We start from the raw sequence: 144,179 nt of genomic DNA, 5'->3' as shown, positions 1-144,179 counted from the left end.
CACGGTGTGCGAAAGACAGTAAGCCTGGGAGATGGGGAGGAAAGTGGACTCTTAGTGACATGTCAGAACAGCAAGTGACATCAGCCTCATCTGCCTTTGCTCTGTCTTCATACTACATAAAAAAGGAAAACCACAAAACCCTGCGTGGTGGTGTACTGGCTGGTTTTGTGTGTTCACTTGACACAAGCTGGAGTCCTCACAGAGAAAGGAGCCTCCCTTGAGGAAGTGCCTCCATGAGATCCAGCTGTAAGGCATTTTCTCAATTAGTGATCAAGGGGGGAGGGCCCATTGTGGGTGGTGCCATCCCCGGGCTTGGGGTCTTGGGTTCTATAAGAGAGCAGGTTAAGAAAGTCAGGGGAAGCAAGCCAGTAAGGAACATCCCTCCATGGCCTCTGCATCAGCTCCTGCTTCCTGACCTGCTTGGGTTCCAGTCCTGACTTCCTTTAGTGATGAACAGCAGCAAGGAAGTGTAAGCTGAATAAACCCTTTCCTCCCCAACTTGCTTCTTGGTCATGATGTTTGTGCAGCAATAGAGACCCTGACTAAGACAGGTGGTGTGAGACTATAATCCCAGCACCTGGAGGCAAGACAGGAGAATCGCTAGAACAAGGCCAGCCTGCAAGAGACCTTCTCTCTCTCTCTCTCTCTCTTATCTCTCTCTTTCTCTCTCTCTCACACACATATACACACACACACACTCAAGTAAACAAACTAGAACCCCCGCCCCCCAGGAAGAGTGTGGTAGAGTTACTCTGTTGTTGGCTGTTTAACTCAATCAAGTCTTTATATGTCAACTACAAACAATTTTTGGTCAAAGTCATTTCTATACTAAACTATTTTAAAAAGAAGTTTTAGAATTACACAAAGCTGGAAAGCTAGTCTTTATTCTACTTCCTCTTTCTTCTGTTACATTAAAATGTAGCATTTGCTATAGTTAGTAACACAACATTGGCTTACTGTGGCTAGGGTTCATATTTTAGTCTATAAAGATTCCTTAGTTTCTGATTCTACCTAATGTAGATTTCTTTTGTTTCTATGTGTGCATTTGTGTACACACACGAACATATGCACGCACATATAAGTCAAGTTTAGGAGCTTTTCCTCCATTGCTCTCTGTCTGTCTTTCAAAGAACTATTTTATCTTATTTGTGTGTGTGTTTGTGTGTATACATGTGTCTGTGTGATGTATATGTGTGTGCTGTTTTCATGTACACCAGAAGAGGGCGTTGGATCCCATTACAGATAGCCATGAGCCACCATGTAGTTGCTGGGAATTGAACTCAGGACCTCTTGAAGAGCAGTCAGTGCTCTTAATCACTGAGCCATCTCTCCAGCCCTGTCTGTCTTTTTTTTCTTCAAAGAACTATTTCATTTTATTTATGTGTGTGTGTGTGTGTATGTGTGAGTGTCTCCTCACATGTGTGTGCAGATGCCTTTGGAGACCAGGAGAGGGAAAGAGATCCCTTGGAGGTGAAGTTATTAGAAATTGTGAGCTGCCTAATGTGGGGGCTGGGTTCTGAACTCAGGCCCTCAGGACTGAGCAGCAAGTGCTTCTCTCTCTCTCTCTCTCTCTCTCTCTCTCTCTCTCTCTCTCTCTCTCTCTCTCTCTCTCTCTCGCTGTGTGTGTGTGTGTGTATAAGTCAGTCTTTCAGGAGCCAATTTCTGGTCCTTCCATGTGGATCCCAAGGAAACTCATAGCATCAGGCTTGGCAGCAGGTGCCTTTACCCACTGAGTCTCTCTGGACTTGTTTGTTTTTTAACTCTTCCTTCCCCATTGGATACTAAGCTTTGGGGAAGGAAATCATGCAACAAACAGAAATTTGGACTTCATACCCTTCAGGGCAGAGAACCTAGGGGTTATTTGAGATTCTGCACAGGAAATGTCTTTCTTGTTTTCTGCATACTTGTGCATTTAATCATTAGTATATGTGCTAACAATTGGACAGGTATTCTACTCTAATTTTTTTGGGGTAGTATTTGGGGTAGAACCCAGGGATGTTTACATGCTAGGCAAGTGCCTATCCACAGTTCTGGATATGCATTTTGTATTTTGTGTTGTAATCCATCTATACTTACCATATCTTCTCATTGTCCCCAGTAGTTACAAAGGCCCAGGCAACAGTGAATTCACAAATCCTGAGACACTGACTCTAAGAAATAAAATATAAAATTACAGGATGTAATCTTAGATTCTGAAAACATTCATCCTAGTTGCTTCCCTTCCCCTCCCTTCCCCTCCCCTCCCTTCCCCTTCCTTCCCCTCCCTTCCTTCCTCTCCTTTCCTCTCCCCTCCCTTCCCCTTCCTTCCTTTTCCCTCCTGGCTCCTTCCTTCCCCTCCCCTCCCTTCCTTCCTTCTTTCTTCCTTCCTTCTTTTTTGTTTATTTTTCAAGACAGGGTTTCCCCGTCTATCCCTGGGAGTCCTAGAACTCAAATCTGTAGACCAGGCTGGCCTTGAACTGGGAAATCTGTCTGCCTCTGCTTCCTGAGTCCTCAGATTAATGGCATGAGCCTCCTCCACTACCTGGCTGTTCTCTTTATTTTCAAAGGAGAAAATAGAGTTCTTAAGTGTTTACTGACTTGTATAGGGTTGCTCCACTCACAGATGCCAAACCTGGGACTCAAACTTGGATGGAGAGGCAGAGGTTCTACACCCTGCTGACTGGGTGATATCTACAAGAGCTCTGAATCAAGGTCACAGGACATTGCTTTGCTGTACCTCAGCCTGGAAAAATGTCTTCAGAGGACTCCTATGGAACCTTGTGTCTTAGTTTGGGTTTTATTGCTGTAAAGAGACACCATGACAGAGGCAGCTCTTATAAAGGAAAACATTTAGTTGGGGCTGGCTTACAGTTTCGGAGGTTTAGTGAACCTCTGGTAATGAATTCATCATGGTGAGAAACATGGTAGCATGCAGGTAGACATGGTGTTGGAAGGAGCTGGGAGTTCTACATCTTGATCTACAGGCAGCAGATGTCGACTGTGTTCCACACTGGGCGGAGCTTGAGCATATATGAAACTTCAAAGCCCACCTCAACAGTGACACATTTCCCCCAACAAGGCCACACCTACTCTAACAAGGCCACATCTCCTAATAGCATGACTCTCTATGAGTCAAGCATTCAAATACATGAGTTTATGAGGACCATACCTATCTTCAAACCACCTCTCTTCTCAATCTACTCCTGTTTTCCATTAAGAAAAAAAAAAGGGCAGGACAAATTTTTATAGAATATTCCTCAATTACTTTTCTTTAATGTTTCATCACACATAGATTATGTTAAGATTAAGATGATTGGCTTGGATATTACCTAAGCATTTTGATGGTCATATTTGGGATGTGATTTCAGTGTGGCACATGGTGGTTCTTTTTGACTATTTTTGTGAAATTAGTTTTGTTTTCCTGCATATCTGTTTTCCTCATTTCATGCTTATTTTATTTTGTAAAGAAAAGAAGTGGGGGTGTGCTAAAAAAGAACAATCAACTCAGGAAACATCCTACTTTTCATCCAAACTTAGAATTTAAGTCTAATTTTTTTAGTACTTTTAAACTAGTCTCTCTCTCTCTCTCTCTCTCTCTCTCTCTCTCTCTCTCTCTCTCTCTCTCTCTGAGACAGACATACAATTAGCTTGTATATATCTGTTCTCAGAAATAATTTATAATTTTCTTTTAACTCTATGGTTCATAATGTGTTACATTCTTTACTTATTTGATGTTCAAAGTATCCAAGATTTGGACACTAGAAGATAACTTTAAGCTTCTCTGTCCTGTGAACAAGATTTCATTATATATATTTTTTGAGATAGGGAATGTTTTTTTGGCAATGTAAGACATTCCTACATTATGGTAATGACTTCCAGGTAGCCTCATGTCCTTCCACAGATGAATGGGACTTAGGGAATAGGACCTAGGGTCTAGTCTATGGGAATACATGACTTCTACATGTTTTTTTTTTTTTTAAATGGAAGCTGCCTTAGTTTCTCTTCCTGTTGTTGTGATAAAATAATCCTGAAAATGCCAGGCACTGGTGGCATACACCTTTAATCCCAGCACTTGGGAGTCAGAGGCAGGTGGATTTCTGAGTTCGAGGCCAGCCTGGTCTACGGAACAAATTCCAGGACAGCCAGGGTTACACAGAGAAACCCTGTCTCGAAAAAACAAAAAAACAAAAGCAACGTATCCCACTTCTGACACAGCATTGTTTTGAAAAAAAAAAAAAGAAAAAAAAACAAAAGCAAAAAAATAATCCTGAAAATAGTAATTTAAGGAAGAAAGGTTTCATTTTAGCTCACAGTTCAGTGTAAATTCCATCATGGTGGCAGAGTCAAGGTGAAAAGAACTTGAACCATCTGTCACATTGTGTCCTCAGTGAGGAGGAGAGAACAATGAGTATTCAGTTATCCTCTCTGCTTACATAGCCCAGGGTCCCCTGCCCAGGAAACGGCCGTACCCCAATGAACATAATTTGTACAATCACCCATTGGCCATTCTAGAGTCTTTCAAGTTGATAGCTAATACTAACAACCACTGATACATCTTTCTTTGACTTCTAATTCCAGTGCAATCACTCAGGATCACCCTACATTCCCGATTTCTTTGTTATTTTTATTTATCTTACGTGTATGGGTGTTTTGCCTGCCTGTATATATGTGCACCATGTGTGTGCCTGGTGTTTACAGAGGTCAGCAGAGGGCATCAGATTCCCTGGAACAGGTATTATAGATGGTTGTGGACTGCATTGTGGGTGCTGGGAATCAAACCCAGGTCTTCTGCAATGGTAGCCAGTGCTCTTAGCCGCTGAGCCATCTCTCTAACTGCATGCCTGTCATTTCTTTTATAGTGATAAATACAACTCATAATACTTATGAAGTTACTTATATGTGTACAATAATACACACGATGATTTTAGTTTATCTAATACTATCAAGTGCAGAAGTAGAGACAATAGATCCTGTGTTTTCAAGTTCTATTACCCAGTGTATCTGTGCAAATCACTACTTCATCAGTGTGAGATGTTTCTAGTTGCTCTCTAGCATGGTTGGAGGTCAGGATTAGTATCACTTATTGCTGCTTGTCTTCCTGTTATTCTAGCCACTTTGCACAGAAATGTATCCTAATTTTAATTTTTTTGTGTAATTATGAAAAAGATTTATTTCTTTTTACTTCCTATGCATGAGTGTTTGCCTGCACATATGTGTATGTACTATGTGTGTGTCGGATGTTCATAGATGGCAGAAGAGAGCACCAGGTCCTCTAGAACTGGGGTTACTCATGGTCATGAATTGCCATAGATGAGCCTGCTGAGACCTGAACTCAGGTCCCTTGTCATGAGCTTTTAACCACTGAGCACCTCTCTAGTCCCTTTTGTGTATTCTTGATGATGAATGAGGTTCAGCATCTATTAATTGCTTTTTTTCCTCCAACCTGGATATCTGTTTTAGGTAAAATGCATTTTTATCGTGTTGTTCCCATCTGAGCGGTCATGTGCACATTTATACAGAGCTATTCTATATAAGACATCATTTGTCACTGCTCCCCTGAAGTCATGAATATTTTCTCCCGAGTTTTTTTTTTTATAAAAGTTTTATTATTTTTACCTTTGCTCTTTGGATCTTCAAAAATCTCTGAGCACTTTTTGTGTATTGTGTAAGAAAGGTCACACATCGGTTTTTTTCCCCTCACACTGAAATCCAAGGGACGTGGCACCTTTTATTGAAATGCCCATTCTTTCTTGCTTATCCCTGAGGCATCACCTTTGTCACAATCCGCGTGCGCCTGTCCGTGGAGTCCTGCTTCTGGACTCTCTGCAGTTCTGAGCTGCCATCAGTTTTTTTCATCCCTGAGCGAAGCTGCGTTATCTTAACTCCTGTGCTTGTAGAATAAACATCTCAGTCCCTGGTCGTGTAAGGTCTTCAGCTCTGTTCATTTGCAAAACCGTCTTGGTTGTTTGTGGGCTTTTAGACTCAGATAGGCAGCTCACTTTGTAGCGTCTCAACTCCCACAGCATAAGAATTCAGGTACAGATTTCACTAAATACTTGTATTGGTTTCAAGGGAAATATTATCTTCATAATATTTTGCTTTGAAGTTCATAGACACGAATATTGGTTGTTAGTCTCTCTCTCAGTGATGTGCTCAGTGTTTTGTGAAGAATTCAACATACTCAATTTAGCTAATACTTAAGAATACTCAATTTGTGCATACATGTTCTTCATGATTTTGTGATCATGATTACAAAAATCCAGTTCTAGGGGCCTGGGTAAAGCACCTGCTGGGTGAGCCAGAGAACACGTGCTCAGATTCCCAGTGTCAATGTAAGTGACAAGTGGGTGTGGCAGTCCACCTATAACTGAGAAGTTGGGAGGGGATGTCTGGAATTGGCTGGCTAGACTACAGACTAACAAGCTGCAGGACCAAGAGGGACCCTGCTTCAGCATCTAAGATGGCAAGTGATGGGGGAAAGACAGTCACCCTCTGGTCTTTACGTGTGAGCACATATAGTGCACATGTCCTCTACATGTGTCCCCATACACGTGCAAACACATACATATACCATGCACAAGTACACATGAGAAAATTCCTTTGTACTCTTTTCTGATAAATAACAATACAAGCTTTTCATATTGAGTGAGAAATCTCACTTGATTCAGTTCATTTTAAAAGTGTTTCTCTGGGTTATATTTGGATTTGCTACAGAGAAGGTTATGGCTGACTAATCAAAGGCTTGGGCTTTTTATTATTATCCATTGGTAGGTCTCTTTCTTATTTAACACTCAGCATGAGACCTAAATTACAATAAGGAACAGAAGCAGCTAGGTGGGTCCTTTGGAAATAAGGCTTCAATACTTCACTATTATGTAAATTTTTTATATAGATATTTTGTAGAACCTCAATATTAAATCAAAGTAACACTTTTTCCACTGTGCTGCAAGTTTTTTTTTTTAATGGTAAAGTTTCAGTGCTTTTCTGAAATCTATGCAAAGGTTATATGTACTCCCCTCCCCCCACTTTAAGTATTGGTTAGTTCTCCATCCCCCAATACGGAATCAACCTTGAACCCTGAGATAATTTCCATCTGGTCGCAGCCTATTATCTTCTTAAAATAAAAGTTAAAATTACATTGAAATCAGTTTTGTGATTATGTTCATGATGACTATTGGTTCATAATTCACTTTTCTTGCAAGATCCATTTCAAGTTTTAATAAGAAAGTTAGCCTGGCCTCATTAAACAAATTGGCACATGTTTCTCTTTTATTTCAGATATTAAAAAGGAAATCCTCTGGGGCCTGAGGTATAGCTTACTGGATGAATGTGTGTCTAGCATGAGGGCCTGGATCCCCAGCACGCATGCGCTATACCATCGCTTTTATGGGCGTAGCAGATGAATTAGCACATGCTTGAGTAGCACATGGTTACCTGAAGTTGACCTCACGTCCACATCACAAGCAGTGTGAGATTCTTCGGGCCATAGGTGCCACTTGTAGCCTCCCATATATTTCCTGTACCTTATCCATCTTCCAAGGATTTCCCTTGGTGAGAGGTTCAGGTTGGTCAGAAGTAGAAGTGGAAGTGGAGGCCTCTCCCTCATTTAAGCCCCTCCTCTAAAGTTAGCACTTCCTGCAAAGACCAGGTAGATGGAGAGTTTTCCAGCCCTTGTGTTGCAAGTACTCGGTAGAGACTTTCAGCGTGCGGCCTGTGTTCATCTTCTCATGCTCCAGTGGCTCAGGGATGAAGAAGAATATTTACTGAGACAAATGCCCTATCAGCCTGACAATGCTCTTTTCAAGCTGGTGCCTCTCCAAGCAAGCTGTGCATGGTTCGCTGCCCGCCCACTGCCCCAGCCTCATCTTTTAAAATTTGTTCTAGATGATGCTGGGCTGCAGAGATTTCTGCCTCTTGCTACACCTAGGATTTAGTTGTTTTAGAGGCTTTAGAGAAGTTAAGTAACACGTTTTTACTGGTTTCCACTAGCAATGTATGTTCGTTTGAATGTTGATAGACTTTTCTGTGAGCACGACCAGGAGGGGTTTCTTTTGATAAAAATCCAGGAGACTGTTAAATCATACAACAAGGTATATGCTTGTGTGTGTGTGTGTGTGTGTGTGTGAGAGAGAGAGAGAGAGGGGGGGGAGGGAGAGGGTGAGGGAGAGAGAGAAGGAGACTATGAGAAAGAGAGGATATATGAGAAATAGAGAACACAGATCCTAAAAGAGAAGCTTAGAATCTTAACAACATAATAATTTCATAGATAAAAGTATTTTAATAACTTTCTTTTTTTGTTTTTGTTTTTTTGAGACAGGGTTTCTCTGTATAGTCCTGGCTGTCCTGGAACTCACTCTGTAGACCAGGCTGGCTTTGAACTCAGAAATCTGCCTGTGTCTGCCTCCTAAGTGCTGGGATTAAAGATGTGCACCACCACCGCCCAGCTGGTGATAAGGCTTCTTAGTAAAATAAAATATTTAGCAAATTACTACTAAAATTTTGGGCAATAAAAACGACCTTCTCAATTCTATTGTGGTGTTCAGCAATGAACTTTTAGTTTTTAGAAAAATTTTACTATTTGTGTGTGTGTGTTATGACATGTGTGGAGGTCAAAGGTCAAGTTTAACAAATTGATTCCTGCCTTCCACCTTGAGATCTCTCGTTTCTGCTGTGTTACTACTCTTGGTTGCCGGGCTCTTAGTTACTTTTCTGTTGCCATGGTCAAACACCATGACGGAGGCAACTCACAGAAAGGAGAGTTTGTTTTGCTTATGGTTCCAGAGGGAAAGGGTCCATAATGACAGAGGGCAGAGTGGCAGGAACCGGATCAGGAAGCTGAGAGATCACAGCTTCATCTACAAAGACAGGATGACAAAGCTCTAAGCTCCTGAAACCCGCCTTTAGCTTTATACTTCCTCAGGCAAGGCTGCACCACCTCCCCGAAACAGCACCACCAACTGGAAACCTGAGGTTCAAATCCTGAGCCTCTGGGAGACATTTCTCATTCAAACCTCCACAGTTGGAATTGAGAACACCTGGGTGATTCTGTAGCTCCTTGTCTCCTGTATTGTAGGAGTTCTGGGATTACAGATATGTACCTCCTCTAGGAGTTCTGGGATTACAGATGTGTACCTCCTCTGGGAGTTCTGGGATTATAGATGTGTACCTCCTCTGGGAGTTCTGGGATTACAGACGTGTACTTCCTGTAGGAGTTCTGGGATTACAGATGTGTACCTCCTCTAGGAGTTCTGGGATTACAGATGTGTACCTCCTCTGAGAGTTCTGGGATTACAGATGTGTACTTCCTCTGGGAGTTCTGGATTATAGATGTGTACCTCCTGTAGGAGTTCTGGGATTACAGATGTGTACCTCCTCTGGGAGTTCTGGGATTACAGATGTGTGCTTCCTCTGGGAGTTCTGGGATTACAGATGTGTACCTCCTGTAGGAGTTCTGGGATTACAGATGTGTGCCTCCTATAGGAGTTCTGGGATTACAGATGTGTACCTCCTCTGGGAGTTCTGGGATTACAGATGTGTACTTCCTGTAGGAGTTCTGGGATTACAGATGTGTACCTCCTGTAGGAGTTCTGGGATAACAGATGTGTACCTCCTGTAGGAGTTCTGGGATTATAGATGTGTACCTCCTGTAGGAGTTCTGGGATTACAGATGTGTACCTCCTGTAGGAGTTCTGGGATTACAGATGTGTACCTCCTGTAGGAGTTCTGGGATTACAGATGTGTACCTCCTGTAGGAGTTCTGGGATTACAGATGTGTACCTCCTGTAGGAGTTCTGGGATTATAGATGTGTACCTCCTGTAGGAGTTCTGGGATTATAGATGTGTACCTCCTCTGGGAGTTCTGGGATTACAGATGTGTACCTCCTGTAGGGAGTTCTGGGATTACAGATGTGTACTTCCTGTAGGAGTTCTGGGATAACAGATGTTTGCCTCCTCTGGGAGTTCTGGGATTACAAATGTGCCCCTCTGCATCAGGCTTGCTATGTAGGTTCTGGGATTTAGACTCAGGTCATCAAGCTTGTTTGGATCACGCTTTTATTTGCTGAGCCATCTCACCAGCATCTGAAGTTTTATAGTCTTTTATAAAAAGAATCCCCAAGATTTGGTGGTAATAATAGCAATAACTGAAATTCATACATCTAGAGTCTTTTCTGCTTAGGGTGGAAACCAGGTATAGCTGTGAATGAGCACATTTACTGGAAAATTGTTTTCTTGAAACGTCTAAAAACTGTTTAGTTGATAAAAATGTCAAGGCCACACTAAAATAGAGACAATAGATTCTGTGTTTTTAAGTTCTATTACCCAGCTTCAACTGATACTCAATCCTGTTTCACTGACTCAAAAAAAAAGCAGGATCTAGAGATATACTTCTGTTGCTGAAGAGGTTGTCATGTGAGCATAGACCTTAGTTCTATTTTCAGAATCCATGCGAAACAGCCAGGATGGTCCTACAAGCCGGTAATCCCAGTTGTGGGGAGGTGGAGGCAGGTAGGACTCTGGAGCTCACTGATCAGCCAGGGACCACCTGGTGAGCTCCAGACCGTTGAGAAACCCCATCTCAATAAACAATCAATCATACATACACACATAAGGTGAACGATGCTTAAGGAAGGTCAGTTGAGGTTGACCTCCAACTTACACACACACCACACATGTTCACACCCACAGACACACCAAAAATGTCAGACCTCATATATTATCCACAAATATTTCAGTCTTAGGAAACAACTTTTGTGAGAAAACATAGTGGAAACTTTAACTCTTAGCTATTTGTTTTGGATTGAGAAGCTGGGACGCTGCAGTTTTTGCCCAAGTTGAGAGTGAATAAGAATTTTCCGAACATGTACACAGACAATAGTATCAGCAGAGACATTCTCTTGTAAAGGTCAGAGAGCAGAGTGTGCAGAAGTGCTGGCTCTGATGTTCATTGCACACTAGAGGATCAACATTCCTAATTAATTCCCATATCAGGAAAAGAGATATTTTTTTCCCTGATTGCATGTGACCCCAATCCCATTGCTCATGTTCTTGACCTATCTCTCTTCCACCTTTACCTTTATCCCTTTTTCAAGGGCCTCCCCTTTGCTCTGGGAGTCAGTCAGCTTGCTGTGACTGTAACAAATACCTGGGAGGATTAGCTTATGAAGAAGAAAGGTTTGTTTTGACTTACTGTCTCAGAGGTTCTGGTGCATTGCTTTGGGACTCTGTGATGGTTAGAATAGGTATGGTCCCCATAAAGTATATAGGTTTGAATGTTTGGCCAGGAGATGTGGCCTTGTTGGGGGAGGTGTGTCACTGTGTAGGTAGGCTTTGAGGTCTCATAGATAAGCTCAAGCTATACCCAGGGTGGGATTGCAGCCTCCTCTTGGCTGGCTGTGAAAGACAGTTTTCCTGTCTGCCTTCAAAGGAAGGACTCTCGGCTCCTCCAGCACCACACCTGCCTGCCTGCTGCCATGCTTCTCACCATGATGATAATGGACTAATCCTCTGACATGGTACACCAGCCCCAATGAAATGTTTGTCTTTATAAGAGTTGTCTTGGTCATGGTGCCTCTTCACAGCAATAGAACCCAAAGCAAGACAGTCCATGCTGACAGTGCTGGTGGCAACACATAACAAAACCATTCACCTCATGCCTGGGATACAAACAGAGCCCAAGGTCCCACAGTCTCCTCCAGGGATCTGCTCCTGGTGAACTAAACCTCCCACTAGTCCCTGCCTTTGAAAGGTTTCAGGAAATGGAATGTCTCTAACATGAGGTTGAGGGGGCTCTCCAGATCCACACTCTAGTGTTCTGCATATCTTTGTCTTCTTCACAGACTCTTAGCAGCCAACCGTGGTTTTTTGTCAGTCTATAGCAAACATCTCGCATCTGCCCAGAGCCTCCCCTCTTCACTTGCCTATTCCCTTTGAGAATCCCTGGATAACTGCTTTCTTCATTTCTGTCTGCTATTTTCTTGGTTGAAGACATACACAGCCTGGGGTATGCTCATGCCTGCTGCTTTCCCTTTACTGTGATCATAGAAGGCCTACGTTTAGTATCTATACTATTTCTAAACACCCTTTAATTCAACCTACATATCTCTATATCACTGTCTTCAGTTTTGTTCTTGCTGACTCCGATAATCCGCTAACTATGTAAGTGTGTGTGGGTTACAGTGTGATCATTTTGTATCTGGACACAGAGCATAATGATTAAAGCAGAGTCATGAACATTTCTATCTCCTTAAACATTGAAAATGGTTTTGATTAATGTGATCATTTTACATATGTATGAGCCATAGTATATTTTAATATATTTCAATATATATAGTCAATGTATTATGTATGCGTGTGCGTGCATGTACTGATCAAGTCAGATAAATTAACATTTTCTTATCATTTTATTTTTGGAGCATTTGGAGTACTCTTTTATTCTAGTTATTCATAGTATGTAAGAAGTTATAGGAAGCATGGTCACCATATTTTACTATAAACACTAGAACTTATTGCTCCTAGCTAGCTGTGTTTTTATTTAGTGTGTATGTATGAGTGTGTGTTCATGTATAATGGCATGTGTGTGGAGGTCAGGGAACAACTTGTGGGAGTCAGTTCTCTTTTTCTACCACATGGGTCCTGGGTCTCAAACTTAGGTGTCAGGCTTGGCAACAAGCCTGTTCCTGTTTCCTGGCTGAGCCATCTCTCTGCCCATGAGCTGTGCATTTGTTCCTATTACCTACATCTTGTCTATACCTCTCTCCCGGTACTCCCCCAAGCTAGTAGTTGCTATCCTACATTCAGACTAAACTTTAAAAGAAAGCATCCACCCATGAGATGGAACACGTACTGTATGCCTTTCTTGTTCAACTCTTTTGCACTTAGCACAGTGCCCTCCAATCCCATTTATTTGATGGAAAGATGTAGGATAGCATTCTTTTTGATGGACAAACAATGCTCCATCAATGCTTGTGTATAAGGACCACATTTCTTTTCCCTTTATCTCTTGATGGACATGGATTCCTGGTTCACTGTGCACAATGTTGCATTAAATGAGGATATTAGGTGTCTCTATGAAATGTTGATTTCACTTTCTGGTATATGCTCAGAAGTCAGAGAGCTTTATTCAACAAAGATTTATTTTTATTTTATGTGTATGGGTGCTTGCCTGCATGCATGTATGTGTGCTATGTATGTATGTATGTTACAGGTGGTTGTGAGCCACTATATGGGTGCTGGGTCCTCTGCAAAAGCAACAAGTGCTCTTACTTGCAAAGCCAACTCTAGTGCCTAGTTTTCATTTTCTGTAGTTCGCTTGTACTGTTCTTCACAGTAACGGGCTAATTGACATTCCCACGAACACATATAAGAGCTCTCTTTACACCAGGCAGTCCCGGTGGTGCAGGCCTTTAATCCCAGCATCAGGTGGCAGAGACAGGCCTATCTCTGTGAGTTTGAGGCCAGCCTGGTCTAGAGAGTGAGTTCCAGGACAGCCAAGGATACACAGAGAAACCCTGTCTCGAAAAACAAAACAGAATAAAGTAAAACAAAAGCCTAAAAGAAGAGTTCCCTTTCCCCCAGTTCATTGCCAGCATTTATCTATTCTTGTTGGAACCAGATGGTTTCTTGTTGATGTTTGCTTGCTGTTTTGTTTTGTTTTGTTTTTCTCATTTAGTGACGGCCCTAGTCAGATTCATCTGTCCTCTTAACACAAACCTAATTAATTACCTGGGGAGAGAGGAAACCCCAACTTAAGAAATGCCCATTGCCCTTTGGCCTGTGACCATGTCTGTACAGCTCCTACTTGCTTATGGATGTAGGACAGTCACATGGTCGGAGGGACTATCTCTAGGCCAGTCAGTGAGTCTGGGATGTGTAAAGAAAGCTAGCAGAGCAAGCCAGATGGAGCAAGCCAATGAGCAGTGTTCCATGGTGGTCTCTACTTTTGTTTCTGCTTCAAGCTCCTGCCCTGAGTTCCCTCAGTGATATACTATAACTTGTAAGTGAGAACAAATCCTTTACCTCCACCAGTTGCTTTTGATCTTGGTGTTTATCACAGCAACACAAAGCAAGCCAAGGCAGCAGCGTCTTTATTTCAGTTTGTTTCTTCCCACGGCACTGTGGTGATAGCTATAAAGGATTTCTGTATACTTCAAAATTTGTATTAGCTTTCAAAAAACTTCAAAGCACATTGATTTGGCATCAAAGCATTTTATGAAGAGGGTCCTGTCACTCCAGTCTGATTTCTTTCCCACATTTTGTATGTTTACCACATATCCAACCTCAGCCAAGAGCTGTGGTTTATTCAAATGAAGCACATCTGTCTTTGCATACATGACTCCGGCCTCCTAGAATGCTCTTAATTATGATCTTTCCCCCATTGCATCGGGTTAGTCCACTCTCCAGGAGTCAGCTCAACAGCTCAAAACAGGCAGTGAAGCTTCAATGTTCTTGACGTTTTTGAAGACACACAACACAAAAGAACACAATGAAGAGTGTCATTTAAGAAAAGCTGCCCAGGGCAGGGAGGCAGCTCAGTAGATGAGTACCTGCCTAGCATGTGCAAGGCCCTGGGCTTGTCCCCAAGTAGTAAAAAAGAATGAAAAGAAACAAATATTTTGTGAAATAAAAGGATCTGAGGATCTACAAGTTGGAAGGGCACATAACAAACAGGAGAAAACTGGCCAGAATGGTCAACACTGAGATATATTCTAGTAAAACCATCAGAAGCTAATGATAAGGAATTCTTTGAGCAACCAGGAACAAAACCTGATGAGGCATTTGCATGTGGGGACATGTGTGCATTGGGTACATATTTGTGTGTTTGTGTGTGGGTGTGGGTGCGCACGCAAGACAGATGTCAACCTTATTATTGAATGTGTGTGTATGCATACATGTGCATACTATGGTCTATGTATGAAAGTCAGAGGGAAATTTTTAGGAACTGATTCTCTCCTTCTACCACACAGATTTTAGAGATTACTCTCAGGTCCCCAGGCTTGGCAAATTCCTTTATCTAATGAGTCATCCCACTGGCTCCACCTGGTTTTGATGGGCTGGAGTGGCTAAGTAAGGTGGACCGGCTGGCCAGTGAGCTTCCACGGTCTACTTGTCTCCTCTCCTACCCTGAGATCATAAACATATATTCCCATGCTAGTTTTTTTTTTTGTGGGGGTTCTGGGGATTGAATTCACATCCTTGTGCTTACAAGGCAAATATTTTACCAACTGAGCTCTCTCTCTAGCCTCTAAGTCATTTATTAAAAAAGAAACAACCAAGTTTGGCATTAGACTTGTTGATATTAATAGCAAAAATGTATTATAGAAAACCCTGAGGTAGCAAAATTAAGAAATTCCAGGAAAATCATGGAGGATATTGCATCCAGTGTAACTAACTGACTTCAAGAGTTAAGCCTTGCATCAAAATGATGAACATTTGAAATTTCTGGATTCACTTTCCCCCTCATGAGCTCTCTGTGAAGAAACTCTTGGAGCATTTGTTCAAGGGTGTGACTCCCACACATGCAGCCAGATGCATATATATTAAGATGGCTTAGCAGAGGCAAGGCTGGTAGACTCCATCACGTGGAAACTCTTCAAGACATATGACCTGGTACAGTCAACAAATAGCCATTCAAGCAGACAGAAAGAGACAGAAGAAGAAAAACAGTTTATAAGAGATCATATTCAAGGTTGGAGAGATGACTCAGTGGTTAAGAGCACTGACTCTTCCAGAGGTCTTGAGTTCAATTCCCAACAACCATATCAGTGGCTCACAACCATCTTTAATGCCCTCTTCTGGTGTGTCTGAAGACAGCTACAGTGTACTCACATACATAAAATAAAAATCTAAGAGAGAGAGAGAGACAGACAGAGACAGACACAGACAGACAGACAGACACAGACACCTTACTCATATCTGTGATTTTGTTGTGTGATAATGTTCCTGAGGAGATGTGTCTACGCACACCAGGTCTGGAATTAATGTTATACCTAAGTAAGGTTACTACCAAAACCTAGCTTGGTGAACCACTGAGTCTTATTGGGGTTATTTATAGGAATATGGATGAAGGATTACTTATAAGATCAGAGATAACTCAAAAGGCAGCTTTATCACCAAAAGCCTATTCTAGCAGGGATGACGGATCTTGGAACATAGTGCACAATCTTCAGATATATATCCTAGTGGGTTGGAAAGGATTCTTTTCAAGTAGCTTAGTTAGTCTGTGTCTCTTCCAGTGGCATAACTGGTCTTTGCTTATTGTGGATGCCTGGACTTGTCTGGGAGTATGCCTCAGCAGTTCCCATGGCTTATATATGCTTGGAGAGAGAGGAGGAAGGAATTCATGAACCTGGTCAGTTTCAGGAACTTCCTGAAGTCTTTGATTCATTTACTTCCTGAGTAGAACATTGTATTGTTTCACTTTCTTTCTAAAATCCCCCAGGATTTACTTAGTTTCACCTCAAGGCAGAAGGTTTCAATCCAGGAGGAAAGTGTTATGCAACAGACTTGCATTTTAAGGACTGTTTGGCTGCCTGTTGAGAAAGCAACTGCACAGTTTATGAACACAATGGACCAAAAAAAAAAAAAAAAAAAAAAAAAAAAAAAGAAAAAAAGAAAAAGAAAAAAAGGGAACACGGACTGGATATTTGATGATAAATGATTATAAATGCTTAGTCATATCATTGTGGACCCTTTCTAGTTACGATGTTAGTTTTAAGAAAAGGCATACTGAATTTTGCAGAGGAATTAACACTGTATCTAGGAATTTATTCTGATCTTTTAGTTGGGGAGTATCAGTGAATCATTATGTCAGTTGCTGCGTGGTTGTACAGAAGTCACCATTCTGTCCATTTGTTGAGTCAATAATGATTTTTCTTCATAAATAGGTGTGTGATTTGTAGAAATCAGTGGCAAGTGATCACCTGATAGCATAGTAGGGCAGTGGTCACAAAACTGCAAGGTGACTGAAATGTTACCAACAGCTTTATCAGATTTATGTTATCTGACCAGAGATCTGGCACACAGGACCAAGCCCTGGGATCATGAAATCTCTGGGTCTCATTATTAATCCTACAAGCTGAGGCATGGAAGAAGCTATCAAACGCTAAATTATACTCTGCACAGTCCATTTAAGAAAACAGAAGCTCAGTTAATCTATTTTACAGAATTCTCATTATTCTGTTGGCATGTTTGAGATGTCATAGCAAAGGACAAAGCTCGCTTCAGAGTCCCTATGACGCTGTCACATGTGTCTGATGATGGAGGATCCCTGGAAGTGCCCCGCTAAGATCTGCAGATAAAGAACCCACCATTGAGAGCACCCCTGACTGACAGTACCAGCTGCTGAGACTGCACTGCGTTCATCGTGCTGGACCAGGCATCTCCAGGCTGCTTCTCATCCATGACTGAGCTTGGTGATGAATCTGGTGCTAGGCACATTTTGCCCAGCACAGGGTTCCTCCTATAAAAGTAGCTTTTGGTCATAGTCCTCTTTGGGTTTTGCAATGCTACATCATGGAACAGGCTTTTCCTTTCATCTTTGCTCTCTCAACTGTGGGTCACATTGTGAATCAGCCTCTATCTTCTGCTTCTTTCCATGTGGCACAGGCATGTTGCCCCAGTGAATGGTCTACAACATCAATCTTGACTTGGCTTCTGCATCTGGGACATACCAAGCTGACAGGACCGTTTACTGAAGGAGACTGGCTGGGAACATCCTTGAGGACTCAGCTGGCTGGGTGAATGAACCACACAGGCACGTCTCAGAAGAAGATTGCTGTTAAAGCCAAGGATTTGAATTTGATTCCCAGGATCTGTAGAAGAGAGATGAATCCTCCAAGTTTTCCTCTGACACTCACAATACTTTCATGTTACTTGTGGGTATAGCCCCCGCCCACACACACCTGAGATGTTAAAAAAAAAAAAAAAGGAGAACAAAACCATATTGTTTGCTAAAAAAATGGGTGGAACTGGAAATCATGTTAATCCAAATGAGCCAGATTCAGACCAGCAATCCTAGCTTTTTCTAACCTGCCAACACTCAGTTGGCTGGTTGGGATGTTGAGATTTTTACTTCAAGAGGCTGTAAGAGAACTAAGTCTGCGAATAGTGAATCATCATGCCAAATCCTTAAGGCAGATTTGAGTACAAAAACCAAACCAAACCAAACCAAACCAGTCTCATGTAGACCATCCTGACTCAAAACTCAGTTGTGTATTTCTCTTGAGGCACAAAGACCAATTCAATGATATAATCCTCTTCTGTGAATCTCTTGTTCTTACTTTGTAGAAAACTCAGGAAATAAAGTAGTTCTGCAAGAATTTATACCCAAGGTTGTAGTCTGTCCTCTACATATGCACTGTTGAACATGCATACACATACACACATGGACATGTACACACATATATGCTTATAAATATTTCAGATATTTCTATCTGGAATGAAACTTGTTTATTGTGTTCAATTTATTTTAGTATAAATCATTTTTAGCTCTCTAGCTCCCTCTTTCTCTCTCTTCCCTCTCTTAATTTCCAGGTGGAGTCTCATGTGTCTTAGGCTGGTCTCAAACTTGTTATGTTACAGTAGAGGATGGCCTTGAATTTCTGAACCTCCTGCTTCCACATCATGAGTGCTGGGATTCCAAGTGTACCCCACTGCTCCTGATTTACAATTCTGGTGATTGAACTCAAGGGTTTGCTCATACTGAGTGAATATTCTCCTAATTGAGTTATTGTAGAGGAATTCTAATCATGGATGCTCTGGCAAGGAATTGAATTCAAAGACCTTCTAGGTCTATGTGGTCTGGCTGGAATGCAGGAATGCCACATAGCTTTAATCCTATGGCTAGAATACAGACATGCCTTTAGTGCACATCTTTAATCCCAAACAATGATGTTTAATTGAGGAGCAGACAAAGGGATGAATCAAAGATTTTGACAGATGAATCAAAGATAGAACAAAGTCAACTCTCACAAGACAGACAGGAAAGGGAGGCTGTTTAAGAGCAGCCCAGAGTGAGTCAGTGGGGGGTGGGGATGGGGAGAGTAGTTCAGTGAATGCAGTTCAGTTTGAGGTTTGGCAATGCAGTGGACAGTTGTGTTGAGTTCAGTGTAGTTTGGTGTAGTTCAGTTGAATGCAATTGAGTTCAATTGAGTTTGTGCAGTTCTATTCAGTTAGTGTGGTCACTGCATGCTGAGCACAGTGTGGCCCTAGTGGGGATAGAGTGACATGGTTACTGTCCCTTGGACAGGGCCCCAGTGTGAGCCTCCTGCTGTGGGAATAAGGCTTGTCTGTATTATAATGATGTACATCTTTTACATTCTTTAAGGGATGTCCTCCCTGTTATCGTTAATGACTCCATGATAATTAGAAACATCAGTAGTCTCAGAGTGAGATTTTTCAGGACAGCCCTTTAAGGCTGTGGAAAAGAACTCTAAAAACATGAGTTCAAAAATATATAATTTTTCAACTATACAAAAATATAAGGATAAATTTGGTAAATTATAGGGGGCTTCATGAATCTAAAGGAACAGAGGTAGCTATACTATGAGCCAGCTTGTCAGAATGATACAAAGGCAAATAGATTACTGAGTTCAGGGTCAGCCTAGGACAGAACAAGGTGAGGTCTAGGCATGATAGAAATGGTAATTTCAGGACAGGGTCCCACCTAGCTATCTTATCAATGTCTGTGCTTAACAAAGCCAGACAGATCTCTGAATTATTTTCCAATGTTAAGAAAAGTTGTATGCTTTCTGTCACCTAAGAATCAAAGGACTGGGGTCAAGGGATATTCATAGGATAACCAAAAGGAAAACCTAGAGTAAATGAGTGGATTGATATGTAAAATAAAAGATTGAGATGAGCTATCCAGAGACATGTTTTTAGGGTAAAAAGATAGTACTGCTGGGAGAATTCACATACACCACACACACACACACGCACACACACACACACACACACACACACACACACACACACGAGGCAGAGAGAGAGAGAGAAAGAGAGAGAGAGAGAGGGAGGGAGGGAGGGAGAGAGAGAGAGAGAGAGGGAGGAGAGGGAGAGAGAGGGCGGGAGAGGGAGAGAGAGAACATGCAGGACATGGACAGAGAAATCTCTTGGAATAGCAAGCAAGCAGAATATAGACAGAGAAACTCCAGAGAGAAAGCAGGGCTTGGAGAGAAGCAGACTGGATAAGCTGTATCAAGCAGAACATAGGTCTTCACCTTGTACCCATGATTTGACTTTGAGTCATTCTTTTTGCTGCTCTCAGACACCCCTTCTCTCAGAATCTCTCTGCAAACCAAGGCTGATCCTTGGCAAGTGCAGTTCAGTCTGTGGAATTCAGAGGCGCTTATTATTATTTTTTTTTTAAAGCAGAGCAAGTCAGTGAGAAGCAGAGAGAAGCCAGATTGAATCAGTCAGCTTGGAGAAGATTTTTGAGGCAGAACAGACAAGTTGAACTAGCCTGCCAGAGTTCAGACAGAACTAGAAAGGGTGAACTTATGCAGCAGGGAATCTCTAAGACAACAATTGCACCTGGCAGATAAAAATTACTATTACATATCGTGCTCTATCACTCTCTATCTTTGAGACAGTGTGCCTCACTGAATTGAAAGCTTGCTATTTCAGCTAGGCCTGCTGCATAGGTTGCTTCTAGGATTTGTTTTTCTCTGTCTTTAGCTCTGGGGTTACAGCCAAGGGTACACACTTGGCTTTATGTGGCTACTGGGGATTTGAACTCAGGTTTTCATATTATATATTGCATGTGCTCTTACCCACTGAGCCATCATCTTCCTGGCCCCTTCTTTTGAGACAGGAGGATTTTCCTATGTAGCCAAGGCTTCAACTAACAATCCAGCCTCAGCCTCCCTAAAGCTGGGATTACAGCTATAGGTATCTGTGTCTTACTTCCTTATATTCTTTATTGAGAGATTCAGGGCTCCCTTGAAGGCAGCTGGCTATAAACCATGGAGTAGAAAGAAATATAGTCCAACAAGGCCATCCTCTGCTACATATGCAGCTGGAGCCGTGGGTCTCTCCATGTGTATTCTTTAGTTGGTAGTTTAGTCCCTGGGAGCTCTTGGGGGTACTGGTTGGTTCATATTGTTCCTCCTATGGGGCTACAAGTTCCTTCAGCTTCTTTGGTCCTTTCTCTAGCTCCTCCATTGGGGACCCTGTGCTCAGTTTAATGGTTGGCTGAGAGCACCCCCCTCTGATCAGGGGAAGGGGGGAATGGGATAGGGTGTTTTCAGAGGGGAAACCAAGAAAGGGGATAACACTTGAATTGTAAATAAAAATATTTAATAATAAAAACAAGAAAGAAATATAGTAAGAGTGGATCATTTTTGGTTTTGATTTTGTTATTAAAAAATGTACTCAGAAAATCAATCATTTTCATTATACAACTTCCTGGTTTCCAACCCCCTTAATGAAAGGTGGCCACCAGACATTTGGGTTTCAGGCACTCAGTGTGGCTGGTGCACGCGGCAGTTCTAGGAGTCCCAGCAGAGTCCTATAGACCTCCCTCTTTCAACAGGCTGTGCTCAGTGCTTTCAGGTGATACAATGTGTTCTGATTGGCAGGAATCATTGTTCCCGTGTCCAACTTGCCTTCTAAAATAACTGCAAACTCTGGCCCCGATTTTCTTTTAAAAAACTACACCAGACGGCCATAAATTTTCAGTGATAGTATAGAAACTAAACATGGAGTCTCAAGAGGTAACACAGTGGTTCAGAACACTGTCTGCTCTTCCTGAGGACACAGGTTCAATTCCCAGTACCCACGTGAAGGATCACAACTCTCTATAACTCCAGTTCCAGAAAATTCAAAACCTTCTTCTGGACTCCTCAGGTAATGCACACATGTGGTACACAGGCATACAAAACCCATGCTCTATAAAATATTAAATAAATTCACTTAAAAAATCAAACCTAAAAATGATCCACTCTTACCATATGGGAAATAATAGTTCATGCTAGGGAATGCTTGATAGTATTGATTATGAGAAAAAAAAGGTTAGGAAACAATTGATGGAAAATGCCATAAAAGCCATCTTTTGGGGACTGGAGAGACAGCTTCACTAACCACTCATTCAGTATCCAGCATTCACATTAAGTAGCTCACCCTGGCCTATTGCTCCAATTCTGGGGAGCTATCGCCCTCTCTTGGTCTCTTTGGGTACTGCATGCTCATGTTGTACATGTGTATAAGCAAGCATACACATAAAATCTTTAAACATGTTTTTAATGAAAAAATTACTAATTTAGATTTCATTAGTGGTCTTATACCTTTGGAACTCTGTTACAGATAGGGGAAAGAATCACTAACGATTAGAAAAAATGTATATGCTAGCAATAGACATGTCTCTGTTCGGAGTGTATTTTGGGGACATGTGAGTAAAGCTAGAACTATTCTGATATTTGCATGTCCAATTAAGAAGACCATGAATTTTAATTTTTTCTAGGGATGGCAGCTGCATTTTTCTACTCTCTCCCAGACTTAGCTCCTCTTAGCTTGTTCTTGCCTAGCAGAGTCCCTAGAAATTAATGCCATCTCTATTGCTATTATGATGGATATAGTTTGGGATATCTTCTCAGTTGACACTTTATGTCCTGTGAATTGGAAAATGGATATATACGTTGTTTTTTGTTGTTTTGTTTGCTTTTATTTTTGTTTTTGTTGTTGTTGAGATCCTCCTTTCCCTTTATGACTTTTCCAAGTGCTTTAGGCAGAGAACTCCCAGCTTTTTAAGACATTCATGCAGCCTAAGAGAAATAGGGTTGCTGTGACTGGGAACTTGGCTTTGGAACACCACTGCAGTCAGAATAGGACAGTGCGTGCATACGTATGTGTGTGTGTGTGTGTGTGTGTGTGTAGGTATCAGTGTTTGCATGAGTGACCAGATATGCCATTGGGAGCCACAAAATGTCCCTCAAATACACATTCCCATCTCAGCACCTCAAAATATGACTCTGGGTGGAGACAGCATATCTATTTGTTTTGTATGCAGTGTGTTTATGTTTGTTGTGTGTGCTTGGTGTCGAGAGGTTAACACTGGGTGTCTTCCTCTATCATTCTCCATTCCTTCCTTCCTTCCTTCTTTCTTTTCTCTCTTTTCTCTCTTTTCTTTCTTTTCTTTCTTTTCTTTCTTTTCTTTCTTTTCTTTCTTTTCTTTCTTTTCTTTCTTTTCTTTCTTTTCTTTCTTTTCTTTCTTTTCTTTCTTTTCTTTCCTTCCTTCCTTCCTTCCTTCCTTCCTTCCTTCCTTCCTTCCTTCCTTCCTTCCTTCCTTCCTTCCTTTCTTTCTTTCTTTCTTTCTTTCTTTCTTTCTTTCTTTCTTTCTTTCTTTCTTTCTTTCTTTCTTTCTTTCTTTCTTTCTTTCTTTCTTTCTTTCTTTCTTTCTTTCTGAGATTGGGTCTCGGAACCTGGAGATTGTTGATTTGCTAGACTGGCTGGGCAGTGTGCTCCACGGATTGGCTGTGTCAGTGTTTGCAGGGGTTCTGACTCTCTGAGCTGAGGAGGTTCCTTCGAGCACTCTACCCACAGATCCATCTCCCCAGTCATGGCAGTATCCTTAAAGAACTCTTAAAGAAGTAACTAAGTTATAGGATGGCAAGGTAGCCTAGCGGGTAAAAGCAGCGGCCCGCAAGCCTGATGACCTGAGATTGAGTCTCGGGATCCACACACTGGAAGGAGAGAGATGACTCCTGCACATTGTCCCCTGACCGCCACATGTGTTCTGTGGCTCATACCCCTCCCCTACATACATGTACAGTAAACAAATAAATGTAAAAACCTTTTTTTAAAAAGTGACTATGTTAATATAGGATCATTAGAAGTCCCCAATCCTCCAATGAATGCAGACACTCAAAGGGAGGACCACGAGAAGACAAGGAGATTGACAGCCGTCTGGAGGCTTTTAGGGAAACCTGCTGTCTGGCATCTGGACTTGGGACTTCTAACATCCAAGATTGCGAGGACATACCTTTCTGCTGATTTAGCCATGCAGTCTGTAGCAGCATTGTCAAGCTAAAACATACAGCCTCCCCCCTCAAAACGAGCCCCATATGTTCAGACACAGGTCAGAAATTGCCTTGTTTGTATAACACTTTCGCCCAGGGAAGGGTCAAATGGCCTCTCAACTCTCATGTTGATGAGTACTCCTCAGGTACTGCACACGTGTGGGGCACAGGCACACAAAACATCCACATTCATAAAATATTAAATAAGTAGACTTAAAAAAAAAACCCTCAAAATGATCCACTCTTGTCATTGTCGTGTCTTTCATGTGACTTTTAGAAGAAACATCCTCAATAAGTATCTTGATAAATCACAGCCGGGCAGGGTGGCATATGCTTTTACTTGGGAGGCAGAACTAGCCGGATCTCTCTGAGGTCAGCCTGATTTATGTAGAGAGTTTCTAGACAGCCAGGGCTATGTAGCAAAACCTCATTCAGTAAATAAATAAGAAAAGAAAGAAAGAAAGAAAGAAAGAAAGAAAGAAATGAAGGAAGGAAACAGTATCCAAGTGCAGTTTATTTTTATCGGAGACCACCCATCCCCTGTGGAGACAGATCTTGTCCCTTTCTGAAGACCACCCATCCCCCGTGGAGACAGATCTTGTCCCTTTCTGAAGCAGGCATGTGATAGAGTCAAAGTTGAGAAATATTTCGTGGCATGAAGGAGCTTTGGTTTGGTTGTCAACCTAAACTCTCACCTCAGTAGTAAATTGGAATTGGTTGTGAATGATTACAAATAAAAGTTTGTCGTTGCTGAAGCCTCGTGCCCTGCAACAAAGCCAAGGAAGAGCAGGCATTGCCCTTCTGCGTGGTGTTAGCATGTTCTAGCAAGTGGTTTTCGCGGTTGGGCTCCTGAATGCTTCTGTGCGCCTTGTTAAGTTTATTGCTTTTCTGGCCTCTGTAGGAGAAAACCCACTTTCAAAGGAGAAGCTCTGGGCAGTACAATGACTGAGCTCCGGCACATACATTCTTTTATCTCTTTTCCTCTGCTCTGAATTCAATGAATTTGTCAGATTATATAAAATATTATTCTAATTCCTCTTGTCCAGTCTCTTGTTTAAATCAATTCCATTCATATTTTTATTTCAAAAAATCTATGTATTTTTGAATGTCTATCAAACTTTTAATGAAATACGGAGTTGTTTTTTGTTTTTGTTTTTTAGTTTGGGTTTTTTGTTTTTTTTTGATTATGGGTTTCATGTTACAAAGAACGTGGGAATTGCACAATACTGGTAATTTTAACAAAGAATGTGGGAATTGCACAATACTGGTAATTTTATCTAGATCTCAAGCTTGGGTTGGAGTCCTTTTATTTTTCGTCGATGTCTATCCGTTTTGGAACAAAAAAAGATATTTCAAAATGTAATGCAGAATAAGAACTATAGAGGAAAACAGCATGTGTGTTTACAGGTGAGGGCGTCCCACAGAGCTGTTAGGATGGGTAAGAATTCTGCCTGTGAATCACCTGGCAGGCATGGTGAGAAAAAAAAAAAAACCAACATATTTGTTTGTCTGTAGAGAGAATATTGTAAAGTGAGGGGGGCGGGGAGAAACTCCTGTATGACCTTGGGCAAATTAGGTTAATTATACATCCTCAGTTTCCTCACAAACCTAACTGGAGCGATAGAAGTAAACTCTTCAAAGCCGCCTTCTGAAGATTAAATGCAACACACTGTTATTGACGATGCTGACGATGTCGGAATGAGGGAAACATTGCTTAAACGTTTCCAAGTAACGAAGCCTGTGCGGAGGAAACCCCTTAAGAAATAGAATTTTAGCCGGAACCTAATTTTAAAAGAGAGCCAACCCTTAACAGCTAAGCTTCTTCTGTGATTAGCACCGAACCTCACAACCACTTAAGGTATGGAGAATGAGCCCGACTGTAGAGCTAGTTCTCAGCCTTAAATGAGACCTCTGTATCATACCCTTCTTCCCGAGGCTCGGGGAGCATTGCGCAAGAGGGGGTGGAAAGACGTAGACCCAGAGGCGGCAGGTGAGTAGAGGAACTGTTTTCTGGGCTCAGCAGGGCAGTTACACATTCGAATTCACAGCAGTTGTGACAGCGTGTGCAAGATCTGTGAGCTCAAGCCAGACAAGAAACGCAGTATGGCGAGGGGAAGTGGGCACGAAGTACCCCCACACCTGGTTGAGGAGTTTTGGGCAGTTGATAGTTACTAGGAGAGGGAGAGCCTATTTTCTTTAAAGGTGTAGGCAAATTCCAGTGGGAGATCACATACCCAAGAATATAAGAGCAGCATAAAGCTTTCTTGATGGGCTATCATACCAGTTCTCAATCTGTGGGTCGCGACCTCTCTGGTAGCCTGACCCTTGTGGGTCACCTAAGACCATCAGGAAACATAGATACATCACAATACATAACAGTATTGCACATTACAATTGTACAAAATACATTTCAATTACAGTTATGAAGTATCAATGAAAATAACTTTATGATAGGAGGTCACCACAATATGAGGAACTGTATTAAAAGATGCAGCATTAGGAAGTTTGATAACTTCTAGGTTTATGGATAAAAAAGAACACACATTCATGTGGGTAGGGAGGGGGCATGGATGTGGGAGGAGTAATTAGTTATGATCAAAATACATGATACAGAATTCTAGGCTGATAAAATGAGAACACGAAATAAAAACAACAACAACAAACCCTAGTTCTCACTGGAGTGTTGACTTACCAATAGGAGAGTGAGAGGCGAAATAAAAATGTTCTCTGGTGACTTCTCGATTGCAAACACATTTGTGGGATTCATGCAATGTCTTCTTGACTTATCCCCCAATAAGCACAGAGGACAGAATGCCGAGCTCAGGGAAAGCAATTTTGTAGGAGGCCAAGATAATATGTTCCGATCTTGCAATGTTCTGATGATCCGGGCTTTAGCTCTAGATTATAAAGAAATAGATGGGCTCATTTCCTTCAAATAACCCTTCATAAATATCAGTTCTCTTATCTGGGCATTTTATAAGTTGTGCACTGGGAGCATGGAGTTATAGGCTCTGCAAGGGCTTTGTATGAAGAGACAGTATCCCGCCCATAAAGCCGGGAGAAGCCACATCTGTTGGGCAGCGCACACACGCCTGCTTTCATATCCCAGTCACACAAATGGACGGCTGTGAGTTGCCAAGCCTGGAAGAATTGTTCCACGTCTTTATATACTTGTGGCTCCACCTGAGCATGATTGTAGCGGTGCTTTGAGAATGGAGGAGACCTTGCATACTGGCATAAACACAAGAGTGACTGTACAACCAGAGGGGTGATAGAGTGGTGACCAGACAGAGCCTCAGTCTTCTCATCCGCAAGTGGGTGTGGTTACAGTGCCTTTTCTTTTTTCTTTGTAAGTACAGTATTTTGAATTTATTTTTTGGGGGATTTCGTATGATGTATTTTGATCGAAAGTCACCCCTTCGACTCTTCCCAGACTTCCCCACCCCTCTGCAGCACCTTTCTTACAAAATGGTTTCAAGAACTAAATGTAAGTACAACGAGCAGTATTTAGTAAGAGTTTATTTTTATTTTCTAATTCAGCATTTATTCTTGTGTGTATGTGTGTGTGTCTTTCCATGGGCCTGGGTGTGCAGCTCAGACTGCCAGTCTTACATGGCTGGCACCTCTACCCGTCTGAGCTAGCTCACTGGTCTTATTAAGAGGTTACTAAAGATCGCCTTAGTGTGCTATTAAATGCTGTGCGCAATACATTTAGATTCAGTTCAAACATGGAAAGGAATGTAATATTCATGGGAAGAGGCATGGCAGTTTGGCTGTGAAGTCCATCACCACCACCGCCTCTCCGGGGGACTCAGGTTTTGAACACTTAGGGCTCAGCTAATATTGCTGTTCCGGAAGTTGTGGAAATTTTAGGAGGCGGAGTTGCTGGAGGGGGTGGGTCCTGGGAGCCTCCACTTCCGGTTCTCTCTGTTCTTCTTGAGGGTGGAAACCATGGGACTAGGCACCTCACTCTCTGGCCTCCACGCCTTTGTTGCCATAATAGACTGATTTTTTTTTTTTTTTGAGCTGTAAGCCAAAATAAATCCGTCCTCCCTGAAGTTGCTTCTTGATAAGTATTTGGTTGCAGAAATGAGAAAAGTACCTAAAATATGTTTTAGGAAAAAATAAATACTGTTTTCCTAAACAATATTCAAGTTGCTCACATAAACTTAGAAATAGGAATGGTTCTTGTGATGGTGTGAGATCAGAAAACAAATATAAGCAAAAATATAAAATCAAAGCATTGCATTCTCATGGTATGAAGAGTACCACAGTAATACCAGAATATACTCACTTATACTTTTTCTACAAATGTGTGCTGTATTTCTAATCATACAAGATCACACGATGTATAATATTTCATATGATGCATATTTTCTACTTGGCTATCTTTGGGATTTACAGATCAATGTTTTTATCTCCTACCTGAACACAATGGAGATCTCCCAAATGTCCTAATTATATTTTTTATAGCTGGTTTGTATAAATCAATATCAGGACAGCACCACATCGGGGGCTGTGCTTGGGTAGTTTTGTTGGTATTTTGATTGACTCATTTTTGGCTTAATTCACGTGCAGAAAATTCAAAGATCATAAGTGTACCGTTGAATGAGTTTGGACACATGTATACACCTAGAAAGGCAACATGCAAATGAAGAGAAAGAAAATTTCATCTCCATAGTTCTCACGTGCTTCATTTCAGCCTGCAACACCCCAGAGGCAACCACTCTTATTCTCTTGCTGTAAATCAGTTCTGACTGATTTTGAACTGCATGTAAATGGATTGATTCAATATTTACTCCATTTAGCCTGACTTCTTGTACTAAACACAGTGTTTAAAAAAATACAGCATGTGTGTAGATTGGCAGTCTGTTTTTTGAAGATTGATACATTGAAATATATTGAATTAATATAGCAAGGTTTGTTCATCGATTATACTTGAAAATTTTAATACTTATTTATTATTTATTTATTTTGGGTGTGCATATGTGGTGTTTTGAATAAGATGTCCCCCAGAGGCTCATATCTTTGAATACTTAGTCACTGAGCAGTGGCATTATTTGAGAATGTTTAGTGGGTGTGGCCTTGTTGGAGTGGGTGTGGCCTTGTTGGAGTGGGTGTGGCCTTGCTGGAGTGGGTGTGGCCTTGCTCGAGGAAGTATGTCCACTAGAGATGAGCTTTGAGGTTTCCAAAATCCATGTCAGGCCCAGTCTGTCATGGCTTGCTCTCTGTCTGCCAATCAAGTTGTAGCTCTTGGCAAATAATCCAGCACTATGCGTGCTGCCGCGCTGCCAGCTTCCAGCCATGCTCAGAATGGACTAAACCTCTGAAGCTGTAAGCAAGCCCCCAGTTAAATGCTTTCTTGTGTAGCCGTTGCCTTGGTCATGGTGTCTCTTCACATAGACAAAACAGTGACTAAGACAGACATGTGTGTGCACATGTGTGACAGTCGGAAGACAGCTCGCAGGAGTCAACCTCTCCTTCCATCATGTCTGTTCTGGAGATGGAACTGGGGTAGTCAGGTGTGCATGGCAAGTACTCACGGGTCATTTTGGTGACACTGGTGGTTCACTAATTTTCCGGGTTAGGGTGGTTTCAGCAATGGTCTGTAAGAGTTCTGACCTTCCTCTCTTGGTGGAGGATATCTATGTCTCCATTCTCGAGTTCAAATTCAGATACTTCTTAGCAATAAAAGCTGGAAACATCTACCTTCTGTCTCATGGAACACTTGTTTTGGGACATAGCCACTATATTGTGAGAGAGCCCACCCATGCTTTACCACGAGGAAGCCCAAACGGAGAAGTCCTTGTGAAAAGTCCCCCAATATTCAGTTAATTAAGTAATTAAATTACTTAAATAAAGTTATAAATAAATAAAAATATTAACATTTACTTATTTATATTTATGTGTGTATATATGTGTGTATATATAGGTGTTACCCATGTCTCGGTGCCTGCGTGGAGGTCAGAGGATAGCTTGAAAGAGTCAGTTCTCTCTTTCTACTGAGTGGGTCCTGGGGTTTGAACTCAGGTCATCAGGCTTGGCAGCAAGTATCTTTACCTGCTGAGCCCTTTTGGTAGCCCCTAACACACCTGTCCTCCCAACCCATCTTTTTCTTTAAAAATGTTGATGAGTTTATAGGAGCTATTTGAAAAATTTGTCAACAAATTCAGGATCGCCTTTGGGTTGCAGATCAATATGCTTATCACATCAATATGGTTACCTATTTTTGTTGCATGCCACTCATGGAGTTTCAAAGAGCAATGGAGAGTAAACTGGGCTATTTTTCTTTCTCTAACCATTTTTTTTTCTCAGAGACCGAGAGATTGCTTTTTAGTCAGATGGCTAGTGGGATTGGGGTAGCATGTGATACATTCTCTTCGATTCTTTTTATTTTTTTATTTTTTATTTATTAGATATAAGTATACTGTAGCTATCTTCAGACACCAGAAGAGGGCATCAGATCTCTTTACGGGTGGTTGTGAGCCACCATGTGGGTGCTGGGATTTGAACTCATGACCTTGGGAAGAGCAGTCAGTGCTCTTACCCGCTGAGCCATTGTTGGGTCAGGGCTGGGCTGCAGCTCTGCCTCCTTGGATGCTGTGTCTGACTTGATTTAGGAACTCTCAGTTTGTCCCCCAGCTTAGCTCTCAGCTTTCCTTGCTGCTGCTGCTGCTGCTGCTGCTGCTACTGCGATGGAAGGAGGAATCAAGCTCCGGTCAGTACTGAATCCTTTGTACTCAGAAGGATTTGATTTGTAGTGGAGTTGTTGCGACTCCCAAATTCGACTCTAGCAGAACCCTGAGAACTGACCTCGTGGAATGGCTAAAACTCCCTCTGCCTTCCAACCCCATGTCCATTGGTATTTCAGGAAAAAAAAAATCCAGAAGTAGCAATATGTTAAATATAATTTTTTTGCTATTTCATTTATTTATTAAACATTTTATTTATTATGTATGTATGTGTATGCACTCAGGCATGCATGCGTACGTGTGTGTGTGTGTGTGTGTGTGTGTATTTATAGATATGGGCATGTGCACACCACAGTGTATTACTGGAGGTCAGAGGGAAACTTACAAGACTTGGCTCCCTCTTGGGGTTGAAACTTAGGTTATTAGGCTTGTAGGCAGCTGCCTTTCCCTGATAAACCGTCTCACTAGCCCAGATTCTTCTTTTGCACTGTTGTCAAGGCCTGACTGGTCTTTCTTCAGGCCCCCTTCTTCCACAGATGACAAGTATCCTCTCCTGCCCAAGTGTAGTCAGCCTTGGTATCTGGTCTGAGGTATGGACATAGGTGGCTCTAGCTCCTTGCTGAGCTCTGTCTGGAATTTAGCTCATGCTTCACATCTGCTGCTGTGTTATAGCTGTGTCAGACAGCGGCTTTGTTCTTACAGAGAGACATGATGGCCCTTTGTATCACTCTCCATCCTCCCCGGAAACAGAGCTCCCTTAATAATTTGAAAGCATTTATTATTTTCCAATTAGGGACTTTGGCAGAGATCGGTTGGGTGATTTATAAGGGTAGGATTATAAAATTCCTTTAAATATTAAGCAGAGAGCAGAAGGATATTGGATATGCAGCTGGCATTTCTGAATCTCCAAAGCCCCCCCCCTTATGAGTTTTATGACTTTCTGCATTTTTATTTTTACAAGAGAGAGTGGTGGACAGCGAGCTCTCAATACAGGCACACAAAGGACACAGCCCCTGCTAAGTCAGTAGGTAAAGGATTTAACTGTGTGGGGGATGGCTATACCCAGCTGTGGACTCTGCAGCATTACTGCTTTGGGAGGGGATAGTGCCTTGTCCTTTAGTGCCTGGGATGACACTTTCCTACCAATGACAGCTGGTGTCCATGGAGCCTGGGTATGGAGAGGACATTCTAGGCACCTTCTTCGTGAGGCTCCACCTGATGTTTTCATGCCCCCATGGCCACACAGAGAGGTGTCGCTCATTCTTTCTGTACTCTATGCTTTCCAGCAGATAGCTCAAACCTTGAACGAACCTTACCTTGTCCTGGGGATGGTATGTCCATCTTCTACTGTGTTGGGTACACTTTGATTCTAGCGCCTTTCAAAGAACATTCACTGAGGACTAAGAAACCAATACTGGGATTCGATTATTCCACAAACAAATGGGCGGGAGGCTTCTGAAAGTCTGTCTTAGCCTGGATGTAAGACATTTAAACCCAGCCTGTAATTATAGATATTAAGATCCCCATTTTACATCAGTTATACCTCATAAGCTATAGAACAAATTCAAAGTCACGTTTCTCACTAATACGCTGAAGTTAATAATAACTAATAAGTTTGAGATATAAAGAGACTTCATAGGACTTTTGGATTCAGGCTAGGTGCAGAGATTATATTAGCCATTGGCAAACATTTCATAAAAAGCTTTTAGGTAGTTATATTAATAGATATACCTATTTCAGGTTCTTGGGTATTATTTATTTATTTCTTAGGTTAAAGTTACTTGTTATCTGACTTATAAAAACATAAAAGTGTACATTTATAAAAACATAAAAATTGTATGAGAGTGTATAATTAAGATTTTTTTAAATTTAAATTTTATCTTAAATATATTTGTTTTTTGCCTGTACACATAACTGTGTACCACATGTATGCAGTGCCTGTGGAAGCCAGAAGAAGGTATCAGGTTACTGTAGAACTAGAGTTAGAAATGGTTGTGAACTGCCATGTGGGTCCTGAACTTGGGTCCTCTGAAGAACAGCCAGTGCTCCTAACCACTGAGACATCTCTTCAGGACCATATTGCTTTTTGATGCCTTGCCTTCCATCTTAGTCATTGTTCTATTGTGGTGAAGAGGCACCATGACCAAGGCAAGTGTTACAAAAGAAAATATTTAATTGGGGGCTTGCTTACAGTTTCATAGGTTTAGTTCACTCTCATCATTAGAGGAAGCATGGTGGCACACAGGTTGACATGATGCTGGAACAGAATCCACAAGCAGCACAGGAAGAGAGAGAGAGATAGATAGAGATAGAGATAGAGATAGAGATAGAGATAGAGATAGAGATAGAGATAGAGATAGAGATAGAGATAGAGATAGATAGATAGATAGATAGAGAGAGAGAGAGAGAGAGAGAGATTGATTGAAACCTTAAAGTCCCTCCCCCTATAACACAGTTCCTCCAACAAGGCCACACCTCCTAATCCTTATAATCCTTTCAAACAGTTCCACTCCCTGATGACCCAGCATTCAAATCTATGAGCCTATGGGGGCTATTCTTATTCAACCACCACATTCCACTCCCTGACCCCAATAGGCTTATAAGCCGAATTATAATGCAAAATGCATTTAGTCCAACTTCAAAAGTCTTCATAGTCTTTCAGTCTCAAGACTGCTTAAAAGTCCAGAGTCCAAAGGCGCGTTTGAGACTCAATACAATCTCTTAACTGTTACCCCTGTAAAATTGAAATCAAAAATAGGTACTTCCAGCATACAATGGCACAGAATATACTATGCCATTCCAAAAGGGAGTAAAGGCTACATTTCCACATCTGATGCCAAAGGGCCATTCATATCTCCAGCTCCTTTCAGTTTTGCTGACTGTACCACACTTATCTCTCTCTTGGGCTGTTCCAACACTATGGGAAGCAATCCTTGGCAGGTATTCCTTGGGGTCTTCAACACAATCCAGGCTTCACCTCCACAGCTTCACTAAATGGCTTCTCTGGGCCTCCATGCAAGAACACCCCTGACACATGTGGGGCCTCAGCTTTCTTTACCTTCCTCACCCATAGAGAGAGATTCCACAGCTCTGGTCTTGTATCCCTGACTCTAAAGCCAAACCAGGTGGCCAAAGCTACGAATTTCTGCAGTTTGATGGGGCTGGAACTTGGCCTCCTCCTTCAGTTATGTTTATATCAGCTTTCTTTGTTGTTGGTTTCCTTCACTGTCTGAGCTTTTTGTTAATTCATTTTCACAAGTTGGAAGCTTAGCTGGGTGGGGTCTTTCCCTGAGGTCCGCACTCTCTATTCCATTTAGCATCAGGCTTTTCTTTAAACTTTTTTTTTTTTTTTTTAATCACTGACTTAGCTCTGTTATATTCTTGGTGCTCTTCCTTGCCTCAAACTGTACATTTTGTATTTCTCTTTGTCCAGCTTGCTCCTTTTCATTATAGATCTGCATAAGACTGATTATTAATGACTCCACAACAGAGTCAGTTCTAGGCTGTCTTGAAATCTCCCCTTGCCAACACATAATTTAGCTATAAGCAGGAAGCAGCCACATTCTTTGCCAAAATATCACAAGAATGGTCTTCAGGCCACTAATGAATATTCTTCCCCACTGAAACTTCTTGAGCTGGGTCTCCATGGTTCAAACCACCCTTGGCATTGTCTTTTATGCTCTTACTGGTATGGTCCATTAAATCTTGTTGAAGTGTTTAACTGTTTTCCTAATCCAAAGTCCCAAAGGCCACATTCTGCCAACAAACAGCATGGGCAGGTTTATCACAGTAATAATGGCCTCCCTGCTACCAACTTTTGCCTAGACTTGGCCTGACATTTGCTTTTGAAACCTCAAAGCTCACTGTCAGTGACATAGTTCCTTCAACAAGGCCATGCCTCCCTCCTCCAGTAAGGCTCACACCTCCTAATCCTTGTAATCCTTTCGAACAGTTCCACTTTCTGGTTACTAAGAATTCAAATATATGAGCCTATGGGGGGGTCATTGTTATTCAAACCACCATGAGGTGTATCATATGAGGTGTAATTATGATTTGGTTAAATATATAATGTATGTGTGAATGTCTGTGGGATACTTATATCACTTTAGGCCTGGTTATTGTTTTCATTTGGAAATTAAGCTTGACATAGGACATATGATTGTGTGTCAAGTTGACAAGGGATGAACTTGTGATAACTACTCTTGGCTGTCAACTTGACTATATCTGGAATTAACTAAAACCCAAGTGGCTGGGCATATCTACGCGGGATATTTGTCTTCATTAAATCATTTGATTTGGGGGAGACCCACTTTTAATCTGTGACTTTTGAGGCAGAAACATATACCTTTAATCCAGATATTTTGGGATGGGAAGATCTACCTTTAGTCTGAACCACACCTTCTGCTAGCGGCCTATATAGAGGACAGAAGAAGGAAGCTTGCTCTTTGCCTGCTTGCTGTCCCTCTCTTGCTGGCAGGTCCACTCCTTCACTGGCAATAGCACCTACTGCTTTGGGATTCTAGCATATACTGAAGACCAGCTGAGACATCAGTCCTCAGGGACTGAACGACTACTGGATTCCTGGACTGTCTGCTTATAGATAGCCACCATTGTTGGACTAGTGGAACCACAGCCTGTAAGCCATTCTAATACCCCTGCCTTCCCCCCACACGCTCATTCTGTAACTATTCCTGTAGAGTATGCTGAGCAACAAAGATTTCATAATAGCAATGTGTGTGGCTATGGGTTAAATCCAGAGCCTTCTGGATGCTAAGGAATGTTCTACCATTAAATCACATTCTGGTCCTACGTCAACTTTTCGCATGCCGTATGGGTGTGGTACAAGGCAGTCCTTGCCTCTCTGTGTCTGGTCCTCTTCACTTAGCATAACGATCTCCTCTTCCACCCCTGCTGCCACAAATGACAAAATTTGATGCTCAATACTTGAAATTCATTAATTAGAGAGAGTGTGTGTATATACGAGTACATACATGTGTGTGTGTGCATGTAGAGGCCAGAGGCTGATACTAGGTGTCTTCCTCTCTCACTCTCTGCTTAACATTTGAAACTTGGTTTCCCACCAATTTGGCTAGGCCAGTAAGCTGGTGGGCTTCAGGGACGAGCTCATCTTCATCTCTCAGTGCAGGGTTATAGATGTGTGTTGCCTCATAAGCTTTTTCACAGGTTCTGGGGATCCAAACTCATATCGTCATGCTTATTCTGCACACACCTTATTGAAGAGGCATCTCCTCAACCTCCCCCCCAAGTTTACCTCTTCATTTTTTAAAATTTTCCTTATTTTTTGAAATTAAAATATAATTATATCCTTCCCCCTTCCCTTTTCTCCCTCCAAGCCCTCCCATGTTCCCTTTCCTATCTCTTATCAAATTCATTCTCTCATTTTTTAAAATAATTATTGCTATTACACATACATATGCATACATATATAAATACAATGTGTTCAACTTGTATGCCTATGATTTCAGGGCTGATTGATTGGAACTGGATAACAACTAGGAGCTTTTCCCTGAGTTCTCCTATTCCCCACATTCCTTAATTGTCTGCAATTCTTTGTTTAGGCATGGAGCCTGTGAGATTTCACTCTTTCTTGTTACCATGTTGATTGGTGTTTTTGTTCAGGGAACCACATTGTTGAGCCATCTTGGGTCATTAAAAACTGTCTGAATAGTTCTTGGATTTAAGGGTTAATTCTCCCTTCATAAGATAATACTGAGAAAATATAGTGAGTTGAGGGAAATAAATTTGACTTGGTCCACATGTGGTCAGTATCTTTGTTAGGGTTTCGATTACTGCAATGAAACACCATGACCAAAAGCAAGTTGGGGAGGAAAGTGTATTTGGCTTACACTTCCACACTGTAGTCCATCGTTGAAAGAAGCCAAGACAGGAAGTCAAATAGGTGAGGAAATTGAAGGCAGGAACTGATGCAGAGGCCATGGAGGAGTGCTGCTTACTCTTTTGCTCCTCATGGCTTGTTTATCCTGCTTTCTTATAGAATGTAGGGCCATCAGCCTAGGGATGGCACCACCCACAATGAGCTGGGCTCTCCCCCATCAACCACTAATTAAGAAAATGCCTTACAGGCTTGTCTACAACCCAGTCTTATGGAAACATTTTTCTAATTGAGGTCCCATCATCTCAGATGATTCCCAGCTGTGTCAAGCTGCCATAACTCTATACAGCAAGTCAGTTTTGGAGTTTACTCAATAATCTAAGTGACCAGAAGCTACTAATGGTTTTTATGATAGGAAATTCATATTCTCTAGCTTTTTTCCCTCCAAGACATAAATATTCCTCTTATTTGTCTTGCTTTCATGCCACCTGTATTCTTTCTGCACCTTTCAGTAAAAATCCCGCTTCTGGTACCAAATTATGTCTTAGGTTTTCTTCTGCTGTGATAAAACACCATGACCAAAAGTAACTTGGAGAGGAAAGGGTTTGTTTTGCTTACACTCCTATATCCTAGTCCACCACTGCAGGAAGTCAGGGAAGGAACTCAACCAGGGCAGAAACCTAGGGTACAGAAGCTGATGCAGAGGCCATGGAGGGGTGCCGCTTACTGGCTTGTTTAGCTGGCTTTATTAAAGAACCCAGGACCATCAGCCCGCAGTTTGTATCATCCACAATGCGCTGGATTCTCCTACAGCAATCATCAATCAAGAAAATGAGAGACAGGCTTGACTACAGGTAAGTAACATGGTGGCATTTCCTCAGTTGAGAGTCCTTTATTCCAGATAACTTTAAATTATGTCAAGTTGACAAGAATCTAGCTAGCACAGAGATAAATTACGTATGTTTGAATATACTTAATACAATCCTTAATGTTGACCCCAAAGATTACAAGAATGCACCAATGAGCCTGGCCTTTTATGTGGGTGCTGGGGATTGGACTTAGGTCCTCACGGTTGCACAACAAGCACTTTACTGACTGAACTCTCTCCCCATCCTTATAATTATTTCTTCTTATGATCACTGAAAGATATCTCTTGAAGCATATGAGATTTCTTGCTTAAAAACTCTGTTGTTTGAAGCCTGGTGTGATGGTGCATATCTGAAGTCCTTGCAGGCACTTTGAAGGGGAAAGGACAGAAGTTCAAGATCATGATCAACTTCAGAGGGAATTTGATGCCAGCTAGGGTCATCTAAAGCTCTCTGAACTCCTCTGCCCAAAATCTCCTGTGGAATATAACTTAGATTAAAAAAGTTTATATTATTAAAATGTTATTATTATTTTATGTGTGTGGGTGTTTTGTCTGCATGTATGTCTAAGTATCATATGCTCACCTAGTGGTTATGGAGATAGAAGAGAACATTGGATCCTGGAACTGGAGTTTCAGATGGCTATGAGCCTTCATGTAGGTTCTGGGAATCAAACCCAGGTCCTCTGGAAGAACAGCTGTTATCTGCCAAGTCATGTTTCCAGGTCCTCTATAATTTTTTTAAGTATGTGTTTTTGTCGTATCCGAGTGTGGGTACATGCACATGAGTATAGGTCCCCATGAAGGACAGAGTAAGTTGTGACCCACCCAATTGAAGTGAGTGCTGGGAATACTCAGGTCTTCTGCATGAGTAGTACTCACTCCTAACTGTGGAGCCATCCCTTCACACTCTCTACACTGGAATTTTAATATGACTGAAAAGAAGATGACGACTTTTAGTTCAGGTGTGAATTTTAATTTCATGAGCTATTTAACAGATTCTAAATGGAATTTCTTTGTAGCCAGAATTAAAGACAAAGATTTTTTGTTGTTGTCGTTGTGGTTTCAACTTAACATGGAAACCATTTTGATGAGGGAGAGAAGGTTTTTAAACACCTGGAGCCTCTTGACGTGCTTGCACCAGTTTTGAACTGTTCTGTCAGGCCAAGGTCATTCCTCTGCAGCTATCAAGGCTTGCACGGCTCCTTTTCTTTCTCTGCACCCAGTCTGTTCTCGATTGAGATTTTCCATCACCCCCTCATGCCGCCTCCTCCCCAGTCTTCTCTTTTGAAATTTATTGTGGTTTTGATTTTCTGCCACGGCAAGAGGTTATCTTTTATAGCCACTGATGAGTGCTTTCATGTGGGGAGACTCAGAACCATTCCTGTCAACCCCTGGGTAACAGCAGAGAAGCCCTATTCATTGGGTGTCTTAACGGTGTCAATAGTTCAGGACACCTTGTCATCTGTTTTACAGTGTCTGATGGTGTTTTGAGATAGGTTTGGAATGCTATTGAGGTGAGCATCTGGGCAAGTTTTACAACTGGGCACAGAGAGGAAAAGTGACACCTGTAATTACAAAGGTTGAGTGTGAAGGGAGGATGAAGGGACTATCTCTTGCACTCTTGGGGGACCCTGATAGGAACTCGGAGCTTGAAGCTGTCAGCTGGTGACTCTTAGTGGAGTGGTTTTCAACCCGGGGTCACCCATCTCTCCTATGTAATGATAAATGTCTCCTGGAATACCTGAAAATGTCTTGAGATATTGTTGGTTGTCACAGTTGGAAGGCACATACGACTGGGTATGTATTTGGCACAATATGACAAAGTGTTATGTAGTGTAAAGATTCAAGTGTTATCTTGATGATTAAGGGCACTTTGTGGCAGGACCTGAGGACCTGATTGCAAACTCTGGGGTAAGAGATAGATAGATAGACAGACAGACAGACAGACAGATAGATAGAGATCTTAATCATGTTAATATAAGATCGAGAACTTCCCCAATCAGTTCAGGTCTGTTACTTCCCTCCCTCTCTCCCCTATCTCTGTTGCTCTCTAGGGTGTACATGTGTGGGCATATATTCATGAAAGTGTGTGTAGGTGTGTACACATGTGTACCTGCTTGTGTGTGTAAGACACAACCTCAGGTGTCATTCTTTAAGCACTATCCACATTGCTTTTGCTGATGTCCTTGTTCTGAGACAGGGTGTTTGTATTGTTTCAAACCAGATGGTTTTTGAATTGCTCTAAAAAGAACAAACTTTGGCACTGTTTATTTTTGTTATATTGTTGTTTTTACATATCCAAATGAACTAAGTGTTTTGCTCTTGGTATTTCTCAGGTCTCACATTTCTTAGCAATATCTTTATGTCAGCACTCGATCTAGTGCCTGCTACAAACAGAAGTCCACTTGGTTCTTTGGTTTATTTCTTTGGAAGATAGCATGTCACCTGATGGTAGAGGATGTAAATATTTATTCTCAAAAGTTTTGTGAGAAACTTTTAAATGGTTTATAGGTCTCCTCATTTTCCTCCCCTTTTCTTTCCCCTCCTCTGTGTTTCCTACTCCTCTTCCCTCCCCACATCCTGTAGCCCTGGAACTGACTAGGTAGCCCAGGCTACCTCAAACACACTATCCTCCTGCTTCAGTCTCCCAAAGTTGTAAGATTATTTAAATGCACACCACCAAACCCAGGTTGCCCTTTGTGTTTTAATTATGTTTCATCTACACAGATTGACATCAGTTGATAGTAAGTTTGGTGACCTGTACTTCCTGGTGAATCCTTTCTAATTCTCACCAATATCTATCTGATATCTCTGTGATATACATAATTAGAGAAGAGATTGGTAGCTGATGAGGGACTTTTTCTTTTTGGTTAGCCTATAAGGTACAGTTTAGCACTTTCATGGTGAAAGTCAACCACTAAGATACAATTTAGCACTTTCTACAAATTAGGCAGAAGCAATATGGAACTTATTAACCACCATTTTTTTGAAATTTAAACTTTGCATTATATATGTGTGTGTGTGTGTATAAATGTGTGTGTGTGTGTACACACACGCATGCAATTGCAGTACACTCAGAGGCCAGAAGAGAGCATTGAATGTCTCAGAACTGGAGTTACAGGAAGTTGTGAGCTGTCCCATTTCGGTACTGAAAACCAAATTCAAGTTCTATGAAAAAGCATTATGTTCTCTTAACCTCTGAGCCAGGTCTCTAGCTTCTAACCACTACTTTGGATGAAAGCATCCTGTTTTAGTTTACACATCCATCTATATTAAATTTGCTCAGTGTTTTTTAACTTATAAAGCATTTCACTCTTCATCTCTCTAAAACCACTTTCAGGTAGACCAGTAAATTCATTCCTTCCATTGTGTTGCTTTTACATATGCAAATTTCTCTCTGCACAGCCCCTTCCAGACCATAGGCCTTTCCAAAGCTGGAAGCACATTTTATACTTCTTTGTATCACATCAGTGCCTCTAGCTAAAAAAAAAAAAAAAAAAAAAGAAAAACAGTCAACGTGTTTTTGTTGACTTAGCCATTGTAGAAACTTAATACAGGGAGCTCAGAATCACCCAGACAGCACGCCAGATTTGGTAGGCTCTTTTAGGATTAAGCAAATTCTAAATTTTGAGAACCCAAATCAATCAGTTGCCAATGTGTGTGTTTTAAGATGTGAAATCCAGAGAGCAGTTACAAAGTATCTCTTTCCACACTCGGTTAACATTCGGCTTTATTTTCGTTTCTGAAGCCTGGCCTATTTCTTGCAATATTGAAGGCAAAATGACTGGGAAATTAGATTCCTAGTTACACATATAAAGGAAAACAAGAATTGGTTGTCATATATCTTTTCTACCAATTGCTTCACTGCATTTTTTAAAAATGCATAACAACATACAAATGTATGAGGAGATGGCCAATCTGGAAACAATGAAGGACTGATGCTTTAGGTTTCTATTATACTCCAGTGCTTGAGAACAGATACAATTTTTAGCCACTTAAAACATTTTGCCACAGTTGAGATGCTGCCCAGTCAACATCTATTGTGTAGTAAGAGGACAACAGTCCAAGTTCTGTTTGAGATATTAAACATTTGTCTCCCTCTCAGGGATTTTTGTTAATTATACCTCTTCACCTGATATCTATAAAAAATAAAATGAGAACATTTATATGCTTGTACTTTGAAAATTATAAAGTGAAAGGCATTAGCAATGATGACTCGGGAACTTGGGGGACTGATCAAAATTGCTTTTTGTAGATCATTCCAGAGTCTTTTGATGCGGACTAAGTCACCCCAGCAATCAGTCGTGCAAGCAATCAGGCAAGCATTGCTTTGTTGCCAATGTGTGTGTTTTAATGCTTCAGAAAGTTGAAGAGGGCCCAACTGGGCAGGTCTTCCTTGAAATCTCTTACATGATTGTCATCAGATGTTGGCTGTGGTGGGAGTCATCTGAAACCTGTGGGTAGAGTGTCTTGAGATAGAGCTTACAAACATGACAGAGAATTGCAGATGGCAGTTCGCAAGGCTGCAGGGTAGAGCATCTTGACCCACCTTCTTGGGATGATGGTTTCAGGTTAGTCATTATGACATGAGGGCTGAATACTCTAGACTTCTCAATCCCTTTCTCGATCACTTTCCATCACATTTTTCTTTTCTTACAAATTGTTGCACCAGGGGGTGAAGAGTACCTGGGAGGGGGCTGCTCTCTCAGAGCCAAAGGAGAGGGGGGTGGGGGAGTAACTCTGTGAGGGGTGACTGGGAGGGGCAGCATTTGGGATGTAAATAAATAAATTAATAAATAAAATCAGAACATATTTATTTATTTAATTTTATGTATACAAGTGTTTAGCCTGCATGTATGTAAGTCTATCACAAATGTTTCTTGTGAGTTCAGAAGAGGTTGTCAGATCCCTTGGAACTGGAGTTATAGCAAGTGTCTACTTCTAAAAGGTGGTCACATAGTTACAGTTAGCATGCAGACATGTTTAAAGGCTGTCACTGTCATTAGGAAAATTTATGGTACTTAAAGAGAGGAAGGGTGTGCTTGAAAAATGGGTTGGATCATAGAATAATAAACTCTTGGAGGAATATTTTACTGGCTCAAATCAGATTCTATAATGGCATCATTATTTTGGTGGCTTCGTGATGAAGAGGAATCTCTTCATTTTTACCTAGATATTTTCCTGGCTCTTCATAAAATTTCTGCATGTTCTGTTATTTGAAGAGATAGCCTTACTCTAAAGATTTCCTAAAACTACTTAAAAGGATACACGGTCTGCTTATAGACTTACATTTCATTAATTTATTTGAACTTTAATGGCTTTCCACCTTGAGGAATACTTGAATCAATAGGCAAATATTCCTAACCTTTCAACAGGTTGATAACCTTCTGACTTGATGCTATTAATAGCCTGGGTCCCTTTCCAGAGTCCAATTGTCTCTGACGACAACTAAATATTATCTCAGGTATCCTGGGTGGGGATTTTCCCAACCTGCTTTGTGGCAACCTCCCAGGTACCTCAGCGTCACATCTTCTCTGTCTGGCATGCCTGTAAACTGACTTCCAGGTGTGAATTAATCTACCAGAGAAGGATAATCTTATTTGCATGCATGTGTGCCGTGTCACGTGGAAGAACTGGCAGGGAGGACCACTAGTGGTGCAGTCTCCTACCTCTCTCGCCAAATCTCTCGCTGTGAAGTCCAATGGGCATATTTTGAGTAGGCTGCCTGCCAAAGAGAGCTGTGCTATTGCATTGTTCTCAGGGAAAAATGACATGTGCTCTCTGTAAAAAGCCTCAGAATGTCCAGACAGGGTGAAGGAAGAGGTTGGTCCTTGGAAGAAGGCTATCGATACACGGGCATCCTAGAAGACCCAGGAGAATCCAAGGCTCGTATGAGTCTCTTGGTGATATGTTATCTGTAAAATAATATTTTTGAAGTATTTGTGGTAAATCCACACCTGTCAGTCAGCACCTTTGTTAGAGCCCCTTCCTTTGAGACGGTGCTGAATGGTATTTCTATGTGGTCTCGTATCCACAGCATGCTTACCATGAACTGGCTGGGAGGGTTGCCTTGACATCTGGGAGAACGGAGAGGTTTAAGAATGCAGTTGTAGCCACAGAACAATGCACAGTGTTGATTACCTTATACTGATTACCAAAAGCCATCAAGGCATACTAACCACGGTGAAAAATCAATTCCGGAAGCAGGAAACATTTGCGTGTGAAGACTTTGATTTCAAACCTTTCTCATTCTGGGCTTTGTTACCCAGGGCGAATCATCCTATGTACCTCAGCTGTGGCGTCCTCAACTGTAAATTGGAGATGATATTAAATTATCTGGGAGAAATTATTGTTAACACTCAGGAACTGAGTCTATGTGAAGTACAAAATTCTGCCATGGTCATCAGCAAGTCACATAATCCCAATTCCAAATTGTTTCATTGGTTGGAAATGACCATTATTATCTGATTCAGTAGAAATGTTAATTATTACCCTAGTTGTTTGGATTAAATCAAGTATACTGTTTCACATTTTACGTGCCAAAAGCAATCATTCCGAAAGTCTTTTTTGGTTCCTTATTGGATTAGTCGGGGTTTGGTCAGGAGAACAGAGATTGCGCTAGCAGTCTAAGTGGAATGGGAATTAATACAGGGAATTGGGGGCTTTCAACGGGCCAGAGGAGGAAAATGTCTCTGGTAAATAAACTCTGTTTCTGCCAGCTAGTTCATTTGCATTATGTCTAAAGTTGGTAGTTTGTAGGAGGGCATTCTGAAAGGCATGGCTGGCCGTCACATCTGTCATTTGTTGAAATTCTTAACTCTGCCCACCATTGCTTTATTACAGCCATGGGCTCCCTTTCTTTTCCTACCTTCCAGTCTTGAAATTCTTCTTTTTCTTTTAAAGTCTTTTTTTAAAAATTAGATTTTTGCTTTATTTACATTTCGCACCCCCCTCCCCAATTTCCTGACTTGCATTCCCCTATTCTGGGGAATCGAACCTTCACAGGACCAATGGCCTCTACTCTCATTGATGTCTGAAATGGTCATCTTCTGCTACATATGCAGATGGAGCCATGGGTCCCTCCATGTGTACTCTTTGGTTTAGTCCCAGGGAACTCTGGGGGTACTGGTTGGTACAAATTATTGTTCCTCCTTCAGGGCTACAAACTTCTTTAGCTTCTTTGGTCCTTTCTCTAGCTGCTCCATTGGGGACCCTATGTTCATTGTATTGGTTGGCTGTGAGCCATGGGTATTTTGATCCACTTTCTAATAAGGATCAAAGTATCCACACTTCGGTCTTCCTTCTTGAGCTTCATGTGGTCTGTGAGTTGTATCTTGGGCATTCTGAGCTTTTGGGCTAATATCCACTTATCAGCAAGTGCATACCGTGTGTGTTATTTTGTGATTGGGCTAACTCACTCTGGATGATATTTTCTAGCTCTATCCATTTGCCTAAGAATTTCATGAATTCATTGATTTTAATAGCTGAGTAGTACTCCAGTGTGTAAAGCTACCATATTTTCTGTATTCATTCCTCTGTTGGGGGACATCTGGGTTCTTTCCAGATTCTAGCTATTATAAATAAGGCTGCTATGAACATAGTGGAGCATGTGTCCTTATTACATGTTGGAACATCTTCTGGGTATATGCCTAGGAGTGGTATAGCTGAGTCCTCAGTAATACTATGTTCAATTTTCTGAGGAACTGCCAAACTGATTTCCAGAGTGGTTTTACCAGCTTGCAATTTCACCAGCAATGAAAGAGTGTTTCTCTTTCTTCACATCCTCTGCAGCATTTGCTGTCCCCTGGGTTTTTAATCTTGGCCATTCTGACTGGTGTGAGGTGAAATCTCAAATTTTTTTTTGATTTGCATTTCCCTGATGATTAAGTATGTTGAACGTTTCTCAGCCATCTGGTATTCCTCAGTTGAGAAATTTTTGGTTAGCTCTGTATACTATTTTTAATAGGGTTATTTGGTTCTCTGGAGTCTAACTTCTTGAGTTCTTTGTATATATAGGATTGGTAAAGATCTTTCCCCAATTTGTTGGTTGCCGTTTTGTCCTACTGACAGTATCCTTTGCCTTACAGAAACTTTGCAATTTTATGAGTTTATTTATCAATTTTTGATCTTAGAGCATAAACTTATTGGTGTTCTATTCAGGAAAATTTGCCCTGTGCTCATGTGCTCCAGTTCTTCCCCACTTTTTTTTCTATTAGATTCAGTACATCTGGTTTTATGTGGAGGTCCTTGATCCACTTGGACTTGAGCTTTGTACAGGAAGATAAGAATGGATCAATTTGCATCCTTTTACATGTTGACTGCCAGTTGACCCAGCACCATTTGTTGAAAATGCTTTTTTCCCCTACTGGATGGTATTATCTCCTTTGTCAAAGATCAAGTGACCAGAGGTGTGAGGGTTCATTTCTGGGTCTTCACTTCTAGTCTATTGATTTACCTGCCTGTCACTGTACCAATACTGTTCAGTTTTTATCATGATTGCTCTGTAGTATAGCTTGAGGTCAGGGATAGTGATTCTGCCAGAAGTTCTTTTATTGTTGAGAATAGTTTTCACTATCCTGGGTCTTTTGTTATTCCAGATAAAACCTCCTGGCTTGGTTGGTTCTTTGTATAGTTCTTTTTGTTTCTACTAGTTGATTTTAGCTCTGAGTTTGCTTATTTCCTGCCCTCTACTCCTCTTGGGTGTATTTGCTTCTTTTTGTTCTAGAGCCTTCAGCTGTGCTGTTAAGCTGTTAGTGTATACTCTTATAGTCTCTTTTTGGAGGCACTCAGAGCTGTGAGTTTTCCTCTTAGCACTGCTTTCATTGTGTCCCATAAGTTTGGGTATGTTGTGCCTTTGTTTTCATTAAATTCTAGAAAATCTTTAATTTCTTTCTTTCTTTCTTCCTTGACCAAGTTGTTGAGCAGAACGTTCTTCAGTTTCCATGTGTATGTGGGCTTTCTGTTGTTTTTGTTGTTATTGAAGAGCAGCCTTAATTGTGGTGATCTGATAGGGTGCATGGAATTATTTCAATCTTCTTATATCTGCTGAGGTCTGTTTTGTGACTGAGTATGTGGTCAATTTTGGAAAAGTTACTATAAGGTGCTGATAAAAAGGTATATTCTTTTGTTTTAGGAGAAAATGTTCTCTAGATATCTGTTAAATTCATTTGGTTCATAACACCTGTTAGTTTCACTGTTTCTCTGTTTAGTTTGTGTATCCCTGATCTGTCCATTGATGAGAGTGGGATGTTGAGGTCTCCCACTATTATTGTGTGGGGTACAATGTGTACTTTGAGCTTTATTAAAGTTTCTTTTATGAATGTGTGTGCCCTTGTATTTGGAACATATATTCAATTGAGAGTTCATCTTGGCATATTTTTCCTTTGATTAGTATGAAGTGTCCTTCCTTATCTTTTTTGACTACTATACATTGAAAGTTGATTTAATTCAATATTAGAATGGCTACACCAGCTTGTTTCTTGGAAAATTGTTTTCTAGCCTTTTACTTTGAGGTAGTGTCTGTCTTTGTGCCTGAGATGAGTTTCCTGTGTGCAACAAAATTTTGGGTCCTGCATATGTGTCCAGTCTATTAGTCTATGTCTTTTTATTGGGAATCAAGTCCATTGATATTACGAGATATTAAGGAGAAGTGATTGTTGCTTCCTGTGTGTGGAACCGGGTAGGCAATTATTGCATTGATAGACTTTGTATTTCCCATTTTGCTAAATAGGATTTTCTTCTAGAACTTACAGCTTTATGTCTTGGCAATTAGAAAGTTGAATGCTTCAAGGATAGAATCCCTGCATGAAGGGCTCTGCTCTCTGGTTGGAGGAAGCCCTTTCTATTGAAGTGACCCTGGGTGCGTGCAAAGACATTCTCCCGCGCCTCTCTTACCATCTGCTCGCTCACACTTAATGTACACTCCGGGTGCTCAGCCCAATCCCTCAAGGAGATCATCCTTCCTTATCCCCTTATTTTTCCCCTGCAACTACACATTTGTAACAAGTTGACTATGTCTTTGGATTGTCTTTCAAGTGCCCAAAAGGGCTCCAACCAAATAGCCAACAGAGCCCAACACACACACACACACACACACACACACACACACACAAAGAAAAAAAAAAGAAAAAAAAGGGTCACTACACCTAAAGAAAACTGACCTTTGCCTCCGGGAACCAGCAGGGCAGTATCATTTGATGAGAAGTGCTGATTGGAAGTAAAGCTTTGAAGACATGGGACCATTTTAGATCTTCACCTTTCTTTTAAGACATCTGAACTTGAACCAGTATTCTTTTCTTCTTCTTCTGATTGATTGATTGATTGATTGAAGTGTTTTACCTGCATGTCTATATGTGGACCACATGCACACTTCATTCAGAAGAGGGCACTGGATACCCTGGAAATGCAATTACAGATGAGCGTGAGCCAACGTGCGGGTTCTGGGACATGAACTTGGGTCCTCTGCAAGATCGACAAGTACTCTTAACTGCTGAGCTGTCTCTCCATCCCCTGAGCTAGTCTTTAAAACCCTATTAATCAGCTCTTCATTCTGTCTTCGCCCTGACTGCTGACCCTCAGCTGGCAGCAGAAGTTAAGCCTTCATGTGAAAGTGATTTAATGTTATTTCTGCCTGGATAAAGACAAAGACTCATGGAAAAAGACAAAGAAATGGAGATGCAAAGGCTCCCATTAAGCTGAAGTAAAATCCCTAGAATTGTTTGTGGTAAATTATATCCAGTCTCAAAGGCAACAAAGACATCTGAAGATCTATAATGGGTATATGTTATATATTGGATAAAATAGTTTGTACCTGTTTATGATGCATTATATATGTATGTATGCTCTCTCTCTCTCTCTCTCTCTCTCTCTCTCATATTACTGCTGGGGATCAAGTGCAGGTCTTTATGCATGTTAGGAGCACACTGTACTATTGAGCTACCTTGAAGCCCCCCTTTTCTTTTGTTGAGTGTCTTGCTATGTACGTATCCCAGGCTGGTCTTGAACTTGTAAAACCCCCTGCCTACAGCTTCCTGAATGCTGGGATTATAGTTGTAACATCACAGCACCCAAACAGTGTAATCTCCTTTACCGGCAATTGCCCATAGAGTCACATTATCAAGTAAAATGAACTTCACATAACACTATCAATCCTTTACCTTTTGATTTCTTTTGAGAGTCACTTTAGTATTCACCTCATAGTTTACACAATCTGTCCTTTTAATCCAACAGGTTCTGAATTGGGTCTTATGAGAATTCCAGTAAGGTCACAGTATGCAAAGGGTGTCTGCTTCCCTTTGGTGTCTACAAAAGAGATGAATCAAAACATGAGTCAATAAGTTAGTTGTGTGCATGTATGTGTATGTGTATATATATATATATACATATATATGTGTACACACACACACACACACACACACACATATATATGCTTGAATGCAGACTAACAAGGGAATGGGAGGAAGAAACAGAGGGGAAAGGAACAAATGGTCTTTGCTCCATCTCTGTTCTTGCCAGCAAAACTGTGCTCATTGCTGGCCAGCTCTCCTATACTGTGTACATGTTGACTTTTCTATTGTGTTAAATGTCTCGGAGGGCAGACTTAGTTCACCTTTCCTCCGAACCACTTATCTGTACTCCTGCTACACACTTCAGGCAATAAAGGAGGAACAGCAGGTGACTTTATAGTTTGCTATTCTTCAGCTCAGTGATGAGCCTGCCTTGTAACCAACATTTCAGAGAAAAAGTTCAGGGAATTATGATATCATGATTTTGGGTATTTGAACTATAGGACCATTGAGGATAAATGTCTATTAAGTTACCAGATTTGGAGGTGATTCGTTGTAGCATTTATGGGAAGTGAATAAATACATCTTAGCTCTAGGAAAAGCCTTTGTTTAGCAGGTGGAGTCACGGTGTCCTGCAAAAAGGTTCAGATCTTAATTGGGAACTCTTGTGAGTGTGACTTTATTGGAAAGTGGGTCTTTGCAGATGTGACTAAGTGAAGAACCATTAGATAGAGACCAGCCTGGACTGTGTGGCTGGGCTTTAAGCTCAGTGACAGGTTCTCTTACAAAAGATACCTGAGGGAGATTTGACAGAGCAAGGAGGAGTAGGCAGGTTACCATGGAGACAAGAGATTAGAGTGATGCAGACATAAACCAAGTCTACAACAGCCATCAGAAGCTGGGAGAAGGTAAGGAGTGGACTCTCCCGTGGACTGGATGTAGCGTAGCCTTATGATATCTTGGTTTTGGGCTTTTGAGCGATGGGACCATTGGAGAATAAACTTCTATTAAGCTGCCTAGTTTGGAGGTGGTTTGTTGTAGCATTTATGGGCAAGTGAATACATCTTAGAAAAGACTTCCTAGAGACTGTCAACTAGTTTGTAGAAGATCTGGGAGGTGCATTTCAGTCAGAGGCTTCCAGGCGCTCCCCTTTCAAATGCTTCTTCACCTCCATTACCTTAGAGGGCTGCCTTTCAGCGCAGATTCCTGGGACTAGACTAAGATGAATGGAGAAAGGTATTATCATTGAAGCCGGGTGTTTAGCTACAGTTCTGGCCAGAGACCAGCTCATCCTAAGTGTTTGGGGTCAGGGATTCACTGGCTCCAGCAACCTTCTGCCTTTTGAATTATCTGTTAGCATCCTACATTTAGTACATTCTGAGATTTTTTTTTTTTTTAAATCCCAGTAGGGAGATAAGGCATTCTTTGACAGCACAGGCCATTTAGAGATAACATCTAAACAAATATGTGGTGGTGCAGAAGGAGAAGGAATTATAGAAAAGCAAATATTTGTTATGTAGTCAGTCTCACCCTGGATGAAGGAAGGCTTCAGTTGGACCTCAGAAAAGACACTGAATTTGTGACACATGGAAAGGGGTGCATTTTATGTGTAAGCAGGGGAAAAGCAGTCCAATGTTCTTTGAAGAGACACTAAAGAGCATCATGTTGAATTCTAGTTAGGGTGCTCTGTTGTCACCAGAGGGATGTGGAGTTAGTAATCAGGGTATTTATTGTCTTTGACAAGCAAGATAATGATGCTCCAATGTCAAGACAGATATCTTGGGACAGATGTCACTGCAGCTCCCTCACCAGATCTAAGACACTTCTCTAAGCAAACCTTTTTTGTTCCTCCTCTTGGCAAAGGTGAACACTCCTTATTGCCTGCTTCCTAAACATAACTTGATCCTCATTTCAAACATCTCTCTGTGGAGCTTGGATTCTTCCTAAATCCAAAAGACTGTGAAGAGAAATATATTCCAAATGTTTAGCTCCAATCCTGTCTAGACACTCCAGTGCCTCTTCTAATGAACTCAACTGAATTTCAGGAGTGACTATTACAGAAGATTAAAGACCTGCACTCCTGCCCTAACAGCACTTGTCTCTTTGTAGCCAGGAGACCCACAGAAGGATGTTTTTGAAATCTTTTTTGTTTTTTCACTCTGGCAAACCACACCCTTAGCAAATAGCTCAGGAAAGCACTCCAATTGTCAGTGTCCTTGTGTAGCTCTACCAAGTGGAAAGGATAACTTGAGTCAGCATAAGGTTTAGAGGAAAAGCAGACAGGAGGACGGGACCTGCCATGTTTTGCGATAGCTTGATAATGACGCTTGATTCTCAACATGGTATTTAAGACAATAAGCTATGGAAGAATTTTTTTTTTCCTGGCTTAGAAACTTCTCAGCCCAGATTTTTATTCCTTTTCTTCTTTCTGTGTAGTGAAGGAAGTAAGGGACTTTCTTTGGACCAAAGATGTTTGGAGCAGATGGGTTAAAAAAAAAAAAAATAAAAGCTCATTCAGTTCTGGAAAGGTGGCTCAACATTTAAAGGGTCCTGCTGCTCCTGTAGAGGGCCCAAGTTTTGTTTCCAGCACCCCCTTGTCTGAGAGCTCACAGCTCCAGGGGATCTGATATCTCTAGTTTCTGCATTTGTAAGCAATTGCACTCATGTGCACATACCAACATGTAGATACATGCATTCATGTGCATCTATCATCATGTGCACACACCTTCACGTGCGTGTGTGTATGTATGTATGTATGTGTATGTATGTATATATGTATGTATATATATACATATATATATATATATGTATATATATATATTTAACGATACATGCAAATTGCCTGGTATTTGAGAAACACGCATGGGAGGCTTGTTTTGTACGTCCATATGTGGCAGCAGAGACGAGTGAGTGAGAGCAAGAGGCATCCTTCATTCTGTTCTCAGACTTCACCACACACTGCTAGACTAAGATGAATGGAGTTATCATTTGTTATGTAAAGCGAGATTCCTGCCTTGAAGGTAGTGGATAGTGGATGAGAGCCGTGCATTTGAGGATTTATGGTTCAAGTTCTGTTTCTTTCCTTTTTATGGAGTTCAGCAGGTTGCAAGCACCTTCCCCACAGCCAAGAGTATGCCGGTTTCTCTCTTTCTTCCCATGGCTTTCTCTTTGTGAGGATTAATAATTCAGTTGCATTGTCTAACAACAGGTGCCCAAATATCTGGGACATATTTAGTTCTTTAGAAAAATAGAGAGGAGTTGAAAGCCAGGGAAATTTGAGTCCAGCAATTCTGCATTCACCCACGTCGTGGCTCATGCTGTGCGTTGATATCTGAACTTCTTTGCCTTCCTAGTTGGAATCCTTAGGACATAAAAATATTTATTTTATATTGGGATTAACCCATTCATGTTCAGTATGATTTGGAGAACAATCTGAGCATTGGAAAGAGGTGCCATGCCAAAGGACCCTGTTCTTTTTTTTTTTTTTAAGAAATTATTTATTATTACTTTTAAAAATTGAAAATAGATTTCTCTCTCATAAAACAACATCCCTACCATAGCTTCCCCTCCCTCCACTTCTCCCAGCTCCTAACTCCCTCCCCTTTCTCTGGGATCCACCCGTTTCTCCATCTCCCATTGGAAAAGTGTAGGCTTCTGTCAGAGACAACAACCAAACAGGACAAAACAAATTACAATTAGACAAGGCACAAGCCTTCATATCCAGGCTGGAAGAGGCAACCCAACAGGAGGAAAAGAGTCCCACCCATGAGCAGACAAAAGAGTCAGACACACCCCACTCCCACAGGTAAGAATCCGACAAAATGCCAGGCTAACAGCCACAACATATAAGCAGAGGACCTGGCGTAGATTCGTGCATGCCCCGTGCTTGCTGTCTCAGTCTCTGTGAGCCCAGATGTGCCTCGCTTAGTTGCTTTAGTGGGTCATGTTCTCCTGGTGTCCTCCATCCTCTCTGACTCCTACAATCTTTTTGCTCCATCTTTCTCAGATACTCCCTCTGAGAGAAGGGACCCAATAGATACCTCCTACTTAGACTCTCTCTCTTCCTATAAAGCCTGGTTGTGGGTCTCAGCACCCACGTCTATTTGCTGCTGGAGGAAGCCTCTCTAATGACAACTGGACAAGGCACTAATCTCTGATCATAGCAGAATATTATTAGAAATTTTTCATTGATTTTTTTTATCTAGTCGCATTTGGTTCTACCCTAGTTAATTTGTTTATATTGTTCATTTGCTTTTGAAAGAATAAAGTATTTTTTTAAAATATATACTTTGTGTTGGCTAGTTTTTATGTCAACTTGACACAAGATGGAGTCATCTTGGAAGAGGGAACAGGCTACTTAGAATATGCCTATAACAGGTTGGCTTGTGAACAAGTCTCTGGGGCCATTTTCATGCTTAATGAATGATGTGGGAGGCCCCAGGTTACTGTGGATGGTTCCACTCCTAGACAGGTGGTCTGGAGTTGTGTAAAAAAAGCAAGCTTAGTGAACTATGGAGGGAAAGCCAATAAACAACATTCTACCTTCCTTGAGCTTCTGACCAGCCCTACCTTGACGATAGACTCTGAAGTATCAGCTTAAATAAACACTTCCAGAGTGGCTTTTTGTCATGATTTTTATCACAGTAATAAAAAGCAAACTTGGACACTTGGGCTTAGTGGGCCAGAGTTTGGTTCCCAGGATCTGTGCCAGGCAGTTCACAACTGCATGTCTTTAACTCACCAGTGTGCTCTTCTGGGCTGTGCAGGACACACACACACACACACACACACACACACACACACACACACTGCTGAGGAAGCTGAGTAGTGCCATGATCTGTCATCTGCAAGCTGATACCCAGGGGAGCAACCACAAAGCCCCAGTCCTAATCTACAGGTGTGAGAGCCAATGATGCTGGTGCTGGAGGGAAGACGATGATGACTTGGCTTCCGAGGACAACACACACACACACACACACACACACACACACACACACGGGATGATGACTATCCACAGTGGTGAGAGTGTTCTTCTCTTTTTCGTCGAAGAATTCATGTGAATTTCTTTCAGAAACACTCTTATAGTAGTCCCAGAAATAATACTGAACTAGCATTCTGGTTAATATTTAACTCACAACTCTTAGTGCATGTTAACACATAAAAACTAACCATCTCATCACGAATATTTTTTTTTTTTTGATTTGTTTTTTTTGAGATAGGGTTTCTCTGTATAGCCCTGGCTGTCCTGGAACTCACTCTGTAGACCAGGCTGGCCTCCAACTCAGAAATCTGCCTGCCTCTGCTTCCCAGAGTGCTGGGATTATAGGCGTGCACCACCACCGCCCAGCTCATCATGAATATTTTTACTCTTAAATGCTTTATGCAACAAGAAGGCCAATTAGTAAAATATACATGTGGGGGTTCAGGGAGTGACAGTGATTTTTATTTTTTAAAAATCCAGTGTCTCTCATGTAGCCCAGGATGGTCTCTAACTTTGTTATAGAGCCCAGGATGACCTTGGATTTCAGATCCTCTTTTCTCTGCCTCCCAAGTGCTGGGTTTATAGGCATGCACTACCCTGCCTTGTAGGATGTCCTAGAGTGTAGTCATAGATATTTCAACATTTAAACCTCTCTTTGCTATTTGCTAAAACGTATTTCACTTTGTGTTATCTTAGCAAACATTTTATTTCTTAGTAACACCAGCTGAGCCTTCTTGTAGATGTTGTAAAGAAAGAAAAAGAATAACATCTTGATATATGTGCTAGAAGATCTAAAATGTGAAACACCAACCATTTTGACTGTGGCCAGGATATTTAGATACTGTGGTGTCGTGGTTTGAACAAGATGTTTTCCTTCTCCCCCCCCCCCCCCGCCCCCAGTCTTGGACATTTGAAAGCTTGGTCCTCAGTTAGAGGCACCGTTTGTGTGGCCTTGCTGGAGGAAGTGTGCCACTAGGATGACACACTTTGAGATGTCAAAGACTCCACCAATTCCCAGCTTGCCCTTTCAGCTTCCCGCTTCCCCTGAGTTTCTTGCCTTCGCTGCTATGCCTTTGCTTTGCCATCATGGCTTTGGCACTCTACAACCATATGCCTGAATAAGCGTCTTCTTCTCTATGTTGTCTCAGTCATGGTGTTTGATCACAGCAACTAAACATGACTAACACACGTGGGTGGGAACATGAATGGGGACAGCCATTTTGGAGACCATTGGGTGTCGTGGTACCCATTCATTAGCCTAATGGTTTCATTGTTAGATATATAACCAACTGAATGCTCGTAACAGTGGAAATTTTAATAATTTCCAAAAGCAATCACCCAGAGTCTCTCAGTAATGACAGATTGATAGCTGGTAAGATGGTTCAGCCGGTAAAGATTCTTGTCCCCAAGCTTGATGGCCTATCTTTGATCCGTGGGACTCACGATAGAAGGAGAGCATTGACTCCTCTAACTCAGATTCTGACTTTCCCATGTGTGCTGGTGGCACCCACACACATACACACGTGCCATATGTGTACATGTACGTGAAATGTTAAAAATTAAAAAATATTGTCATGAGATGGAATATCCTAAAATAGTGAGGACAAACTATTGTCAAGAACAGGAATTGATGTACCAAAAATAATACCGAGTAAAAAAAGCCAGGTGGATGGGTTGGGAATCTAGTCCAGTGGTAGATTGTTTATCTGGCATGCTCAAGTGTGCTCAAGGTACCAGATTTGATCACAAGATGAAACAAACCAAAACAACAGCAACAAATACAAGGTGCTTTAGTTACTGTTTGATTGCCATGGCCAACATTCCTGACAGAAACAGGTGGGAAGGGCTCCGAGGGTTCTGCCCACGGTTGCTTGTCCCTGTGCGCTTGGTCAGCATGCTATGGTTGTCGGGGTGTAGGATGGGCAAAAGCTGTTTGGACTTTTTTCCACAAGCGAGAAACCGAGAAAAAGCCAGCAACACTGGTACTCAGCTAGCGTTCTTCTCTCTTTTTTTTATCGCGTGAGTACTGCCTGCCTTCAGAGTGTGTCTTTCCCTGTCAATTAATTCTCCCTGGAACTATCCTAATAGACACAGCCCCGAGGTGTGTCTGTCTCACCAGTATCCTAAGTGATTCTAAATCCAGTCAAATTGACTGAAGACGAATCACCTCCCCAGGTAAAGGCATACATTGAGTACAATCAGCAACAGGTGAGCCCATATATTTTAGGAGTCAAGAAGACACTTATTGGAGACAGGGTAGGGAGGAGCGGGCAGCCCCTGACTGGGAAGAGTGGAGGGTCGCCACTTCTCTGGCCTGAGACTGGTATGCTTACACAGACATGTGCACTTGTAGAAACTCATCGAACAACACCCTTATTCTTTTGCTTTTATTTTTAATTTTTTCTCGCTTTCTCTATTTTTGTCAAATGTTCAATACATATTTCACTTGTTGACTTTTGTGCGTTATCATTCAATAGATCATCTCTCTTATTAATGTGAGCAAGTCTGATGCTATGTCTGTCTACCACGCTGGTGCTATTGATCACCAAATAATTGGGTAAAAATATCTTACATTTCCTTGCGCTTGCATTAGATTATTTTTAAATAACAAATGAAAAAATTGAAATAAATTAGAGGGTGCAAAACAAAGCAATTTGGCGAAATGACCTTTTAATTGGAGGAATTGATTAAGATTATTTCTAGACTGGAAGCGAGATATTTTCATGTTAAAATGAAAAGTAGTAATGTGTACAAAAAAAAAATCCAGTCTATTTAAGAACGTGTTAAAATCCACACTGTTGATGAGTTTATCTTTCACAAAAGACAGAAGAACAAATAATCCCAAGTGATCTTGTGAAGACAATAGACGGGTACCTTCCCCCAGTTTGTAATGACAATTTGATTTATAGTGCATGTAATACTTCCCAATGGAATAAATATTTGCCATACAAAATAAAGTGCACCAAGTCAAAGCGAATGAGATATCAACTTTGTTTTAAATTAATCCTGAGAAGTTGGAGGGAGGGATAATTAGCAATTAGACTTGGTGATGTGAGAGAGATATGACAGAGCCCAAAATAAGCAAGGGGGACAGTCAATGAGAGAAACACATTTCCTCAAACAGCAGCCTGCATTTGCAGAGACAAAGCAAGGCAAGAGAAAACCCCAGGCGCTGCCCTGCTTATAAATTCAAGTCTCAAAGCCTGAAAATCCAGTTGTAAGGTCATAAACATGTATAAACCGTGGTTGAAGAATTGTTCCTTAAAACTAAACAACTGATAGAGGGATTATGCAGAAATAGAGGGAGAGGGAGGGAGGGAAGAAAGAGAGAGAGAGAGAGAGAGAGAGAGAGAGAGAGAGAATGAGAATGAATGAATGAATGAATGAATGAATATCCCCTTCAGGCATCTCAGAATCTCAGAAACACGCACAGGAGCTGAGCGTGCCTGGAACAAGAGAGAAGGTAATTAAAGGGCCACAACTGTGACTACATAAGGTTACCCTGATCCAAATCACAAACTTCCTAGGTGTTGTAGGATGATCCAAATACCCTAAACTTTCACAATAAAGCATTCATGCTTTAAAAAAAAAATAAGGCCTATGCCTGGCATTTACATAAATAGAGTCCCCAGGCTCATATTTTAAGAAATTTGTGGGTTCTTTCTATGTGCGTGTTTGTATGACTGTAAATATAGCATGACTATGCAGCTGCTCTTGGAGGCCAGAAGGGGGCATCCTATCCCTGGAGCAGGAGTTGTTGTGTGAGTGCTGGGACCTGAACTCTGGAGGAGCAGGAGGCTCTCTTAACTGTGAGCCATCTCTCTACCCCCAGCGCCGCGGCCCCACAACCCCACTTTTTTCCCCCCTGCTGTGCTACACAGATAATGCCTAATAGAGAAGTGAAGAATTTAAGAGTATCCCAGAGCAGAGCAACTCCACCCAGAATCTTCACCTGTATGGTAACAATGCATTTGGCATTTTAACAACACTTTATTTCTCTATTTATTTGAAGGAGAAAAAGAGTGTAGGAGGAGGTGGCAGAGAAGCAGGAGGAGGTGGAATGAGAGGGCGACAGAGGGGCGGGGCGCAGAAGAAGAATGCGGGAGAGAACAGATGCAGGTTTTAGTTCTTAGTCCATTTGGAAAACAAATGGATTGCCCCAGCTCCGCATCAGGCACACAGACTTGAAAAAAAGCAACAAAACAAAACAAAACGTCTTTAGATGATTTTAAATATCAGTACTGGTAAGAGAAGTGGGCTAGAGATTGTCCAGAGTTAACCCTATGGGTCCGACTCTAACGGGCTTAGAACAAGAGTTCTCAATCTTTGGGTAGCGACCCCTCTCCTAAGACCATCGGAAAACACAGATATTTACATTAGGATTCATATCAGTAGCAAAGTTAGTTTTGAAGCAGCAATGAAAATGGTTTTATGGTTGGGGGTCACCACAACATGAGGAACTGTTTTAAAGGGCCACAAGCTTTAGTAAGGTTGAGAACCACTCACTGCTTTAGAGATTCTTTTTTTTTTTTTTTAATTCGATATATTTTTTATTTACATTTCAAATGATTTCCCCTTTTCTGGCCCCCCACTCCCTGAAAGTCACATAAGCCCCCTTCCCTCCCCCTGTTCTCCCACCCACCCCTTCCCACTTCACTGTTCTGGTTTTGCCTTATACTGCTACACTGAGTCTTTCCAGAACCAGGGGCCACTCCTCCGTTCTTCTTGTACCTCATTTGATGTGTGGATTATGTTTTGGGTATTACAGTTTTCCAGGCTAATATCCGCTTATTAGTGAGTGCATACCATGATTGATCTTTTGAGACTGGGTTACCTCACTTAGTATGGTGTTTTCCGGCTCCATCCATTTGCCTAAGAATTTCATGAATTCATTGTTTCTAATGACTGAATAGTACTCCATTGTGTATATGTACCACATTTTTTGCATACATTCTTCTGCTGAGGGATACCTGGGTTCTTTCTAGCTTCTGGCTATTATAAATAGGGCTGCTATGAACATAGTGGAGCATATATCCTTATTATCTGCTTGGGAATCCTCTGGGTATATGCCCAGGAATGGTATAGCAGGATCTTTTGGAAGTGATGTGCCCAGTTTTCTGAGGAAATGCCAGACTGATTTCCAGAGTGGTTGTACCAATTTGCAACCCACCAGCAGTGGAGGAGTGTTCCTCTTTCTCCACATCCTCGCCAACACCTGCTGTCTCCTGAGTTTTTAGTCTTAGCCATTCTGACTGGTGTAAGATGAAATCTCAGGGTTGTTTTGATTTGCATTTCCCTGATGACTAATGAAGTTGAGCATTTTTTAAGATGTTTCCCCGCCATCCGAAGTTCTTCAGGTGAGAATTCTTTGTTTAACTCTGTACCCCATTTTTTAATAGGGTTATTTGGTTTTCTGGGGTCTAACTTCTTGAGTTCTTTGTATATATTGGATATTAGCCCTCTATCTGATGTAGGGTTGGTGAAGATCTTTTCCCAATTTGTTGGTTGCCAATTTGTCCTTTTGATGGTGTCCTTTGCTTTACAGAAAGTTTCCCCCTGTACTGATGTCCTCAAGGGTCTTCCCCAGTTTCTTTTCTATTAGCTTCAGAGTGTCTGGCTTTATGTGGAGGTCCTTGATCCATTTGGAGTTGAGCTTAGTACAAGGAGACAAGGATGGATCAATTCGCATTCTTCTGCATGCTGACCTCCAGTTGAACCAGCACCATTTGTTGAAAAGGCTATCTTTTTTCCATTGGATGTTTTCAGCCCCTTTGTCGAGGATCAAGTGGCCATAGGTGTGTGGGTTCATTTCTGGATCTTCAATCCTGTTTTGTTGATCTGCCTGCCTGTCACTGTACCAATACCATGCAGTTTTTAACACTATTGCTCTGTAGTATTGCTTGAGGTCAGGGATACTGATTCCCCCAGAATTTCTTTTGTTGTTGAGAATAGTTTTAGTTATCCTGGGTTTTTTGTCATTCCAGATGAATTTGAGGATTGCTCTTTCTAACTCTGTGAAGAATCGAGTTGGGATTTTGATGGATATTGCGTTGAATCTGTATATTGCTTTTTGCAAAATGGCCATTTTAACTATATTAATCCTGCTGATCCATGAGCATGGGAGGTTTTTCCATTTTTTGAGGTCTTCTTCCATTTCCTTCTTCAGAGTCTTGAAGTTCTTGTCATACAGATCTTTCACATGTTTGGTAAGAGTCACCCCAAGGTACATTATACTGTTTGTGGCTATTGTGAAGGGTGTCATTTCCCTAATTTCTTTCTCAGCCTGCTTATCCTTTGAGTATAGGAAGGCTACTGATTTGCTTGAGTTGATTTTATAACCTATTCTGTGGGCATTCTTAACAATTTTGCACAATGACCGACTCCAGAGGAACAGGAGGCAGTTTCAGGCCCTATGGTTAGGCTACAGGGGGTGATATTAATAAACTCACCAAGGATGAGAAATGTTTTCTTTCACATGCTGCCTTTCATGTCTCCTAATGTGCATGTGACCCACACCGGGGAATGAACGTACTGAATTTGGTGCATATACCATTTTTACAGTTTACTGTGGGTGCCGCCCAAGGCCAAATTCACACGAAGAATTTTTTTTGGAGGTTTTAATGGCTAATGAGAAGCTCACAATGCAGAAATAAGCTTATAGTCTTTTTACTTTTTTGAGATGGTATCTCACTGTGTAGACCAGGCTGGCTTCTAACTCATAGGGAATCTCTGCCTTTCCATTAATGGTATGTGCTACCACAGAAATTAGTTTAAAAAATTAGTTTTAAAAAAAAGACTTATTGTTATTTTATTTTGGAGATGGAGCGAGTATTACTTTTTAAATGATCAATTAAAAAATGATGTGGATGAATGTTTTGCCTACATGGACATATGTGCCCTTGTGTGTACTTAGAACCTGCAAAGATCGGAAGAGGTCACTGGATCTCTTGGAACTGGAGTTGTGAGCTACCTTATAGGGGCTGGGAACTGAACCTGGGTCCTCTGAAAGAGTAACAACTGTTCTTAACCTCTAAGCCACTTCTCCAGTCCCTCCTTATTGCTATTTATTTATTTAATTTATATGAATACACTGCAATGTCTTTAGACAAACAAGAAGGGGGCATCAGATCGCATTATAGATGTTTGTGAGCCACCATGTGGTGGCTGGGAATTGAACTTGGGACCTCTGAAGAGAAATCAGTGCTCTTAACCACTGAGCCATCTCTCCTGTCCCCATTTCTTTATTTTTAATTGTGTGACTATGTGTGTGTGTGTCTTTGTGTGGCTATGTGCATGAGAGAGCAGGTACCCTCAGAGGCCAGAAGAGGAAGCGGGATCCCTTAGAGCCGAAGTTGCTCGTGGTTGTGAGATGATAGAATTAGGAACCGACTTTGGGTCCTCTGGATGAGTACTCTGATTTTTAGCTGCTGAGATGTATTTCCAACCCCCATAGAAATAAGCTTTAAGAAGCCAGGGAGAGAGCTCAGTTGGTAAGCTCTCTGCTTTGTGAAGATGAGCCTGTGAGCTGCATTTCAAGAGACAGGCAGATCTTCAGAGCCAGCCTAGACAACCTGGTCAATTCCAGGGCAGTGAGAGACCTTGTCTCAAAAACTAAAATGGTGGACAGTGCCCGAGGAATAACACTTGATATTGTCTTCTTGAGGTGTGTGTATGTATGTACACATACCTGTGCCTTGACATATAATACACACCATACATACACGCACACATGCACACACAATTGGAAATAACTTTAAAATAATTCACTCCTTATGAGGACACTGCTTGACTTTGAACTCAGGACACGATTATCTTTATTGTCTTTTCATTTAAATATACACATGAGAGACAAGAATGACTCCATCTTGATGTTAAACTCCATTTTCTGAGCCTCAGACCATGAGAACCTGACCTAAACTTGAACTCAAATTCCAGGAACAACCACGAAGCCTGTACCTGGGCCAAACCCCAGAGTTATTCCCTAGCAATAGCCAATAAAAAAGCTCTAGATGTACTTTTTAGATAGCTTCATGACCGTTTGTGATTTTACTCCAGAGCACCCATCTATCATCTTAATGGACAGTATATTACGTAATAGTCATCCAATTAGATGCTTGACAGGCTGGAAAGAAACCCCGTTGCTTGATTCCGTTCCTTATAAAACCTTGCTTGGCCCAAGGCTTGGAGCTTCACCTTCCAGATCCACTGCCTTGGTGATGGTGGTGTGGTCTAAGCTTGCACTTGAATAAAGACCCTTGTGTGTTTGCATCGGAACCTGCCCCTTGGTGGTCTTTGGGGGGGGGTCTCGAGAAATGGGCACAACACAAACCCATTCTCTTTGGAGTGGGGTGATGTCGCCACAGGGAAAGAGATCTAGAAAATGTCAGATATGGTATAACACAACTGCTATCTGTGTGGAATGTCTGCTGGGGCTTAGTTCCACATGCTGCTCCAGTGTTAAACTGCACAGTATTTGTGTATAGCCATCACATATCCTCCTTTATACATTAAATCACCTCTAGACTATGCATAGCACTGAAATCAATGTCAAGGCATAGCTGTTATACTGCATTGTTCAGTGAGTAATAGCAATAAGTCTGTGCCTGTTCATTATAGACATGGTCATTGTAGATTTCCAAGGTATTTTGCCAGCCATGTTTGGATAAATCCACCACACAGGAGCCATAGACTCAGAAAGCCAATTATACTTTATCAATTTTCTTACCATTGACCCTGGGTGGGTAGCAGGCAGTGGCCAATACCTCAAATTCAGGAGAAGTTCAAACACATTTTTCAATATGATCAAATGGGAGGTTTCTCCAGGTCAGACACATGACTTTAAACAAAACCCTTCTCTGCTTTTCTAACTTTAATTAAAGTAGAATAAATCTGAGAGAGGGTTCTTATAAAACAATCACAAAGCAAATATCATAAGGAAGGGTGCTAAGTTTGAGATGCTTTTTATTTGTTCAAAGAAGAATTACATTTTATAGTGAGTATCTACTTGGACTTCTACCAACTCAAGTGTTTTAATGTGTTCAAATCAAATGATTCTTCATTTTCTTGAGACTAGATCTTTCAAAAAGTTAATTATTTTTTAGGTGTATGGTTGTTTTGCCTGCATGTGTGTTTGTGTACCATGTATCTACCTGGTGCCTATGGAGTCCAGAAGAATGTGTAAGAAACTGGAATTACAGAAGGTTGTGAAATGCCATGTGGGTGCTGGGAATTGAACCTAGATCCTCTGGAAGAGCAGCCAGTGTTCTTAACCACTGAGACACCCCTCCAGATCTAGATGTGTGGCCCAAACTGGCATTGAACTCAAGATCCTCCTGTTTCTGAGTGCTGAGATTACATACATACCAGGCTGTTAGATTTTAAAAAAAAATCTTAACTTGTAACTAGGGTTTTATTTTTTTAATTTTTGTATTTTTTATGAATACTCTATCATATAAACAAATAAGATTCTCGGTTTCCACACCAATTTTATGCCAACTTGACACAAGCTAGTGTCATCTGAGAAGAGGAAACCTTAATTCAGAAAATGCCTCCATAGGATTGGGTTGTAAGGAGGCCTGTAAGCCATTGTTTTAATTATTGTTTGATGGGGGAGGGTCAACCCCGGGGCTGGTGGTCCTGGGTTCTATAAGAAAGCATTCATGGAATAGAATTGAAGACCCAGAAATGAACCCACACACCTATGGTCACTTGATCTTCGACAAAGGAACTAAAACCATCCAATGGAAAAAAAGATAGCCTTTTCAACAAATGGTTCTGGTTCAACTGGAGGTCAGAAGAATGCAAATCCATCCATTCTTATCTCCTTGTACTGAGCTCAACTCCAAGTGGATCAAGGACCTTCACATAAAACCAGACACACTGAAACTAATAGAAAAGAAACTGGGGAAGACCCTTGAGGACATGGGCACAGGGGAAAAGTTCCTGAACAGAACACCAATAGCTTATGCTCTAAAATCAAGAATTGCCAAATGGGACCTCATAAAATTACAAAGTTTCTGTAAGGCAAAGGATACTGTCAATCGGATAAAACTGCAACCAACAAATTGGGAAAAGATCTTTACCAACCCTATATCTGACAGAGGGCTAATATCCAATATATACAAAGAACTCAAGAAGTTAGACTCCAGAGAGCCAAATAACACTATTAAAAATGTGGTACAGAGCTAAACAAAGAATTTTCACCTGAAGAATTTCGAATGGCTGAAAAGCACCTTAAATGTTCAACATCATTGATCATTAGGGAAGTGCAAATCAAAACAACCCTGAGATTTCACCTCACATCAGTCAGAATTCTCCATTATTGGTGGGTTTGCAAGCTGGTAAAACCACTCTGGAAATCAGTTTGGTGATTCCTCAGAAAATTGGACACAGTACTACCAGCAGACCCAGCTATACCACTCCTGGGCATATACCCATGTAATAAGGACACATGCTCCACTGTGTTCATAGCTGCCTTATTTATAATATCCAGAAGCTGGAAAGAACCCAGAAGTCCCTCAACAGAGGAGTGGATACAGAAATTATGGTATATATACACAATGGAGTATTATTCATCTATTAAAAACAATGAATTCATGAAATTCTTAGGCAAATGGATGGAACTAGAAAGTGTCATCCTGAGCAAGGCAACTCAATCACAAAAGAACACAAATGGTATGCACTTACTAATAAGTGCGTGTTAGCCCAAAAGCTCAAACAAGTTATAATTCACCAAGCTCAAGAAGAAGGAGGACTTAAGTGAGGGTGCTATGGTTCCTCTAAGAAAGAGAATAAAATACTCACAGGAGCAATAAGGGAGACAATGTGTGGAGCAGAGACTGAAGTAAAGGCCACCCAGAGCTGCCCTACCTGGGGATTCATCCTATAAACAGTCAGCAAACCCTGACACTACTATGGACGACAAGAAGTGTATACTACAAGGAGCATGTCATGGTTGTCTCTGGAGGGGCCCTTACAAATACAGAGGCAGATGCTAACAACCAACTATTGAACTGGGCATGGGGTCCCCAATGGAGGAGCTGGAGGATGGTCCAGAGGAGCTGAAGGGGTTTACAGCCCCATGGGAAGAACAATGATCTCGGCCACCCAGAAGACTCAAGACTCCCAGGGACTGAACCACCAACCAAGGGGCACACATGGTTCCAGCCAAAAATGTGGCAAAGGAAGGCCTTGTTGGACTTCAGTGAGAGGAATGGTCCTTGGTTAGGTAAAGGCTCAACAGAGGCCCGAACAAAGGGAAACTGAGGGAGGGGGAGGAGGGAGTGTGTTGGGTGGAATGGCATATAGGTGGAGGCAGGAAGAAGGGGAGGGGTTGGAGGTCTTAGGGGAGGGGGATATCGGGAAAGGTTTTATCATTGGCAATGTAAATGAAGATGATATTCAATAAAAGAAAACATTAAGCAGGGCGTGGTGGTACACACCTGTAAGCACTTGGGAGGCAGAGGCAGGCAGATTTCTGAGTTTGAGGCCAGCCTGGGCTATAGAGTGAGTTCCAGGACAGCCAGGACTACACAGAGAAACCCTGTCTCGAAAATCAAAACAAAAACAAAAACAAAAACAAAACAAAAGGGAGAACTGTGAATTAGAGACTTATATGTAAACCATGGAATAAAATACAAGCCTATAGAACATGATAATATAATGATATATAATGGTGGACCAATAAATGTCAACTTTCTAGAATGATAAAGCCTGAGGCATATCCTGTGAATGACTCACAGTCATCTGACCAGGCTCATCATGTGTCCATAAAACAACAACAACAAAAAGAACAAAAAACAAAAAACTCAGGAGACAGCTGGTGTTGGCGAGGATGTGGAGAAAGAGGAACACTCCTCCACTGCTGGTGGGATTGCAAGCTGGTACTACCACTCTGGAAATCAATCTGGTGGTTCTTCAGAACACGGGGCATGACACTTCTGGAGGACCTGGCTGTACCATTCTGGGCATATACCCAGAGGATTCCCCAGCATGCAATAAGGACACATGCTCCACTATGTTCGTAGCAGCCTTATTTATAATAGCCAGAAGCTGGAAGAACCCAGATGTCCCTCAATGGAGGAATGGATACAAAAAATGTGGTATATTTACACAATGGAATACTACTCAGCAATTAAAAACAATGAATTCATAAAAATTTTAGGCAAATAGTTGGAACTGGAAAATATCATCCTAAGTGAGGTAACCCAATCACAAAAGACTACACATGGAATGCAATTACTGATAAGTGGATATTAATTAGCCCAGAAGCTCTGAATACTCAAGATACAATTAACATATCAAATGATTCCCAAGAAGAAGGAAGGAGAGGGCCCTGGTCCTGGAAAGGCTTGATGCAACATTGTAGGGGATTACCAGGACAGAGAAGTGGGAGGGGGCTGATTGGGGAATGGGCGGAGGGAAGAGGGCTTATGGGACCTATGGGGAGGGGTGGGGAACTGGGAAAGGGGAAATCATTTGGAATGTAAACAAAGAATATAGAAAAAAAGAAAGCATCCATGAGGAGCAAGCCAGTAAGCAGCACTTGTCCATGGTCTCTGCATCAGCTCCTGCTCCAAGATTGTTGCTCAGTTTGAGTTCCTGCCTTGGCAGGAGTTCTACTGAGTTTACTCAGTGAACTGTGACTTGGGATATGTGAGCCAAACAAACCCTTTCCTCCCCACGTTGCTTTTGATTGTGGTATTTCTTCACAGCCATGGTAACCCTACTTAAGACGTAGATAAAGCAAAATGCATTTATATAAAAAGTTTGCATCTAACTAAAATAATTTTAGAGCCTTATACTAGTGTGCAAAATTAAATTGATATTGATTAACTGCGCATTTGCAGCAGAGACCAAGACAACTGATTTTCAGTGGAAGAACATCGTGTTTCTAGATAAGGTAGCCAACTGTATAAACATATTGTTTCTGCAAATTTCATACTGTCTTGTTATTTTGGTACCTGCTGTTCAAAAAACAAAACAAAACACACAAGGAAAGCCAAAGGAGTAGAAGACAACACAACCCTGCTTCTGTGTCTGAAGTGGAGACCTGCTTTGGGGGGGGGGCACAGAGAGTATTTGGTCCCCAAAGGGAATGACAGAGTGATTTAATGGTTTCTTAAGTGCAGAGGGAAGTTTATTTAAATAGAATATCGTGATATCTAATTGAGGAGAAATGACTAAAGTGAAGCGGCATCTGAGAGATCAGCAAGGTTTTAACTGAGTTTAGCTCACCAGATGGGACAAGACTGTGTAGAAGCCCTGACCTGTCACAATCAGACCAAGCAAAGCAAAGCTTGGAGAGATATTAGCCTGTGGTCGGTGCATGTCACAACTTGGTAAAATTCTCCAGCCTTCAGTTCTTTTATTAATGAAACCATCACCTTATGAGTAAAAAACCCACTTCATTGACTTATTTTTGTGACTTTTCTTCACTACCGGAGTGAAAGAACTGCCTTCCGGTGATTTCAGAACAGCAAAAGGCTGGAGGTTGCAGTACTCCTCTGGGCCACAGGGCCTCTCCACTCCGCACTGAGTCTCCGAGTCTCATTCACAGGGGTCCCCACATCTGTGCTGGTTGATACCTGGGAAGTGGAACTGCTCTTTGTCCAGCGATTGTAGCATCTCACTCATGGTAGTGATTCGAGGCAGTCTGAGAACATTACTGGGTGCTGGGGATTCTCCTAGTATGGGCTGGCAGTTGAACCCTTGACAAAATGTCCCAGACAGCCAGGACTTGTGAATTGTATAGCACATGTATCTGGGTTCCACCTGTTCCTACCGTTGAATTCTTGGGGGATGCTGCAGGTTTGGAGCCAGATGATCTTGGATTGGATTTTTGCCTCTGCAAAGGCCTAGCATGATCGTCATTAGATGTTGAGAGTTCAGAAACCCTTTATCTACAAGGCAGAAAAAAAAAGACGTAGGCCATACATAATAACCCTCAGTTGCCCTCCCAGACAAACACTGAAAGAGTCAACTATGGACCTATACATCTGCAGTAGCTTTCCTTGAATTTATTGAGAGATGAATTCTTTGACTCAGTGATTAATCCCACAGCAGTAATTATTTTCCTCGGTTACCTAACTTGAAAACTGGGACTGAAGAACATTCAAGAAGCTTCCGGATCCCTCTTATGAAACAAACATTGAACAATTTCTTTGAGAGCAACACTATTAGTCACTACATAGATTCATAATTTTTGTCTTCACCCCATCTTTGTTAATGTTAGCCTTGGCTTTAAACCTCTTCTCTTCTGTAAGGGGCTACAGTACTTACAGGATATACCCCTTTTAGACCAAGGGTGGGCTGAATGTTGTACCTGAGTAGATCTGTAGTACAGCTAGCCAGGAAAGTAAGGTCCTGTGGAACTGAGAAACCTATAAGGTTTTTTTTTTTTTTTTTTTTGTTGTTGTTGTTGTTGTTGTTGATGTTTTTTGCAAGGGTTAATGAGTGCAGTTACGCATTGATTGGATGGGTTAACCTGAATACAGTGTCCTAGGAGACAATGAACATTCAGGGGTGTTGTCTCAAGCTAAATAAAAATCATCCACAGAAAAGATTAGAAAGAGGTTTAGAACAAACAAACAGATTAAAAAAAAAACAACAAAGAATCAAACCAGAAAACCAACATGAAATCAGTGTTCTATATATTAGAGGCTACAGTCACCAGCTAATAGTTTCATTTATATCACTGGTATTTGAAAGTGACTCTGTTGTTTCTTATGTTTTCTACAATTCCTTTCTACCAGAGGATTAAAGGGGGGGGCTGTTATCAGGTCCCTTTTAAGGCCCTTTTCTCTTGGTGTCCATAATGTGGTCTGATTTTGTGAACTAAAAAAAAAAAAAAAAAAACAACAAACAAACAAAAAACCCCCCACTAGAGCCAAAGAGCCTAGTGGTGGTGAACACCTGCAATCCCAGAACTTGGGAGGTGGAGGGAGGAGGATTGGGAGTTCAAGGACTTCCCACAGCTATGTAGCAAGCTCAAGGTCAACCTCTGGGTATATGAGACCCCATGCCAAAATAACCAAAACCAGAAAAGCTAGCTCTAATCTCCCCAACTGGGGTGTGTGTGTGTGTGTGTGTGTGTGTGTGTGTGATATAGAGAGATAGTAGGTGGAGAGAATGTATGTATAGAGTTTACAAAGAATATCATCCTTGCATGAATCACATGAGGGGAGTCAGAGATAAAGACGGAATGACACGGGATGCTGACATGTTTGGGATAGGCTGATGAAGCAAGGCTTCTCTGAGCAGAGTACATTGGTAAGATCTAAATAAAATGAAGGCAGCCATGTGGAGATGCGGGGCCTTCCAGGCACAGGGAAAGTAAAGATCTGCTGCCAGATCAGAAGAGCCTGTCTGTAGGCTTTCCAGAGAACAGAGGAGGGCAGAGCAGAAGTTGAGAGAGGACTCCACTGTCCACAAGCTTTGTTTTCAAGGTCATGGGAAGCCTTGAGGGTTAATTACGCATCCATTTGGGCTAGTGTCGGATGCCGAATGTTGGGTCAGATGCAGTTTAGATGTTGTGAATGAGTTTTCAGATATGACTCATAAAGCCAGCAGCTTGGAGTGAAGCAGGTTGTCTCCTCTGATGTAAGTGTGTCTCACCCACTCAGTTGAAAGCCGTTAGAGAATGGAATGATGTCCCTGAAACAGGAAGGCTTTCAGCTTTAAGGTAGTAGTTCAGCCTTTGGTCTGTCCTACAGATTTTGAATGTTCCTGTCCCCATAATGGTAGGAACCAGCTTATTAAAGCAAACCTTTGTTTCTCTAACTTACTGGTTCTGTTTGCCTGAAGACCCTTGACTAATATCAAAGCTATTCTATTGGTTTGGTTCCAGCATCAGATGATTGGCTTTACATTTTTAAAAAGTCTGACAAAAATTATAAACTCAAGAAACTAGACATCAACAAGCTAAAGAATCCAATTAAAAATGGGGTACAAATCTAATTACAGAATTCTCATCAGAGGAATCTCAAATGGCCAAGAAACACTTAAAGAAGTGTTCTACATCCTTAGTCATCAGGGAAATACAAATCAAAACTCTGAGATTCTATCTTATAGCTGTCAGAGTAGCTAAGATCAAAACTGCAAGTGACAGTTTATGCTGGTGAGGATGTGGAGCAAGGGGAACACTCTTTCATTGCTGGTGGGAGTTAAAACTTGTATAGCCAGTTTGGAACTCAATATGGTAGATCCTCAGAAAATTAGAAATATCTACTTCAAGACCCAGCTATGCTATTCCTGAGCATATACCATAACTATACATCAGGATGTAGAACTCTCTTCTTCTCCCTTACCAGCACCATGTCTGCCTCCAGGATGTCATGCTTCCCATCATGATGCCAAAGGACTAAACCTCTGAAACCGTAAGCCAGCCCCAAGTAAATGGTTTTCTTTATAGGAGTTGCCGTGGTCATAGTGTCCCTTCACAGCAATAGAAACACTAAGGCAGTTGGAAAAGAAATAGACCAGTCTAACTGGCTACAGGAAGAATTGATGGAAAGCAAAAAGGAGGGAGATGAGCTAGGACCTCAGATCCTGACATGGACACAACAGTTGCCAGGATGTGAATACTACGTAAAGTACTGGATTTGGGCAATATTGTGGAAGATTGGCAAATAGATCAGGTGAAGGATGTGGTGATGGTTCGTCTCTGTTATCAGCTCGGTCATCCCTGTGAGGGATTAGCTTGATTAGGTCATCTGAGAAGAGGAGACTCCTACTGTGGGTGGGACCATTTCCTGGGTACCAAATGGAGGATGCGAGTGGAGTGAGGGCTGGCATTTGTCATTCTCTTGGTTTTGACCGAGGAGTGCACTGTGACCAGCTGCCTTCAGCTTCTTCCGTTGTCACTTTCCTATAGCGGTGGACTATAACCTTGACCCCCAAGTCAGAATCAAACCTTTTCTTGAGTTGATTTTGTCAGAGTATTTTATCACAGCAAGAGGAAAAGGGACTAACACAGATGTGAAACAGACAGAGAAATCAAGGTCCCAGTTTGGGGCTTGAGAAGGCTTGGGAGCAGTGAGCTATTTATAAAGACAGTTCTGGAAGCCTGCATGATGTGCAGGTGCGCCTAGGTAGAAAAAAAAGAGGAAGGCAGGCTGCACTGAAGGGTGCTTTACAATTAATTCTGAACGCATTGATCTCATTAGGCTCATCTGCTCTTTAAATGGAGATATTGGGTCGACCATCAAGGCAGGGAGGGCTACGGTTGGCCACCAGCGTCCGGTGGGCAACCACAGCTTGTAGAACTTGTTGGGGGGTGGGATGGGGGCTGTGCATTGGCAGTTAAGAGCACAAAGCTAGGGTATCTGCATTCAAATCATAACTTGTCTCTTCACAGTAGAAACTTTACTGTTTCAGTCTTCCACCATGAAAATTACAGGCACCACTAAGTATATGTCACCGATGGGCATTCGGATGTATCTAAGGCAGCAGAATCATGGAGGGGGGTTCTGTATGGCCTGGGAAATGATCTATGATAGATGAGGTTACTAAGTATATAACGAGCCAGAATAAAATTAAAAGCAATACCAAGTGACAGACAGAAGGATTGCAAAAGATTATCCAATCAGGGCCTTACAAACATTCAGCAGAAAGCAACTGGAGAAGTGGAGGCAACTGGCTGGAGCTCACTGTAGAGTGTCCCCGGCAGAGCACAGCATCCTCTTGGGTGAGGCTTCCAAGTAAAATAGCAACATCAGGTGGGTACCACTGTGACGTCAGACACAGCATCCAGCAGAAACCAGTGGGGGGTGTTGAGGCGATCAGCACGAGCTCTCTCAGTTGAGCTTTTTCTCCATGAGTGAGCTTTCTGTGGCTGAACTCCTGGCCTTTCCCCACTGTGGGCACGCTTATACTGCGGGATAAATAATAGCTTGGAAATGGAAATAATAAACTGGAAGTGGCTCACCTTCCAGTGCTCTCAAGGACATGATGTTTTTCTCTGGGGCTGTCTTTGCTCATGTCCTTCTTCTCTTGTGTAGGGTTGGGGGAGGGGTGGCCCATCCCCAGACAAAGGCCCTCGGAGGACACTTTGAGACTAATGTGGTTGGGTGTGAAATAGATTTGAGGCCGAGTTGCTTTCGTGACCATCTTCTTGGTGGGCTCAAGTAACACAATAGTTTACCAATATTATGCACATACCCCAAAAGGCTATGCATGTGTTATCTTACAATCAGGGTTGGAGTTTAAATTTTCTGGTCCTTTCTGTCAATTGTCCAATAGAGGCAGGGGTCTGGTATGTTTTTTTCAAACTTGCCTGCTCCTTGCAGGTTTTGTTTTTGTTTTTGTTTTTATGTTTTGTTTTGTTTTTTTGTTTTGTTACTCAAAGAGAAAGTACACCTTTCTGATGCAGGAAACCTGATGGTATACACTTCTTCCAAACATAACCCTGCTGAATCCTCTCTACTTTTTCTTCCTTCGTGGTGCCCATAGTCCTCCTGCAAGTTGCCGTAGGCATCCAACTTCTGCATTTTCTGTCTGCCCTGGGTAGACAGCTCCAGGAAGACAAGGCATTTTGATGATGTTGCTTAAGGAATCTTGGAAGACTACCAGTGCCAGCATGTACGTGAGATGTAGGTGACATTTCTTAGTATTTATTGTCCCTTACTTCTGTTTCTTTGAAGCTCTCTTTGGGTCTTTCTAATGTTGTATGATGTTGATTTTTATGGAGACAAACCTCATCATTGAAATGGAGGTTCATGGAAAGCCTCTGATGGCAGTTTCAGTTCTGACTTTGGAAGTCAATTCTGGGATTGACATATGGTCTTCTGAAAGTGGTGACACTTCCACTCTGCTGGTTGCCTACGCCCCTTCCCTGTGAATCTATGGTGGGCAGTGTCCCACTTCAATTGCAGATTCTGATCACAGATTCCTTTTTTCACTCAGCAAACCTTGTTGATGAGAGGCATTAAGGGCCGTGCAGGGTAGAAGTTGATACATGACCCAGTCAATCTATGACTTATGAGACCTATTGCAAGTCCGAGGCACTGTATTGATCCTGCAGAATGGACTGGAAACTGACCTTCATCTCACCGAGCCCTCTAACCGACTCCTGTTCTGTTTATCCCCAACAGAGCACTAGCATCACGCAGCTTCATTCTAAAATCATTAACTTTTATTTCCTTTTACATTCCGTCATGATTCTTTACCATACGTATGAAGAGTGGACAAATTGATGTCTTTATCTAGCACAAAAGCTTTGGTCCTGTTTCAGTGTCAGCTTTTTCAGAGGCCGTTAATTTTATCTTCTCTCGCTGCGAGATGTTAGCACACAGGAAGAATTGCCGTAGGAAGTCGGGCATCATATCAAAATAAAGTTTGTTTGAGCCCGGCGTTTCCTGCTCTGATACAATAGTACTTAGTGAACGTTACTACAAGGAGTATTTTAATAATGGGCTGTAATTATCACGATCAGGTAAATCTTAATTGGAGGATTAATGCTTCTAATGCTTCACTGCAGTGGTACCAGGCAGCACATCATGGCTTCATGGTTGGGTGTGCAGTACGTGACGGTAGAGGCAGGTTAAATATTCATTCCGGAGGCTATCTGGGAAGGAGCTCTCAGGTCTTGCTTTTATCTGTGAGCTGAGTGATAGGCTGGAACAGGGCTCTTCCTCATCTGCCATGCCCTTTGTTCTTGAAATGCAGGTGTGGAGTAGACTTCCAGACAGCACCTGGAAAAAAAAAACAACAGCCTGCTTCTGGATGAGGAGGTTATGATCCACTCAGCACACTTCCAGATTCCAAGCAGGTTTTAGATCACTGGAGGGCTGGTCATTAATATATATATATATTATATTATATATTATATATGTGTGTATGTGTGTGTGTGTATGTATGTATGTACACACATATATACACATATGTATATGTATGTATGGATATAATTTAAAAATTTATATTCTAAATTGTAGGTGCAATTTAAAAGTTTTTTTTTACATTAAAATCTAAAACTGTAGAATGTTCTGGCTGGAAGGAAATGTACATTTCCTCCTACTAGAGAAGGCTTATGTGGATAAGTGGAGGGAAAGGGGAGAAGTCTGAAAGCTCTTAGGACCTGCTTAGGCCAGAGCCTCTGGCACCTCTAGACAGGAAGATCATGGCTCCTGAGCCCCATCACAGGTTTAGAGGTTGGTTTGGAGGTTTTAACTTGATTTTTTAGGGGCTTCTATTTAAAGTAGAACATTGCAAGTGAACCTGAATATTTTTCGTCAGAGGTGATTTTTATATTCCCACAGCACCTGATCCAGCAGCAATATGGTTCTGTATGGCTGAGAAAAGAACACACTGAATAATAATAATAATAATAATTATTATTATTATTATTAAATTGTGTGTGTGCATGTGTGAGAGCACGTGTGTGTGTGTGTGTGTGTGTGTGAGTGTGTGTGTGTGTATGTATATGTGCTAGTTCTAGAACATGACCAGAGCTCAGTATCACAGGTTGTTATAGAACTCAGTCCTTCAAGAAAAAACAGCCACTATCTTTCCAAATCAGATGTTCCTGCATGCAAACGTCTATTAGCATTGGCCTCTTGACCACTGAGATTCTCTCATAGAAGGGTCAGGGGCGGGGTAACCACTGGATCCTCACCTGAGATCTCACTTGCTCATCGCATCTGTTTGGATGCAGTTCTAACCTATTTGCATGCTGTGAAATCTGGAGAGATGCTAGACTCCACAGGTTGGGGAAGTTAATTGGAGAGGGGCACCGTCTCCATGTATGGTGATGTCATCATCTTGCTAGGCCAACACTTTCCTGAATGACAGCTTTGGGGTCACCCATGCTCCTGCATGTAACCCCTTACCTATCCTCTCTGGGAGTAAGGACCCCTCCATCTTACCTTTGGGGACGGAGTCTTTCCCTGAACCTGGGGCTCACTGATGTGGATGGGCTGGTTGGCTAGCAAGCCCCATCTCTGCCTCCCAAGTGCTGGGATTCTAGGCTTATGCCACCGTGTCTGGATTTTTACATGGCTCTGGGGATCCAGATTCAGGTCCCCGTTCCTGTACAGCAAGCATTTTACCATCTCTCTGCCCCTGGATGATGATGATGATGATGATGATGATGATTACAGTATCTCACATACTATAACTCAGGCAGAGCTAGAACTCACAATAATCCTCCTTTCTTGACCTCCCAAGTCTCTTGATTATAGATGTGAGATGGTATGAGTCACTTTCTTGGGTTTCTTCATTCAGAACTGTTCTGTTGTTGGTTGGGTCTTTGCTGCTTAAGCTTAATTCACCCGAGGGGATGGAAAATTGAACCAAGCAACAGGAGTAGTATATACAAAAAAAAAAAAAAAAAAAGATCGAATAAACATCCCATCCCTTAAGGTAAAAAAGAAAGAAAAGAATTCAAATCAAACCTTTTGGAAACAATGATTCCTTCAAAATAAATGTCATTCCTCAGTTTGGGTCTAGTGTGTCACCGTAGTTATGTTCCCGATTGCCAGACCCATGACACTGTTGAGGTGTCAACAGGTGGAGGGTGGAGGTAGGGAATGGCACAGATGCCATGGGGATATTTTTATTCACAGACAAATAAATGACCTAAACATAATATGTGAAGTGAAAACCATCAGGGGAGGAAACAAAACCAAGGAGGGAAGGAACAGTAATCTTGATGACAGGAGGTGACAGTCAGCCTTGGGAACGTCTTATTTTAAACAGTTTCCAAGGTGGCAGGTTAAATAGCTCCATATGGAGCAGATGTGGGCAGAGCCTGGAGCACTAGGGAAAAGAGGCTGTAATCATGGAGATGAGGCGCTCCCCCTTAGCATGCCCTTCACCATATGCAGATTGCTCTACAGTAAATGGTTACATGCTAGATCCATTTCCGCCAACAGAATGGTCCTGTTCATCTGCATTTGTGCCTACAAAGAATTCAGACCTCAGAAAGGAGACCCCTTAGCTTTCCTCCCTAATGTGAGAGTCAAAGCAATGCCTTGATTTTAATAGTAGCTCAAGTGGTAGATGATAAATGATTAAATTGGTCAAATAATGTCTCTTGAACATTAAAGAGGGACCTTTTATTCTTCCTCCTCTTTTATATTATATGCATTCTATTGATTAAAGCAGGTTTAAAAATTTTTTAATTTAAATTATATATTATATCTACATTTCTGTGTTTGTGTGTTTGTGTGTATATGTGTGTTGTGTTTCTGTGTGTGTATGTGTGTTTGTATATGCGTGTTTGTTGCATGTATATGTATATATGTGTGTTGTGTTTCTGTGTGTGTATTTGTGGATTGTGTATATGTGTTTGTTGTGTGTGCATATGTATATATGTTGTTTCTGTGTGTGTTTGTGTTGTGTATGTGTGTTGTGTGCGCGTATGTATATATGTGTGTTGTGTTTCTGTGTGTGTTTGTGTATTGTGCATGTGTGTTTGTGTGTTGTGTTTTTGTTTGTGTGTTTGTGTGTTGTGTATGTGTGTTTGTGTGTTGTGGGTGAGTATGTATATATGTATGTTGTATTTCTGTGTGTGTTTGTGTGTTGTATGTATATGTATATGTGTGTGTTGTGTTTCTGTGTGCTTGTGTGCACATCCATCTCACTGTGTGAGGGCAGAGGTCAGAGGATAACTTTCAGGAGTCAGTTCTCTCCTACCACACGGGTCCTGGGGACCAAATTCTGCTCATCATTCTTGGCAGCATGCACCTTTACCTCCTGAGCCATCTCAACAGCCCTAGTACATATTTATTATGCATATTTTTATGCATATATGTATATGTGCTTTAATCAAAGATGTTTTTGAAGCACTTTTCCTAGAAGTAATCAACACCAAGTGTTATTACTGTTTTATCTTATTTTTTTTTTTTAACTTTGACTTTCTGATAAGAGTAACAGTCCAGGAGGGGCTGAATTCTGGGATAAGATGTATGGGTGTGGACAAAGGAAGCGTCATTGGTCTTTGGAGGGTCTGCTGTGGGAGGGGTGTCGCTCCTTTTGGAGGAGCAGAATGTCAGTTATACCCCTCGAATGGGTTAAGGAGCAACTCAGTTTGTGAAAGTGTTTGCTGGGAGACCACGAATCCCATGTCTGGTTCCTAGAATCCATTTTTAAAAAGCCATGGGTTTTTAAATAAAAGTGCATGTTTATTATTCCAGAGTAGGGGAGGTGGAGACAGGAGGCCCTTTGAGCTGCTAGACAGCCAGCCCAGTTTCATCCTCAAGCTACGTCCCAGAGACTGTATATCCAGTGAATGGCTCCTGGGGAAAGATACCCCAGGTTGTCCTCTGGCCTTCACATATACGTGTGATGCACATATATCTGCAGATACACATGCCCATGCACATATATGTAAACACACACACACACAAACACACAAACACACACAAATACATTGTGGGAAACCATTCCCATCTTGGCATCTTACATGCCAAGCAAGTAAGAAGAAGAGGGATTCAAACTTAGGAGAAACTTGCCATTGCAGCCTTAAAGATGGAGGAAGGAGGCGGCCAGCCAAGGAGCATTGGTACTCTACAGAGCTGGCAGCAAGAATGCGCAGTGCCTCAGCTCAAAGGAACCAAATGTTATTAATAATCCATATGAGCAGGGAAAAGGATCCTTCTGTACAGCTCCAGGAAGGAACGTAGTCCTTCCTTGCCTTCATTATATGATGGAGACCCCTGAGTCAGACTTCTGGCCTGTGCTACTTCAGATTTCTGTATTTTCAGTAATTGGTTAGAACGGTGGTTATGGAATGCATGTGGACAAAGAAGCCACCTTTGAGTTGGGTCTGTTTCTGGTCCTAGAATGTGCTGGCATATGGAATTAGGCGGTGCTGTATCTCAAAACACTCATTACTGTCAATGCAGGCAGTGGCCAGGCTAGTTAAAATCGTGACTGAAAGGGCACATTTAAAGAGGGGTCAGAGTTGTATTTATTATCATCGAATCTAACTCTTCATTTTCAGACTAGCTTAGGAGGTATGGGAAACAGTCTTTTTGTTGAGGTATTAAGTATTTATTTATTTATTTATCTATTTATTTAAGATTTCATGAGTGAACTAGTCTTCTCTTTCTCTGGGTAAATGTCATATGTAAATGCATCCACTGTAATCACCGGACCTTGTTGAAGCAATCAATCATTTGTCTTAGGAGAGCGATGTGCCCGGCAATTAGGTCAAGTTTGTATCAACTCGGCTTTTTCCACCATAGCTAATTGAAATTTCTGTGGACCTTTGAGTGCATCTGCTGTTAGTTCAGTAGGCTCTTCTTCTTGCTGTTCTTTTGGCTCCTAGAGTGTTTTGTAGCCATTTCTCCCATGTAATATGTGTGTGTGTGTGTGTGTGTGTGTGTGTAGGGTTTTCCAGAGTGCTCAAAACCCTCAGTGTACTCAGGAGTCATCCAGACATGCAACAAGGGAGCCAGGGTACTCTTGTCTGGCTGTGCCTGGTTCCTTGCAGGAGTTTACGTTGTAGTACAACTTCCCTTCTTCAAAACAGGAGTTTTGGTTTTCTGAATGTTAATGACTCAGAGAGGTAGGGTCTGCAATGGGCCTAGAGGAAGCCATCTTTTTTGACCCATCCTCCTTAGTAGGCACCAGCTATTTCCAGTTTGAACTCTTCCAGACCCTTCCCTGTCAGCTCTTTTGTGGATGGGATTATGTTCTTGCTAATTTCACAGGTTGAAATGCTAATCCCCCAGCATGGCTATATCTGGAGACAGGGCCTTTAAGGAGGCAACTCGCATTAAATTTAGGGGAAGTCTGATCTCTTTTAGGCAAAAACATCACTACAGAGTTATGCAGTTAAATGAATTCTTTTGATTCTTGCTTTCTGAATAATGGGGCTTATCAAACTCTCACAAAGCACTTTGGATCCTGGACCTGAAGCTCTAAAGAACCCTAATAACTAAATAAAATTTAAATACCATTAACACTTCCCGTAATTATCACAAAGAGCCAGAGATGTTTTAAATGTCAACAAATGAAGTTGGCTGTTTCTGCTGAGATGTTAACAGACAGAAATCCAGTCAAAACCCTGCACGAAATACATTTTTTGTTTTAATATTTTTTTTTTTTAAAACCTCACATTGCTTAGCTCAGGAGAATATAAGTACAAGGGCGTGTTAGAGTATTTTATTAGCCTTTAGACTAAGAGTCAGCTTTGCGAATTACCTAATTATACTCAACCACAGTGGGGTTGACATTCTGCAAATCGCTACAGAGCAGGTTCTCGTGTGGCACGTGTGCACTGGGGCTTAATCTGACATTCACTCTGTTCTAATGCTTGGGTAATTTGGAGACGGCTGTAAATATAATTGTCATGGGAGTACAAAGTGTAATTCTCTTCTTAAATAAAAAAAACACTATACTCGTACAACGTATATTGAAAAGGAGCTAAGAAAGTATATAGGGGAACACTCTCAAATAACTAAATGACTTCATATATTTACCGTTAATTGTTCTTTATTATATCATCAGTGAGAAGGAAGAGAAAACAACCCCATGCTGTTTCCTGTCTTCCAGCAGAGGACACCACCATGTCTATCTGGCTTTAATTTGGGTTTTAGAGATCTGAACCCAAGATCTTATACCCATGAGGTGCTAGGGCACGTGGGAAAGAGATGGGAGTTTGATTCAAGTGGGGAAAGAGTTATTATTTTTTTTTTTAACTTGGGCTGTAAACTGTATTGATCAACCTTCAGTCCCACTAAGAGACACTGAAAAATAAAATATTTTTGCATGTGCATGTGTGTGTATATGGTGCATGAAATATGCATGCTTATGTGGGAATACACATGTATTTGCTGGTGCATGTATGTGTGACTGTGTGGAAGATGAAGTTGACACTGGATGTCTTTCTTGATCTCCCCCTGTTTTATTCATTGGGGCAGGGTCCCTGGCTGAGCCTGCAACTTGCCAATTCCTGTTATTTTAGCCATCCAGCCTGCCCATTGGATCCCTGTTTCCTGTCTTCCAGCAGAGGATACCACCATGTCTATCTGGCTTTAATTTGGGTTTTAGAGATCTGAACCCAAGATCTTATACCCATGTAGCAAGAACTTCTCTATTAAGCCATCTCTGAAGCTCTAAGAAAATATATTTTTTTAAAAAATCAACAAATGTGTACTGACTGCTTATATTCCAGGCAATGATGACCATTGAATCAACAAAAAAATTAACAAATGTGTACTGACTGCTTATATTCCAGGCAATGATGACCATTGAATCAACAAAAAAATTAACAAATGTGTACTGACTGCTTATATTCCAGGCAATGATGACCATGACTGTGGTTGGTTACTCTGCATAATTTCGAAGAACAGGCAGCGCCAACATAAACATGGAAAAGTAAAACTGACAATAATCAAGGAGAGTCTGAATAAACAATGCATCAGTATTGATTTCTAATCATAAATGATGTGCAATCAGGCATTCTGAAGCGTTGCTTTATCACTTTGAAATTAGAAGATGTCCTGGGATTTGGGGATTTAGGGCCAGAGAGACTTGTAGATCATTTGCAATCAAAGATTTATTGATAATTGCTCAGAGGAGATTTGGGTGCTCTCACACCACCAACCAAGTAGCGTATGCAGTAACACAAATCCTACCTAGGTTGGTTTAGCCGTTCCACAATGTTTACATGTTTTAAAAGATCATGTTAAACACTATAACCCTTTTTTTTTATCTGTCAATAAAAAAATAACAAGAAATGATGCAAACACTTTGTTATCTCACGTAGCCCAGGCTGGCCTTGAACTCACTATTCAGCTGAGGATGACATTGACATTTGGGAAAGGCGTTATGCATGTGGGTAACATGTACATGCCACACCCACAGAGGGGCAGTCTGGAAGGTATGAACTCAAACCACATCTGAGTCCTTTTCGAGGTTCCTGTACCCCTGGAGATTCTTGTTGTGCATACAGATGGAGCCTGGAGGGTGTATCTGGTAGTTAGAATCCCTCAGCTCTGCGAGGGAGCAGGTGCTTGGGGCTCAGTTTGTATGATGGCCTAGGCCTCTCTGCTGTGAGCAACTTAGAAGAGAGCTGAGGTCTGTCTATGAGTTAACCCATCAGTGAGTACCGCTAAGGGAAGGTATGTAATGGGAAATACGCTATGTATATATACATATGTGTACACAAACAGTGTGTACCTATGTTTGCATGTGTGAGTGTCAAGACATGTACATGTATTTATTTGTGCACATGTGTGGAGGCCAGATGTTGACATTGGGTGCTTTCTTCTTTAAAAGAATAAAGTTGTTTCACTTTATTCTTTAAGACAGTGGTTCTGAGCCTTGGAATGGGCTTCCTTGTCTAAATCTGCCCAGAGCCAGATGGCAACTGCTTGTGTGACTTAGTGACTCCTCTTCCCACTGTCTGGAGAGAGGCAACCCTCCCTCGCCAACCCCATGGAATTTTACTAGTTCCCACAGCACAAGACTGGCTGCACCTTGGCAGCCTGCTTACCATCGATGAAATGGTAGGAGCTGCCTGCTTTATGACAGCAGCTCACAGCTACTTACAGTTCCTGTGGGTGAGGTAGAAAAAAATAGAGCCATGAGCATGCAGGGGTCTCTGTCATTCTGGAGAGACTACAGACCTCAGTCATCAGATGACTATTAGAACTTCTAAAAATACCTCTGTCTGGATGCTTCACAGGCCAATTAGATCAGAATAGCTGGGGATGTGGCTCAGGCATCAGTATATCTTAAAGTCTTCACATGCGACTCTAATGTAAGGCTGGAGTTGCAAATTACTCATTTAATATGCCCCAGACTACCCACACGAGTCAGTGAAAGAGGTGATTAATTTTGAGGCAAACCAATAAAGAGATAACATAGCTCTAACTCAGAATAAAAACTCCCTCAGCTGGGTGAAACAGAATAACAGCAAAACAACTACTTTTGGAAAAAAAATTTGAAGATTATAATTCACTAACGAATGAAAAAAATTGAGAACCTCACTAATATTTTTCCTTTAGAAAAAATATTTTTGCGTTTATTTTTACTTATGTGTATGTGTGTGAGTAAACACGTGTGTGCAGGTGCCCACAGAGGCAGAGGAGATATAAGAGTCCCTTGGAACTGGCGTTACAGGTGGTTGTGAACCGCCCAGTTTGCATGCTGGGAAGGGAACACGAGTCCTCAGCGAGAGCAACAGAGCTCTTAACCACTGAACCATCTTTCCAGCCCCAGTGGCTGGTTTCGAATGAAACAGAAAATAGCTTGAAACACAAACACAGGAAATGGAAATCATAAACAAAATCCTCCATCAGTATGACTAAAGAAAAGAGAGTGAAAAACAGAAGATAGAGATATAATAAGAAAGTAAATCACAGGCCTTCCCCGAGGGGAAGGAAGGCTTAAATCTAAAACTCAAAAAGGCTCTGCAGTGCCTGAATAGCGCTGGAATTAAAGTGGATGATATAAGAGCAGTATATCATGGGCTCTTTAAGATAAGGACAGAACCCTCAGGATCCTGCATATAGCAAATGTACTGCTGTTCTCAAAGGAAAAAACAAACACTAGTTTGGAGAATGCAAGTTTCCATTGCTAAAGAGCTGGGACACCAATATGTCCTATGTAGGTTATCCAGATATAATGAAAAGATGGGGTCATTTAGATGAGCAAGGGTAATACAGCTTGGAGAGTTGTGTGTCTGTGTCTGTTATCAGCTCTACCTATGTATGCCATTGAAACCTTTATCTATATTATCTATATCTAGACCCTGACTTACAATAGTTTGATTTATGACTGTCCACCCCACAATGTTGCAAAAGTGGTGAGTATCCAGTAGAAGCTGTACTTTAAGATTTGATATTGCCCTGGCTTATAATGTGCTGTTCCTTACACTGTCTCTATGCTGGGCTTTGGTGGTGAGTTGTAGCTAGAGTCAGCCATGTGCTCAGTAATGGTAACGAAAGAGATACTATGCTATGGGGTAATGTTGGCACGGTGTATTCAAGGCAATTTGGAATTATAACCTTTCTTATTTTTATTTTTGAGTTTCGAGACATTGTCTCATTCTGTAGCCCAAGCTGGCCATCAGTTTATGGTCTTCTTAACTCTACCTTCTAGGAGTTGGGATTGCAGTCTATGCTGCCATACCTGCTGACTGACAATACTTCAATTTACCATAGACTTTTTGAGATAAAAAAAATACAGTGACAAGTTGAAGGATATATACACACATGGTCATTTATGATATATAATAAGAATCTATATTATAGGGATAGAGAGGTAGTTTAGCCAATAAGAATGTTTACTACTCTTGCAGAGGGTTCGGTTTCCAGCATGCGCATGGCAGATTACAGACCCCAGGGCAGGGACATCAGTTCTCAGTTGCTGTAGGAGCATATATATCCGTGGAAACCTCAGGCTTCAACACAGCCTGAGGTGGCCGACCACAGATAACCAAAGTGGCCTGCAGGGCAAGCACAGACTGTAGAGATCCTCTGTGGAGGTCCAGTTCAGAATATGGATCTAGGGTTTTGAAACCATTTCAGTAAAAACCCAAAAGAAGTGACTAGGAAACTTGAAGGTAGAAGGGGAAAGAAAAAGAAAAAAACCAAAAAAATCAAAAACAACAACAACAACAACAACAAAAATATAGTAGACAGCAGTGATTCTCAACCGGGTCACTTATCAGATATCCCCCACATCATATATTTACATTACGGTTCATAACAGTAGCAAAATTACAGTTATGAAGTAGAAACAAAAATAAGTTAATGGTTGGGGGGTCACCACAACCTTAAGAATGATATTATGACATTGCAGGTTTAGAAAGGTTGAGAACCACTGCTCTAGAGTTCTGTCCTGTTGAATGTACAGAGTTGGTCTCATAGCCATAGGGAGGAGTAAACACATCTATTTCCAGCCGGCTCTCGGGGACACTAGTGGACAAGCAGAGTGTCCTGGGTGGCAGGGCAGATGTTTAATCTTGATTTCTACAGCTATTAGGAATTGGTATGCGACCAACAATAACGTTAACAGGTATCGTTACTAATTTAATAATGTGTATGTGTGAATTGTGTAAAAAAATGAACTTGCCAGAAAGAGTAAAAGGTTAGAGGGACATGAAAGGTGCTAATAATTATTAAATTATAATTAAATTATAAGACTAAAACATCCAGGACTAAATGGACGGCTCAGCAGTTAAGAGCACCCATTATTCTGGCAGAGAACCTGAGTTTGGCTCCGAGAACCCATGTCATGTGACTCAGAACCAACCAGCTCCAGAGGATCCCAAGCCTCTGGTTTCCCCAGGCACCTGGACTAGAAAGCACATACCCACATGTGCATGCATACATAATACACATAATTAAACATTATAAACTTTAAAAGAATAAAACCCAAGGATATTAATCATTACAATACTTAACATTTAGAGTGAATTTCTATAACAGATCAGAGACTCTCTGTGTTAAGATGCAAGATGCACAAATAAGAATAATTATTAGACTATTCGAAGCAGTAGGATTTAGGTTGGGAGTAGAGGCCCTCATCTGTAATCTCAGCATATGGAGGTTGGACTGAGGCAGGAGGATTGTCATATTTTCAAGGGCAGTCAGGGATACAAGGTGAGACCTTATCTCAACCAAACCAAACCAATCCAAAACAAGCCAAGCCAAACCAAAACAAACAAAAAACAGTAGGGTTAAAATGTACCAAGCATATGACAAAACCAAAAAAGGCAAATGACTTGGATCAAGTAAAATGATAGGAGTAGGTTTTTTAAAAAAGGCTTTAATTAGCATACACAGTCATACTCACATATACACTTAACATACATATATGCTCACATGCACTCACATATATACATTTACACAGTAACATACACTTTCACACTCACACAGTCTTTCACACACACACACACACACTCTCACACATACACATTCACACAGTCATATACACACTCTAACATTCACACACATACATACATACATACATACATACTTACACAACACACACATACACATTCACACAAACATACTCACAATATGCACACTCACAAATACACTCACACATATACACACCTCACGTACACATTCTCAGACTCACACACACATACACACATAGTCTCACAATACACATATACATACATACCCAGTCTCACACATGCACACACACACACACACATACACACACACACTCATGTGTATATGCGTGTCTGTCTGTGTGTGTGTGTGTGTGTGTGTGTGTGTATGTGTGCAGGTGCCCTCAGAAGCTGGAAGAGGGAGTCAGATCCCTTGAGCTGTACAGCATGACACAAGAAGTCAAACTTGGGTCTTCTGGAAGAACGGCAAAACCTCTCAACCCCCAAGCCAGCACATACTAATTATAGAAAACAGTGGGTTAATTATGACTTTTTCATAATATGTACAGTATACTTTGGTCACAATCACCCCCACTTCCCTCACAGTGTCCCTTTCCCACTCTTAACCATTCCTTCCCTCTTCCCAGGTAACTCCCCTTAGTAGCAGGTTTTAATGTAACTTATTAAGAAACTATTAATAAGAAATTCAATAAAGCCCGGGCTACTTTACATTTAAATTAGGCAACTATAAACTCAGAGCGATATGTACTTAAAAACAGTTCAGCCTATCCACAATGAGCAAGTTTTTAGCTTCCCAGGCGTGTGTAATTATAAAAAGCAAGTAAGATCATAATGCGTTAAAGTTTAGAGCCTGCAGATCACATTTCTAATTGTGGCCAATAAAAATAGAAATCAATATAATTATTGCAAAATCCTAGCTAGTTGTGATTTAAACACAACTTCAATTAAAGTGGAAATTTAAAATATTGCAAATTATCTAGGTGGGAACATGCCAAAAGATTAGCTTATATGGAAGCTCCTGTGACATAGTTATTGTTTTGTTCAGAGAGAAATTTTTGCAATTAAAAGAATCTCCCCACAATAAGGATAGCAGCTCTTTAATTTAATGAAAAGTGCAGGATCATGTACTGAGAGAGGGAAGGCAGTAATAAAAATAAAGGGATAAAGTAATAGAGTCAGGCATGGTGGCTCTTTAATCCTAGCACTCGGGAGACCGAGGCAGGCACATCTCTGTGAGTCTGACACAGAGTGAGTTCCAGGACAGCCAGGAATACACAGAGAAACCCTGTCTCAAAAAACAAAACAAAACACATCGAAAGAATGCCTCTTGTAAAAGATAAATATATTCTCAAAATATGGGCTCTTAGAGGAACCAAAGTGCTTGGAACATAACATTTCCTTTGATAAAGGAAAGGAGAGTCAGAGAGAGGGGGAAGGGAGGAAGGAGAGGAGGAGGAGGGAGAAGGAAAGAGAGAGAGAATGAGGATGAATGAATGAATGAATGAATGCTATCTAGGAGATGTGCTGCCCATGCCCATGTTCAGGCAGGTCTTCCCCTTAGCTAACCCTGGAAGCCTCTCTCGCTGCACCCAGAGGAGTATGTTATTAATCTCCTGGGTTCTTCTCAAATCAAGTTGCCAATAGGAATTAATCATTGCACACATGCTGAAAAAAAGTAAACAATTTGTAAGAGAATATTGTGCGCATTCCTTCTGAGGACTGTATTTAACGACAGTCAGCTTCTTGCTTATTTCATTTTTATGACCATATTTGTTTTGCCAACATCTCTTTTGTGAGGGCTTTACCTCCATCACTGTTAGTACTCAAACTTACATGTGGCACCTTTCTTTATAGTCCCAAGGTCTGACAACATGTTTTATTTTCTGCCACCGTCTCTTTCTTTGAGACAGGGTCTCACTCTGCAGTCCAGGCAGGTCTGGAACTACCTACCTAACCCAGAATGGCCTCAAACTTGGCAATCTCGCTGTCTCAACCCTAGTAGTGGGATTACAGGTATGAGCCACCACATTCATTTCTACACTAAAAAAAGTATGTGTGTAAGGTGCGTGTGTATGAATGAGAGATGTGTGTATGTATGTGTGTTTTTGTGTAACATGTGTGATGTGTATGTATGTGTATATACATGCAATGTGTATGCATGTGTGTATGATGTGTGTGTGATGTATGTGTGTATGTGTGTGAGATATATGTGTGAGTGATGTGTGTGGATGTATGTGTGGTATTGTGTGTATCTGTATGGTGTTTTTGTGTGTATGAGTGTGTGGTGTATGTGTATTTATTTGATGTCTGTGCCTGATGTGTTTGTGTATGTTCCATAGCATGAATGTGGAGACCAGAAGACCTCTTCTAGAGTCTTTTCTCTTTCTGCCTTTATAAGGGTTTCAGTGATTGAACTCAGGGTGTCAGACTTGTGCTGCAAGTACCTTTACCTGCTGAGCAATCTTGCCAGCTCCAGTTTTGTCTATGGCAACAGAAGAGGGTTTTTGTGATGTAGTTCTGGAAGGCAGTGTCTAGCTTGACACATCCGGGAAATATTCACCTAACAAAGACTGTGTGTGTGTGTGTGTCTTTTTCTGGCACAATGTGGCTTCCCTGTGACATCTAATGGTTCAGATAGAAACAAAAATGAGAACAGTCTTCTTTAAAGACAACTTTCCCTAAGCATTATGGGTAGTTCAAGTGTCAGCCTGTTGCCAACACAGAGAGAGAGTCTTGCTGAAGTGGTTGAGATCTATTTCTTAATGCTAGAGAAAATTCACTTTGGGGGCTAGATTAGGCATGAAAATGCATTAAAGGATCTTCAAGTTTGTCGTGGGAACCTTAACAACAACTGCATATGCATGGACTGCCTCTTGACTGTGGAAGCCAGTGACTTACCGTGGAGGCTCCTGGGAAGTGATTTGGGGCTGGTACTGCTCATAGTTTTGAAATAGACTTAGAAAGTCTCTAGATTCAAAGTCCAGGGATTTGGGCTAAACAGCTTCTGATATAAACAACCAACATTGAGTATTATTAGCTAAAAACCCTGTTATTTTACAGTATGTATGTGCTTCTATTTCTCACCTACATTCTCAAGTTTATACCTGCCATTAAGGCTTCTCACACTAGAACAAGGTCCTGAGGTCTAAACGTGTATACAGCCCCCCCCCCGGATTTGTGGACCCCCAAGGCAAGCTTTTATCAGTGTTGTGGTGTAGGTTGACATGCAAGAGAAAGACGGTGTCTAGGAGTGGCCATGCTTTGTGGCTGAAGTGTGGTTTACCTTTTATTGCTTTCTGGAGCCTGAGCAATACTTACTCATTTCTTAGGTGACGATTATAATGCTCCAAGCCTGCTAGAAAGCATGCTGTACTCCTTACATTTCAAGCTAGAACCCAGTTTTTCTTAAACAGAGAAAAAGGTTCACTTACAATTTTTAATTTTAAAATGGTAAGGAATAGGTTCAATTGGTAGTAATTAGTGTGCCTTTTGTTTCTGCTTTCTCCAAAGCAAGCGATTGTTCAGATCTTGTTTAGGTATCTGTGTGTGTTGATGAGAGTTTGTAGGTGGAGCCTCTCTGACACTTCTAGGAGAAACAATCTTACAGCAGATGTCCTGTTTCTCTGCCTCTTACACTCTTTCTGCCCCTCCCTTCAGCAATGATCCCTGAGCCTCAGTAGCAGAAATTGTGTTGTAGATGTATCAACTGGGACTGGTCACCAGTGGATACACAAACATGCAGTTTGAGGGGACCTTAACCCTAGACAATGAACTATCTAGGCAACAGGGGAATGCTGAGAGTTGGAGAAGCAGCCTTACCAGCCTTACCAACCTGCCAGCTAGTTAGTCAATACAACATGATCAGTGCTGAAACTACAGACATGCAGGTGACATTATATGGATTGAGCAGATTGTATTTACAGGTGTATTTAATATTGATCTGTATCTACTAACTCTATCTATTTATCTATCTATCATCTGGTTATCATCTGGCTATCATCTATCTATCTCTACCTATCATCCATCCATCATCATCTCTCTCTCTCTCTCTCTCTCTCTCTCTCTCTCTCTCTATCTATCTATCATCTGTCTATCTGTTTCTACTTATCATCTATCTATCTATCTATCTATGTATCTATCTATCTATCTATCTATCTATCTATCTTCATCTGCCTGCTTGCCTGCCTATCTATCTATCTATCTATCTATCTATCTATCTATCTATCTATCTATCTATCTATCTATCATCTGTCTTCATCTACCTATCTGTCTGTCTGTCTGTCTGTCTATCTATCTATCTATCTATCTCTATCATCTATAAATTTATCTATCTGTCAGTCTATCTCTATCAGTCTATCAGTCTATCTACCTAGCTATCATCTATCTACCTATCATCTGTTTATCTGCCTATCTATCATCTATCTACCTATCATCTTCCTTCCTTCCTTCCTTCCTTCCTTCCTTCCTTCCTTCCTTCCTTCCTTCCTTCCTTCCTTCCTTCCTTCCTTCCTTCCTTCTTGCCTACCAGGAATTTGAGAGGGAGAGCATTGGCCAGGGTGTATGAGAAGGACTGGATGGAGGAAAGGAAGGGAGAAAATAATTATAACTTAAAAAAAATCTTATTAAAAAAAGACATCCCAGCCTAGGTAAAAAGGACAAAGCGGGACTGGAGAAGTGACTCGGTGGCAATGCACTTGCCACGTATACACGAGGACCTAACTTTGGACCCTGAGCAGCCATGTGAAGAGCTAGGAGTGGTGGTGCTGCTACATTCCTGTTACACTGACACTGAGGAGCACACAGAGCCAGTTGGATTCCTGGGGCCTGCTGGCCAGCCAGCCTATCCAATCAATGAGTTCCAGGTTCAGGTTCAGTTCAGGTGAGAAACTGTCTCGGAAAAATAAGATAGAGCGTGACAAGAGGAAGATGCCCAATGTTGAGCTTTGGCACTCAACTGTGTGCCCACCCAATGCACACAGACACATAGAGGCACACACACAGGATGTGCAGGTTATTACATCACTTGCCATTGCAGGGTAAATTAAATGCATTTGGATTTTGCGCTGTATTCGTCGTGATTTTCATTCTTCCACACTTACCGACAGAGAAGCTTTGTTCTATCGAACCCCCTGCTCTGTGACTTAAACCTTGAATTATGACAGATAGAATTATCTGAATTACTACACTGCTTTTATCACAAAGCCTCCCTTCCCTTTGCAGCAGGATGGAGAGCATTCAAAGTGTTATTTATTATTTAAGAGCTGTAACAGGCAAGAGAAGCATATAAACCGATACATATATTTTTTAGGTGATTAAATGAAAAGTAAATATTACGCCGAAGCGTTTGATAGTCCAAGAAGCAGTGTATAATGGGCTACGACAAGCTATAGATGTTATTCCTGCTCTATATCACCAACATCCATGTAGCCCAGACTTAAATTCTGTGGAAGGCTTTGTAATTCTTTAAGCTGTCTTTGTCTCTCATCCTGATTCTGCCTTGGGAAAAGACATTCAGTTGCTTAGCATCTTTATAAGACCATCATACATATCTCTGTTTTTTTTTTTTCCCAGCAGAGGGGTATTAATGAGAGTTTATGGTATGCGTTCCTGGATCCAGAGGACTGCTTTTTGAAGTAGTGGAGATCGAACCTAGGACCTTCTATGCTCTAGACAAATGCTCTGCCACTCAGTTACCTCCACAGCCACCTTGAGGGTGGTGGTGATGTTTTAAGACTCGATTTGATAATAAAGTTGGAGACTTCAAGGAGCTGCTCAAGAAGTTGGTATTCAAAGTGTGTATAATTTCATACTCATGGGTGGTAGAATCTATCCGAAGGGGCTAAACGCATCTGGGAATGTTCCTATGTCTATCCTGGATCCAGTTCTTTCTGTTTTCCCTCCTACACACAGCTATAGCTTAGTATAGCTTCAGTTCTGACTCAAGTCTGACTTCCTGATTCAGTTGCTCTTCATGTTTTCCTGGAAAAAAATTCCAATTGTTGCCTCAATTAAGTTTTTTGTCTTATTCAAATTTATAACTGGATTACCCTAATACTTCACAAAAAAATGGATATTGGATGGAGAGATGGCTTGGCAGCTAGGAGAACTTCCTGCTCTTGCAAAGGACCTGGGTTGAGTTCCCAGCACTTACATTGGGTGGCTCACAGCTACCTGTAATGGAATTTACAGGCGATCTAGAGCCCTCTTCTGACCCCGAGGGCACCCGAACTCACAAACACAACCCCCCCAATATACATAATTTAAAAATAAACATTAAAAAGTGACATGTGTTAGTATGCCCATTAATAGTCTTCATTCTTATCAGAGACAAATAGCCGTGTATCAGCACCGTGTGTATCCAGCCTCCTCTCCTCTGTCCGCTACCCCTCCCGGAGCTGCCTCCTCAGATGCTCTACTCCGCCATCACCGTCCACACTCAGCAATGATCTACCTCTGATGCCAGCGGGAGGATAAGCAGGCCACCTTCCGTAACCCTCTACGCCCCCAGTCCTGAGCATCATGTTGCTTGGTCTCGTTTGTTCTCTTGCTAACAGCTGCTGCTGTTGCTTGCTCACTATATATGCAGGCTCATAATGTACATAATGTTTGATCATATTCACCCACCAGCCGCTCTCCTTGTACTCCCTTCTGCTTCTTCCCACCAGGTGGTACCCTTCCACCATCCAGGATCTATTTCTGGTAGCATGCATGTGCGTGCATACACACACACACACACACACACACACACACACACACACACACACGCACAAATCTGTGAATGAAAGAAAACATGAAAACATGATTTTTTTCACTTTTAGTTTGGCTTAGTATGTTGATCTCCAGTTGTATCCTCTTTCCAGCAAATGGCGAAATTTCATTCTTTACAGGTGAATAAAACTCCATTGTATCTATCTATGTATCTATGTATCTATGTATCTATGTATCTATGTATCTATCTATCTATCTCTATCCATCAGCTATATCACAATTTATTTTTTGTTTTTTTTAATTAGATATTTTCTTTATTTACATTTCAAATGTTATCTCCTTTCCTCATTTCCCTTCTGTAAACCCCTTATCCCCTCTCCCTCCCCCTGCTCACTAACCCACCCTCTTCTACTTCCTTGTCCTAGCATTCCTCTACACTAGGACAACTAGCCTTCACAGGTCCAAGGGCTAATCCTTTCATTGATGTCCGATAAGGCTACATCACAATTTCTTTATCCATTCATCTGTTAACAGATATCCAGGCTAATTCCATAGCTTGGCTATTTATATTGCTTAGCCTTGGTAATCAAACCAATCCTTGATCTTTCTTGCCTTAGGCAATGGCAAAACCAGTCTCTGTCTGTCTGTCTGTCCATCTATCTCTCCGTCCGTCCCTCCTACCTTCCCTCCTTCCCTCTCTCCTTCCCTCCCTCTCTCCCTCCTTCCTTTCCTCTCTCCCTCTTTTCCTCCTTCCTGCACTGGAGATTAAACCCAGGGCCTCATGCATGGTAGTCAAGTGCTATATACTGAAGAGGGCTATAGCCTTAACCCTTTTGAAAATTTTTTACTTTGAGTCAGGGTCTTCCTAAGTCAATTGGGCTGGTCTTGAACTTGTGATGCTCATGCCACAGCCCTCCTGGAATGAGAGATGGGTGCTGTCACAGAGACTATGTCATCTCTTCTAGTTCCCTGCTATGTTTTGAATGTGAAATATTCCCTAGCAGACTTGGTTTTGAATATGTGGTACCCGCCTGATGGTGCTGCGTTGGAAAGTTGTGGAAGCCACAGAAAGTAGAACTTTGCTGGAGGAAGTGGGCATTTGGGTTCACATTATCATCTTCTCTCTGTCCCACAGTTTCTCAGAAGGTCACCTTGTCTACATCTTTATTCCAGGATTTCTCCCTGATAGACACCTATCTCCAGTTCTTTCCAACCCCAAATCTCTCTTTGCTCCTTCACCAGTAAATTCTTCAGTACTGAACCCCACTGGCCGGTATTTTGCTATCTTTTAGCTTGAGCAGTAGCACTGGTCACTGGTCTATGGCTTTCTGGTTGCAACAGGTTTAGATTTCTGTTTCCTGAGTAGTTTCAATGTAGGTGTCCTCTAATCGCCTGGACCGATTCTCTGAAGATGCAGTTGTCTTCGTATAGTTTTGCATGTTAGATTTCTGTTCTCTTCCCTCTGTCTTCCTCTTTGATGGTCTCTTTTTTAGGCAATTCGATTATTTTCTGGAGTGTAACGAACATCTACATGTTCCTGATTCCCAAATCACTGTCTTAGCACCGAGCCTTTGAGTTCCGGGCCAAATTCACTTGTCATCTCAGCGTGACATTCCTCAGGGAGTCTGAATAGTGCCTAAAATAGGAACCGAGCTCTTTGCCTGCTGCTTCCTGGCTTCCTCACAAATCTTCCATCTATGTTATGCAAATATCACCCACCAAGCTTTTCAAGACAGAAAACTGGAAATCACGATCTACCTGTGTGTTTCTTTTATCTTCCAGCCCCCGAATTCAATCATATATTAACTTCGGTTTTTATTTTCTGACTCTTAAATAGCTTAAAAGTGTGCCCAGTTCTCTCTCTTCCTTTTCCCCATTGACAAGGGGGGAAAACATATTTCAGCACAAAGCCTTGCCTTGACCTTTGATGCTGCTTTTTGTTTCTTGATTCTGTGGGATCAGGTGTAAGGCTCGCTGGAGCCGTGTCTTCATTCAGTCTGTCTTCGAACTTGGCCCCCTTCGGTGCGGACGATCTAAAAATCCAAATATCATTATAAACTAATTTGCTTTAAACCGTTCTTGCTGTTGCATGCGAAATGAAGTTCACATTTTCACAATGGCTTACGGGGTGTTTGGGAATGATTTTGTCCTTCTTTCTCTCTAGCCTCACATTTTATTACTAGATTCTAACTTTATGGGAGTGGTTTTTAAAGTAGGAAGATTCTCCATGCCCTAGGTTGGAATTGTAGTTTGGATCGCAGTTCCCCCTTAAGATGTTTGTTTATATTTATTCATTTATTGAATGAATGTGTGTGTGTGAGTGTGAGTGTTTCTATCACAGTGCACACGTGGCAGTCAGTGGATAACCTGAAACTCTCCTTCCATTGTGTGGGTTCAGGGAATTGAACTCCGATCATCAGGCCCTTTACCCACTGAGCCATCTTGCTGGCTCCGCCTTCTGGTGCGGGCAATTGGACTGACAGCCACGAGCAGAAGCTCTCTACTATTAAGCTACTACCCTGCCGACATGGGTTCCTCTACTGTGATTGATAGGAATCCTTTTGGTTCCTTAAAGGCGACGACCAATCGTAATTTAACTCTTTGCATGGGATTCTCTTGTTTCTTCACATGGACAGCAAAAGAGGCACTTCCAAGCATCGCCTCAATCTTTTAGTCTGCCACTTCAATGGCCAATCAAAGGCCGTGAAAAAGAATAAAGGAAAGTTACCCGCCCTAAAGACAAGGCACAGCCAACGGAGTCAGATGTAAACGTGAGCAGGATGTTACAGCAACTATTTTAAAGCGGACACAATCAATGTTGATGGATCAAGAAAAGAGGATGTTCAACATATACAGTCAGGCTGGAGAGTTTAGTAAAAATAGAAATGTAACTTCAAACGGTGCCTGTGAAAGAAGATGATGGCGTCAGGCAGGGATGTAACAGTTTTATCAGCGGATGCAGGGCAACGCGGCTGAGGAACGAATCCGTGAATCTGAACGCAGATCGACATAAATTTTCCACGCTGAAATGCAAATAAAGGAGAGGCTGGGAAAAATAACAGAGCAGCCAAATGCTTTAGTATTATACATCAAATGAACTAAAATATGTGCAATTTGGATTGGAGGGTGGGGGCGGGGAAGGAGAGCAAGACAGGAAGAAACAAATCGAGGAAACAATGGTAGAGACTTTTCAAAAATGAGTGAAAAATGTTGAGTCACAAACGTTAAGTTCAGTAAATCCCAAACTAAATACAGCACCAATTCTCCCCCACTCTCTCCTGCTCTCTCCCTCTCTCCTTCTCCACTCATTAGAATCAAAACAAAATTTTAAGAGAATGTTGTTCTCTTACTGAACAACTGAATAAGCCAAGAAAACATTGTTAACCAAATGTTAAGAAAATATTTTAAAGACAAATAAAAGGGGGCTAATGCCACTGCTAAAAGTCATATCTGTTTCTCATTAGAAATTATAGAGGCCAAAAAAAAAAAGAGAGTAATTAAATATAATTATTATACATACTGACTGTTGTCTCCATTATTGACTTCAGAACTCAGTTCCCATTGGCTTAGGTGACTTTTTGGGATGATTCTAGTATGTTTTGACAGAGTCCCCCCTTCTTCTAGTAAATGTTATTTCAAGCACGTTTTGTTTATTTCCTTTTTTCTTTCCTTCTTTTTACAGTGGAACCAGGTAGTTTATTTCATTCATATCCACTAATAACTATCATAAGCAGAGACAAAACATGGTATCATTCACAATACCCAACAAAGTACAGTTTTGCACAAATCCAGGCCACTAGGCACTCATTTCCAGCCAATTAGAATTTGCAAACCTAGCAATAAAACTGTTTTGGGATCTTTGGAAATCTACAGATCTGCTATTATTTATTTATTCACTTTACAACCCAATATCTTCCTCTCCTCTTAGTACTCCCTCACACAAGTCCTCCCCCAGCTGGAGAAGCAAACACCTTTACCCTATGAGCCATCTCACTGGCCTCTAACATTAATCAATTCTCTATAAAGACCTTGATTTTTGTAACATCCCTCAAATAGAATGTCTTCAGTTTGTGATAGTTAAGCACACACATATATGTATATGTGTATGTGTATATGTGTATATGTATATGCACATATTCTACTTTAGTACTAGCATGATGGAAAGAGAAAACTGATTCTCATAAGTTGCTCCCTCACCTCTACATATATGCTGTGGTGCGTGAATATCCTCACACACACACACACACACACACACACACACACATATAAACAAATCCTTATTTAAATATAAATCCACATATGTGTATGTATATATATATATATATTCCTATTATGCAATATATTTTTAAAAAAGTTATTCTTATTGCTGGGCTTGGCAGTATATGCAGACTTGAGTGATGCTACATCAGTTGTGGTTTTTATTCAGTTTATAAGAACTAGGAAATGTATCATGAATGGTAAAATACATAAGCAGGTAGCACAGGTCATTCCAGTGTAAACTTAACACTACAGGTTCTCATTTAACCTTATATAGCTTATCTCTATTTTCTTTTTCTCCCACACAAAATGTCTTGTTTCTTAGTGACACCTAAGCCATTTTATATTTGAGACAAGGTCTTACTGTGTTGTCCTGGATGACCTAGAATTTGCTATGTAGACCAGATTGGCTTCCAAGAGATCAACCTGCCTCTGCCCCCTGAGGGGCAGATAAAAGGTGTCTGGCACTATGCTTGGCTTAAATAATTTATTTGGCTTCACCTACAGCTCAAATACAAAAATTTCAGAATAATAATTCCACCACCATGGCTACCAGTGTGTCTGAAAGGAGAATCACATATTCTATGGAGCTAACTCTTTAGCTGATGGGGTATCTGACCACCGGCTCTGCTGTGTGTGTCCTGAACCGGGGCACAGGCAGGACATTCTTCTTTTTTTTTCTTTGATATATTCTTTATTTACATTTCAAGTGAGTTTCCCTTTCCTGGATCCCCCCTCCCCAAAAGTCCCATAAGCCCTCTTCCCTCCCCCTGTTCCCCAATCCACCCCTTCCCACATTCCTCTCTAGGTATTCCCTGACACTGCTGCACTGAGCCTTTCCAGGACCAGGGGCCACTCCTTCCTTCTTCTTGGACCTCATTTGATATGTGCATTGTGTTTTGGGTATTCTAAGCTTCTAGGCTAATACCCATTTATCAGTGAGTGCATACCATGAGTGTTCTTTTAAGACTGGATTACCTCACTTAGGATAATGTTCTCCAGTTCCATCCATTTGTCTAAGAATTTCATGAATTCATTATTTCTAATAGTACTCTTTATTTCTAAATAGTACTCCATTGTGTATATATACCACATTTTCTGTATCCATTCCTTCGTTGAGGGACATCTGGGTTCTTTCCAGCTTCTGGCTATTATAAATAGGGCTGCTATGAACATAGTGGAGCATGTATCCTTATTACATGCTGAGAAATACTCTGGGTATATGCCCAGGAGTGGTATAGTGGGGTCCTCTAGAAGTATCATTCCCAGTTTTCTGAGGAACCACCAGACTGATTTCTAGATTGGTTGTACCAGCTTGCAACCCCACCAGCACTGGAGGAGTCATTCTGACTGGTGTGAGGTGAAATCTTAGGGTTGTTTTGATTTGCATTTCCCTGATGACTAAGGATGTTGAACATTTCTTTAGGTGCTTCTCAGCCATTCGATATTAAGGATGTTGAACATTTCTTTAGGTGCTTCTCAGCCATTTGATATTCCTCTGGTGAAAATTCTTTGTTTAGTTCTGTACCCCATTTTTGAGGGGAATATTTGGCTCTCTGGAGTCTACCTTCTTGAGTTCTTTGTATATCTTGGATATAAGCCCTCTGTCAGATGTAATGTTGGTAAAGATCTTTTCCCAATTTGTTGGTTGCTGTTTTGTCCTTTTGACAGTCAGGACATTCTTCTAAGAAGAAAAGAAAAAAGTCTCAGTAATAATTGTAAAGTACAGGGAAAGATGTACAAAGTGTAGATTGAATATTACATTAAGTGCTATCATTGCTTAATATAGAACACGTCTTCTTATCTTTAAATTGTCAATGATAAAATAGCCCCACCGACGACGTCCATGAACATAACCACCTAAGGGAACGCTCTCAAGCGCCAGATGTTTCATTACTGCTGTGTATTTTTGCAAAATGGAAATTCATTGATTGCTATCCGATGGAAATTAGAAAGAAAATCAACAATTTAAAATCATCTCATCAATTTTATCTGATACTTAAAAACACATATATACACAAACTTGTATCCATTTAAATATAGATACATGTGAATATATGGAAGATTTTGCCAAACACTTGATTTGCAATATACACAAAAGTTATGAGCATTGCTGAGCACAGTCGCTCAAGCCTATAATCTCAGCATTTGGGAGGCAGAGCCAGGAAGAATGGGAGTTCAAGGCTAGCCTTGACTGTTTTGTTAGTTCAAGGCCTACGTGAGATTACATTTATTTCTATAGCTTGTTTCTAGTGTTTTTTTTTTGTTTTTTTGTTTTTTTTGTTTTTTTGTTTTTTTTTGCTTTTGTTTTTTGGTTTTTGGATTTGGTTTTTTTCGAGACAGGGTTTCTCTGTATAGCCCTGGCTGTCCTGGAACTCACTCTGTAAACCAGGCTGGCCTTGAACTCAGAAATCTTCCTGCCTCTGCCTCCCAGAGTGCTGGGATTACAGACGTGTACCACCACTGCCCGGCTTTAGTTTTCTTAACAAAGATATGCCATATGCCTTCATCAATATTCTTGGAAATGAACTTGTGAAAGAAAGGAAAAAAATGTCCATTTGAATTTCTTTTAGAAATTACTGCCTCAACTGTTGGGTGTAGAAGTCAGCTGACTGATATTCATAGATGAATTCAAAGCATCACAAGTTAATTATCAGGTTTCTTCATCTTCTCACGTGGATTTGCTCCGCCATCTAGGACTCCCTTTTCCACCAGAAGGAGGACTCTCTTGAGTGTTTCTTGGAGGTAGTAAGTATATTAAGTAGGATTTCTTGAGCTGGTAAGAGCTCACTGCCTGTTTATCTGGAAGTGTCATAAGGCTCCCCACATTCTGGGGGTTTGTTATACTGCCTAGCCTGCATGTGTAGAGCCTTTGCTTTATAACAAGTTGAGAATTCAGAACATTTCTGAGTCTGTTATATGTGCACATGTCTAGGATGTCTAGGAGTGTGTTTGACCTTTTTAATACAGTTTGGACATGCCATTCCCTAACTTTTCTTTCTTTTTTTTAAGCTTTAAAAATTATTATTATTTTAAATGTGTGTGTGTGTGTGTGTGTGTGTGTGTGTATGTGTGTGAATGTGAGTACAAGTACCCAAGGGAAGGCAGAGGCATCAGATCCTCCAGAGCTGGAGTCACAGGTGGTTGTGAGCATGGGGGGTGGAGAGCTGAAGCAGTCTCACTGCAGGAACAGCCTGTGCTCTTAACCTGCCCAGGGCTCCAGCCCCTAGCATTTCCTTTTAAGCTTTACGACTAAGCAGCTGTTTCCCTTGGCTCTGACCTTCTACCTCAGTCTTCCATGACGTCATACAACCGCTCCCAGTTGTTCCCACACATGTGTCCCTTTCTCTAGCTCCTTGGGAACGTTGTTTGTGCCAAACTAAATGGCAGATTTGTAAGTAGAATCCCCCAGAGAAGTGACCAGACGGGTCAGGCAGAGCCCGCTTCTCTCAGGGTGGGCTCTCCCAGAGCTCGGTTGGCCGCCCATGCTGCTGATTTGTGCTGGGTGCGAAGCCTGAGGTGTCAAGACTGCCACAGAGAGCAGGAGCAGGGCAAACTAGGCAGCCACAACAAAACAACAACTTCTTCTTCTTCTTCTTCTTCTTCTTCTTCTTCTTCTTCTTCTTCTTCTTCTTCTTCTTCTTCTTCTTCTTCTTCTTCTTCTTCTTCTTCTTCTTCTTTGAAAGAGTTACTGCCTTTTCTTGAAAACACACTTTTGATTTGATTAATTCCGGAACTACAAATGTGATGATTTTGACTTTTTTTTTCCTAGACAGAATCTCACTATGTAGCTGTAACTATATGTAAACCATGCTGGCTTTGAACTTACAGAGATCTGCTTGCTTCTGTTTCTTGAGTACAGGAATTAAGTATGTGCACCTCCCTATCTTGTCCTGATGATTTAAAAACCATTTATGTATGTATGTATGTATGTATGTATGTATGTATGTATGTGTGGATCAGAGGATTGTGGAAATTTCAATTTCACATTATTTGGATTGAAGTGAGATTGATTTATTAAAAATATAAAACAAGTGCCAAGATTCTGCACCAGACTGTGATGGCATGCCGAGTTGCCATGATGGTTTTAGACCTCATTAATGGTGGTTTATAAGAATCACTCACAAAGCAACAACAGCAGCAAACATACAGAGAGAGAGAGTTAAAACTGAGGCTGTTGGACTGAGGAGACAGCTTGGTTTGTAAAGTGCTAGGGGAGCCTGTGTTCAATCTGCAGAACCCAGCAAAGGAGTCAGCCACACTGAAGCCATGCTGATACTTGTGGGCTGTGCTGCCACCAAAGGCCATGTCTGGTTCTGAGGTCCTGCTGCAGCAGGGGGCCATATTGGTATCCATGGCCCACGTTACCACTTAAGACTGTGCGAATGTCCATGGTTTGTGCTGCTGCTGGAAGCCCTTGGCCAGTGTGACTGCCCTAAGGTGGTGTCACTGTCCATGGTCCTTACTGCCACCGGAGACCTTGCTGAGGTCTGTGGCGTGTGCTGATGTTGGAGACCATGTGGCTGTCCGTGGTCGGTGCTCCTCCAGAAACCACGGCCATGATCTTTGCTCCGGTTGACTTAAAGGGCAAGGAATCCACTTTTGCCATCACTCACAGATGGGAGGGAGGGACATAGAAGGCTTCTGTTACAAAGCTTATCTCCCCTCATATCCACTCCCCTAAAAGCAACAGTTGAGACAGAAAGCCATCAAAGAGAACTCTTAAAAATTGTGATAAAGATGCTAAAGTGTAGCTCTCTAAAACCGATGGCTTCTGAGGTGGGTGGTTCAGGTGGGGAAGGATTCAGTTATCTTTAAGGAGCTGGCCAACCAGAGTTTGACCATGCTCCAGTGAAACGCAAATTTAACTTGTTTTTCTCCTTCTCCTCCTCTTCCTCTTCCTCCTCTTCTTCCTCCTTTTCCTCTTCCTCCTCCTCTTCTTCCTCCTCCTCTTTTTCCTCCTCTTCTTCTTCATCCTTCTCTTCTTCCTCTTCCTCCTCTTCCTCTTCTTCCTCATTTTCTTCTCCCTTTCCCTTTTCCTCTTCTTCTTCCTCTTCCTCCTCCTCTTCTTCTTCCTCTTCCTCCTCTTCTTCCTCCTCTCCCTCCTCCTCTTCCTTCTCCTCTTTCTTTTGTGGGGGCAGAGGTCACAAGAGTCAGGATATGAACCTGGGAGGACTGAGAGGAAGTGTGCTCAGGATTCATGATATGAAATTCCAAAATAATCAATAAAATATTATGGAGGGAAAAAAAGTAGTAGGGCAGAGTGGCATAAGCTTGTAATCCTAGCATTGGGACAGTGGAGACAGAGAAACCTGGAACTGCTGGGTAGCCAGGATAGACTAATTGGTGAATCTAGGTCAGTAAGAGTGAAAAGGTGGGTGACTCCTGATGAAGGACATTCAAGGTTGTCCACATACATGGGGATATTTCTGTGAATCCACACCCAACACACAGGGGTACCCCATACCCATAGCATATATAGATGTATGCTCATTTGTATTCATACCATGACACAGGGGTACATCATACCCACAGATCATATATACATGTGTACTCATGTGAATTCATACCCTGACCCAGGGGTACCTCACACCCATAGTCCACATACACACATGTGCCCTTGTGAATCCATACCTTGACATGGGGCACCCCATATCGAGAATCCACATACATGTGTATGCTCAGGTGAACCCACACCCTGACTTAGGAGTACCCCATGCACATAATTCATATATACTTGTATGGTCATGTGAATTCATACCCTGACACAGGGGTACTCTACACTCATAGTCCACAGACACACATGTATCCATGTGAACCCACACCCTCACACAGGGCATCCCATATCCATATTCACAAAGGGCTTATTGACTTGCAAAGATGAGATTACTCGTTTGATCCCACCATGAATGGAAAGCTGTTGCCAATACATCCTGGTTAGGAAACTCCATGTCTGCCAAGCACCATGGGGCAACGTAAATCCTTTATTTCCTCTTTTGAGTCCTAATCTCAGATATGACCATGGACCTTCCAGTATCGTTCTGGGGATTAGCTACAGCATAAACCAGAGTGTCACATGACTGACTTACTTCAGCACAGTGATCAAACACAGGAGGGAGGGATGTCTGGCAAGGCTCTATTGTTATTAAGCTGTATGTTGTATGCCATGTCTTAGGAGCACATTTTATAGATTAAGTTTTAAAACAGGAGCTGGCTGTTGTAAGTTTCATATTTCAGCGTGTGTGTGTGTGTGTGTGTGTGTGTGTGTGTGTGTGTATGTGAATTTTGTGGATTTCTGGGATCTTATATTGAGGGGGGTTAGCAATTAAATGGGAAAGAATATATTTTATGTGTGTTAAGTGTGAGGTGAATGAGAAAGGTAGGTGGGGCTTGGGGGTGGCATCACAAAGGAGTCCCCCTGCATTTGGCATAAAGCTGATGCATGGTGTGGCCCAATGACCTTAAGTGGTTAAGGTAAACTATGAAGATGAAAAGCCAGATATAGAATTGAGGATAAGGCTAAGAGAGGGGAGAGGGGAGAGGGGGACAAGTGCTGATCGAACAAGGAATGTAGAGATGAGTTAAAGAAACCAAGAAAATCTGATGGTGACGCTGTAGGAAGACCAGCAGTCTCAACTGACCTGAACCCCTGAGATCTCTCAGACACGGAGCCACTCACCAGGCAGCATCCACCAGCTGATACGAGGCCCCCAACACATATACAGCAGAGGACTGCCTGGTCTGGCCTCTGAGAGAAGCCACACCTAACATTCAAGAGACTTTGAGATCCAAGGGTGTGGGGAGGTCTTGTGGAGATGTCTGGTGGAGACATCCTTTTGGAGATGGGGGAGAAGGGATGGGATGAGGAACAGTTGGAGGGCAGACTGGAGGTGAGATAATGACTGGATTGTAAAAAAGATTAAATGATGATGATGATGATGATGATGAATAGAAGCTCATAGCTAGAGGAAGGAGGCTGAGTCCTGGTTGAAGGGAGAGGATGGAATTGGCTGTGTTTCTGGCTCCAGCTTTGAATGCACTTGATTTCTCTTCCCAGCTTAAATTGAACTTTCCCTCTTCCTTAGGAGATGGCAGAGCAACCATAGCGAAATGACTGTAAACATATGGTTGGTGTTAATGCACCCATTCTCCTCCTCATTATAGATTTAGCATGGCCATAAGCACTTAACTGCCTAGTCTCTCAATAACCACTGAGAAACTGGACCTGCAATGCTGCCACCCCCGCACTTCCATGAAGATTTTATCATGTCTAAAAGCATTTAATCTTTGCAAAATGGCTCAAGTCACTTCCCTTTTGTGTCATTTTGACTTTGGACTTAACGCTAATAGGATTTATTTGAGAATTACATCTCCATCTAAAATAAAATAGCATGGTTAATACTCAGGTGTGCAAAACATAGACTGTTGTCATCTAATTTTCAGTACGTGGTTAGTGTTTATTTGTTTTATTTCTTGGTCCATATCAAACTCTTTAAGAAATTAATTTCTTCATATATGTGGCAAGATGCCACTATATTTTCTATATTTCATTTAAAACATTTTCATAAATTGCCAAAGTATATATTACTGTATATACAGGTATAATTTTTGCTCAGTGGGAAAAAATTCTAGGAAGCTGAGGACTTTCATTTTTTTTTTCTTGGATAAAATGGAAAGATCATGGAAAGGGCACTTGCCCTCTTGCACAGGACTGGAATTTGGCTCTTAGCACACACATTGTAAAGCTTACAGCTGCTGGTAACTCCAATTCTAGGGGTTTTTACAGTGCGCGCGCGCGCGCACACACACACACACACACACACACACACAGTGAGAGCGCGACAGAGGCAGAAAAGGAGAGTCAGAGATACACTCTTTCCATGATCTTTCCATATTGTAAAAAAACACATTTGGAATGACCTTTGGCACACATGCTTATACTTTCATGTCTACACATCCAATCATATGTAACCTATCTTTGTCTCTGTTTCTATCACACACACACACCATCCACACACATTCACGCTCACCTATACAATCACATTTGCATATTCATAGTTACATATACATAGTTACATGCACGGTGTTCACATACTGTCACAGACACGCAGGTAAGAACAGTTGCTTAAAGGGTTCTGTGGAATCTTTAATTTGGCTTGGGAGTATGGAGAATGAACTTAGGGTACTGGCATTTTTGTTGACACTGAGGGCAAACCTTCTGAAATCCGTCTGCATTGCCACTTGGAAGTGGATAAACTGATCTATTTTTGTGCTTTCTTTTGAAATGTACTAAATATCTACTAGATTTCAGACTTTTTCTTATTCATTAGGTATTTGATTAGTCTTAAAAGCATGTAGGAAAGTAAATGTACATGTGTAATAATGACTTTAATCCTTCCTTAAAACGTGTTGCCAATCATAAACTTTCAAAATAGGAAATACTCATCAGTGGCCTGCATCTCTCATTTGGAGTTCAGCGAACTGCTTCCCGAGACATGGTGCCTGAATTCTAGTGTCTTTATGTCTCTCTACTGCTTCTTATGATGATGTCATGGGTTTTTATTTTACGAATGGGTTTTTATTTATTGAACATTCACACCGCATCTAAATATAGAAACAAATATCCAGTCCCAGCCATCCGAGGGGGATACAGCTGTACAAGTTTTATCTAGATGGCTGAATGGTGTCCATGTGTCTATAGCTCTCTCCTTTCTGTTTTCATTTTGTGAAGACCAGCCTGCAGATGTGAAGGAATGCATACAATTATCAACCTCCTTCAGCTGTTTTGTTAATAAGGAATGGGCTATACAGGGCCAGTAAACCCTGAAGGGGCCAGTGTTCATTGTTTGGTAGCAGGCCACTGTGGTTTTGTCTGTGGAGGGAACACACACACACACACACACACACACAACTGTTATCTGAGTTTTATAGGTTGAATTTCAAGGAACCTTAAATCTGATGTGTTGGCCCTCATTTTCTCTAAGCATCTGTTAGAAATGAGATCAAGGAAGCCCAAAGGAAAGAAGCAACCTGCCTAAGATCACACAATTGTTTTCGTGCTGGCCAGGACTATGACAGTACGTTTGTCTCTAATTTCTGATCAGGAATGCCTTCTATTACCCTAGGGAGGTTTTTTTCCCACTCCTTGTCTGAGGCACCCATGTGGGAAAGCCTCTTTATCTCATATACATTCTTCATCATGAATACCCAGAGAGAATGGACCAGCCAGCCATGTGCAGCTACACAATCTGCTGGTTTCCTCCGAGTCCCTATCTTGGGCTTGTTGGCCTGTATTGAATGAGGCGTGATGTGTTATGATGCTCCAGCCTCAAGGAATCCAGACTAGATTCCTATGAGTTTTAATTTTTTGCTGTTATGACTTCATTCAAAGTAGACTTGCAAGATCATCTGCTACCTTTCTAACTTTCTTTCTTTCTTTGTTTCTTTCTTTGTTTCTTTCTTTGTTTCTTTCTTTGTTTCTTTCTTTGTTTCTTTCTTTGTTTCTTTCTTTGTTTCTTTCTTTGTTTCTTTCTTTGTTTCTTTCTTTGTTTCTTTGTTTCTTTCTTTCTTTCTTTTTTTCTTTCTTTCTTTCTTTTCCTTTTATTGAAAAACGGATCTTTTTCCTCACATAATCAGTATCTCCTGATTATAGTTTCCCCTTCCTCTGCTCCTCCCAGTTTCTCTCCACCTCCCCTCCCATCTGGATCCACCACCTTTCTGTCTCTCAATAGGAAACCAACAGGTTTCTGTAGGATAATAATAAAATAAAATATAATATGATGAAATGAAGACTAATGCCTGGGAACAGGATGAAATGAACAAACAGAAGGAAAAGAGGCCAAGAGAGGAAGAATCAGATATCGATGCAGAGACCCACTTATTCACACATGGTGGGGTCCCAGAAAAACACTAAACTGAAGCCACAGTATATATGCAAAAGATTTGTAGGCTAAAAGGAGAGGAAAATAAAAGTTAAAAAAAAAAAGACAAAAGTAAGGGATGGAGAAATAGTTTTGTGGTTGCACTTCCAGAGCACCGGGGGTTCAATTCTCAACACCCACATGGTAGCTCACAACTGTCTGTAACTCCTGTAGCAGGGGATCTGAGATCCCCATACACACATTCAGTCAAACCCCAATATACATTAAAAAAAGACAAACAAACAACAAGCAAAATAAAACCTGTCATGACATTATGTGACAAGGAATCTCCAAAGATACAACAGAGTTAATTTTCTGTTGGCCGTCCACTGCTGGGCGTGCCGTCAGCACTTAAGAGCAGTTTGTTTCCCCAGTGAGACTCACACGGAGGAAATGAAATTTTCATTTACGAGTGGTTATCACTCGGAGAGAGTTTTTGGGTTAGAAATAGAGGTGTGTGTCCATGTCTTCTTTCAGCTTGAGGTCTCCTGTGCAGGCCCTGTGCCTGCTGCCCCAGTCTCTGTGTGTTCATGTGTGCCAATCCTATGAATTCCGAGTGCCTCTTGTGTGTGTGTGTGTGTCCTCCATCCCCTCTGTCTTTCATCCTCTTTATGGTTCCTCTTCTGCAGACTCCTCCCTGAGGGGAGAGGCTTGAGAGAGACATCCTATTTAGGGCTGTTTCTAGTGTTTTGTACTATGTACAATATCTGACTGTGGCTCTCTGTGTTTGTTCCCATCTACTGCAGGTGGAGGCTTCTCTGATGGTGACTGAGCAAGGGAAAGGCCTATGAGAATAGCAGAATGTCATTCAGAGTCATTTTATTGCTACTTTATTATTTATTTATTTATTTATTTGTTTGTTTGTTTATTTGACATTCAAGGTCCGTTTATTTATAATGTGGCTACTATTCATTTATTCTGATCACACTGAAACATCTTGTGATTTCTTAAAAACATTATACAAACAACAACAATGAATTTATTTTAAGACTCTGTCATCCTTCAAATGTAAAAATTGGTCTAAACTTTTAGGCTGTTGATCTTTGGCCAGTGTTTTCCAGATTTTTCATTGATAGCTTCCATAAATATAAGCACATATATATGTATTTTTCTGTTTTTTTCTAATAGTTTCCATAAACACAAGAATATATATCTTCTTTTCTGTTTTTTTCCTAACTTTATATTATGACAGTCTATTTTTCTTTTTTTGATTGAAAAAGGAAGTAAAACATTTTATGATAAAATTGAAGATGTACATGGAAATATTTCTGATAAAATTGAAGAAATATATAGAAAAATATGTTAAAATTGACAATTTTAATGGAAAATTAAAGAGTAAAATGGTAGACATAAAAACATTGCTAAATTAATTGAAAAAGGAAGTAGAAACATTTTATGATAGAATTGAAGATTTATGTGGAAATTATTTATGTTAAAATTGTAGAAAAATATAGAATGACATGTTAAAATTGAAGATTATCATGGAAAATTATACAGATAAAATGGTAGGCGTAAAAATATTTCTAAGTTGATTGAAAGTGGAATTATAAACATCTTCTGATAAAATTGAAGATTTACATGGAAAATATTTCTGATAAAATTCAAGAAATATAGAGAAAAACGTGTTAAAATTGAAGATTATCATGGAAATAATACAGATAAAATGATAGACATAAAACATTACTAAATTAATTGAAAGAGTAATTATAAACATTTCTGATAAAATTGAAGGTTTACATGAAAAATATTTCTGTTAGTTTGTGTCTTTTTATTGGGGGATTGAGTCCATTGATGTTAAGAGATATTAAGGAATAGTGATTGTTGCTTCCTGTTACTTTTGATATTATTTTTATGTTTGGTTACTTTCTTTAGGGTTTGTTGGAAGAAGATTACTTTCTTGCTTTTTCTAGGGTGTAGTTTCCTTCCTTGTGTTGGCATTTTCCATCTATTATCCTTTGTTGAGCTGGATTTGTGGAAAGATATTGTGTAAATTTGGTTTTATCATAGAATATCTTGGTTTCTCCATCTATGGTGATTGGGAGTTTGCTGGGTATAGTAGTCTGGGCTGGCATTTGTGTTCTCTTAGGATCTGTATGAGATTTGCCCAAGATCTTCTAGCATTCATCGACTCAGGTGAGAAGTCTGGTGTAATTCTGATAGTCCTGCCTTTATAAGTTACTTGTCCTTTTTCCCTTACTGCTTTTAATATTCTTTCTTTCTTTAGTGCATTTGGTATTTTGATTATTATGTGCTGGGAGGAATTTCTGTTCTGATAGAAATTCCAGTCTGTTTGGAGTTCTGTAGGCTTTTTGTATGTTCATGGGCATCTCTTTCTTTAGGTTAGGGAAGTTTTCTTCTATACTTTTGTTGAAGACTTTGCTCTATTCTATACCTATAATCCTTAGGTTTGGTTTTCTCATTGTGTCCTGGATTTCTTGGATGTTTTGGGTCTTGCATTTTGTATTTTCTTTGACTGTTGAGTCAATGTTTTCTATGTTATCTTCAGCACCTGAGATTCTTTCTTCTATCTCTTGTGTTCTGTTGTTGATGCTTGCATCTATGACTCCTGATTTCTTTCCAAGATTTTTTATCTCCAGAGTTGTCTCCCTTTGTGATTTCTTCATTGTTTCTACTTCCATTTTTAGATCCTGGATGATTTTGTTCAATTCTTTCTTTCACTTGTTTGTGTTTTCCTGTAACTCATTAAGGGATTTTTGTGTTTCTTCTTTAAGGGCTTTTACCTGTTGGACAATGTTCTACTGCATGTCTTTAAGGGAATTATTTATGTCCTTCTTGAAGTCCTCTATCAGCATCATGAGATGTGATTTTAAATCCAACTCTTGCTTTTCCAGTGTGTTTGGGTATCCGGGACTTGCTGTGGTGTGTGGTGGGAGAACTGGGTTTTGATGTTGACAAGGAGCCTTGGTTTCTGTTGGTAGGGTTCTTGTGCTTGTTTTTCGCCATCTGGTTATCTCCAGTATTATTTGGTCTTGCTGTCTCTGACTAGAGCCTGTGCCTCCTGTGGGCCTGTAAGCCTGTGGGAAATCACTCTCTCCTGGCAGGCTGTGCACAGAAGGCTGTGGAGCCACCTGGCTCCCTGGTGCAAATGGCCTTATTGCTACTTTAAAAAAGAGAACAATAGTATTAGGTTTTACCCTAGGTAAAGATACCCTAGGTAAGATACCTGAGCTATCTTGTCTCAGGTTCTTGGTCATGCAAGCAGTGTCATGTTGGGGTTCCATCTTGCGGAGTGGGCTGAAAGTTGGTTGATTATTTTTATAAGCTTTGTGCCACCATTGCGCTAGCATATCTGCAGGCAGGGCACCATTGTAGATCTAAGGGCTTGAGGTAGGATGGTGTTTACATTTCTCCTTTGGTAGCATGCCTTCATATATGTATATATTTTAGGAAGCTTCTACTGTATTAGGTTTCCATACTAACCCTTAAATGTCTTTTAATTTTAGCCATCTTTTCCTGTATTCCCTCCCTTCCCTGCCTCCCCATCCCTTACCCTTCCCACCTAAATCCTCCCATTTCAATCTCCTGCCACATCCATCCATTACTATTTTGTTTCTCCTTTGTAGGCAACCTATCTGTTCCCACTCTTCCAATCCCTTACTCTATACCTAACCTCCATGGGTCTGTGGATTATATCTTGTTTATCATTCATTAATATCTAATATCCACAGATAGCAGTAGTGGACATGGTTGAGCAAATGTCTCTGTGGTAGGATTAAGGATCCTTTCTTTAAATTGTGAAAAGAGAAACTTTTGGAAAGGGTTCTTCCCATCTTTAAACCATGGCAATGATAATCCTGATCCTAGGTTAATGTGAGCTGCTTACTGCTCAGCAAGGCGTATTTAACTCCACAGCTATCAGAGCAGCATGCGCTCAAAAGGTTACATGTTATGAGTCTTACAAGTAACTTTACTAGGTTGTATTGGCCTGTAACCTAAACCCAAAGCAATAGTTGGACATGTGATAATGTCCAAAAATGTTACATTGTTACTCTCCCAGTTAAGGGGAGCCAGTGACTTTGACCTCTTTTTGTTGTATAATTGCTCTAGCTAGAACTTCAAGTACTATATTGAATAGATAGGGAAAGAGTGGGCAGCCTTGTCTAATCCCTGATTTTAGTGGGATTGCTTCAAGCTTCTCTCCATTTAGTTTGATGTTGGCTAGTGGTTTGCTGGCTTCCTACCTAGGGATCCATCCTATAAACTGTCACCAAACACCCACACTATTGTAGATGCCAAGAAATGCTTGCCGAAAGCACTCTGATATGGCTGTCTCCTGAGAGGCCCTGCCGGAGCCTTACAAATACAGAGGTAGATGCTAGCAGCCAATCATTGGACTGAACTCAGGGTCCCCAATAGAGGAATTAGAGAAAAGACTAAAGGAGGTGAAGGGGTTTGCAACCTCATAGGAAGAACAACAATATCAACCAGCCAGACTCCCAGAGCTCCTAGGGACTAAGCCATCAACCAAGAAGTACACATGGCTCCAGCTGCACTTGTAGCAGAGGAATGCCTTGTCCGGCATCAATGGGAGAAGAGATCCTTGGACCTATGAAGACCTATGAAGATAGATGCCCCAGCATAGGGAAATCGAGGGAGGGTAGGTGGGAGTGGGTTGGGTGAAGGAACATCCTCATAGAGGCAGGGGGAGGGGGAATGGGATAGGGGTTTTCTGGGAGGGGGGAAATGGGGAAAGGGAATAACATTGAAATGTAAATAAAGAATATTTTCAATTAAAAAAAGAGTAGGGGTTGTGCCTCTTGTATAGCTGTGGCTTATCTGTATCTGTCTTGTTCTTCCTTCTTGTTTTACATTATGGGTGAGGGAAAGAGGTGAAAAGAAATTCCTGCAATCAAATACAAATTCTAAGTAGCAACCACCTGCCCCTTGAATCCACGTTTATTCGTTTCAGTCATAATCTCTCCAACACATATGGAGCCCTGCTCTTCTGGCTGAGATGTTAAATATCATTTCAAAGTGATTAAAACACCCAGGTGATAAAATTGCCCAATAATATTTCTCAATTTATGACCATTTCTTTGAATGGTCTCCTGAAGACAAAGAGATGGTAATGTGTGGGCTTTCGATATTAAGTATTTAGAGACGCTAATAACTCGAGATTAATATTTATAAAACATGTATGGCCGGGAACGCTAACGTTTAATGAAAATGTCTCAAATTACATTAGTCTTATTAGATTGACCCGTATACTAGCAAGATATGAATTATGCATTTTCTCATTGATCCTTGACAAGTTTTTATATGGAAATATGATTGATGAGATGTTTGTAGACTTTGGAAATATTCCGCGTGGCATTTAATGGAGTGGTGGGACTTATCTCCAGTAGGAGGTTCAGCAGGTTAATTGTTCTCAGATAACTCTTCCTAATCAAGGACAGGACAGTCCTACTTCCTGTCTTGCCTGATTCTTTAAAATAGTAATGATATAGTATGCAATTTGCTCAACAAAACAGTGATAACGGTAACAATAAGGTGAACGTTATTATAAAGTACAAACAAAAAATAATATGAAACAGCTAATATTGATCTTCTTAAAAATGTGTTTTCTGGATGCAAGATATCCAAGGATTTTCTCAGTGAAAACCAAGGTACCTAAGTGGGTGTTGCTTTATATTCTAGGAATTAAGACGGGACTGGAGAAGTTGCATTCAAACAAAAGGCCTAGGGAGTATTTCTCGAAACCTCTATACAAATGGCAGTTAATGCAGTGGCTTAATTTCATCACTAGAGGCCTTGTTGCATATTTCATTCATTTTAAGTGTTTCCTTTTTTAGAGCCAGAATGAAAATACAATAATTGCAGAGTCCACGATTAGCCAGCTGCTTAGCAATTCTGTCTTACGGAGTATTTGATGCCTTTTTTCCCCTCCCAGAAATGGATAGCAAGCAGACAATCTTGAGGATAGACAATGCCTTTTTTGTGTGTGTTGACATAATTGTTGCTCCTTTCCAGGGAGCATCAGGGCTTCTGGCAGTGTGAGTTACCTGTGTGTTTTAAAAGCCTGAAGACAACAGAACCTTCCACCCACAATAGGGAGAACGATTCACCCCTCCCCAGCCTCCCTTTAGTGGAGTTGTAGCCAGTTGCATTCAATGGATTTTGCCACCGGTTCCCTCCGGCTCTAAGTCTGAAACCTTTACAGAAAGACCAAATGGATGTTTATCAAAATCCCTGCGTTTGTGCCCAGCTCCTCACCCTCACAGTACAGATTAAAACGAAAGCAGCGATTCAGAATCATGCCTCCCGGTCCCTGCTCCGCACCCCACTGCAGCCAACGGACTGTCAGGCAGGTAAATATTTTGAAAAGAGATATTTGACAGAATGGTCAGGCTCAGGGCTGGCAGGCCTTATGGCTTCCCGTAAAGAAACGCTTTTCTGACGTTTGGGCTGTAGTCGTTTCTTCTTATGGCCAGCTGGCTAGAAAATTGCCCTGGATGTCACGCCTGTGACCGAAAGCGAGGCACGCTTCTCGAGAATGACTGGAGAGGGAGGCTCTGTATTTGTTCCATTTCTAGCTTTTCAACTTCTGACAGACTGATTTATCTTAAATGTTTGGAAGAATCAGCCAGTGATCCCTAACCAAGACCAGCAAGAGCCCCACCCACGAGGCTTTTACGGTTGTTTCCAGCACCAGGGACCTTATAGAGCAGCCTGTCACTCTGCGAGTAAGCACCAAAGGTTCAGCGCAGCATCATTTGGCAGCAGGTTCTAGCGTTCTCCTTAAGTCTCCCTGCCGCCCCTCGCCATCTCTCTGCTTTTGTCTTTGTTGTGCCCAAAGATGTACACGTAGGACTCCCATCACCCGAAAAGGGGGGGCGGTATTGTCTACAAAAAGGCCATCTCTTCTTTCTAATTCCATCTCTTCTTTCTAATTCTATAGCCTGTAAAGAAATACCGTTTGCATTTCTCAGCCTCCAGGTCTCCAGGATCGTGAACTATGCCCTGGTTTATAGCAATCAAACTTGCCTTTGAAGTACTTTTGCTCTTTATTGTTGAAACAATGAACCTTGCAGGCTTTCATCAGGGCTCCCCGCAATCACATTACCTTCTGGGTTTATGCTTCCGGACTGGATTTGAGTTTTTCTATCATCCTTCCATTTAGGGGTACCTTCAGGTACTTCCCCCCCCAACCCTCCCCTCCGAGAATGCATTTGCCTTTTATGTTTATGCAGTAGAGGCCTACCCTCTTCAAAGGAGGCTTTGAAAGTTGGCCTGAGAGGTGGAGGTGGGAAACAGTGAGATGTTCCTCCCAAGTTTCCCCACAGATCACTCAGGATGCACTGTCTATGGCCGTGGGTAGCCTCAGCGTGACCAACAAAGGCACCAAGCCTCCCTGCTGCCCCCGTCCAGGTGTTACTGGCTCAGTTTTGGGTGTATAGTGTATATATTTAACCCCAGACTCATACTTAACGAGCTGGGACATGAGGCAGAAAGACTGGCGGAAGAATCAGCAGCTGGCTTGCTTTGTGACACGTTTTCACTGACAGGAATGGAGAATAGATGATTCTTGTTCTTTGTCGCTTTCAAATGACTACAGTTGAATTTCCACCAGTCACATGTACAAGTGAATGCATTCTTTTTTTTTCTTTTTTTCTTTTTTTTATTCGATATATTTTTTATTTACATTTCAAATGATTTCCCCTTTTCTAGACTCCCACTCCCCGAAAGTCTCATCAGCCCCCTTCCCGCCCCCTGTTTTCCCACCCAACCCTTCCCACTTCCCTGTTCTGGTTTTGCCCTATACTGGCTTAAGCAATTCTTATGTGTTCTTCAGTCTTACAAACGAATCCACATTTTCTTCAGGAAAAAATGTATTACTGAAAATACTTATTTCTTAATATCATCTGCCACTTGAGTTAGCAATGTGCCACAGACTGCGAAGAGGGAACTGGAAGCCTACTGTGGACATGCCAGAGTCTTTCACTGTCCTGCAATGTCTACTTCTTTCTTCTCCCATATTACTCTTCACCAGCATTCAGATGTGTTTTGTGTGGGCATGGACTGCAAGTATTGCCTGGTACTCAAGGATGAAAAACAGAATAAAAATGGTTAGATTGGTGTAAGACAAAAATGAAAGGCTCCTGGGTACTTGATGATGTCACCATGTAGTTGAATAAACCCTGAACTGCACACATCTAGTGAGTTTTCTTTGACACAAACACCCACCTCATTTAAACTACAATGGTAGTTTTCTATTATTCTGTATCTATTATTGTGCTCCTAACGTATAGAGTGACCTCATGTTTTTTTTTTATAGTTTCTTTTCTTTTTCTTTTTTTTATTCGATATAATTTATTTACATTTCAAATGATTTCCCCTTTTCTAGCCCCCCCCACTCCCCGAAAGTCCCGTAAGCCCCCTTCTCTCCCGCTGTCCTCCCACCCACCCCTTCCCACTTCCCCGTTCTGGTTTTGCTGAATACTGTTTCACTGAGTCTTTCCAGAACCAGGGGCCACTCCTCCTTTCTTCTTGTACCTCATTTGATGTGTGGTTTATGTTTTGGGTATTCCAGTTTTCTAGGTTAATATCCACTTATTAGTGAGTGCATACCATGATTCACCTTTTGAGTCTGGGTTACCTCACTTAGTATGATGTTCTCTAGCTCCATCCATTTGCCTAAGAATTTCATGAATTCATTGTTTCTAATGGCTGAATAGTACTCCATTGTGTAGATATACCACATTTTTTGCATCCACTCTTCTGTTGAGGGATACCTGGGTTCTTTCCAGCATCTGGCAATTATAAATAGGGCTGCTATGAACATAGTAGAGTATGTATCCATATTACATGGTGGGAAGTCTTCTGGGTATATGCCCAGGAGTGGTATAGCAGGATCTTCTGGAAGTGAGGTGCCCAGTTTTCGGAGGAACCGCCAGACTGATTTCCAGAGTGGTTGTACCAATTTGCAACCCCACCAGCAGTGGAGGAGTGTTCCTCTTTCTCCACACCCTCTCCAACACCTGCTGTCTCCTGAATTTTTAATCTTAGCCATTCTGACTGGTGTAAGATGAAATCTTAGGGTTGTTTTGATTTGCATTTCTCTAATGACTAATGAAGTTGAGCATTTTTTAAGATGCTTCTCCGCCATCCGAAGTTCTTCAGGTGAGAATTCTTTGTTTAACTCTGTACCCCATTTTTTAATAGGGTTGTTCGGTTTTCTGGAGTCTAACTTCTTGAGTTCTTTATATATATTGGATATTAGCCCTCTATCTGATGTAGGATTGGTGAAGATCTTTTCCCAATTTGTTGGTTGCCGATTTGTCCTCTTGATGGTGTCCTTTGCCTTACAGAAACTTTGTAATTTTATGAGGTCCCATTTATCAATTCTTGCTCTTAGAGCATATGCTATTGGTGTTCTGTTCAGAAACTTTCTCCCTGTACCGATGTCCTCAAGGGTCTTCCCCAGTTTCTTTTCTATTAGCTTCAGAGTGTCTGGCTTTATGTGGAGGTCCTTGATCCATTTGGATTTGAGCTTAGTACAAGGAGACAAGGATGGATCAATTCACATTCTTCTGCATGCTGACCTCCAGTTGAACCAGCACCATTTGTTGAAAAGGCTATCTTTTTTCCATTGGATGTTTTCAGCCTCTTTGTCGAGGATCAAGTGGCCATAGGTGTGTGGGTTCATTTCTGGATCTTCAATCCTGTTCCATTGATCCTCCTGCCTGTCACTGTACCAATACCATGCAGTTTTTAACACTATTGCTCTGTAGTATTGCTTGAGGTCAGGGATACTGATTCCCCCAGATTTTCTTTTGTTGCTGAGAATAGTTTTAGCTATCCTGGGTTTTTGTTGTTCCAGATGAATTTGAAAATTGCTCTTTCTAACTCTGTGAAGAATTGAGTTGGGATTTTGATGGGTATTGCATTGAATCTGTATATTGCTTTTGGCAAAATGGCCATTTTAACTATATTCATTCTACCGATCCATGAGGATGGGAGGTTTTCCCATTTTTTGAGGTCTTCTTCCATTTCCTTCTTCAGAGTCTTGAAGTTCTTGTCATACAGATCTTTCACATGTTTGGTAAGAGTCACCCCAAGATACTTTATACTGTTTGTGGCTATTGTGAAGGGGGTCATTTCCCTAATTTCTTTCTCAGCCTGCTTATCTTTTGAGTATAGGAAGGCCACTGATTTGCTTGAGTTGATTTTATAACCTGCCACTTTGTTGAAGTTGTTTATCAGCTGTAGGAGCTCACTAGTGGAGTTTTTTGGGTCACTTAGGTAGACGATCATGTCGTCTGCAAATAATGATAGTTTGACTTCTTCCTTTCCAATTTGTATCCCTTTGACCTCCTTATGTTGTCGAATTGCCCGAGCTAGTACCTCAAGTACAATATTGAAAAGATAAGGAGAAAGGGGGCAGCCTTGTCTGGTCCCTGATTTCAGTGGGATTGCTTCAAGTTTCTCTCCATTTAGTTTGATGCTGGCTACCGGTTTGCTGTATATTGCTTTTACTATGTTTAGGTATGGGCCTTGAATTCCTGTTCTCTCCAAGACTTTAAGCATGAAAGGATGCTGAATTTTGTCAAATGCTTTTTCAGCATCCAATGAAATGACCATGTGGTTTTTTTCTTTGAGTTTGTTTATGTAGTGGATTGTATTGATGGATTTCCGCATATTGAACCAACCCTGCATTCCCGGGATAAAGCCTACTTGATCATGGTGGATGATCGTTTTGATGTGTTCTTGGATTCGGTTGGCAAGAATTTTTTGAGTATTTTTGCATCGATGTTCATAAGGGAAATTGGTCTGAAGTTCTCTTTCTTTGTTGGATCTTTTTGTGGCTTTGGTATCAGCGTAATTGTGGCTTCGTAGAAGGAATTGGGTAGTGTTCCTTCTGTTTCTATTTTGTGGAATAGTTTGAAGAGTATTGGTGTTAACTCTTCTTTGAAGGTCTGGTAGAATTCTGCACTGAAGCCATCTGGTCCTGTGCTTTTTTTGGTTGGAAGACTTTCTATGACTCCTTCTATTTCTTTAGGCATTATGGGACTGTTTAGATGGTCTAGTTGGTCCTGATTTAATTTTGGTATTTGGTATCTGTGGAGGAAATTGTCCATTTCCTCCAGATTCTCCAGTTGTGTTGAGTACAGGCTCTTGTAGTAGGATCTGATGATTTTTTGGATTTCCTCAGTTTCCTTTGTTATATCTCCCTTTTCATTTCTAAGTTTGTTAATTTGGATACTTTCTCTGTGCCCTTTGGTCAGTCTGGCTAAGGGTTTATCTATCTTGTTGATTTTCTCAAAGAACCAGCTCCTGGTTTTGTTGATTTTTTGTATGGTTCTCTTTGTTTCTACTTGATTGATTTCGGCCCTGAGTTTGATGATTTCCTGCCTTCTACTCCTCCTGGGTGAAATAGCTTCTTTTTGTTCTAGGGCTTTCAGGTGTGTCATTAAGCTGGTAATGTATGCTCTCTCCATTTTCTTTTTGGAGGCACTCAGGGCTATGAGTTTTCCTCTTAGCACTGCTTTCATTGTGTCCCATAGATTTGGGTATGTTGTGTTTTCATTTTCATTGTGTTCTAAAAAGTCTTTAATTTCTTTCTTTATTTCTTCCTTGACCAAGGTATCATTGAGTAGAGTATTGTTCAGTTTCCACGTGTATGTGGGTTTTCTGTTGTTTCTGTTGCTATTGAAGACCACTTTTACCCCATAGTGACCAGATAGGAGGCATGGGATTAGTTCGATCTTCTTATATTTGTTGAGGTCTGTCTTGTGACCAATTATATGGTCGATTTTGGAGAAGGTACCATGAGGTGCTGAGAAAAAGGTATATTCTTTTGTTTTAGGATAGAATGTTCTATATATATCTGTTAAATCTAATTGGTCCAAAGCTTCAATTAGTTTCATTGTGTCCCTGTTTAGTTTCTGTTTTCCTGATCGGTCCATTGAGGAAAGTGCAGTGTTGAAGTCACCCACAATTATTGTGTTAGGTGCAATGTGTGCTTTTAGTTTTAATAAAGTTTCTTTTACGAAAGAGGGTGCCCTTGCATTTGGGGCATAGATGTTCAGGATTGACAGTTCTTCTTTTTGTATTTTTCCTTTGACCAGCAAGAAGTGTCCCTCAGGGTCTCTTTTGATGACTTTGGGTTGAAAGTCAATTTTATCTGATATTAAAATGGCTACTCCAGCTTGTTTCCTGAGACCATTTGCTTGTAAAATTGTCTTCCAGCCTTTTACTCTAAGGTAGTGTTTGTCTTTGACCCTGAGGTGTGTTTCCTGTAAGCAGCAAAATGTAGGGTCCTGTTTATGTATCCAGTCAGTTAGTCTGTGTCTTTTTATTGGGGCATTAAGTCCATTGATGTTAAGAGATATTAAGGAATAGTGATTGTTACTTCCTATTATTTTTGACGTTATTTTTTAAATTTGATTGCTTAACTTCTTTTGGGTTTGATGAAAGGTTACTATCTTGCTTTTTCCAGGGTGAAGTTTCCCTCCTTGTATTGGTGTTGTCCTCCTATTATCCTTTTTAGGGCTGGGTTTGTGGATAGATATTGGGTAAACTTGGTTTTGTCATGAAATATCTTAGTTTCTCCATCTATGGTGATTGAGAGTTTTGCTGGATATAGTAGTTTTGGTTGGCATTTGTGTTCTCTTGGAGTCTACATGAGATCTGCCCAGGACCTTCTAGCCTTCATAGTCTCAGGTGAAAAGTCTGCTGTGATTCTGATAGGTCTTCCTTTATATGTTACTTGGCCTTTTTCTCTTACTGCCTTTAGTATTCTTTCTTTGTTTAGAACATTTGGTGTTTTGATTATTATGTGACGGGAAGTATTTCTGTTCTGGTCCAGTCTGTTTGGAGTTCTGTAGGCTTCTTGTATATTCATGGGCATCTCTCTCTTTAGGTTAGGGAAGTTTTCTTCCATAATTGTATTGAAGATATTTGCTGGCCCTTTAAGTTGTAAATCTTCACTCTCATCTATGCCTATAATCCTTAGGTTTGGTCTTCTCATTGTGTCCTGGATTTCCTGGATATTTTGGGTTACAAGCTTTTTGCATTTTGCATTTTCTTTAACTGTTGAGTCCATGGTTTCTATGGAATCTTCAGCATCTGAGATTCTTTCTTCTATCTCTTGTATTCTGTTGTTGATATTTGCATCTCTGTCCCCTGATTTCTTCCCAAGGCTTTCTATCTCCAAAGTTGTCTCCCTTTGAGTTTTCTTAGTTGTTTCTACTCCTGATTTTAGGTCCTGGATGGTTTTGCTTAGCTCCTTCACTTGCTTGTTTGTGCTTTCCTGTAATTCTTTAAGAAATTTTTGTGTTTCCTCTTTCATGACCTCAGACTGTTGACCAAAGTTCTCCTGTATTTCTTTAAGTGTTTTTTGTATTTCCTCCTTGTTGGCTTTTGTATTCTCCTGGATTTCTTTCAATGATTTTTGTGTTTCCCTTGCAAAGGCTTCTAACTTTTGATCCTTTTTCTCCTGAATTTCTTTAAGTATGTCCTTCATGTGTTCCTGTACCAGCATCATGACCAGTGATTTTAAATCCAAATCTTGTTTTACTGGTGTGATGGGGTATCCAGGACATGCTGGTAGAGGAGAATTGGGCTCAGATGTTGCCATATTGCCTTGATATCTGTTAGTGACGTTCCTGCGTTTGCCTTTTGCCATCTAGTTCTCACTGGTGTTAGTTTGTCTTGTCAGTGCTGGACTCACCAGTGCAAGCTGCCCCTTCCCTGTTGGCCTCTGGTGCACAGCTTACCCCCTGCACTGCCTGTAGACAGGGTGCTGCTGCCCAGGCTGATCAGATCCAGAAGCAGGCACCCGAAGGTTCCCGCTGGGGCCCGCTGGATTCACTGGAGCACACTGACTTCTCCCAGCTGGCCCCCCGGAATCCCCTCTAGCCTTTTGCAGGACCTGGAAATGTGGTGCGGCCGCCCAGGCTGATCTGGATCCGGAAGCGGAGAGAGTTGAACTGAGGGCTTCCGCCTGAGGCCTTGCCCCAGATTGTGTCTGTGGACCAGATGGAGCCCGTGTGCACCCGCAGGGAGTGCAGACGGTGTATGCTGCTGTGACCTCCCCTGTGTTCCGCTCACTCAGCTGGGCAGCCAATCCCCCAAACGGGCTGGCACACACAAGGTTAGCCCGGCCGCCCAGGCCCTGAGTCCAGGCAAAAACCTGGGAGGCCAAGGTCTGAGCAAAGTTCTCCTAGGGCTATGACTGTTAATTGGGTCCACCAGGTGACCAGGATGGCGGGCGTGCGTGCCCGCGCTCCCTGAAAGCGCTGGGAGAGTTTCCTGTGCTAACAACCTCCTGGGCGGGTTGACTCACAGATGGCCCACCAAGCCACCCAGTTCTTGGGGTCAGTCCTGTGCCTTTTGGGGCCTAGACCCCCGCTTTGTTAGCCTCAGGTTATGCCTGTTACAGGTCTGCCCGCCAGAGCTCTCTGTTGTCCTGCAGGCAAAATGGCGGCCCGCAGGCCTGGGCAAAAAACCTCCTGGCTGGGTTGGCACCCCGATGGGCCCCCCCCCCCCCCCCCCGATCAGCCCAGGGCCTGGGTGCAGGCCAACGCCCGTCGGGCTCAGACCACCGCGGTGTTGGCCTCGGATTATGTTTGTGTACCTCAGTCTGTCAGATCCCTGGAGTCCGAAACCAAGATGGATGAGCCTCTCCTGACTGGTGGGAGGCCGAGTTCTGAAGTGGCTTCTGTGCAGGAAAGGCGCCGCACAACTGCAGCTGCTTGCCGCCCGGCTGGTCAGCGAGGGTCAGTGGTCGTGGGTGCAGGGCCTAACTGGACCCTGTGTCACCTTGGTTCCACTGCTGATGGCCCTTCAGCTGGACCAGCCACTGTTGCACTGCCACCGCCGCCGCCGCCGCCGCCGCTGCCGCCGCCGCCGCCGTGAATGCATTCTTATGCTCCTTTCTGTGGTACAGGCCCCTGTCCTTAGCACCTCATGTGGCCGACTATGACACTGGGAACCAATAGTTGTAATTAATGGTATATAAAAAAACAACACTTACCAAGATATTTTTCTAAATGTTCAAGGCACAAAATCATGTCTTTTATGTTTTTATGCATAGCAACTCTGAGTTATGCATCATTAGTTCCATTTCCTGTGGGCATGTATGCTTGTTCACAGATGTACAGGTACATACGTGTGCTGGTGTGCATGTGCATGGGCACAGGCATGTGTATGGATAGCATGTACACACTTTGTATAATTTTTATTTCAGTATTTTTTTTTGTTTGATATAATATTCCATATTGTTTTGGTTTCCTTTGCCCATCCATTCGTAAAATGTTTAATATTTAAAGAATATATATTTTAGGATTAACTGTTGTTATGACCAGGCACACTAAGAAATGTATCATCTGCATATTTATTTACTGATGCTTGGTTTATCTCTAAGTGAAAAGAAATTACTGGCAGATATCACATGGAAATTTCAGTTTATCAGTTTTATAGGTAAATATGCTTTGGTGTGCTAATCAGTTCACTAATGGATAAGATGCACCAGCAAGTGAGTAATCTCTGTCTGTCTCTGTCTGTCTCTGTCTGTATCTCGGTCTCTCTCACTCTCTCACTATGTAGCCCTGATTAGCCTCAAACTCATGACCTTTTTGCCTCTGTCTTCCAAATGCAGCTATTATAGGCCCTGGTTTAGAGTCACATTAGGAGATGGAACCTCAACCAAACGGATCATCCAGATGAGATTAGCCTGTGGGGCATTTTCTTATTTGCTGATGGATGCAGAAGGACACGCCTACCCTGAGTGGTACAATCCCTAGGCAGGTGGACTGGACAAGATAGCAGGGCAAGCCAGTAAGCAAGCAGTGTTCTGCCGTGTTTTCTACTTCAAGTGCCTGCCTTGAGTTCCTGTCTTGGCTTTTCTTGATATTGGGCTGTACCAGTAAATTCAGATAATCCCATTTTCTCTTCCAGTGCTTTTGGTAATGGTGTTTATCACAGCACAAAGAAGACAGGTCACTGTCTCCAGCTTAGAATAAACTTTCGTGACCTTTTTAATACATACACTTAAAAATTCTCTTAATAAATTGATTTCTATTATACCCAGTCTCAAAAGTAAACCATTTTTAGTTATGAAAATAATAAACACATTTAAAAAGTGGTACCTTAGTATTTGTGCTTGTACTTAGAGAAACAGGCCACCCTCAACCTTGGGCTGAGGATTCCTTCTGAGGGGGCAGCAACCAGGGAAAAGGTACAGGACTGGTCAGAGTGCTGAGAAACAGAAACAGATTGCTCTGCCCTAAATGAGACTTCTATATTAACCCCACCATTAAGGCTTAGCGGGCATCACAGAGGAAGGGGAGGAAAGGATGCAGGAGCTAGGGGATAGGGAAGAGAGCCATGAAGTGCTGTCTTCTGGACATGACTGTGCTGTGTCACTCACGAACCTAAGGCAGCTGTTAGCCAAGATCCCAGGATAGATGGGGTAGATGGTGCACAGTTTCCAGGCTTTACTAAGGAGTTGTGGGCAGTGGAGAGATGCTGTGGGCAGTGGAGAGATGCTGGGAGGAAACAATCATTCTTATTTAATGATGCAGCCACTGGTAGGTTTTCCATGCTCCAGAAGATGCTCCACTCCCATGCACACATAAGCAGCGCTAAGTGGACTTAGTGATATATGTATGTATATACACACACACATACACACACACACATATGTATACACACACACATATATACATGCATATATATACACATATACACACAATATATGCCCATACATTCATATTTGTATATATACATATATATACATACACACATATGTATTCATATATACATATATGCATATTATTTTATGAATATGAATATATGTGATCATATATATGAATATGCATGGAATTAAGGCTGTGTTGAGATTTATGGGGAAAAGGGTGTATAGTACCTATTTTATTATGTAAATGCATGAATTCTCAAGAGTAAAGAAAAAAATTTAAAAACTAGTATAAACACCTCTCTAAATGTGGTTAGTGAACAGCCTCCGGCCAGTAGCAAAATTTTGTATAAAACCATGCACTTATGGTGATTGATTTACACTCTGATTCTTTAAGTACCTAAAAACGCACGCTCCCCTTCTTTATAGCCATCAGGGGGACATTTAACACTTCGCGGCAATTGCTTACTAAATATCAGGTATGGGATGTTTCAGGAGGGCATTTTATAATAAGACAGCACCACAGGCAGCTTTGCAGTCATGAGAAGTGTGTTATAGGGAACACCATGAAAATTTACACTACTTGTAAGATGGAAATTGGGGTCCGGAGAGATGGCCCACTGGTTAAAAGCATTGACTGATCTTGTGGAAAATGATCTTGAGGAACTTTCAGTTCCCAGCATCCATGTGGTGGCCCATGAATACTTGTAACCCCAGTTCCAAGGGATTTAATGGCCTCTTTTAGCTTCCACATGTTCCTGAACACATGTGGTACACATAAACTCATGTACATGCACACACACACCATTAAAAATCTATTTATACATTTAAATCTTACACTGATGTGTATGCATCAGTATATATTTATACATGCACTTAACGTAAATTTGTATGTGGAGACAGAACATATGGGTCTCATCTAGTTGTATAATAATGAAGAGTTGTTTAAAAAATGTATCAGTTGCACAACAAATGGGCAGATTCTCAACCAAAGTTGAGACTTAACTGAAGTCAGAGGAAATGTTCTGCGTTTTGAAGGACAGTGTTCTAATCTTGAAAGAAAGTGTCTTATTCTTTTGGAAATTATGCCAATCACTCTCTCTGGAGTAGTAGAAGTGGTATGTGAGAAATGTTATCTATGGCATAGAAAGTGTGTGTGTGTGTGTGTGTGTGTCTGCATATACATGTGTATGCACATATATGTGGGTGCCTCTAGAAGCCAGATGAGGCTATCGGATCCTTGGATCCCTACACCTGGAGATACAGGTAGTTGTGAACCACTGAATACAGCTGCTGGGAACCAAACTCAGGTCCTCCATAAGAGCAGGAAGCACTTTCAACTGCCTAGCTATCTCTCCTACAGCCTTCTGTTTTAATTAAGAATACATATCGGCTATGAAAAAGTAAGTAACAGTCCTTTGGCATTTTGTTCCTCTTCTTGCCACGACACTGCTTACCACATTAGTTATGTAAGCCAGCCCGAGATAGGAAGACGCCCTCCTATGTCCGGTGCACCTCCTCCTCCATCTCTGCCTGTTTACACAGCGCCATATGGACCCCTCCCTTGATAACATCACTCTTTGCCCTCTGCATCTAGCCTCCACTCTGCGAGAGACACAATGCTCTTTTCTGTGAACAGATTCAGAGACTCACAGAAGTTGTTAAAACACATACAGAGGTATCCACAGTAGCAAGCTAAGTGTAATCAAATGAAACCGCACCTGGGTGAGATTTCTCCTGGCTCAGCAAAAAAAGAAATCTTCACAGAGTGTGTGTGATTCTCTGAGGGACCGAGGGAAGATTTTAGGTAAAGAGATGGACAGAAAATAAGCTGAGAAATGGGAGTGCTCATGGGGTAGCAGCAGAGATCCCCACTTGGCTAATAGTCAGGATGTGACGAGGCGTTCTAGGAGAATGAAGCAGATATCTCCACATCACTGACCCGAGCTAGTCGTCTTCCGCTGAGCCTCAAGAGAATTCTCCATTAGATGAAGCAAATGGGGTCCTTGCAAAGTTGGTCTGTTGCTATTCTTAATCTAGATGCACAGGAGAGGAGTGAGTTCTCCTGGCACAGTGCTCGACTAGGGTTGTCTCCATTCTCTTTTGGGGACCCCACCTGAGAAAGGGAGGGCGATACCCAAGAAGATGAAGAAGAGAAGAAAAGGTTCAAGTTGAAGCTGAGTGTTGTTTCTTCCAGAAATATGAGATCTCTTTTTGTCTTAGTCTCATTAACAACCTAATTTAAAACTCAGACTCCAAAGGAAGCCAGAGGACGATTTCATTTGAGGGAAAATAAAACAAAACTAAAAAAAAACGAAAAATAAACAAAAAAGGGAGCAAACAAAACTCAAAACCAAAACAACAGGACAAGCAAGCTGGAGATCCCAGCAGCTGCCAGGAGGACGGGGATAGAGGACGGGGACGAAGGACGGGACGGAGGATGGGGAAGGAGGACGGGCATGGAGGACGAGGAAGGAGGATGAGGATGGAGGACGGTGAAGGAGGACGGGGACAGAGGACGGGGAAGGAGGATGGAGATGGAAGGAAAACCTGCCGTTAATATCAGAGAAACAGAAAGAGAGAGCTACAAGCGTCGGAGAAAGCATACTTAGACTATCGGCCAGAATCTACAACAAACTAAAGAGAAGAGGAAAGACAGTATGCTTTGTGCCAGGCCATGGATTTGAGTTCAGAGGGCACCCGATTCCAGGACCTTGGGTCCTAGGACAAAGGATTACACCAGGGACACATGATTAGAAATATATATATATATTAACAAGCAAGCAAGAAAAGCATGGTAGGAGAATGAACTGGGTGAAGGCTGCCACCTCTGAGCCTGAGAACCCGAGCCAGTCGCTGGGACTTATATAGGGAAGGCCACAGCTGTGTAACTGCCACATTTGGGCTACACCGTCTAGATCAGTGTTTTCAACCTGTGGGCTGTAATCCCCCTTGGGGGTCACATATCAGATACCCTGCAAATCAGATGTTTACATTACAATTCACGGCAGTAGCAAAGTTACAGTTATGAGGTAGTAATGAAATAATTTTATGGTGGAGGGGGGGGGTCATCTCAACATGAAGAACTGTATTAAAGGGTGGTAGCACCAGGAAGGTTGAGAACCTCTGCTCTAGATCCTTCTATTTACCACAGATAGGATTCTTCTTGGTAAACTTTCCTTGTTTGAAGAAGAAGGGTCAGTACAGCTGGTAGTCCAATCAAACATAAGCATCTTTTGTTAAGCATAAATTATTGTGTATCTGCTATTGACGATAATGCCCGGGTTCTTACAGCTTGCCCTTGGATCTCCCCCAGCACCAGCCAGAGTATCATGTACCCTACTATCAACAATAAAATGCACATAATACACAAAAATAACAGAAAGGAAAGGCACTTCTCAAAATGGAGGTGGTTCAGTGAGCTGAGAGTGATCCCCTCAAACCCTTCTCCCGAAGATATACCTCTGTTACCATGTTTCTGCCTCCGGTGCCTTTTCTGTTTTTATAACATCGAATAAACTTTAACTCCACATTCCTTAAGATACCCGTTAGGTCATCCTAAAACACAGCCTGAAGGGTAAAGTAGAAACTTTGCTTGCTTTTTGGATAGCCCCTTGTAGGGCCTTGACCTCGCAGCACCTGGTTGCATGATGGTATAACTTGGCTTTTCTCGCACCATCTCTAGTTCTTAGACGATGTCCAGGTGGAGAAGGGTTTCCAGTCTTCTGCCATCTGGTGTCTTCAGTCTTGATGTTTCAGTCTCCCGCTTCTACTTCAGCCTCCTTGCTGTGACACTTGTACAATGTGCTGTCGGAAGGCCTCACTGGCAGCCTAAGGGATGTGGATGGGAGTGAAGTTTCTTAGCTGTTATAAAAACATAAAAGGCAGTGAAGGAAGGAACATGGCGGTAGAAGGTGAAGATTGTACATCATTCATTCATTCATTCATTTATTCATTCGCTTAAGAGAAACACTGTGTGCACTGGGTACCTACTGGATGTCCACTACTGGCTATTTTGATGAGTCATTAACTTCCTAATGAGGAACCAGTGATTAGCACAAACCATGTAGATTCCCTAAAGGATAAATGCAGTGCAAATCTCTCAAAGGTTGTAGCAGACACAAATTCTTTCCTAGCAAGGTTTTGCATACTTAAGGCAGTTAGTTGCTGTCAGTTGTATTTGTATATGGGAAGATGGGGATTTCTCTTATTATTAGTGGCAGCAAGCAGCTATTTTAAAAGATGAGCTAAGGCTACATTCACAATCTATTCCCTTTTTCTCCATCACCACTGGGTCTTAATTTCGGTGACGGTGTGGTATTTTCCACAAATTATAATCCTGTAGACTAGATGCAGCAGTTATTAAAACCCACTGCTTTGTTCTTCTATTCCATTTCTTACTAAAGAATGGTTTTATAAAAATTGTAATGAAGCCAAACATAAACAGGATTTTTCCCTCCTGGTAGGTCTGGCGTGCATAATTGCTACATTTTCTGTACTCTGCCCACATCCTTTTGTTCACTGAAGAAAAGATTCTCCTGTGTGAATTTTCCTCATCTGAGGAAGAGGAACACTACAGCTGGAAGTCAAATTAAACATAAATAAGTGAATAGAGGCCAAGAGAGAAAAGATGTGATTGGTTACAAAGTTAAAATGGTTATTATGAGTCTGCCATTGAGGATAATGGTGGGAAGGTTATTATTCATCCACTAATCTGTTTAGCTTTTATGTAGGCACTTTCACTAAAATTTTGTTAACAAGATAAAAATCTCATTAAAGAGCTTCTTCTGTTTCTCGGTTTTTAAAATGGGAACTTCTTTCTTGACTCCAGAGAAGTTTGGGAACAATTTTGATGATAAAGCATAATTAGTTTCATTTCTTGAATTGGAATTATGTTTTTATTAACCAGATTGTCCTCGGGATCCAGTCTGTTGACTACTTCACAAAGAGAGCTCTAGACCAGGCATGATGGTGCACACCTTTAATCTCGGCACAAGGAGGCTGAGGCAGGAGGATGGCTTCCAGTATAAGGATAGCCTTTTCTATATAATGAATTTGAGACTAGTCATGCCTATGTAGTAAAACCCTGTAAACAAACAAACAAATAAACAAGTATCTGACCAAGAGTCAAAACAAAACAAGAACAGAATTTCTAAGTCGATAAATCATTGAGATTTATCAACCCTTATTGTCTCATTATGTGAGTCTCTACATGACACTCTAAATGAGGGGTTTCCAACCTGTGGGTTTTGACCCTTTGAGAGTTGAATGACCCTTTTACAGGGGCTGTCTAAGACCATTGGAAAACACAGATATTTACATTATTATTTATAACTGGAGAAAAATTATAGTTATGAAGTAGCAATGTAAATATGTTTGGGGTCAGCACACACCAAGAACCGTATTAAAGAGTTGCAGCGTTAGGAAGGATGAAGACCATGTTTTAGGTAACCAAAGGACATGCCTTACCTTGCCTTTACAAGCTTTCTGGGAAAGGTGTCCCGAGGACTAACCACTCATGTTCAGATCTCCTGTTAGGATGTAAATATGATTTTGGGGAGAATCAAGAAAAACAGTTGTAAAAGTTCCAAAAATGTGGTAGCAACATGAAAAGGAGACAGAAGATGGACCCAGGTGTGGGAAATAGGCCATCACTTTCATGTTTGTAGTTCTTAGTTTTTAAAAAATTATTTTTATTTGTGTGTGTGTGTGTGTGTGTGTGTGTGTAACACATGAGTGCAAGTGCCCACAGAGGCCAGAAGAGGGCATCAGATCCCTTGGAGCTGTTGTTACAGATGGTTGTGAGCTGTCCTAAGAGGATACTGTCCTCTGGAAGTGCTCCTAATTGCTGAGCCGTCTCTCCAGTCCCACTTTCATAGTTCTGAGCTATGTAAGATGAAACACAGATGAGCTTCTTTTTAGTACATAGCATTGAGGAAAAAAATGATAGAATTCTTCAAGAAAGCTTAAACTAAAATCTGTAAAACTATAACTCATATTGGGACTATGAGACTTAATTGGGTTCAGACACTTAAAATCTGTATTCTCTTGTACGGTGGGCGGTTGTTAAGTGCATTTACGTGTTTGGGTGTGTTGGTCATTTCTCTTGGACTGGAACTCTCTAAAGTTGGGACTGTTGTCTTATTTCTCATTGGCTCATCTATTCCTCTGTATTTAGCAGATTCCCTTCTTAGCTGCCAGCAGTATGCAAAGTCTATTGTTAGAGCTTTGGGAGGACAAGACTGATCTAAAGGCCACAATAGGTAGATGGACATGGGCTGTCCCTCTTATGATGACTCTGATGCCTCAGCCTCTCTGCTTGTCCATGAACATTGCTTCAGACTGCAGAGAGACAACCCTTATCTTTTACTGTAGGATCCTTGAGAAGGAAGCCTGTCTTGATGTTCTACCCTTAAAATCAGCCTTGATGCTCTTTACCACTTCACCAGTGGAATCCTTCTTGTGGTCCATCATCTACTTTAGATAAGACACTGGGAATTAGAGTTGGCTGTGCCAGTATCCTGTAGTCCTATGGATATAGTGTAAGTAGGATAGAACATTTTTGGCAGTCTTAACAAAAATTTACCTTTGAATATACCGTGGAAGCAAATGCAGCCAAATTTAAGTGTTTGCCTCTCAGAAATGCATATAATATAAATTGGGGAAAAGAAGAGACCATTCTTTTGCAAGAAAGTTTAGAATTCAAAGGCGTAAGCACTTAGATTTATTTTGCTTCAAGATTGGCTTCTTTTTCTTTTCTTTTCTTTTTTTTCTTTTTGGATAGGGTATTTCTGTGTAGATTTAGGCATGTGGGTACAGTACCCCTGAAAGTCAGAAGAGGGCATTGGATCCCCAGGAGCTGGAGTTATGGTGGTTGTGAGTCACTTGATATGGGTGCTGGGAATTGGGGACTCCTGTCCTCCAGAGCAGCAAGTGCTCTAACCACTTGCTGGTGACCACTGCCCTTCTCTCCAGCATGACTTTAATTTCTTAATGATCTTAATTATATGTGGCTCTTCTGCCGTATCATTTTTTTTTTTTTTTGGCTCCATTCTGCTTGTATTTTCTTGTTTTTTTCTTTTTTCTTTTTTTCTTTGATATCTTTTTTATTTACATTTCAAATGATTCCCCCTTTCCTGGCTCCCCACTCCCTGAAAGTCCCATAAACCCTCTTCCCTCCCCCAGTTCCCCCTCCACCCCTTCCCACTTCCCTGTTCTGGTATTGCCCTATACTGCTGCACTGAGCCTTTCCAGAACCAGGGGCCACTCCTCCGTTCTTCTTAGACATCATTTGATATGTGGATTATGTTTGGGGTATTCCACGTTTCTAGGCTAATATCTGCTTATCAGTGACTGCATATCATGATTGATCTTCTGAGACTGGGTTACCTCACTTAGTATGATGTTCTCCAGCTCTGTCCATTTGCCTAAGAATTTCATGAATTCATTGTTTCTAATGGCTGAATAGTACTCCATTGTGTATATATACCACATTTTTTGTATCCATTCCTCCATTGAGGGACATCTGGGTTCTTTCCAGCTTCTGGCTATTTTAAATAGGGCTGCTATGAACATAGTGGAGCATGTATCCTGCTGGGGAATCCTCTGGGTATATGCCCAGGAGTGGTATAGCAGGGTCCTCTGGAAGTGACGTGCCCAGTTTTCTGAGGAACAGCCAGACTGATTTCCAGAGTGGTTGTATCAATTTGCAACCCCACCAGCAGTGGAGGAGTGTTTTCTGCCGTATCCTTGATCAAGATCATATAGGTCTTTCTTTGCTGTTCTAGATGCCAATCATGCTGTATATGAGTTCACTCTGTTTGAGGCAATGGCTGGAGATCTGGGCTCTGCACACTTTCTATTGCATCCCATTACATGTCTCCTAAGCACTGCTGCTGTGGTCGCTGCTGTCATTTCCCTGGCACCATCTGTAGACTGATATTCTGCCAAGGGATTTGTATAGATTCCAAGTAAGAATTCAGCTTATTTAGTAGAGAGAAAAGAAAGAAATTGATCAATTCCTATTCTAGCCCACTCCCCCAGTCTCCAGTTTCCTTCCATTCACCCTCGTGTGGTAATATTCCTGAAGCTTTGAAATAGAGTCAGATCTTCAGGCTGCACAGTTAAGTTTCAGCCAAAAATTGCACTTACCAGAAATGTTCACAATTCTAATAGTTGTGAGAAATAAGACACTTGATTAAAAGGCGGCACACTCGTCTATATCTTTAATGTGCATTCCTAATGAGTCTTAGCGGGAGGCTGATTCACATGAAAACGCACAATTAGCCTCTCCAAGTTTAACACACTATTATCTACACCCAGGCCCTCTCTTCATTACCATCTGAATGCCCTGTTTTCTTTGGAGTTTTGTGCAGGAAACAAATCCCTATATATGGCACAGCAGTTTCAACTTCCCATTTATCTGCACTTGCCCTTTAGACAAAAGGCCCAAACAGCATGCTCTTTGATGCATTAATTTTCAGTCTCTGGCTATTTTTGAAATTGTGATGTAGCACACTTCCCTTTTCCAAGGGACTCGAGTCAGTGCACAGTGTGGAAGTGGATATGGCCAGGGGGATTTGTTTGCTATTCCGAGTGGAGGTATGCCGTCTTTTCCAGCCGACTGCGACTTAAATCTGCTTGAAGGAACAGTTGAAATTCATTACGATATTGCTTGGATTTGATGCCATTACTACCGTGCACAGCCCCCTACTGTAGAGTTTAGAACTGGGGGGACTAAAATATTCCTGAAATAAAACTCACGAGAATGAAAACTTTATTGAATTCTCATCCTGGATACTACTACTCTGTGACCTTTCATTAATTGTCAGTGTTTATCTGATACCATGTATACCACACAGTTCTGTCAACTGCCTCTGATATGCAAAATTCCACTTATTCTGAAGTAAAAGTGGAGGGCTGGAGAGGTACTGAGCACAGTTCAGGGCACAGGCGGGTGGCAGCTGTTCCCCGCCTGTAACTCTAGCTCCAGGGGATCTGGCTCCCTCTACTGGCCTCTGGGGGCACCTGCACACATGTGCACAGGGCCCTCTCTCCATATCTTTTTAATATAGTACTTGAAGTTCTAGCTAGAGCAATTAGACAACATAAGGAGATCAAAGGGATACAAATTGGAAAGGAAGAAGTCAAACTATCACGATTTGCAGATGATATGATAGTATACTTAAGTGATCCAAAAAACTCCATCAGAGAACACTAATAGCTTACGCTCTAAGATCAAGAATCGACAAATGGGACCTCATAAAATTACAAAGTTTTTGTAAGGCAAAGGACGCAGTCAAGCAGAAAAAATGGAAGCCAACAAATTGGGAAAGGATCTTTACCAGCCCTTCATCCGACAGAGGGCTAATATCCAATATATACAAAGAATTCAAGAAGTTAGACTCCAGAGAGCCAAATAACCCTATTAAAAAATGGGGTACAGAACTAAACAAAGAATTTTCACCTGAAGAACGTTGAATGGCTGAGAAGCACCTTAAAAATGTTCAACATCATTAGTCATTAGGGAAATGCAATTCAAAATAACCCTGAGATTTCACCTTACACCCGTCAGAATGGCTAAGATTAAAAACTCAGGAGACAGTAGGTGTTGGCGAGGATGTGGAGAAAGAGGAATACTTCTCCACTGCTGGTGGGAATGCAAGTTGGTACAACTACTTTGGAAATCAGTCTGGCTGTTCCTCAGAAAACTGGGCATAACACTTCCGGAGGACCCTGCAATACCACTTCTGGGCATATACCCAGAGGATTCCCCAGCATGTAATAAGGATACATGCTCCACTATGTTCATAGCAGCCCTATTTATAATATCCAGAAGCTGGAAAAAAACCCAGATGTCCCTCAAAGGAGGAATGGATACAGAAAATGTGGTGTATTTACACAATGGAATACTACTCAGCAATTAAAAACAATGAATTCATAAAATTCTTAGGCAAATGGTTGGATCTGGAAAATATCATCCTAAGTAAGTTAACCCAATCACAAAAGAACATACATGGAATGCAGTCACTGATAAGTGGATATTAGTTCAGAAACTCTGAATACCCAAGACACAATTCACATATCAAATGACTCCCAAGAAGGAAAGAGAGGTCCCTGATCCTGAAAAGGCTTGTTCCAGCATTGTAGGGGAATACCAGGATAGAGAAGTAGGAGGGGGGTGATAGGAGAATGGGCAGAGGGAAGAGGGCTTAGGGAACTTATGGGAAGGGGGGAACCGGGAAAGGGAAAATCCTTTTGAATGTAAACAAAGAATATTGAAAATAAAAATTATAAGACTGAGAAAAAAAGAAAAATTTTTTAAGTAGGTTAGACCTATTTAAATGTTTAATAATTTCTTCCAATTTCACCTCACCTCAGGCACCTTTTAGAGTTGACCTTTTAGAGAGTTAAAAGAAAGAAATTTTTTCTTATGATAAAATTAGTTTTTATACTTATACATGTGTACATGTGAAGGTATGTGCATCCATGCACATGCATGTGTAGGCCACAGATCTGTGTCCAGTGTCATCTTCTATTGCTCTTTATCTCAATTTTGGACGCAATATCAATTCCTGAACCTAGACATTACTGACTGGCTAGACTGGCTTGCCAGGGAACCTGTCATCTTGTGATTACAGGCATGTGCTAACATGCCTCATGCCTTTTTGTTTTGTTTGTTTCTTGTTTTTTTAGATTGGGGATCTGAACTCAGGGCTTTATGTTTATGCAGCAAGCCCTCTACCTACGAAACCATATTCCTAACCCTGTAGTTTTTGCTTTTGAAAAGTAAATTGCAGCTGGGTATGGTGGTGCACGCCTTTAATCCCAGCACTTGGGAGGCAGAGGCAGGTAGAACTCTGTGTGTTTGAAGCCTGGTCTACATAATGAGTTCCAGGACAGCCAGAGCCACATAGTGAGACTCTGTCTTGGGGGAGGACGATAGCAAAAGCAACAAAACAAAATAAAAACCCCAAATAAAACAATCAGCACCCTCAAACACAAATCACAAATCTTTTGCCATGTAGTGATGGTGCACTCTTTTAATCCCAGCACTCAGGAGGCAGAGGCAGGTGAATCTCTGAATTTAAGGCCAACCTGGTCTACAGAATGAGTTCCAGAATATCCAGGACTACACAGAGAAATCCTGTCTTAAAAAACTAACTAACTAACTAACTAACTAACTAACTAACTTACTAATTAACTAACTAGCTAGCTAACTAAAGAGAAGTGAATCACATAGGGCCTTATTAAACACTTAATAATTTTAGGACTATTTGAATGACAGGCATTTTGCCAACTAATACATGAAAAAGTATTAGTCGACATGTGATGCCCAAGTAAGTAAAACTGTTACTTGCTGATAGGTGATGCTAGGAATAGTCTATTAGGAGAGGCTACCGAAAGATACACGTTAGATCAGAACCCGAGGTCTCTGTTTCTTCTCTACTACTTGTCTGCTTATAAATTTTTCTCTCCATTCCTACACATGTCAGAACTCTTCTCTCCTGTTTCTGGCATCATCTGTAAGAATGCTGGAGCATGGTGTCTGAGCTCCATTTTTGTGAAGACTAGTGATAAAATTATAAAGCAGGTAGTGGTGTGCACAAAATCATACAGGATGTTGCAGAATGTTAAGATCTATGAGAAAAGCACATATTCATATATTTGAACAGGAGCAATACTGTGTCCTATATATTGAAAAAATTTAGTACAATTAAATACAATTATAATGCCAAAATAATAAATAAATTTTAAAAAAGAAAGTGTAAAAGATTTATGCTTGAACTATAGGGTTGGGGATGTAGGTCAAGGCTAGAGTGCCTAGCTATCATGTGTAAGGATCTGGGTTTGATTACTAGTGTGTGGATACACCACACACACACACACACACACACACACACACACACTAACTCCTTCCAAAGTCCCAAACCAATAAAAAAATCAAATAAAATATATAAGATATTGCTAAAAGAAATTAAAAAGATCCGGATAAAGTTTACTCATGTTTATTGCTTAGAAGATTTACTATTATTAAAATGATGATCCAGCCATATGATATATGATATAATATATGACATATGATATATGACATATGACATATATGATACATATATGAAGAATGGCCACCCAACTTCCAGTTAACTCTTTTGTGGAATCCTAAAATTCATATGGAAATGTAGGGGAGCCAAGAAAGCTAAAAACATCTTTGAAAAAAACTAAACAAAACAAAACAAAACCCAGCAAAGATGGAAAAGTCCCACATCTTTTTGAAAGCTTACCAGTGAGAAACCAGGGGTTCTAGCACCAAGCTACCACATGTGGGCTTAGTCAGAAGCTACAAGTGACAGTTTTGACCCAGATACCTAGAACAATGAAGAAAATAAAGAGACTGAAATAAGTCTGTCTACAGTCCATTGATTTAAATTTTCTAAAATTTTTAAATCTTTTATGACTTTATTTTTGCATGTGTATATGTGGTATATGTGCATGCATGTATGTGCATTCCCCTGGGTATGGACACATATGTGTATGTATATGTATGTGTGCACACATGTGTATGGAGGCCCGGGGTTAATGTCTCTTGGTTTTAATCAATTGCTTTCCACTTTGAGGCAGACCCTCTTGCTGAACCCAGAGCTGGTTATTTCTGCTAGTCTGGTTAGCAAGTTTGCTCTGGGCCAGCGGGGGTGGGGTGGGGGTGGAAGCTGTCCCTGTTTCCCCTTTCCTTGCCCTAGGTTATGGGAAGGTGTCCACACTTATATCTTTATGTGTGTTCTGAGGCTCTGAAGCCAGTCCTCAGACTTACAGAGGAAGTGCTGTACCCACCAAGCCGTCTTCCTGGCCCCTCAATTATTTTTATGAGGTCAAGAAAGCTCAATGGAGAAAGGATGATATACTCAATAAATGGTTAGACAACTGTATGTGAAACAATTAATTTGAATCCTCACCTCATGCCATACACAAATCATAAAATGGGGCCTAAAACTAAATGCAGGAGCTGAAACTATAACATACTTAGAACAAAAACAATTAGAAGTTGTTGTGGATAGCCCTGGGCTTGCATTTTGATGCTAATTCCACTCCTCAGAGGGCCTGCAGATGAGGAGTTGCCTTGTGAACTTTCTCCCCACCTTAACTTTTCAATTAGAGGCTTGAACCAATGTTTGGGCAGGAGGAAGGGGGAGGAGCTGAGAGTTTGGGGGAGGAGAAAAGGATCTCTGGGAAGGGGGAGGAGTGATGGAGGATAGAGGGAAATGGGAGAGGAGCTAGGAGGGATGATCGAGAGGCTGCAGAGAGAGAAGCTCCTGGCCTGGAGAAACCGCAAGTGATAGGGGATAATACAGATGGAAATAGAGTAGTGTAGTGGGAGGTCTGCCCAATCTAGGCTATTAGCTTGTATTGTTACTGAGTGGGTTGAGATTTCTTTTACCGGGGGAATTGGGTTGGAAACAAAGTAGTAGCAAGAAGTCTTCCTGACTTTGGATTAAGCAATAACCTTCATAATAATACTAAAAACATAGGCAAGAGAGGTTGAACCTCTTCAAAATGATACTTCTGTATTTCAAGGGCACAATCAAGAGAGATGAATTGAATAATGTCAAAAAATATTTGAGAAGTATACCTCTAATCAATGAATGCCCTTAATAAATAAGTATCTTTAAATTGAAATAAAAAAATTAAACAGTGGTAAAAATTCACTATAGAAGTAAGTAAGCATTTCTGCAAAGAAAGTGCAAGGGGCCGATGATCCCAGGAAAAGACACTCATTGTCATTGATAGAGAAACATGGAGAAAGTCAAATGACATACTACTTCACAGCCATCAACCCAAAGGGTTGTATCTCAGGACTAGTTTTCAGTGGTCCTGGCAAGAATATGGGCCAACATACATTGCTGGTGGGAATATAGAATGATGTGCCTGGTTAAGAAAATAGTTTCACAAGAGCAATTATCAAATTCATCTGGAACAACAAAAAACCCAGGATACCTAAAACTATTCTCAGCAACAAAAGAAAATCTGGGGAAATCAGTATCCCTGACCTCAAGCAATACTACAGAGCAATAGTGTTAAAAACTGCATGGTATTGGTACAGTGACAGGCAGGAGGATCAATGGAACAGGATTGAAGATCCAGAAATGAACCCACACACCTATGGCCACTTGATCCTCGACAAAGAGGCTGAAAACATCCAATGGAAAAAAGATAGCCTTTTCACCAAATGGTGCTGGTTCAACTGGAGGGCAGCATGCAGAAGAATGTGAATTGATCCATCCTTGTCTCCTTGTACTAAGCTCAAATCCAAATGGATCAAGGACCTCCACATAAAGCCAGACACTCTGAAGCTAATAGAAAAGAAACTGGGGAAGACCCTTGAGGACATCGGTACAGGGAGAAAGTTTCTGAACAGAACACCAATAGCGTATGCTCTAAGAGCAAGAATTGACAAATGGGACCTCATAAAATTACAAAGTTTCTGTAAGGCAAAGGACACCATCAAGAGGACAAATCGGCAACCAACAAATTGGGAAAAGATCTTCACCGATCCTACATCAGATAGAGGGCTAATATCCAATATATATAAAGAACTCAAGAAGTTAGACTCCAGAAAACCAAACAACCCTATTAAAAAATGGGGTACAGAGTTAAACAAAGAATTCTCACCTGAAGAACTTCGGATGGCGGAGAAACATCTTAAAAAATGCTCAACTTCATTAGTCATTAGGGAAATGCAAATCAAAACAACCCTAAGATTTCATCTTACACCAGTCAGAATGGCTAAGATTAAAAATTCAGGAGACAGCAGGTGTTGGAGAGGGTGTGGAGAAAGAGGAACACTCCTCCACTGCTGGTGGGGTTGCAAATTGGTACAACCACTCTGGAAATCAGTCTGGCGGTTCCTCCGAAAACTGGGCACCTCACTTCCAGAAGATCCTGCTATACCACTCCTGGGCATATACCCAGAAGACTCCCCACCATGTAATAAGGATACATGTTCTACTATGTTCATAGCAGCCCTATTTATAATTGCCAGATGCTGGAAAGAACCCAGGTATCCCTCAACAGAAGAGTGGATACAAAAAATGTGGTATATCTACACAATGGAGTACTATTCAGCCATTAGAAACAATGAATTCATGAAATTCTTAGGCAAATGGATGGAGCTAGAGAATATCATACTAAGTGAGGTAACCCAGACTCAAAAGGTGAATCATGGTATGCACTCACTAATAAGTGGATATTAACCTAGAAAACTGGAATACCCAAAACATAATCCACACATCAAATGAGGTACAAGAAGAAAGGAGGAGTGTCCCCTGGTTCTGGAAAAACTCAGTGAAACAGTATTCAGCAAAACCAGAACGGGGAAGTGGGAAGGGGTGGGTGGGAGGACAGGGGAAGAGAAGGGGGCTTACGGGACTTTCGGGGAGTGGGGGGGGGCTAGAAAAGGGGAAATCATTTGAAATGTAAATAAATTATATCGAATAAAAAAAATGAAAAAAAACAAAACAAAACAAAACAAAACAAAAAAAAACTTGCATAAGAGAGAAAAAAAAAAGAAAATAGTTTCACAATTTTTTTTTTTTTTTTTTTTTTTTTGAGACAGGGTTTCTCTGTGTAGTCCTGGCTGTCCTGGAACTCACTCTATAGACCAGGCTGGCCTAGAAATCAAAAATCCACCTGCCTCTGCCTCCCAAGGGCTGGGATTAAAGGCATGCACCACTACCACCTGGCTTTCACAATTCTTTAAAATTGCCATACAACCCAACGGTTTAATTCCCATATATCTGACTATTATAGAGAAATGAAGATAACTTGTCCACACACAATCTGTCACCTAGTTCCCTTTTAAAATGGAATCAACATATTCACTGAAGTTGGTATAAGTGAACTTGGGCATATCCAGGAGATGAGAATTTCAGCATTAAAATAAAGTACAGATATATGTTACAACTCAATTAAACCTAAAAAGTCATTATAATTAGTTAAAGAATCACATACTATATAATCTTTTATACAAAATCTCTACAATAGACAGATCTGTAGAGCTAGAAAATAAATCAGCAGTTGCCTAGAGCTGGAGAGAGTAGAGTGGACAGAGGAAAGATGCTAACGGACCCAAAAGCCATCTTAGGGAATATAAAAATATTCTCAAGTGGGGCTGGAGGGATAGTTCAGTTGTGAAGATCACTTGCTGCTCTTGTAGAGGACTGGATCGTGGTTCCCAGCACCCATGTTGGGAAACTATAACTCCTGTTTTAGGAGTTCTGATGTTCCTTTCTTGTTTCTGTGAGCATTTGCTTATATTTATGTGGAATATAAGCAGTTTATTTCTCCAACAACATTAAGTTATAGACTTTCATCATTCTCCTCTCCTCTGTGGCTGGTATACCCTGTGAGGGTATAAATAGTGATTTTCTGGTGTTCCTTCAAATAGTGACAGAGTACACACACACACACACACACACACACACACACACAAAGCAGAAATTCAAAATTAGAAAGTCTTTGAAAGAATTCTAAAGTTAGGTTACATTCACTAGTACACAATTCTAAATATATTAGAAAAATGGAAGCCATGCAGTGGTGGTACATGCCTTTAATCCCAGCACTTGGGAGGCAGAGACAGGCAGATTTCTGAGTTTGAGGTCAGCTTGGTCTACAGAGTGAGTTCCAGGACAGCCAACAATTACATAGAGAAATCCTGTCTTGAAAAACAAACAAACAAAAACAAAAAACAAAAGAAAAAGAAAAAGAAAAGTGGTATATATTTTAAGCTTTATGGTATATAAATTGTACTTCAATAAAGCTCTTAAGAAGGCCATGAACATCCCTGAAAGTTCTTGGCACAAAACAATTGCTGAACAACTATGCAATTGACACTTCATTTTGTTGCTTTCTGCCAATCAACAATATCTGTTGGATGTAGATTGTTTCTCAGTTTTCTGAACAGCGAATACCCAGAAGAGCATGAGACTGAAGAAGTGTCTGTTCTCTTCCTGTTCTCATGGGTGAGGAGAAGAAAGACCAACAAAAACACAGCAGGAAAAAAAATATCTGGTTATGTGATGGACAGTTCCTGGAGGAAGAGGGCCATTTTAAGAAAGATTGTCAGAGAAGTCCTGCTGAAGAAATGATTGCTTCCTTGTTACAATGTGGGTTTTTTTTCCCTTCAAATTCTTAAAAGCAAAGCAGTCTTTACATGTTCAATACAAGAATGAAAATGAACTTGTGTGTGGTGCAGACCATAATAAGTCCTATACCTTAGAGCCATAGAATACCACTGAAAAGGTAGCCATCAGACCAGAGGAGGTTACTGAAGATGTTAAGGGATCTGGGTCCAGGGAGACAGCTCAGGAGATAACTGAGCATGAGGTCTTGGGCTCCCACATAAAGGCTGGGCATGGTGGTGGGTGGCAGGTGCAGAGAGAAGTGGATCACTAGAGTTCATTGGTAGGCTAGTCTAGCCTAGTTGGTAAGTTCCAGGACCAGTGAGAGACACTGTCTTAAAAACATGGTGGGGAGCAACACATTGATGTTGACTTCTGCCCTCTACACACTGGGAACATCTACCATGTGAGGGGGGAGGGGAGGGAAAGTGGGAAGGGAAGGAGGAGGAGGGGGAGGGTAGAGAGAGATTGATCAATCTTAAGGGATCTTAAACAGGAACTTATTTCCTACTCAAATTCTGAACAGATTTGAAACTAAGTAAAATAAGGCTCCAGGTAGAGGCTCTGACTCTGTCATCATATTTTTTCAAAAAATTATTTATTATTATATGTAAGTACACTGTAGCTGTCTTCAGACACACCAGAAGAGGGCATCTAATCTCATTGTAGATGGTTGTGAGCCACCATTTGGTTGCTGGGAATTGAACTCGGGACCTCTGGAAGAGTACTCAGTGCTCTTAACCGCTGACTCATCTCTCCAGCCCTTCTGTTTTCATTTTTGACAAACTGATATTGCTATTTGACCTTGCATCAATGAACTTCTGTTTCTTAATACTGAATTCCCCAAACCAGATTTAGTAGTATACTCAACTACAAACATTGTAAACCACCAAAGGAATCTCCATGGGCCAGATCATCTGTGAAGTAGGAAGAAAATCTAAAAAGGGGCTAGTGGAGGATATGGGTGGGATACAGGTATGAGATTTAGAGAGTTCTAAAGAAGGGTGATAACCACTCTTTAGGGTGTTACTGTGAGAAGCTGAGCTGACCTTCAGGTCTTAAATCTTCTGATTGGAATCTCATGTCATAGAGCTTTTTTTCTGATTTTATGACAGAGTCAACTGTCATATACCTCAAAAAGGAGAGTGAAGAGGTATATGACATTGAAATATCTTAGAATTTACAAACATCAAAACTTTAGAAGTTGGTCAAAATTTAAAAGTAATTTTTAGAATCAGCTGCAACTTATTATCTGGATGAATATGCTTTTGGTGCTGGGAAAGATTAGATAGTTCATTGGCCACATAGCTTGGTTGTCCCTGGGCTCTAGTCAGAAATCTGTAGAGTCATATTCTAGAGCAGAGGTTTTCAACTTGAAGGAAGTAACCTCTTTCACAAGGGCTCCATATTAACTATCTTAAATATAATTTATTTATATTAAAATTCATAACAATAGCAAACTACAGTCATGAAGTAGTGCCAAAAATAATTTTATGTTCAGGGTCACCACAACATGAGGAACTGTATAGAAGGGTCACAGCATTAGGAAGGCTGAGAACCACTGCTCTAGAGGAGAAATGTGGAAACAGGAAGATTGACAGCAGGCTTGTACTGATAAAGGGAACTTTGAAACAGGCCACACATATATTCACAATGTAGATTTCTAAATCTAATGTAAAGGAAAACTCTGAGTTTAACAAAGGCTGAGGAGAAACATAACTAAAATTCAGGAATAGGGAAAGATATGAAAAATTTTTGTTTGTATTTCTTAGAATTTTCATAAACATATGACACTATTCTCAAGGAGGTGTGAACAAATGTCTAATCACCTCATATAGGGAACTGATGACTGGTCAAAGTAAGGAAATCACCAAGTCCAACTTGGTGACCCAATGATGACGGTTGGGGTTGCTCACATTAGATACGGGGTTATTTACAGAAGCAAAAATGACCCGAAGACAGGTGCGTCATTAATTGCACCCCAGCATGGGTGACAGCACATAACAGCTGGAAACCTGTAGCTTCTTGCAGACAGCTCATCTTGTCTGTGTCTCTTCCTTCTATTCAGGGTTGTCTAAAAGTCTCTCAACAGTCTTCACTGCTTATCTATACTTGAGGAAGGAGAATCTTAGGGAATCTAGTCAGTTTCAGGGACTTCCTGAAGGCTTGGTTGTTCACTTCCTGTGCTTAAGGAGCTTCCTGCAGGGTGGGTCTTTCACTACCTCTTAGAACATCCTGTTGTTCTCCTACCTTCTTTCCAACATTCTATATCTTCCTGATCTTCTCTATAAGATGGAAGGTTTAACCTCTGAAAAAGTAAGAAAACATAAAGGTACATGTATGAAAATGTCACCATGAAACCCATTATTTTATACCCTTGTATGTTGACTTAAAATTAATTAACATAGAGTTTTAATAGAAATATAAATACCTAGATCACAATTCCTAAATATGAGGCATGGGTAATTTGTCTACATCCTTTAGAATATAAGTTAAAATAGGCAACTGCATTCACCCAAATAAAATGTGGACATTTGTTTTCAAAATAAAATTATATTATAAAATATGAAACAAAAAATTAACATGTAATGTGAAGACTGCGTCTGTAGTTCAATCATGGTGTTGCTGCTTAGCCTGTAAGTCCTCAGTACTGCCAGGGAACAAATATAATTAAGAAAAACCCTTATCACCAAGTTAAATTCTTCTTAGGGACAGCGGGAAAACTTCTACTCCTAGAGATACAGGAAAAACAATGATGGCTTTTTGGACATCAGAGAAGGTAGATGTCTGACAGGAGCTCTCAAAGGCTATCAGAGCCCAGTGATTTTGTGAAGTGCAGCCAGACAAGAACAGGAGAGTCTTTGTCAGGGCTACATAGCGGAACCAGTTGGAACCAACTGAGTGCTTAGCAAAGTGTCAGTTATTGCAAAAATATTATCAATCACTTGAGGTAATTATTCACTTTTGTGTACTACTTGACAGTCGCACAGTACCCTGGGACAGATCTATCTTTGGTGAATCACAGAATGATACTAATTATCCTCATTTCCTATCTTACTTCCCTGAATACATGAAGGACAGAACTGTAAAGGATGACATAAGCAAGCTTGCATTTTCTGCAAAAAAAAAGGTGGAAAGCGAGTTTTACATTAAAAATGTTGCTGTGGGGGTTGCAGCAGTTGAGAGACAGTTCAGCAGTTAAAAGTGTGTATTGCCTTTTGCAGAGGACCAGGGTTCAAGTCCCAACACTCTCATGAGGTGGCTTACAACTACTTGTAACTCCAACTCCAAGGGCTCTGATGTCCCCCTTTTGACTTTTCTGGACATACCCATATTCATTCTCTCTCTCTCTCTCTCTCTCTCTCTCTCTCTCTCTCTCTCTCTCTCTCTCTCTCTCTCATGCATGCACAAACACACACACATACACACAAGGAAGATAGAGATCTTTTTTAAAATGTTACCATGGAGAAAACTACTTCTAAGGAGGACTTAGAGGCTTGAGAAACATGTTTTTAACTTTTCTTTTCTAACATCAAAAACCAACAAAATGGGAGGAGAGGCCCTTGGTCTTGAGAAGGCTTGATGCCCCAGTATAGGGGAATGCCAGGACAGGGAAGTGGGAGTGGGTGGGTGGGTTGATTAGCAGGGGGAGGGAGGGATGGGATAGGGTGTTTTCAGAGGGAAAACCAGGAAAGGTGATAACATTTGAAATCTAAATAAAGAAAATATCTAATAAAAACAACAAAACAGATAACACACACATAAACACAAACAAAAAAACCCCAAAAACCGTGTAATTTGATAACCAATTCCATTTTCATATCCCTTTAAAAATTTTCCATTGACTATTAGGTTAAAAGTATAAAAATATAGCAAATTCCAAAGAAACATTTTCTTTATGATAATACAAAAGCACCAATCCCTAAGTACACACATGATATTTTGCTCACCACTAAATTAAATTATGATGCTTAGACGATGTGATGGTTAATCTTTGCTGTCAAGTTGATGGGTGTTAGAATCACCCAGGAACCACACACCTGGGTCTGTGTGTGGCAGTACGTCTGTCCAGAAAGGCTTAAATGAGAAGAGAAGACTCTGAATGGGGGTGGTACCATTCTGTGGGCTGGAATGCTGGACTGAATAAAAAGGAGAAATGATCTTCCTCTGCCTCCTGACTGCAGATGCAATGTGACCCCTGGCCTCATGCTCCTCCCACAATGATGTGGCTGCTATCATGGTCTATAACCTTATTAAACCGACCATAAACCCAAATAAACTCTTCTCTCCTTACATTGCTTCTGTCAGGTATTTTGTCATGGTAAGGGAAGTAACACAGTCAGTGGTTCTATAAAATAATGGAAGTCAAGTCGCAGAGTGGGTGGGCATGTTTGTAACAACAACAACAACAACAACAACACCCACACACAATTTTGATGCGTTTTACTCTTAGACTATCCTTTGAGGTGACATAAAGACGGATGTAGCAATAATCATGTGGGTAAGAGTGTTAAGCAAGCATCTTGATGGCTATTAGCATAAACATTTCTGTTTTGTTAGTGACTAGGGAACTTCAAATGGAACCGGCTGGGATGTTTTTCCATATTTAAGATGAATTACATGAACTTGGCTTCTGATGGACGCCATGGCTTTGAAGAAGTGTTTGGGGCTGGGGAGATGATTCGGTGGGGGAAATGCATAATGCACAACTATGAAGATCTAAGTTTGGATTCCTAACCCATGTTGAGAGGAGGAGAAGAAAGAAGAGGAGGCGAAGGAGAGGAGAAAGAGAAAAGAAGAGGGGTACAGTGGGATGTCCCTGTAAGCTGGAAGCTAGGGTGGCTGAGACAGGCCCTGCCAGTGTAGCCAAAACTGGGTTCAGTGAGAGACTTCCTCAAAAACGGCAGTAGAAAGAGACTAGGAAGATACACAAAGCATGTATTCCACAGACACATTCATGGGTACCTATACACAAA

Source organism: Apodemus sylvaticus, chromosome 21, assembly GCF_947179515.1.
Source record: "Apodemus sylvaticus chromosome 21, mApoSyl1.1, whole genome shotgun sequence".
Classification (NCBI taxonomy): Eukaryota; Metazoa; Chordata; class Mammalia; order Rodentia; family Muridae; genus Apodemus; species Apodemus sylvaticus.
Note: the sequence above shows the minus strand (reverse complement) of the source record.